Source organism: Nipponia nippon, unplaced genomic scaffold (assembly GCF_047370975.1).
Source record: "Nipponia nippon isolate SJK-2023a ecotype South Korea unplaced genomic scaffold, ASM4737097v1 scaffold_3, whole genome shotgun sequence".
NCBI lineage: Eukaryota > Metazoa > Chordata > Aves > Pelecaniformes > Threskiornithidae > Nipponia > Nipponia nippon.
In genome coordinates, this window is record NW_028262347.1 from 49,620,462 (window position 1) to 49,731,345 (window position 110,884).

At 37.9% G+C, this 110,884-nt stretch overlaps 2 protein-coding genes across 2 annotated transcripts; both read right to left on the reverse strand.

Annotated features, from left to right (window-relative positions):
* Window positions 1–43,269: 43,269 nt before the first annotated feature.
* EPYC (epiphycan) lies at window positions 43,270–68,626 on the reverse strand. The gene is made up of 7 exons (XM_009463919.2): window positions 68,565–68,626; window positions 66,245–66,425; window positions 51,648–51,801; window positions 48,782–48,940; window positions 47,033–47,235; window positions 45,396–45,491; window positions 43,270–43,870 (listed from the first exon to the last, which is right to left on the reverse strand). The coding sequence occupies exons 2-7, from the start codon at window positions 66,410–66,412 to the stop codon at window positions 43,700–43,702; spliced, it is 951 nt and encodes a 316-aa protein (XP_009462194.1). The 5' UTR covers window positions 66,413–66,425; window positions 68,565–68,626; the 3' UTR covers window positions 43,270–43,699.
* Window positions 68,627–89,141: 20,515 nt separating this feature from the next.
* Window positions 89,142–100,013, reverse strand: KERA (keratocan). The gene is made up of 3 exons (XM_087766106.1): window positions 99,959–100,013; window positions 97,534–98,426; window positions 89,142–92,104 (listed from the first exon to the last, which is right to left on the reverse strand). The coding sequence occupies exons 2-3, from the start codon at window positions 98,417–98,419 to the stop codon at window positions 91,932–91,934; spliced, it is 1,059 nt and encodes a 352-aa protein (XP_087622232.1). The 5' UTR covers window positions 98,420–98,426; window positions 99,959–100,013; the 3' UTR covers window positions 89,142–91,931.
* Between the last annotated feature and the right edge of the window lie 10,871 nt (window positions 100,014–110,884).

The window sequence follows — 110,884 nt, forward strand, 5'->3', positions numbered from 1 at the left end:
TTATCTAGTCAAAGAAGATACCCATCCAATTTTATATATGCTGATATTCCCCTTCCATTCACTTCATAATGACTATGCCAGTATCTTAGGCACATCAATTAGATGTGTAAAGTTAGATGGGATGAAAAAGAGTGTATGTAAAGAATTTGAAGCAAAGCAGTCTTACACATTTGCTCTTCCTTTTCCTCTGATTCTCCCTGGTCCACCACATATTTAAAAATGCCAGAAATGTGCTTTAATGATGGATAAGTTAAACCTTAAGCCTGACAATAGAATTATCACACTAACAAAAAACAATGCTGGTGTTCCACAAGTTTTGTGATATTTATTCCACATGGTTAAGTGAACATATTCAAATCTTCTCTGTGTATCAAACCAGAGAGAACAAAATTTTTCTGCTGAAAAAGGAAAAATAATAGGAGAATGTCATGGTTTATTGTCTTAAAAATTCCTTTCTGCAAAAATGCTTTACATTTTCACATCATTACAAAGTGAAAACAAAATAAGAATCACATTATTCTTACCAGACATATCTTAAGATCACAAAATCACCATGTAAACCAGTTGTCAGGAAAGACCTGATAAAGCAGGGGGATCAGAAATACACAGAGGATTTTGCAGCATGCAGCACCACCCACCTCACATGTTAGTGTGAATTCTCTGTGTAATGAGAATTATTGTTTGTCTTGTTAATAAACTCTATGAATTCACCACAAAATAAAATTTTTAAAAAATTGGGGAGAAAACCCCACAGATTTTTGTTTCTTGCTCATAAAAAGGCAGAATGTTTTTCAAAATGTTCTGTTTAAAATGTTGACATTTGTAAGATCCTGTGCATTTGTTATAAATGTGATGATACCTTATTTTTATTTACATACTACTTCTTTAATCAGTTTCTATGTACTAGCTTGTGAATGCAGGCATCAATATCAAATCTGTTTCTTAGTTTTGGTGTGGATCAGCATTCATGTTAATAGGTAGGTTGATATAAGCAAATATATGACAATACATGAGAATTGCATATTCAACCTTTGTATGCTGCATACATGAAATATAGCATATATTTTAATGATACATTATTTTATCCTGCAGGTTAATTTATCTCCACAACAACAGCAAAATAAAATTAATAAGACATACATTTATTATCTAGATCCATCCAGATTCAATCCTGCAAAAAATTGTTTTCATGGCATTTAACTTAACTCTCAGATAATTTAATAAAGAATGAACTCAGAAGTACTCAACAAACAAGTGCAGTTACGAACAGGTGTAGGTAAGTTTGAAGACTGAAACACTGTGTGTTGGCAGGGTCAAGCATGGTACTTTCACTATGTAGATCTGTGAGTATATGCCATTGATTATGTCGCAAAAGCACATAGATTTTCCAGTCTGAGCACTATTAAAAACAACAAAAATATCCATGAGAGTTGATATATGATAGTTAATGAGCTCCATTCTAAAAGCACAAACAAGTATCAAAATAAAAAGCAATCAATCTTATAGACATCCAGCAAATGCAATTACTTTTAAACACATGCCATCATCCAGATTCTTCTTCAAATCTCATTGGTACACATGTGTGAGTTTAAATCAAACTAGAAAGGTAGTTTCCAAAATAATTGACATAAACCATGGTTCATTGTCTGGGGTAAAGATATATATATTCTCTAAGGAATATATTAAGGATCTGTGGGAACACTGAACTTTTGTTTAGTATTTCAGCATCGAAATACAGCTTAAGCACTCATGCAGCTATTTGTACCTAGTCACTTATTTTTACATATGGTTTAAGCTAAGTAGACATATTTTCAATGCATCAGCTCCAGAAAAGAACGAGTTCTACAGCTGATGTATTGATATCTTCTCTGTCAAGCAGATGTCATTCCATAAGCCTATCCTAATCCTCTAGTCAGACAAGGAATAGATTATTTTTTTTTTAAAGCAGCCTCAGACATTGTAGCTTAAGGGTAAAAGTGTCAGAATCATATTATCTTCAATATATGTTTCTCAAGTATTTCAGAATAGGTATGAAATATAAGTTACAATTCCCCAAAGGTAGGATATACATGAAGAATGTTTACTAAATGAGGGCCCAATAATATACTATGAAACATCCTAAAATACACTCAGCTGGTGCAAACTTTTGTAACTCATATTAAAAAAGGACTGATGTCTTCCTTGCTCAGAAAAAAAAGCTATAGTAAGTAACAGAATGGTGCATTCGTTGGTCATTGGTATTGTCCTTGGATGTGTCTTCAATAACTTGTGCACATCTGAGATGTTGCCATAAACACATCACAAAATGGCTCCAAATTCTTAGGCAATGTGTTTTCCTTCATTTTCTTAACATAAATTTCTGATAAGGTTATGGAAAAGAATTAAGTCATTCCCAATAGAAGTAAGGGAGAGAGGAAGAAAGATTGCTGTGGCGATTCAGCTCAGTATCGCATGGAAGGAACATGCCTAACTAACTGTAAGACAGTAAATTGGTCACTGGGAAGGTTTGAAATATGAAGATTAGTCTGAAAAAAACAATCCATTTCAGAAATGCAACTAGAAGCATTAAACATTAAACACTGACAAAATTATGGTCAGGAGTTACCCATACAAGATTTTGCCAAAGGCCTGTATATTCTTTTATCAGTCAATGGAATTGTATATCAGCTATGAAAGAATTCTTTCAGAAATTATTTAGAGCACAGAAGAGTACATCCAGTGACAGCAAACATTAGTGAAAACAGCACATATTAAGTTGTTCTAGGTTGATGCTCAGTAGCCACATTGTTAGTAAACAGGCTATTCAGATGAGGTCATTTTCTTTATTACTTGGCTTAGTCCCTGAAGTGCCACTAACTAGAAAGTAGTATTTAAAGCAGTCTGATCTAAAGCTGTATTTTTCTCCTGCAGATGTTTTTAGAACATTTCAGTGAAGTTGAGGTAATCGACTGTAGCCATGGTTTTTCGCCTGGAAAAAAGGGGAGGGGGAAAAGAAGCAATTTGTTTAATCAGAAAGGGAATGTTTTTCTACTAATACATTTTTCTTGAGTAAAAACTGATCTCACTGGTCTTGTTGCCAGACAAAAAGCTAATTTTTTGTCAGTCAAACTTTTTACTCTGCTGCTGCCTCCCTCTGCTATACAGTATATTCACCTTTTAGCACAGCATTGTATTCATCCCATCTGTACACCTCAGCAAAACCAGTTCCTGCAGAGAGGAATGCCTCCTCCATTTTCTGTCAGCAAGGCGAAGAAATGAGGTATGAAGATAGCCCCTACTTCCACTCAGTTTGTCAAGGTTTAAATGACTACACAAATGAAGATGTCGGAAAACCAGTCCCAATGTACTATCTTCTTTTGGAGAAAATGAAGAAAGTCTCCTGAAAATAATTTATTTAAAGGGCTTTTTTCGCTGAAACTCTGCATTTTCACGGATATTTGCTAAGCGAGATGTTAAAAGCTATGATTTGCAAATGACCTAGAGGTACCAGAAAATTGTATCCTGCATTTTTTTCACTATGACAGGAAATGACATTTTACTTCTGATTTGCAGTTGAGTGAAGTGACTAGATTCTTTATAACTAATATGCATAGAGGAAAAACTGCAAGTGGAATTTGTTCGAATATCTGAGAAAATCAGGCTACGTGTGACTGTGCCAAGGTGATACTGTAATGCATATATGCACAGGTTAAAAAATTGCTTCATCTAGATGACTGATAAATTCAAAGTAAAATGTAAGCTTATGCACAGTGGAGCATCTCCCATAGTTTGCACTAGACACAGACAGAGGAGATGGGCACTTTAGAAGCAAAAAGATGTTCCAGATACCAAGAGGAGAATGAAGGAAGGTGTTTACCATTAATGAATGAAGGCAAAAAGTTGTAAAAAAGAAGTACAAAAATAGACTGTGTTCACTGGAAGCAGAGATTTAGATAAGGATAGAACCATGCACTTAACTGAGAATGAGGTATTTGAACTGCATACGGAATGAAGGAAAAAAGAAAGAAGAAAGAGATTACAGGAGAGTGGGATGGAATTGTGATGGTAAGGATAAAAAGAAAGAGTAGATTCTGAGATAACTGAAGAAGGAAAAGTAAAAATATATGCAGAGAACCTAAACATGAAGAAAATAAGGCAGAGGTGCTAAGGAATTTGTTTTTGTTGTTATAATAAAAGGATGACTGACAGTATCTGATAGGCAGATCTTCCATGAGGAACAATTATTTCAGAAGACAAAACCAGGTTTAAAAAAATAACTTGTAAAGGTTTCTTATTATCTCATTTTTGAGTGCAAAAAATTACAAAATAGCTTTGATAAATAAGAGAGATTGATTTTTCTTTAGAAAAGTCAGAAATAACAACTTGATGCATCGTTATTACTATATCTTGTGCCATGACTAGGACAGTACATTTGCCACAGTACATTTTGTGAAACAACTCCAAAACAATCAACCAACCAAAAATACCACAGATTGTTTAGAATATGCTGTGGAACTGACTGAAAATATGTTTGTGTCAAATTATGAAACCCATCTTTTGTGGGTTAGAACATCTGAGACACTGAGCCAAAGGCCATTGAGCATCTTGTGCCTTCCGCAACAAAATATTTTCTACTAGAAGAAACACTGAATTTTAGTGATTGCAAATGGAGAAGCTAACCACTGCTAAAAAATGAAGGGATGGAGCTGGGAGCTTTCTTCATAAACCTATGAGAAAAGAGTGACAGAAACTGCTTTAAAACATTATTTTTCTTAATATAGAAAACAAAGAGAACAGGAAATGGACCAGATTAAGAAGGCAGGAAATGCTTCCTGGCCTATGAATGCTGACCAAATCCAAAACTTGCAGGAGTTAAGTTGGCTAATGGTTTAACCTGAAACCCACAGGTAGATGAACACTAACAGCATTTGTACAAACTTATGTACAGCTTATGTCAAGTCTGAAGCTCTGATCTCAGGCAGCAAGACAGGAAGCATGGTGTGACAGACCTGATACCAGCATTCCTGAATTCTCCAAACCATAGCTCTTCTCTGTGCACTGTGTGACCTTGTGAACAGATAACCTTTCCACCCAGGTGAGCCTTTCTATCTAGACCATAAGAACCAGTTTCTTTGGCGTGTGTATGCACAGGATCCTCTGCATCCTTTTCTAGCAGATGAGGCATCTGGAGTAACACTTGTGCATAAGACATTGCCTGCTCCTTCACTGGTGAAGGCTGTGAACATGCTGAGCATCCAGGAATGGACACAGTGGAATGGGGGTGTGATTATTCAGAAAGTCTTTTTGTACTGCAATAAATTCAATGGTAAGATTAAAGAGGAATAGATTCCCAGTATCATCCCTGGTATCATCTATTTACCTCACTTCTCCGAAAGGATCTGGGGTGTCTTCATGCCTTCCTGAATCCTCTAATGCTTCCCTGCTTCACCCACTCACCGCCCAGTGACACACAATCCATGGTCCGTTGCTGCTCAAATTACATCTTCCCTGATCCTCTGTATCCTTTTAGGCTTTTGTTATGTGGGCTTGTTTGTTTGCTGCTTTGCTAGGAGATGACAGGAGACAAGGGGAAGGGGAGGAGGCAGGGCAGAAAGTTGCTGTATAAGCAGTTGCCATGGCTCAGGGCAGTGAAACTTGGTAAGGGCAGGGAAGACAGGGAGCAAAGTTGCCTGATCAGACCCTGCAGCAAGGATACCACTGCTGTGAAAACCTCCCTCCCTGCACTGAGCCAAGAGCTGCTGTTCTGGTCCCTTCCCACCTACCCATCAGGGGCCTTCTCCCCCATGCTTAGGCTTTTGGAAGAAATGCTTTATTCAGAAATGACCATGCCTTTTCTGCTTTCTGATGGACTGTCAAGATCCCAAGACCTACAGTCCCTGCCCCACAGGGTCCTCACAGCCAGATCTCTGGTCTCTCCAAGTAACACTGTCTGTGCTCATCCCAAGCACACAGACCCTACTCCTTGTATCCTTACCCTCTGTGCACCCCTTCCCTCCCCACTCTCCCCAGCTCGATGCTATACACTCAGTACCCCCAGATCCACTCTCCTTGTCCCAGTTCTCTGTCATCCCTTGCAAAAGATTTTCATATTAAGAAAGAAAGTAACTGTAAGCAAAAGTCAAAATGTAATGGGAGCACATCTGCTGCTGGACAGAAAAGGGTCATCAAAACTGTTCATACAAAAGCATGGCTGCTCCCTGAAAAAGCTAACATAGGCCATAACTTGTAAGGACATGAACAAGGCGAAGGCTGGGAGTGGGTGTACCATCATGGCTCAGAACTTTTAAAATCATGAGCTGGGAAAGACGTGGAAGGCCAACATGGGGTAAGGATGAGAGAACAGAGTAGTGCAGTGCAATTGTGGTAGATGCCTGTTACAGCCTGTCTGATCAAGAAAGGGAAGCAGATGCCTTCTTCAGGCAGCCTAAATACAGCGGCAGGCACAGTGACTGCTGTTGTGGAAAAAGCACAATAGGCCCAAATACTCATTGTTCAGTCCAGAGCCTGTGTCCCGCTAGCCCAATTTAGGCATCTGCATTAGAGCTCTTTTCCAGGTAAGGCTGACCTTCTTCCCTGCCCACTCACCCGTACTAGCACACCTGGAAGAAAGATCCCTTCCCAAAGTAAGAAGTCTTACTGCCCAATGGAGTGCACTTGATTCCTGCCAGCAAACCTGATCCAGCATGGGCTCCTCTCTCCACAGGGTCACAGGTCCTGCCAGGAGCCTGAGAAACCCCAAGCTAGGAAGAAGTATCTTGTTACTTTTGTCTAGGTGTCTTAGCAGTAAGTAACGTGTGTGAGGGAAAGCACCAAAAAGAGTTTGCTGTCATTTCAGAGAGAAAAGAGCTGTGCTAGCTTGCAAAATACTTATTTCCAAGTTTCTAAAGGCAACTTATTAGCTTGTATGTTCTTTCTGTTCCGGTCAGGGCTTTTACCTGATAGTTCCATTTCTGCAAGGCTCAATAGGATATCGAATCCATTTTTCTTCTCATGTTGTCCAAAAAAGGGGATTTGCACTAACTCATAAAACTAATCTCTCAGGATTATTTATTGATTGGGAGTTGGATCAGAACTGATTTGATTTTATAGTGAACCTGAACCCTGAGAACACACTCAGTGAATTATATTTTGACAGTGCTGGTGAAGTCTTTGTTCCATTTCTAAATCACTGGGATAGAATATCCATGTTAATACTAGTCAGATGTTTCACGAACTATTCACATCTGAAACACTTGTGGTGGATCATCAGCTAGTACTTTCATTTCTCATTTCTTTTGGCTTGTGGAGTTGATGCTGCTGATACTTTTGTCATTATCGTTATTATTATTAATAATAAAGCAAGCTTCTGCTACAGGAATGAAATTCTGTGATCAAAAAGTCTCTGCAAGAATATCTAATGAATTCAGCTGATGACTGAGAGTATGTGAGCCATAGATGTGTCAAAGGATTAAGAGGAAGGCAACTGTGCTTGACTTCCCTGATTCATTCAGTGACAGATGTTAGATTCAGGGAGGAGGGGGATGTTAGAAATAAGCATTTATTTATTCATTCCACAGTCTCCTGCAGCAAAAAACTACAGTAGTGACAGTGTTCACCCACACTGAACAGCTTAGAAATGCCAATTTATGCTTAAAAAAAGCTGATTGTTCTGTTAACATGGAAACCTTTCATAGCACAATAAAGGAAAAAATCATCTACCTCCAGGGGCTTACTGGCTACACGGTATGACACATACGATAGCACATTAATGCAAGTTTTATTTATTCCAACTTGAAGGTCGGGATGGCAGATATTTTTGCAGAACTGCAAGCCTAGGAGTCATGCTGACCCTTTTCAGAGAGCTGATTGTGGCCCAGTATATTAGAATTTTCTATAAATAAAACCAGCGTTTCTTGGCAAAGGGGTGCATTTTATCTTGAATGTAGATGTTACATCTAGATGAATGACCACCTCTCCAGTCTCTTCCTGGAATTAAAGCTGCCACAGGAGGTGTCACTAATAAAATTACATCAGTGCAAGGCCAATTATAATTCCCTCACTCTCTTCAGTCTCTGCAGAGCCAGGGAAGGATGGTCACACAGCTTTAACATTCAGTAGCTCCTTCCCTTTGTATATTTTGGGATATCAAAGTTCCACTGTGCCACTGTAAACTCTTATGATCTTGGGGGGTGAAAGGAGGGGAGAAAGGTGCATTCGAAAGAAAGGCTTTCCACCACGATCATTCATTTTTTTTTCCTAACATTTTTTTAAGAGATGAACAAATGTTTGCAGAGAGAAAGGTTTCAAATCTTACATCTCAGTGCTTGCAGGAACCTTTCCTTTGCTGGCCAGCTTTGCCTTCACCCTCATCTGAAGACTGCCCCAGAACAGTGACACCAGGGAGGCCTTGGGGGCGCCCACTGAGAGGCCTGGGATGAGAGGAGCTCCAGGGGGCAGCTGATGGTAACCACTGGGTACCGCTGGCCCCTGGCTCTAGGAATGGTGCTTGTGGTGGCATGGCTCATGAGCTGTGAGCTCCACATGGCCTCCACTATAGCTCTGAGCCATGAGCAGACAGCAATATCCAATCTGCTGCTTCCAGCGGTTTGGGGAAATTGTAATTATTGAGCTGTTTAGACCATTGCACTAGCTGTAAGCTATGATATAGGTGATAACGACAACTAACTGCAATCTTCTCCTTTGCTCTTCCTTCCCATCTCTTCTCTGTCTTCCTTCACCAGCCATGAATGTGTAGTGGTGCTCCAGTGGGGGTCTGCCTAATCAGGCAGGATTATCCCAAAAGCACAATCTGCTGGGGTGATGTGAATATGTTCCCAAAGCAATAGCTTCCTGTTTATATTTAAAAATTTTAAATCCTTTTTTTCCTGGGATCATCAAAACCAGGCACTTGATGACTCTCCATAGGAAAGTGCCCATCTTTAAATATGTCATTATGAGTGTGATTTCTTACAGAAAATAACTATTTTTAAAGCCAGGCAATATCCCTTTGTATACCTGATGATTTTTTTCCATTATTCTTGGAGGGCACATACAATGGCTGTCTCCTGTTAGCTATGTAGCTTTATTCTTCAACAAAATTCTGTCATTTTCTCTGTATTTTTATGTATTCATTATTCCACCATTTGCTTTGTAGCTTTATATATTCATTAAAGGTCTGTGAAACACACTATCAAAATGTCAAGCACCTTGCGGCTCTGATTCACGTCTGCTCAGCATTCAGGAATTAACTCTAGCAAACCTTCTGTGAACTTTTAATTGCAGCTGGTACAAACTTTGTGCTCTCCCTGCCTGTCTACAAACATCTTTTGATAGTGTTCTGTGATGCATTTGAAAGCTGAATCTTTTCTTTCTATAGCAAATCAACACTGTTCTTTCCATTTCCCTGACTGGCTGAAAGTGCTGCCAGTGCCCTGGAGGATCAATTAGAAACTATTTCATTTGTGTGACCAAAGAAAGATGATCTGAGCATTTTTTCCAATAGAAAAAAAAAATTTTAAAAAAATTTAAAACTAATTTATCTCAGTCCCCCTTTCTGCGTTAAGCAGCTACGAACTAGGAGAGTTTTATTTTCAATTTAATCTTTCAGCAAGCCCACATGCAGTCAGTGCGGTGTGACAGCATGGCCACGAATGGTCCGCCCCTTAGATCACCAGTCTAAACAATGCCCCAGGTTTGGTTTTCAATAGGCCTAACCCTGGACCACGTCTGACCTCAATACACCAGCAACAGAGTGTCACTGAGTGTGTGTAACTACATGACATACCAGCATTAGTGTATGTGTGCAAAATCCCATGTCTTTCATCCCTTAGCATGGCTTTTTCTTTTCAACCTCAGTATATCCCATCAGCTACCTCCATCTTTTCTGAGAAAAAAATATCTGATTTGGACTTGGTTAGCATGATCTTTGCTGACCAGCTCTGAACTCTATCCAGATCTCCTTGCTACAGCACTACTGCACAGCAGAAACTCAAAATGTGTGCTTGTCTCAGGTAGGTAACTATGTCACTGTACCCTCAAACTCCATCTTTGAACATCCCATTGTATACAAAGTATTCATGCTAGTGATGGGCTTCACATATCCCCAAGCATTTAACTCACTCTGGTCATGACTGCAGGAGCCCTGTGACTACAATATACTTGCAGACATGACTCCTCAGAGCTTTGACTCACAATCTCTAATGTTTCATCTGTGGAGACTTAACAGGTTACTGGGTCCATATGTCCTTCCATCCTTCTGCTACTGCTTAGCCACTGCATATCACAGGCTGACATGTTATCTTAAGTTACTAACAAGTTTATTGCATGTTGATACACCAGTCTACAAAGTATGGCAGCTAAAAGAGGACCATCTTCCATTTTCCTTCCAGGAAGAACAGAGCAGAAAGCTAGTGGGACAGGGAAGGCTGACGCTTTAAACTGACACAGCATTAATCTATGAAGGTGGTGACTCCGTCTTCAGTTTGAAACTTTATCTAGCGGGCTTGTTAGCAGGGTTACATCCTGTCAGCTTATACTGCCTCAACTCCTGCTTCTTCCTTCTTCACATTTCTCTGCTTTATAACATATATTTCTGTTCATTACTTTCATCAACAAAAAAATCTTCTGCAATGTGTCTAAAATCCTCCTTAGCATTTTTCCATTTGAGTTTCAGTGCTGTCTGTCACCTGGGTGGGCTTCTGAGCACAGGCTCAGACACGTCTGTGATTTGACAATGAAAGCTAATCTTTGGTGGTTCAGCATTTGCAAATGTGTGCATGCCTGCTTCAGACTGAATTTACTGCAGGGATAACGTGTAAAATTTGTCCTCAATGAAATTAACTAGAGGTTTGGCCATTGATTTCAGTGAACCAGAGTTTCACCCTTAACTTCTACATATAATTTCACTCAGAAATAAAAAGAGAACACTTACTAATGTGGTCTTTCTAGCCCCTTATCTATGGCCACTAAGTCTGTTTTCTAAATCAGTTTCATCCAGCTACCTAACACGTAGATACTTTCTCTAAGGGTTGAATGACTGATCCTTTTTATTGATGATCAAAGTCTTAATGACTCAGCTCTAATACTGCTTTCTGACCAATACTAGTTGTACTACTGCCCTTGAAAGAACTGGCTAAAGAAAGTAAGATACTGTACATCAACTGTTAGCTTTTCTAACTGTATCATGATGATTTTTAAACAACACAACTGATCAACAACAATGTCTTAAGGAATGAACAAGACATCTGTGGGCATGTCTATTTATGGGAAATTAGGAAACCACAGAGACTCATGAGGCACACATGGAACCTGTGATAGAGCATAAACATCCCTGAGTTAAGCAGCCACCCAGAAAGTATAAATGAAGGGTTTAATTATCCTCTGCTGTGAACAAGCAGATTATTAGAAATAGCTGCTCAAGAACCCTATTCTAGGCAAAAGGGAGCAGCTGGTTCCCCGGAGATGTCTGTGGTACACACTGAGGAAAGCTTTAGAAACAGAGACTGCTAGTCATGGAAAATAGAAAACAAACCAAGAAAAGCAAAGCTTCTTCAGACTTAACACAGGGTTTTCATGATGAAATCTGTAGCAGATAGTGCAGGGAGAATATTACAGTCTTTGAGAAAAGAAGTGGCCTCCATGTAGAGAAGAAGCTCAGAGCTATATATACAACTGCTTGCCAGGTATATTGATACTGTAAGTTCCTGAGTTACAACTAATGAGCAGAGATTACAGCAGGTGAGGTGCCTGCTCTGTCTGAAGTGGCTTACATGGATCCTAGCTGCGTCTGGTGGTTAAGACTCTTGTGTCAAACTGACAGGCTAGAACCTGCTCTCCTGTTGTGGAGTTGTTATCTTTCAGCAGAATAGCATTCCCTTTCTCCTCCACCTCTGTGATTTCTAGAATACTGATATCCTGAAGCACTTGCATGCTGGTTGAAAGGAAATGAGGACTGTGAGAAAGGAAGGTATACAAGGAGCTCTTCTCATGGAGGAACAGTAATGGAAGCATGTACAGGTCTCCCAGCTGGAAGATAAATAGAGCACCTTGAGTCCCTGAAATCAGGAGGAGAAGAGAAAACAGGACAAAACTTGTGTTTGTGAAGCTAATATCCAGCTCTGCTTTGAGAGGCTAAGAAGAGTAACCTCTAATAAATAATTTACTGGAAAATAACACATAGAACTGCTCTTGTACTGGAAAATATTCTTCCAAAAGGTAAGTCATTTTCCACTTCACAACAGTACTGAGTCAGCCTCTTGTTTTTGTTTCTCAAATGCAGTGGGAATATAGAGATTGAAGGTCTAATTACATAGTTACTCCTCCTATGAGTCTACCTTTCTTTTTGTTAGTATGCAAGCAGAAATTTAAATGTAAGTCTAAGGATCATCAGACCTAGTTAAAATAAAAATCTCTCTGCAGTCAAGACTGCTATTTTAAAAAGGTCTTCTCACATGTAAAGCATTTGGTGTGAAATTCAAGCCTTGGCAAGTCTCCTATTGGTCTCATTTATTTCAGACACATATAGTAAGCAGAAAAACACTTTTCAGTGAGGAAGTGAACTGGAAATGTAACTTTATGAAAAAAAGCCTTAAATATTCTTCCTGCAAGATTTTGCTTTTGTATTTCAGGTTTTAGACTGAACTGTTTTTTTCCTTCTCCAAAGAGTTTTATTTATTTTGTATGGCACGTTCTTCAAACCTAGCTTCTGATATTGGAAAGAATCTTCCTGCAGACATTTTGAATTCTAACCTGATTAACTTCATCCTTTTGATTTCTTTTTTGATTGCCTACAGGTACATGACCCATTCCAATTAACTACAACAGATGATAAAAATAATCATCTTATTAGTTAGAAGCCACAGCTACCATGGTGCCCTCATTTGGTACACTACAAGAAAGTCATGCAGAAATGAAAAATTTTAGAGACGTTTTAAACATACACAAATTATTGGAAATATGAGATTAACTCCCAGCTCTACAAAATCTCTTTTATAGCTAAATTTTATAATGCCTGAGCACCATGATCTCCTAGAGAGGAGACCAGAACATGGAAAGGAGGTGCTGCTGTATTTCATAGTTATCAGCAAAAAAGCCTAGAACAAAAAACCCCACAGCTAAAAGTAGACACAGTCAGCCAAGTGAGATTACTTTTGAACAACTATGTGCTATCTAAGTGTACTGAAAAGTCCCTGTGTTATTTCTGCTATAATTAGAAAAAATTAAAAGGCCAAGCACTCGTTTGTATGTGATAAATTTCTACAAAACACATTTTTTAATTAATTAATTAAATTTAAAAGTAAATTTGTCAGACATCAAGGTATAGTTCTTTACATATTCCCATTTAGTTTGGAGAATGGTTTGGAAAAGGAGGTATGTATATCCTCTCCATCAGACAGGGGGAAAACTACAAGGTCTATGTCAGGCAGTATGTTGCACTCAGACAGTGAAGATCACTCTATTTCAGGAGCATCTAAATAAAGAATTGGATTATGGAAAATTTTGGAAATGTCGTAGCCTTTTTGTTGTTGTTGTTATCTTTAGAATGAGTCAGTTCTGAAGGTTTTTTATTTACAAATTGAAAATGTGGGAGAAAAGGTGAAAAAAGGTTTAAAAGGTGTCAAGCACTTTGGAAGCTAAGAGAAATCAATTTAGTTTGACCACACAACATTTAAAAAAACCATTGCCACCAACTAGAAATATCAACTACTCTCAAAGCCTTTTGTGCAGCAGAAAAAAAAGATGGGTTAGAAAGCCAGGGTAATGCCCCTGAATTGGGAGACAGTGACTGTCAAAGAGCTCTCTCATTGCTGATGGAGAATTGCTGCCTGTTCACTGGAAGTAGGTGCCTGTCTAAAAATACAGCGGGTCATAAGAGATGTTTTTCAAAGTTCTTAAGATATTAATTTTTTCCCCCTCTAGATCTAAGTTGAAAATGCCTCCTCTGGCTTATGGGAAGTATAAGTTTATGTATTAAGTAAACTACCAGTTCTGCTTTAACTTAATTTCCTTTTTCTAATCACGATACATATCAAGATGACAAGAAGCATTCTCCAAAAAAGCAGGGACCAATTCCATCATTTTCTGAGGAAAACTGCTTGATATTTGTGGCGTTTAAACCCAATTCTTAAATGTAGTCAGACAATGTGGTGAGAAGTGATGGCTCTCAGTCAAAGAAAGTAAGACATCACAGAAACATTGGTTGTAAAGGATGGTGCAGGGATGCTCAATATCTCACACAATGTGTCCTAAATTGCTGACCACCACATATTGCACTGGTGAAAAATGACCTATTTTCCCTTTCCTCTTAATCATTAATAGCACAGAACATGCTCACTTAAGAGTGTTCCTCTTTTGCATAGGCTAATGTCAATGCTGTTTTTCACTTTTCACAGATCTTCTGGAGGAACCTGTAATGAAATAAATCAGAATTTAAATGTATATCTGTAGGTTTGGGACTGCAGTTGCTACAGCCTTACTTCACACCAACAGTGCAATACTTAAAATTATTTCATTTTTTTAGTAGTTTTCTGAAAAGTCTAATCTTAAGCCATATGAATACAACAGGAGTCTGTGGCAGATGTGTTTTGTGACTAAGTAGAGCTTTAGAGCAGCATATTCTGACTTGTGTGCAAAGAGACAGTGAAGGACGCAGTTCTGTGACTGAGGGCTGAAGGTGATTACACTGGTGTAATTTTGAAAATGGTACATGAAAACCTTCAAATCTCTTGCCCAAGAACATTTGCTATGACTGCTGAACCACCTTAGATAAATACCTCTCTTCCTTGACAGGCTTAAAAGATCAACTGATTCCTGCGAACTCTAAGAAGAAATGTCATGTAGATGCTTTACCTATTTAATTATATTGAAGTACTGCTGATGCTTGTCTTCTCTTCAGCTGTCTCCTGTTGATGACCACTTTAAACCCCTTTCCTTGGCATTCCTAAAAAATACACTTGTATTTATCAAGCTCTTCATATCAAATCTAAATGCATTTGTTTCTAAGGAAAAAGAATGGCATTAAAATAGTCCATTGTTCCGATTAGGTTTTATAACAGACATAATATCTATCACATTAAGCATTGTCAATAGCAATTATTTTGTTTTAGTAATAAAAGCAGTCTCCTGCCTTTTTCTGTGTTAACAATCTCTCTTCAGTCTCAGCACTACCAAAACATCAAGTCTGTATGTGGGATATTCCTCTTCTATAGCATTTCTTTTTTTATGGCAGCATTATAGAATTTCTGTCTTTAATAAACCCATATGAACCTTACTGCAGAAAAAGAGCTATTTAGATGGATGCTTTTACAGCCATTTCATTGTTCATTGTGCCTTCTTAGTAGACACATGTTTTATTTGGTATTTTGTCAGAATTTGAAGCCATCTTGCCAAAGAAAAATGGGTATTTTTGTGTCATTATATATGTACAGTTCAAGTCGCAGTCCTTGCTATTGTTTTGGTTGATGTTTCAAGCTGCACTGGGTCAAGTTCCAGTGGCAGTTGATATTTTATTCTTTAATGTAGGCAGGTGCAGTCAGAAAAAGCTATGGCACAATATCACATGAATTATCTGTAAAGATACTTCAGATCTCTCTGAAGACATAGTGGAACTAATGAGCTACTAATATTCACTGTTTTTCTAAGGCATGTGTTTAAAGCCATATCTATCTCATGGATCAATACTTTAGAGTAACAAGAAAAAGGAGGAAGGTATTTTAATGATGAGACCAAAAATCAATTGCTTTTCTGTCAGGCTTGATCTATACCAGGAAGATCGATTGAGATGCTCCAAAATGTTGACAGAATATCTTTGAACAGAAATCAAAGCCAAAATAAAACACTAAAGTAACTAGAGTTTGAAATGGGAAGATGACAAAGTCGTTACTGATTGTGATATTAAAGTAGAGGAAAGACCTTTATTTTTAGCTTTGTTTATGTTTGATCTTTCATTCATAAATGCACTTTTTAGTGGCTGCTCTGCTGGACTCATTTAGCTATGTTCTTCAGTAAATAAAAATGGTTGTATCTCACAGTATCAAAGAAAAAAATCCCTAAATTAGTTCTAGAATTTAGTTTGGATTTGTAGTGATATAGGAGGAAATGAGATTAAGTTTGTACATTATGGTACCTAATGCAGAAATCTTTAAGTAGACTTTCAGACCTACATTGAGCAAGGTGTGTAGGCTGTCATTGCACTAGGGAGATCAACGTTATGCTGAGTGTTCAGATGACAGTGTGCGAGTATAAAATTTAGGTGTCTTAATCTTTAAGCTAAATTCTAGCCATGCTGTTTTACTTAGGTTATTAATATTGAAGCTGAAAAGTGATCATTTGAGGCAGTCATGTAAAAACACTTTGGTTCATTTAAGGAGGGGTAAATAAAAGGTTTCATGAGATTCTTGTATTGATCTGTGTGAGCCTGAATTTAATAATCTTTGGCTGTCATGAGATTTGCCTACTTCATTTTTTTTCTGTGACAAAAAAAAAGAGAAAAATAATTGACAAAGGGCTTGAGTATTGATGGAAAGACTGGCTTTCAGGCTACAGCTGATTGAAAGACTATAGACATTAGTAACCATCTATACTAATGAGCTGCAGGTATTTGAGACCATTCTCCAACTACTAAACTCTCTTACCTTCTAAGCAGCTCATCCTTGTAACTGCCTAATGAGAATAGTATGCAGTCCGTGCTAACCCTGGAATAGCACCCAGGAGGTGTTTGGAGCAGTGCTAGCTGACTTGTGCCAAATCACCACAGGACCTATTCTAACAATTTAGCTTTATAAACTGATTGTTTCAGGGCCTGGGAATACCCCTTTGTACTCTTTAGCTTATTGCTATAAATACAGCTTATATGTTTCTCTAGCTACATATCACGAGTGTTCCAATGCTATGGTTGAAGATACGTATTTGCATACAACAAAATAAGCACACCAATAAATATTTCAGATACTCTTTAAAGAAAAAGAGCAAGATTGAGATCCAATCTAGATGTACAAGATTAAATATTGTAGAAGAATGCTGTAGTTGAGAATCAAAGCTACAGAGAGACTAGTACTGTCAGGAGAGTGGCAGGAAAGGGAGGGATCAGAGTTTTGAAGGAAAGATCTTGGAAAATATCGAATGTTCAGTTACTTCTGCAAAGTCAGGATAGCACTGCTATAATCCAGTTTTCTCCATAGTCCTAAATTGATGAGAAATAAAAGAGAAGATGCGTGAGATGTGGATAACTTTGAACTGAATTTTCCTTTTAAAATACCCGGTAATTTCAGGAATTTAATTTATAACATTTTTCACATTGATTATTTTTCTACCCTTGTATGTCTCCTCATTTGATTGTTTTGGATTATTTACTTTTTAAAGTCTTTAATACTTTATTTCCCAAGTTGTACTTAGCTGGAAGGACAACATCCTTACAGATGTCTCTGTCTGTTCTCCTGAACTGAAGTAATGAAAACTTGCTGCACTTCCAGTTTGTCTGTGTTGAGTAGACATCTGTCAACATTACCTACCTGGATTTTTTTTCCTTTCCTGCATGTTTTAAGTGTATTTTTCCTGTTTGCACCTCTGCAGGAATTTAAGCAAGGTCTGAATGCTAAGGGGAGAGAATGTCTTTCACAGAATCAGGATAACAGAATGGTTGAGGTTGAATGGGACCTCTGGACGTTATCTTGTCCATGCCCCCTGCTCAAGCAAGGCCATCTAGAGCCAGTTGCCAAGGATCACGTCTAGATGGCTTTTAAATATCTCCAAGGTGGGAGACTCCACAATCTCCCTGGGCAACCTGTGCCAGTGCTCTGTCACCCTCACAGTAAAAAAGTGTTTCCTGATGTTCTGAAGGAAACTCCTGTGTTTCAGTTCGTGCCTACTATATCTGGTCCTGTCACTGGGCACCGCTGAAAAGAGTTTGGCTGCATCCTCTTTGCACCTGCCCTTCAGTTTTTTATATACATACATAAGATCCCCCCAAGCCTTCTCCAGGCTGAACAGTCCCAGCTCTCTCAGCCTTTCCTCATATGTGAGGTGCTCTGTGCCCTTAATCATCCTTGTGGACCTTCACTGAACTCTCTCCAGTATGTCCATGTCTGCCTTGTACTGAGGAGCCCAGAACTGGACACAGTACTCCAGAGATGGCCTCACAGCACTGAAAAAAGGGGAAGGATCCCCTCCCTCGACCTGCTGGCAATACTTTGTCTAACGCAGCTGAGGATATCATTTGCTTGCTTTGCCACAAGGACACATTGCTGCCTCAAGTTCAACCTGGTGTCCAGCAGGACCCTCGGGTCCTTTCCTGCCAAGCTGCTTTCCTGCTGGGTGGCCTCCGGCACATATCAGTGCATGAGGTGGTTCTTCCCTAGGTGCAGGACTGCACTTCCCTTTGCTGAACTTCATGAGGTTCCTGGCAGCCCATTTCTCCAGCCTGTCAAGATCTCTCTGGATGGCAGCACAACCCTCTGGCATATCAGCCACTCCTTCCAATTTGGTGTTGTCTGCAAACTTGCTGAGGATTCACTTTGCCCCATCATTCAGATCATTAATGAAGATATTAAACAGGACTGGATCCAGTACTGATCCTTGGGGTACACCACTAGTCACTGGCCTCCAACTAGACTTTGTGCCTCTGTTCACCACTCTCTTGGGCCAGCCATTCAGCCAGTTTTCAATCCACCTCACAGTCTGCTCATCCATCCATGATTTCCCCTTGGTGAAGACACGCTGGCAACTTCTAATGATTTTCTCATTCTTAATGTGCCTGGAAGTAGTTTCCAGAACTACCTTCCCAGGGATCAAGGTGAGGCTGACCAACTTGTAGTTCCCTGGGTCCTACTTCTTGCTCTTCTTGAAGATGGGAGTGGCATTTGCTTTCCTCCAGTCTTCAGGTACTTCTCTCAGTCACCATGATCAATCAAAGGTTGTTGAGAGTGGCCTTGCAATCATCAGCCAGCTGTCTCAGTACTTGTGGGTGCATTCCATCAGGGCCCATGGACTTATGTATGCCCAGTTTGCTTAAGGATTCCCTGACCTGATCCTTTTCCATCAAGGGTACAGCTTTTTTCCTCTAACCTTTCCCCCTGGTCTCTGGAACCTGGGATTTCTGAAGGCCAGTCTTGCTAGTAAAGACTGAGGCAAAGAAGGCATTCAGTACTTCCATCTTTTCCATGTCCTGTGTAAGCAGGCCCCCATCTCATTGAGCAATGAGCCCACGTTTCCCCTAGTCTTCCTTTTGTCTCCTATGTTTTCTAGGTTTCTTAATTCCAAACACTGAAGGCTCCATCTATAGGGTCCTGTGGACTATCATAAATCTCATCTTAAGAAAGGGTTATAATGCAAGAATGTAGCTGGGGATAGTGCTATTGACAGCTGTCTCTGAATACGAAGCCCCAACAGGTAGCAAACTGCCAGCTATAGCACAACCCTGGAGTCTTGTTTCTTGCTTTGTGACTGCAAGTGCCAGGTCCTGCTACATCAGGGTCATGATATCCTGCAGGAGATATTTTCATGTTGCAAATGGTTGCATGTCTTGCTGTCTGAGTGCCAGGGCAACCTAACAGATCTGTGGAAGCTGTGGGAATTCTCTGGCAATGATAAATGGCGTCACCTCAACATACACAGGTCCCACTCTGACCTTCCTGATATTGCCCTACCATGAGACTCAGCACCATCGTGGATAATGGCAGGCTTGCAGGGCAGGTCTGCAGGTGCTGGGTGGCAGTTCCTGGACATGTCTGTCACAGAGATGTCTCCTTGGGCATCCCCTAGTTTAGGGAAGGCTGTTGGCTGAGGCCAGCCAAGACGTGTAGTTGGGAGGGATTACCCAAAACCTATTGCTTGTCTTGGATATCTCCTTTATTATAAACATGGTGGCTGATGAACAGTGCAGGATTCAAAGGAACAGAAGAAGAGATACTCTGTTCAGAAAAGGGAATGTTTCAAAGCATTTTGCTTTGGCAGGCCTGGCCTGCTCTGAGGCTGGTAATGTCAATACACAGGTTCCTATCAACTTGGTTTTGACCAGGATTGATTTTATTTATGTTCATGAAAAAAAAAGTAGACAAAAAAAGACAGCATGATTGTGGTAGTTCCGGTCAGTGCTGGTTTTTTTCAGTGATCTTGGTTTGGTAGTTAGAGAAATAGCAGTCTTAAAACTCTAATAACTAGTCAGTGTATTCAGTGTGACATTGGTTACTACTAACTTGAAAGCAGAAACCTCTGTGGAATCCAGGTCCTCAGGTGAAATAAATAAATCTGGCAACACTGACTTGATTGGATATGACAGTTTGTATTAGCTAAGAATATCCCTGATACGCGCATTGGTAATGTATACAGCACCACTTGCAAAAATCATTTGCTAGAGCAAGGTGTTATTTTTCACATAATGTATAACCCTGTTTTCTTTTTAAAGTAATGAAAAAGTAAATTAAAATCCATGGAGTGGAATGGAATACAGGCTTTACATTAGCAGGAAAATAATTCTTAATAGCTTTGTCAACTCAAACAGTAGTTCCAGTTCACAAAATCTCTATCATGCTAATGCTACCCATTAATTTGGCCAACACTTAAAAGGGAAAAACGTTGCCATATGGCCTATAGGTTCTTTATTTTTGTCTTTATATAAAAAAAATTTTAAAATCTGTGCATATGTTACAACTGATGGTATTTATTAGGTGAAGATTGCTTGACTGTTTTTTAAGCCCCTGAGTATCATTAAGATAGCAATGATGCAAACACTTTCAGTAACTTACTTGTATTTCTTTTAAAATAAGTTATTTAATGATGTGATCTTAAAATTTATAGTGAGATTGTTTTAATTTTCTGACACTTTTTACTGAAGAGCAAGTTACACGTAAATAACGTACATGTAAAAAAATTTTTTTTTTTTAAATACTTCACAAAGAAAGCAGAAAAAGTGTTCAGGGATTTTCTTTAGTAGTTTTCATTTGGTCTTGCCACTTGGTTCCAGAGTTTGATTTCAGAAAAAAAATATTACCTGGTTCAGCTACCACCTCTGAAAAAAATATTAATTTTTCTTGAAATTGTAAGTTTTTAGTGCCGGAACTTGATAAAAAAATGATTTATCTTGGGTTTAGGAGTATTGTGTACTGAGGCATTCATTAGAGAGTGAGGATGTGCTTCAGGAGTTTTGTATCAAGAATGATTTAATATTCTACCTCCAAATCATCCAGTTCTTAGTTCCTTAAAATTGTAGAATTTATATCCTGTTGTCCTTGTAAAGCGGTAGTGAAAAAATATTGTAAAAAAGAGTTGGGAGGATTGCAAAAACCTGTTAAATTATGGGTCTCTGAAGACTGAACTTCAAGTTAATTCTGTTTGTGAGTTTAAAGAGTTTATGAACTTATTTTAAAAAGTAAAATTATTGTTATTTAAATTGACTATTGAATTGCAGGTCATTCTCACTGAATTGTCTGAGAACTATGAAATTTCTTTTCCTTGAAAGAAAAGTATATGTGACAACAAAAATGCCTAAGAACTACCATTGTCTCTAAATTATGTGTAGTTTCTCCTTATTTCCATGGTGCAGTCCTTAGCCTTTCTGCCATAACATCCCAAAATTTACATTCCATGATCATATCCTGCTCTGATGCAATGTCGTCACAGTAGAAAAAGGATGAATAAAACTGATTTTGGAAAAAGTACCTCGTGACACAAGCAGATAGAAATCCCTTCTAATATGAAGTCTGACCATTTAACTCTTCAAATCTTGACTGCACAAAACATCTTGAAACAAAATGGGTTTTATTTCTATTTTTTTTTTTTTTTAGAAATAGTGATTTTTTTAAATATTACACACGAGGTGAAGATTTCATTTAGGTTTCAGAAAAATAAAGCCCAGTTTGGCCATTAGGATCTCAGCATTTTGTGAAATCTCTGGGGTAGTACCTTAGAATTCTTTCCAGAAAATCCTTATTTTCCACATTAATTATAGCTTACCAGTTTTGTGAACAAAGGATGAGTTATGTGCTAAGTTTTATTCACCGTTGCAGAGAAATGTGCCCACCAAGAAAACTTTGCTTGGTTTTTGTTTTTTGTTGTTTGTTGTTTTGTTTTGTTTTTTTTTTTTAAACAAGCAAACAAGTATTCTTGTTAAGACTGAAAGCACATTTTGAGAATACCTGATATTTTGGAACAGTTTCAACATTTGCCTCCAGTGCAGAATGGTTTTGAGGCATACTCTCAGAAGTATATGGAGGTGCGGGTATGAGAATACGTGGCACATCTACACAGAAGTCTCAGCTCTGTACGCATGGCAGCATGTGCCGTACAGATGGGCCCCAGCGTGCATTGGCCAGATCTCTAACCATCTGCCCTCAAAGTTATATCCCCAAAGCTGTGTCCAACAGGAAATTTGCAGAGGTGAAAGTAGGTAGTGTACTTCTTAGGCTCTTTTCATAAAACAGTTAGGATTTTGGAACAGCCTAACTTCAACAGCAGAGAACAATGAGATCAATATGGAGGTGGGGGCCTATGTTTAGGAGTGTACCATGTTTTGGTCTGCCTCTAGCTAGCTCAAGGACATTATAGATATTGCCTTAATTTCTGGTAGTTCAGAACATCTTTGAGTTTTAGCTTGAAGGCAAATGCTGTTTTCAGGACTCTCTTTAGAGGTAGGAATACAGATGACAAACTTGCCATATGTAGATTTGTGTTTACTTCACAAAAAATCTTGGTCTGTAGACAATGCTATACATCTATATAGTAAATACTCTTAGACTTGCAACAAATATTTTGACTTTTATTTTAAATGCACATTCGAATCATGGCCTGCTGCCTTAACATATTAAGAATGAAATTTTTGTGGCATAGCACTCCACTAACCTTTCTCTGAAACATAATGTGCTCATTTTCACGTTTTCCACAAAAATCTGTCAAAATAGAAATTTCAGCAGTGTTCCAGGAAGCCATCTTTCATCCTAGAACAAGCACATATGAACACCTGCTCCTCCATGTTGGAAAAGTCTCAGAGGCAAGTAAAGAGGCTCTCATGTGAATCCAAGGATTACTCAGCAATGCCTGCTGCTGTCTTGAGCAAACACATTAGTCTGTTGCTTAAAACAGATGCAGGTCACGTTCTCTGGGCCAACAAGCACAGACAAGACTGTTGAATTGCCATCTGTGCTTAATCTGTCACTAAAGAGCAAACAAGGGTGTTCCAGCCTTTCAAAGGAAATGCTGACTGGTAGGAACATGTGCCGCATTAGAAGGCCCTCCAGTCACAGGGCTTTCTTCAGTTGTGCCTTCTGTTTGATTGCTTTCTTAATTCCTTCTCCAAGGCACTTAGCTTTATTCTGACATGTTACAAGGCTGCTCATCTTATTTGGTATCTTTCTTTCTCTCTGTATTATTTTTTTTAAAGACTTTTTTTTAGTTATTATTTTTACTCTTGAGGTAAAAAGGAATCCATCACATAATCCTAATTTTAAAAAGAATTCTTCCCGGTAAAATGATCATCCAAACAGAAATGTACCCCAGTAAACCCTCACTCTGAGCACTGAATGAATGAATTTTAGCCATAAAATATTTTCAAATAATGAAGATATTTATGGCCAATTAATCTAAAAATTGGATGCTTATTTGGCCAAGATAGCTATCTTAATCAGTATAGGCATTTATTTAAAAGATTAAATGCTAAAAAAGAAAAAAAAAATTCCCCTTGAAGATTTTTTCAGTATATTACAGCAGTTACATAATTTCTGGACATGTCTGTTTTAATTAGCTATCTCCTTGTTAAAGAAATACTGTTTTTTTAAAACATGATTTAACAAAGTACGTGCTTAGGGATGTGAAAATGCACAAACAGTACTTTCAACTACTTTAATATATTATCTGAGGGTTTTTTTAGAGACAATTCACACCGGAGCATGTTTTCAGGAGAAATGTTCTGCCAAAACCATTAGTTTGCCAGTGGGTTTTTTAGTCCTCTTTTCTACAGTAGAGATACTTCTGTGGATTAAAAGTAGACTTTACCCTGCCAAAATCCATCTCTCCTCTGAATCTCTCCTACGTATACACTAATTCATGCAGCTCCCTCTATCTTATTGCCCACCACCAAAGAAAGGATGTAATTTCACAAGCCATGTATTATGACTCAGCTACTGTAGCAACTAGAAAAACATATTAAATTACTTTCTCTCTAGAGGCAAGACATCTCTTTGATAATTACGCAAGGCGGCAGAGAAAGTTGGTGAAAACAAGTTCAAGATAAATCTCCCTGGATTTTAAATAACGTGTATGAGATGTATATCTTGTATGAAGTGATAGAGTTCCACTGATTTAAATGGCATCCTTATTAATACAGCCTGAGAATTAAGCTTGACGTGTTTTGGGTTATTGTAATCTATCTAACAAACTTCTTAGCTACCTGCTGTCATGGGCTGGGCGGTGGGGGCAGGGAGACAAGATAAAATATAAATAGTCAGTCAGTTTAGTTCCCCAGGCAGCTGGAGGGCCTCCCAGGGGACTCACTGAAATAGGAGGAGGAGAATAATTTTGTTGCACCTTCCATTCTGCTGAACTGAAAATCTACAGCAAACTGGACAATTTCCTAGCCTTTAAAAAGTCTGCATGAGCTTCATTACCTACAGAAGAAGCAAAATTATGAACAAAAAATTATGAACAGAAAGACTTCTGAGGAGAACAGATAGGGTTGGGGGTTTTTCTGTTGGTTTTTTTGTTTGTTTGTTTGTTTTGGTTTTTTTTTTTACTCTGCCAGTGCATGAAGTCCTCGTGAATCTTCTGTAACCCTGCAAGTTTTCAATATCTCTCTGTCTCCTCAGACAGTTGATTATAAGTAGGTTCTCTTCTACATTTAAGAGCAGAGACATCCCTAGCCTGTATTTTGCTGAGCCTAAAAGGGAGAAGATTCAGCCCTAGAATGGTAACACTTTTGTGTGCAGCTTTGCCAAATTCAGTGGCATATTGCATCAGCTATAGGCACCTCTATAAATATAACTCTATGTTCTTTTTTCAGCCTATGGACATACAATCATCACTGTGCTTCATATTCAGGATGGTTTCCTGCTCCCAAGCTCTATTCTATAGAGGCAATGACATTAAAAAACCAGCGTGTGGATTTTTTTTTTTTTAGTCTTTAAAACATTTCTAAAGAATTTTTTATGCACTCTTCGTGATATATCCAGAACACATGGCAGTGGAACATAACGATCGTTTTGAGCAGTCTTTTGGGATGTATGATGTTAACTTGATCCCGGTCTTACCACATATAGATAATTCAGTTTCCCCAAACTCATGCTAACAGAAATGAAAAAATATTTAGAAACAAAACCAAAATATGTTCCCTTTTGCTTTTAGCAGAATTTCCCCTGTCGCCATTGTTATTTTTTAAACAATGACAGTTTGTCAGTGTGACCCTGAACTATGTTTCAATTTTGACAAACTGTGTTTTCAAGCAGGCAAATGCTCTGTCGGACTCTTTGACTAGCTCTGCATACCAGAGCTGAGCAGATGGAAAGCTACTTCTACTACTCCCACCAGCAGCAAAGCTCAGGGGGTTGATGCTTTTTACTTCCCAGGAATTTTTACTGGCTTAAAATTTTTCTCCTCCCACTCCCAACCCTCACTCCTCTTTGGGGATGGAACCAGCTTTTCTCTGTTTTTTCAGTTCTTGCATCTTAGTAACAGTTAAAAATACTCCCCACCCCAAATAAGAGCTGGGATGACCCCAAGATACACAAACATTTGTATTTCTTTTGCAGTATGCATCCAGAGCTTTCTGAACAGTTTATGAATGCATTACACACACTGACATATCTAGTATTATCAAGTAAAAGATCACTATTTTATCTGTAGAAAAATTGAAGTTCAAAGTAGTTTGGCAACTCGCTCATCATCGTTCAGCATGCCAGGACTGGAGTGGAGATGAAACCTCAGGTTTTACATGGCTGTGGGCACATTATTCATGCCTTCCTGAACTATTTGTCTCTTAAGTATCAAATTGTTAAGGCTATTAAACTATTTGGGACTTGTCCTAAGAGGACTGTCCCTTCGATGCCCAAATAATGTAGTGCCTTAGTGCCCCGGTGTCATTTGTTAGGGAAACTGAAAGGATAGTTTGGAGTTGTAATCTGGTCCTTTTTAGACTACTGTCACTTGGTGCAAAAAGCTCTGCTGAACAGAGATGGGTTCCAGTGCAAGGAATGAAAGCTTGGATCTGACAAAAAGCTATAATCAGAAATAAAACCTTTTTCTGCAAAAGGCCTGCCACTTTCTTCGTGAAAAGTACCCGTTAAACTAACAATGCAGAAGTGCCCCAACTCCCCTATTTTGCCGCTCTCCGAATGCGCTGGAATTGTGCCGCTGCTGGCAAAGACCTGCAGTCGAGCCGTAAGCAAGAGTCAGGCAGCGGCGGCGCTGCCGCAGCTGGGGGAAGAAGCAGGAGCAACCCCCTTCCCAGCGCCGCCTCCGCCTCCCCGCCGGCGGCCGCCCCCCGTCCCCGCCCGGCTCCCGCTGCCGCCGCCACCGCCTTCCCGCGCCCGCAGCGCCGCCGGCAGGAGCGGCCGGGAACCGACGCCGGCCCATCGCCGGGCTGGCAGTGGCAAAACGCAGGGGGCTGGAAAGGAGAATGTTTGTTCCTATATCGGAAAAGAATCCGTAATTACTTACGGATTTCCCTCCAGATTGTTCACATTCAAAAAGATTTTAAAAGGTAGGTAGATAATTTAAGCCACAGTTTTGATCCATCTTAGAAGAAATGGTACAGTACTGGGATCTCAAATTTGTCATAGCTAAGTATCACAACCTGACCAGTCATCTGACTGAAAACGTCATAACTCATGGGTCTGTACGGCTTGTAGATGACCAAAATTTTCCATGGGCATCTTAAGTAGTGGATACATAAATACTGTATCCTGCTAATATCTCCATAATGCATGCATCAGTCTGTGACAAGGTTGCACCAATTTGAACTGCATAATGCCTTGGAAATTACCTTTTGCACTCAGGGCTAGAACTAGCCATGCTGTGGGTGAGGTGCGTAGCTGAGCTCGGTGTGACTAGAGGACGTATCTTGCACTTGCAGGGCTGAAGCTCATTTTTCTTTCCTTTTGTGTCTGGACCTTGTTCTTAAAGCCCTGTAGGGGACAACTGACATTGTAGATGTCTAAAGTTAGGTGGGATGATTCCTATCTGAGGTTTAGGTATGAAAATTTTAGTGCAGACCAAAGCTTGTTTATTCCATCTGGTATACTGTTGTGTTCTTCAGAATATGTTTTTATTCAGGTGTAATTTTGTGAGGAAACAATTATTTCACGTGTTCAGTTTTTGTTTCTGGTTCACTAGTTTGTAATTTTAAGCGCTGCCTGTTAATTCTCATTATAATACCCAGTCTTCAGGTATTTGTAACTTTGCCAAATTAAACATGGGACTGAAATCTTCCATGTAGGATATCTTCTTCAGTTTCATTTTTGGGAAACTTTTAACCAAATTTATTTAGCAGTCTCTGAGAACAAGACTATGAAAAGGTGTCATGTCCCTGTTAAAAATACTTATGGTCCTTCTTTTTCAATCTCCTGTACTTCAGAGCAGGAACTTGATGTTGAAGTGAAGAATGGCTTTTTTTTAAGGGCATACGTCTTCTGTTGTACATGAAAAAAAAAAAAAAAATCGCTCATTTTTCTTCCGTTTATGAATCTTTAAAGAAAGTGCAGTTTAGTTACAACTATAGGAGACTTGCAAAGGTTTTGCAGTTTGACCGCGGGAGGATTCCACCTGCTCTGAGCACACGCGTGCTATCCACACAGGCACAGGCGTACCAGCAGGTATTCCACCACAGGGTTGGAAGGGGTTCAGAAGGATTTGGGCAGCTCTGATCTGTTGCAGGCTGAGTTGGGGCTGAGGCCTAAACTCAGAATAGGAAGCTTGCTTCTGTTCTGTTGACCTTGTGCTTCTACCAAGTAATGTAGAAGGAGAAAATATTTAATTTGAACCTAGATGGTAGAAAAGATGGATCAAACAAGGAAAGGAAGGATATACAGATAGGAACAAAGACTGAAGCTCCATCGATATTAGTAGATAAAATGGGCTTCTCTGGCCTTGAAACTAATCGACACAATACAGCTTATTTCTATGTAGCTCAGATCCCTTCCCACCCAAAATACAACAGCCATATCCAGACTGCTGGCTTTGAGTGGTCTCCAGCCCATGCTAAATCCAGGTATTGCCTAGAAGAGCACTAGTTGATTCAGGCCAAAAGGATGCCAGACTCCATGTTAATGGTATGGAGACCTGCACAACAGTCCCTGGAGCATTTTAGTTTTCTAGTGTAGATGAAGGCTTATGGTGGGAGTGGGGTGGAAACAGGGAAAACATTCAGCTGCTTCGTCTGGGAATATTAGAGGAGAAGACGGAGGAAGAGGTCTAAATAAGAAATGGGAGACTGGGAGAGAGATGGCTTTAGAGGAAGTGCTTACCATGAATGAAGAGTTCCTGGATGGGGAAGGCTGGGATCAGAAAGTAATTTAATTGCAGTCTTTGTAAACAACTATATCATTTTCAAATACTGTATACTCATCTCCTAAACATCTGTCAAAGCAAGGTGCCCATATCTCTGTTCTAGGGTAACAATAACAGCAGTCAGCACAGAATGATAATCAGTCTAGTGCTTTGCAGTCCCAGAGTAGATTTCATGGATTTTGAAGGATGTTACATTTTTGTATTTTCGTAATGATATCAGTACATATCTGTTCTTAAATTTACGTGGCTTAATTTGAAAACAATTACAAGTACTGTTTAATGTTTACATTTAAGATGTATATTCTAAGCCACACCTTCCATTTAAACTATAAATCCTGCAGGAATTTTATTGCTTTTCAAAAAGTTCATTCATGATCACTAGGAAGGTAAGTGCAAAGGAACACTATTATGCAATCATTAATGGTGTGAAGCTGTGTTCTCAGTAGCATTGCTGGTTTATTAGAGTAGTGCTTAATGACTGCTTTGTGTTGCCAAAGGAGAAAAACACAGCCAAGGTAACGTACTTACAGAATCACACAGTGGCTCAGGTTGGGAGGTCCCTTTGGAGGTTGCCGAGTCAAACCCTCCTGCTCAGAACAAGGTCTGCTAGAGAAGGTTGCCTAGGACCGTGCCCAGTCAGGTATTGAAGATCCAGAGATGGAGACTCCACAGCCCCTTTGGTCAATCTGTCTCAGTGTTTGACCACCCTCGCTGAGGTGGTCAGTATTTCTTGTATTTAAATGGAATTGCTTATATTTCAATTTGTGCCCATTGCTTCTTGTCTGTTCACTGGGCACCACTGAGAAGAGTCTGACTCTGTCTCCTTTACTGCCCTCATTAGGCATTCACACACATTCATAAGATCCCCCTCAGCCTTCTCTTCTCCAAGCAGAGCAGTCCCAGCTCTCTCAGCAACTGGTCATATGTCAGATGCTCCAATCCCTTAACCATCTTCCTGGCCCTTCATTGGACTCTCTCCGTTACATCCATGTCTCCAGACCTAGCTTTTTTTTATCAGAGTAATGTGAAAGTGGAATAAGGGTGTGTGCATCCCAGAGCTTCTCTTTAAAAGGCTCTCTCAATAGTCCTGTTCCATTTTCTTTAACAGTTTTCTCAAGGGACCTGAAGGGTCCTTCAGGCACCCATCCTCACACCCAACATAGAGTCATTCACTTGTCACAGTGGGGTATTCCAGAGATCAGGCCAACAGCAGCAACGAGACTTCAGGAGTCACTGTGACATCAGAGCTGTAGGATAAACTATCTGTGAAAGAGACATGGTGCATAGCTGAATTATCCCTGGTGATGTAGTAGCCTTACTCAAGGATTAGCTAACTATCGCGCTGAACCTGTCACTAACCTATGTGGTCGTAGCTATTTCATATCAATACATCTGTTACCAACACTGTCCTAAAGACAGTGTGCACTCAATTTTTAATATGGTTACACTACAAAGATTCAAAGAAGAGATTCTCAAAGTTTCTGAAAGTGGGGATGATAATGTTCGCTCACCATGTAATAGCTCAGTGATTTCAAAACTTACTTAGGATTCAGGAGACCTGGGTGTCCATTCTTCAGTGTGACCTTAATCTGTTCTCTTGACTCCACACAACTTTGTACCATAAATTGCACACTGGAGCACAGATAGAAATCCAGATATCTTATTTGTTGAGATACTATGCTAAACTAGTGGCTGCAAGGTTGTTCTCAGCTTATTTTTGGTCACTGTTTGCATGTAATATGAAAATGAAACACCGATCAGTCTGATCTCGTCTCTGACACATGAGACCACGCAAAGGAAGAGAGGCCCCATTGCAATGCTGCTTGTACGATACAGTCCCAGGAAGAAGCAGCAGAAGGCCATAACTAGTTCTGTCAATGTCACATTCAGTAAATGAAGAACAGGACTTTGTTTTCCAGCACCACTGTCAGGAAATAAGAAATAGTAAAAATAGCCTTGCTGCTTCATTAATGTGCAATAAAGAGATATTGGCAGGTCTGTGGAGTGCCATTAATGGCATTCATAGCAATACCCTGTTGGCCTCATTTACTAAACTGAGTATATATTTAATTACCTACAGTAAAAATATTAGTGATTTAGATTTTGATGTAATGAGCTTTTTAATGTAAATGTCAATGCCAAGCTGATCTTTATGTACCTTCAGATGACATTAGAAATACTTATTCAGATGCAGTTCACAATAAATTCATGTTTTAGGAAGTATGTATTTTGGGAGGCATTAAGAAATGTTATTTGGGAGGCTTAAGAAATGTTATTCTTATACATAAATAATTCATATTCTCATTCTGTTGATGTGCCACGTATTGGAAAGTATTTACACATCAGCTTGAAATTATTAGATACTAGTTGTCTGGAGAACTTATCTTAAATATAAAATGTAGTTTGATAAGATAAATTCAAAATGTTGCCATAAATTTAGTGTTGCTTCAGCCTTTTAATTGTGAGAGCACTTTAGAGCAATCTATTTGCTGTATTAGCCCACATTTAGAAAAAAAAAAAAAAAGGGAAAAAAGAAGCAGCTGATTTTTTCTCTCAGCTACTCTTTTTCACTGTGAGTTCCCTATGTCTGGCTCTTGGGATGCTATTATAGATAATCCCTTTAGCAGAATTTGCCCAGACTCTTTACTATTGTAAGAACATCTTCCACTTTCTAACTTTTTTCCTTTCTCCTATCCACACCACTAAATTAAAACCCAAAATTTTCCTTGTGCTCTTGAGATAAAACGGTATTCACGGACAGCACTCATCTAACAACTGTAGTTTCTTTTGCCAGAAGATGAAACTGTTAAAAATGCAATAAGCTTTTTTTCCCTAGAAGCATTTTAGACAGAAATTCAATATTTAAACCATGCTCTGCTATATTATTGAGCAGTACCACAAAGTTGCTTTTCCCAATTATATCACAAAAGCAGATGAAATAGATGAAACAATCAGATATTTAAAACTTAGACTTTAAAAAGTTGTTTTGCCAGATTACAAGCGCTTCTGAAAGATTAATTTTTTAATATAAATAATGGCAGAAATAATTCTGAAGAAAGGCATTTCAACTTTCAAGACCACCCTCTCGGTAAAGAAATGCTTCCTAATATCAAGTCTGAGCCTCCCATGGTGCAGCTTTGAACCATTCCCATGCGTCCCATCACTGGATACCAGGGAAATCAGCACCTCCCCCTCCACTTCCCCTCCTCAGGAAGCTCTACAGAGCAATGAGGTTGCCCCTCAGCCTCCTTTTCTCCAAACTAGACAAACCCACAGTCCTTAGCCGCTCCTCACAGGACTTGCCTACCAGCCCTTTCACCAGCTTTCTTGCCCTTCTCTGGATGCGTGCAAGGACCTTCACATCCTTCTTAAATTGTGGGGCCCAGAACTGCACACAGTACTCCAGGTGAGGCCACACCAGCACTGAGTACAGCGGGATGATCACCTCTTTTGACGGGCTGGTTATGCTGTGTTTGATGCACCCCAGGATGCGGTTTGCCATCTTGGCTGCCAGGGCACACTGCTGACTAAAATTGAGCCTGCTGTTGACCAACACCCCCAGATCCCTTTCTGCAGGGCTGCTCTCCAGCCGTTCCTCTCCCAGTTTCTGCTTGTGCCTGGAATTACTCTGTCCTGGGTACAGAATCTGGCACTTGGACTTGTTAAATTTCATGTCATTAATGATTTCCCAGTGCTCCAATCTGTGTAGATCCCTTTTGATAAGCCTAAATGGTTTATCAAGCTTTTATTGCCTTTCAAAGGCAGAAATATACCGAAAGGGGATACTATAATGAGGCTATAAATCTTATACTTATTCAAATTGTTTTCTTCATGATTAGCAAAGTTTCAAATCATTCTTACAGGCACTAAAAAGATTAAAAATTACACTGATTTAGGAATAAATTTAGTAACGTGGTTTTCAATTAAGTAAGAGTTTGAGAAGTCTAATATTAAGTAGCAGTTTCTGCTAGTTAGTTTATGGCATATCAAACCTTTCGTTCTTGCTTTACTGCTGCTCTCTCTACACCACCCTATCCCATTACAGTCCATGATATCGTCTCATGGGCTATGTCAAGATATGGGAGCTAAAAATGAGGATTTCTGCCAAGTAAGAGATTTGCATACTGCTAAATGTTCAAGTTCTAACATTTTGAGAGGGTTTCTATTAACTAGCAGTGAAGCAGAATGCAAAGGAGGAAGAGCAAAAAATATTAAAGTATTATGAGATTTAAAGGTGAACTTCAGTAAGAGCATTTGGGATTTTTAAACAATTAGTTGGAGAAAAGAACCCAAAGGGAAAAAATAGATCCACAGATCTACATGGCCACTTAATTCTACATAAGGTATTCAAGAAATTTAAATATGTTTATTTATATATAAAACTATATACTTATACATAATTGTTTAACACAGAAAGAATATTAACATCTATAGCAAAATTGTATTTAATACTGATTTTATTTCTCTTTTTGGTTCTTAATGGGTTGTTTCACTAGAAACATGACAATTAGAATACTTCTATAACTAGCTGAGTTTTAGACCTTGTCTCAACTTAGACCAAAGTTAGAAAAGGCTTATGTCACCTTATTCTGTCTTTGTCTACATATATAAAGGTCAGAGACACAGTCTTTCCCACTAACTCCGCTTTTCCTTCTCCCCCTTTTAAATCCCTAGCCCACATCAACATCATTCTCTCTTAAGCAGCCTTTTAAGCCAAGAGTTTTTGACTACTGCTTTGCTCTTATGATGGCTAGTAGACATATATGATTCTTTCACCTTGAGATGGAAATACTAGTATATTTGTGATGGTTCCCATGGCTATAGTTTCAGTCACCCTAAAAAGTGAAGCTAGGGCATATCACCAAGCCTCTTTCTCTTCTTGACCTTTGGTAAAAGGAAAATGATATGAGCATTTGTGAGAGATCAAGGTGCATGGTCTGTGACTGGGCTGCTGTGGCCCAAATGTGATTTTTTGTTCTTTTTCTCCTATTTTGGAGCTGCATTTATTTTGCTTATACTATGCAGTGTATACATGTATATATGCAAATACGCACTTTGGCCATGGATAAGCAGGTTTTAGTGTCTGTTTATATCACAAATTATATTTACCTAACAAATACTCTTTCGTTTTTCTGATGTCCAAAAAAAGCCTCCATTCTAATGTGTGCTTAAATATACGTTGGGTGTTTTGGTTTTAATCATCTAGTAAGGCCTTCTGTTTTCAGTGGAACATAGTAACATACTTAAAAGCTTTCCTGAATGGGACATACGTACCTGAGGGGAACACAGGGTCTCTTTGGGGTAGCGGTTTTGACCACTTTGGCAATATGCAATGCTAACCGTTTTTTTTTTTCTGGTTCTTATTCTGCCAGCCCTATCTCAGTGTATGTCAATCACTAGGCAGTAGGCAGCAGGGTTAGAAGTGCAGCTATTTATTTATTTAGGGAGCTGAATGTCAGGAGCTTGCCTGCTCTTAATAGCTGATGATTTTACAAGTCAGCTGTTTTCCTTGTCACTCCACTTTAGGTTTCACAGTAGATATCATCTTGGCACTTCTAGTCGTCGTGGGCAGGCTGTGTGCTCTCCTCCTCTCCCTCTTCTGTAGATGTGCCTTCATCCTCCTGGGATGCGGAGGGGAGACGAACCATGAGAGGGAAGTCCTCAGCTGCAGTTCTGTAGTTAATGCTTCCTCCAGACATTGCCGCTGCTGCTTCCTCTTCGTTTCTCCACGTGTACTCATGCTGGTCCATGATGTACTGGCTGGTGTTGTGGGGCGCGCACATTCCTGGTAGGCAGTACCCTGCCATGTTCATGGGGCGGAGGCGCATTCTTGCCTCTCGCAGTGTCGCCGCTGGCATGCGCAAGTTCGTGACCCAGCAGCCCTTCTTCACGTTCCAGAATAGCTCTTCCTCTGGGCCACTGCTGCTCTGCCCACCTGCCTGGTCTTGGTGGAGGGGCTCAGTGCATTGTTGTTGTTGTTGGTTTCTCCTCCAGTCGTGACCCCACCAGCGTGCCTCCCCAGGCTGCTCATGCTGTGGTCCATGCACAGGAGGCCTGCAGTGGCCACCCTGCCTCCCACAGCCATTGGAGGAAGATGCATGCGGGTGCTGCTCCATGAGGTCTTTCTCTCTCTCCTGTTGCCCGAGCTCGTCTCCTCTGGTAAAATACTGTTTTCTTCTGTACTGCCGTTGCTGCGGTCGTCTTCTGCTCCTGCCAGCTCTGTTGTGCAAGCGGAGCAAGTGGGGCACGTCATTCACCTGCACCTGCTGCTGCCGCCTTTGCCCATTGCCACTGCCCTCCCCTTGCCATGCCTCCTCGTGATGCCCAGGATTGACTGTGGCCAACAATGTGGCATAGCTGGGTGGGCTGTGCCAGGGGTGGTCTCCTCTCCTGCTGGGGTCTAGCTCTGCAGTGAGGGCAGCATCCCTGTCCCCATGGGGGATGTTTAGCTGGGAGGCCTGGGAGGGAGCCTTGTAACTTGCCCGCCCCATGCTGACACCCTGCTGTCCAGCAGAGGGTCTTCACCTGGGGTGGCTTGGGGGCAAAGTGACAGACTGCCTTGCCACCCCACCTGGTGGAACCAGCGGGGCATGTTTGTGACATGGGGATAATGGCTGTGACAAGGGCACCAGCCTTTGTGACCTCAGCCTCAGTCAGCACAGGGGACAGCCTGCATCTATGCCTCCCTCCTGCATAAACCCAGGCCCCAGACCAATCTAGCTTTAAGTAAGTCCTAATATTTGCTTACTACAAGACATCTTGTAAAAGTGAGTGAATGTTATTCTGGCAATGTGGTGAAGAAAGATGCAGAAGGACTAAGTGACTTTCACAAGCTCGCACAGAAAGTCAGTACTGCCAAAAAGCCTTTCTCGCTCTCCTGACTCAAAATCCTGCATTGAGTCCTTTACATCACCTGTTGAAATCAATTCCTGTCCTTTCATTGTGAATGGTAGCAAGAGTGATAGTAGGCCTATCTCAAGATTCATTTTCTGTACATACTGTATTTACATCACAGCAGGTGCTATTTGTAGATTCTCTTTTGTTGGTCCTGGGGTACAGAATAAATAAATAAATTTGCCTGCTGCAGTGAGACAAAAAGCTTTATAAAACACAGCTAGGTTGAAGACACATGTTATACAATACTCTTATTTATTGAAAAACAGGTGGTGTGTTCTCATTCTCACCACACAAAGATAAGGGTGGGGTTTTTTGTGGCTGTGTTTTGTCTCTGTGGAAGTTCACAAGGCTTGTGCAGCTAGGAAGAAGTGGGGATTTATTGTTTTAGCCCCCCTCTCCACCCACTGATACTGTCAGATCAGGCTTATGGTTTCATAGTAAGTGATGCAAATCCACATTTAGACCAGAATCTGTGTCCATCTTTTGCTGAGAGATGTCATCAAGGACTCTGAATTTTCGTACTTAATGATTAGAGCATCTGTAGAGTATTATGCCCTGAGACATAAATTGTTTTGATGGCATTTCTAGTCTACTTATTTAAGTACAAAATAAGAAAAATGGTAGAATATTTTAAAAAATATAAAATATTTGTTTGCAATATTCTATACCAAAAGGAATTTCTTTCCTTTTTTTTATTTTCTAGGCTGATTAAAAAAAAAAATAAACCAAAAACCACCAATCCACATAATGTTCCTTTGTTTTTCTCTTGAAAGAGTCTCCCATTCCTTCAGCCTTTGTTAACGATGAAAGGAAAAATTGTGCATAGGATTAAGCTTACCAAACATTAAACAAAGTCACATCTACCCTTAATGTTAGGCTTTGGTATGATATCAAGTGTTACTATTTGTCAACACACGATGGCAGTAGTAGTCCATGGAATTATTAACTGCTGATGCAAATTATTAAAACAAAATCTCTATTACATCTTTTTTTCTAGAGATAGCTACAGTTTTTGCTTATGAATCTTGACAGTTACTAAGCTCAGCTCCACAGAGGAATGAAAAAAAGAAAAAAAAAAAAAGAAAAAAGAGGAAGGTTCATAGTCTTTGCCTAATTAAGGTGGCCCTAACTGTTATTTCAGATACAGTTTGTAATCTCAAACTCGATGCATAAAGTGGCAGTCTGGTGATGTCATTAACCATAGTGACTTTTTGGAAAGCTTTCTCTGGCTTATTATGTTAACTATAGAAGGTTCTGTAGTCATTCTTTACCTCCTGGTCCAATTGTAGCACTTCAGGGATCTTCCCAAATAAAGAGAAATATGATTTCTTTAGCAGCCAGTTCAGCTACTAATGCTCCCATATCTGTGGTCAATTGTGATGTGAGGTATCAAAGGTGCTTGCTGGAGAGACATATTGACTAAGCAAATACAGCTTTTTCCAAACTGCATTGTCACTTCATCTTCAATATGTCAAGGAAGTCTTTTAGACATGTAAAAGTAGTTTAATACTCACAATGATCAGTTTGATTGTATTCAGTGTCATTACTTATGTTCCTGTTGAACACTGGCAGCTTCAGCCTTTCTCCAGAATGTGCCTGCATGGATTTCCTTTCAGATGAGCTCTTTGATAAAAACTAGACATTTAACATCAACTCCCTGTAACTTGATTATACAGTGTTGAACAGTTGAGATTCTCATGGGTCTCCCAAGCTGAATCAGATTGGTCCTGTGGCTGAAGGCACGTTTGCAGTGATCAATCGATTGTGCTACTGAGGCAGCCCCGTACCGTGCCAGCTGCAGAAGCTAGCAGCAGAAACAGCTACATCTCTGCAAAAAGCCTAGGTTAACAGGATTTACTGAGAGGAGCACAAGGGTAACATAGCTATACTGTTTCAGACACCTGATGTCCTCCCAGCAGTTTAGTCCCCCAGGCCAAGAAATGATTTACAAGTTATTCGCTCTTCCGGCAACAGAGCCAGCAGATGTTATCAAAAGATGTCAAATACATGACTGCTGCACTCAACTGTCTATAAAATGTAACAGCAATCATTTTCTTTTAAAACCAGCACTGGTTTTATTTTTGTGATTCACTATGCATGCTTTTCTAAGAGCCTGGACTTCCTAGCAGAGAGGGATTTGCAGAAATTACCGCTGAAGAGACAGGGCTCTATCCACTTCCAGGACTTTGCTACATGTCCAGACTGGAGTGGTGGAAAACAGCAGCAGATTGGCCCATACATGACTCAAACATGTACACTTGGCATTATTAGGGCTAACCTCTGAACTATTTTCTGAAGTGGGAAGGGCATCAACTGTATTACCTCTGATAACACTCTCATGCTTTAAGGGCAGTGTAAGGCATGGTCAATTAAGGAATTCAGAGCAGAACATAGGTTTTCAGATTGTGGATTTAGAATAAGTGGAAATACCATCCTTCAACCTGGAAAACAGGACGAGGCAAGTTTGAAGACTTGATAGCACACTAACTTGTGTTGTAGTAACCAGCTGACAGGAGCTACAGCCTTTTTGGTTATGTTCCATGGGACTAAGGTCGTGCAGCATGGAAGGCATCAGACACCTCACTTGGTGTCCCACTCTGGAGCCAGCAAGTGAAAAATTGTACGTGTTTTCTGCAGGCACACAAATTCTGTTATAAGCATAGAATAGTGCACAAAGGATCAAGGGCGAGAGATAAGGAACTGAATCCAGTGAAGCACAGCCAATTTCCTTAAATAGGACTTCACTACAGAAAAGCTGAGCATTACCACCCATTTGGTTTTGGGTTTTAAATTAGTTTTTTTTTCCAGTTCTTTATTCTTAATAGACTTTCCAGGTTCTTGCCCCAATATTGAATATTTGGTGAAGAGAACTATCTGCAAATCTCACACCTTTTGTTTGTCACTCAGGTCCTTAGACTCTGCATACCAAGGATATATATGCTTTTCAGTCTGGGGGGCAGAGAATTTAAAGTGGTACACCTGCCTTCCTGTGTTGAAAATGTACCCCTTTGCATCCCATGAATTAATTTTGAAGCAATTATTTGATGTTAAGGTGGTCTAGATCTGGGTTTGCTCCTAAAAATTCTGCCTGATTCAGTTGCTGAGAAAAGTGTTTGCATTTTCAACTTCAGAGAAATAAGATTCCCTCCCTTTATTGTGTCCTTCTGGCTTCCTTACTTTTTCAAACCTACCCACCTGAGCACACACCCTTTTACGTACTATGAGTTTTCTATTTTGTTGCCTGAAATTCGGGTTAACCTCCCTTCTTTTTAATAAATGAGAACCCCAAATCTCATGTGCATCGCTCTTGAAATAATTATGGAAACTCATGCAAACATCATTTTTAAATGCAACCAAATAAGGGTGAGGATACTGTTCTTGCAGATGTCAATAATATGAATGGTGAAAGGGAGTAGACTCAGTGGCAGAGAACAGAAGAGATTACTATTTTTGCATTAACACCCACCTACAATATAAAGGGGATCACAACTGATACTTTATATGTATAATGAATAAAATTGAGAATATAGTGAGTGTGCTTGGCCTTGTGAACTTGCACCAGAATATTGTCCTTATTAATGGTTTTGTTTGTTTGTTTGTTTTCCCTAGGAAGCAGAGACTTATCGTATGGGCACAGGAGTGGGCACAGTCTCTAATGCTTAGTTTTTTCCATTGCACAGTTTTTTCAAGGCTCTTAGTTGTTCTGGTTTTATCCATCTTTTGCTAAAATCAATCAGATTCATGCACATTCCCTTTGTGAAAGTAGTGTGAAGATAACTCAAGTAGAAAATTTCTAATGGCTTCTCTCTCACAAAAGTCAGTGGAAAATGACAGCTACACTACTGCTTATGGCCTTGATAATATTCCCTAGGAGTCTTCACAATCATTGGAAACAGAAGTCCATAAGAATAGAGTTATCTAGTTTCTACATCTCCAGCACTCTTTTTATTTCTGGTGTATGCCGGGCATGACATTTCTGACCAAAGGACACATTGTAGGAGTTTTTTGTCTGCTTCTCTTTTGGTGCAGTTTTGGTACAACTTCTTATTTTGGTGACATTTCACATTGACTTTTTGCCTGTATCACACATTCACAGTTGCAGAAGTCAGAACATTTCTTTTCCGTAACACAGGCATCGACTTGGCATGTACTTGAATGGGGAAGTTGCAAGACTGCTTGAAAGAAAAGCACAGGCTTAGACTTTGTGTTTGGCAGTGCTGTTGCAGGATACTGAACTGCAGAGGAAAAGAAGCTAAGACTCAGGGAGAGAAAAGTAGCAGAGCAGGTAGCACGTGCACTCTGCATGCTGACAACCTCTCCCAAACCTCTGAAGAATGGAATTTGGTAGCGAGCTTCAGGAAGTCTGTTCACATGAAGCAGGTCTGCACCTGAGCATCACAGCTGAGTTCCATGAGACTCGGTCTGATTTGTAATGTGGAATGACTGAAATTCAGAGAAACCACACAAAAAAGAAAAATATATACACAGAAACTGTGAACTCCCTGGCTATGTTTCCACAACTGGATAAGGTCTGCATTAGATTAGTATAGCTGACCACTATACAAGGGATGGAGCTCTGGTCTGTGGTTGTGGAGGTTTCTTCCAAGGCAGAATTTAGAGAGATTATATTCCATTCTGTATTTCTTGACTTCTGGAGTACAATCATTGGTTTTTATCTACCACAGAAATTTCTGCTTTTTGTTTGCAACATACTCTTTCCTCAATATCCTTGACCTGAGAGTAGCTTGCAAAACAGTCTTCAAATTGCAGGTACACACAACAGAATATGCTTGGGGGCCAGATATCTGAACACCCACATTCCTTTGCATAATTGGGGTGCACCAAACTCATCACGATTAGCAATGGTTGCCCTCTCCGACTGATTTGCATCTTCTGTGAAACAGATGTGGTACGGGCAGCAAATCCATCACCATGGCATGGTGCTTGACCTCTGCAGAAGAGCTCAGGGGCTGATTCAACCTACTGCAGCAACTGTGAAAGGGGCTTTAGTGCTCTCCCTCACTCTCCCTTGCTTCCCCCTCAACCCTTGAATTTTTATCTTTCCGAGAGCGCATGTGCTCCACTGGGAACATGAAGAGCTGGTGATGGCATGAGGGGTGAGGTGTGAATGGAAAGGAAAGGCTAGAATCTCTTGAGCATAAAAATAAATGCAGCTAGAGTCTAAGACTTCTGAGGTTTTGCTGCTCTCCCTCTGCCTTTCAGCAAGACACGAGAGAACAAGAATAATCTCTCTCTGCTCTCAACCCTGCTTTCTTCCTCTCTTGCTTCATCATGTCACTCCATATCCTGTCCCTGCCTCACCTCACCCCCTTCCTCCCAACTCCATCCTCTACCCAGTTCCCAGAAGTTCTTTGGCAGCACAGTTGCTTCTATTGCATTATATTCTGTGACCCTTTGAAAGCTATTTATCCATTTTCTTGCCCTTGGTAGGCAAGTCACTCATTCAAACCTATGAATTCTTTTGCTTACACCTCCATTTGCTGGAGGGGAAAGAGCTTCACAATCAGAGTGTGATGTAACTGGTGGAGGTTTACATTCATACATACATTATATAGATAATGAAACACATCTGGGTATGAAAATGTTCCTGTTCTGTAGGAATCTAATATTCACATTAATTAGATTACCATAAAAAGTTGCAATAGAGTGATTTTTTGGTTTGTGGTTTGGTTTTTTTTAATGTTTTCTTAGGATTGGTTGTTTTCTGATCATTTCCTTAATTTATGTGACACTGTTGGGTTAACCACATGTTTACAGCCAGTTCTGAGAACTTCTGATTACCCTGCTAGGCACTGGGAAAACGCTTGAGTTGAACTGGAGTGTAAGGCAATGTCCGCACCTATGTTAACCATGTGAATTTGACTAGCTAGTTCTCTTTGGAAGCCTTTGGAGATAAATTTACACTGTGATATTAGGACTCTTTTAGGAATAAGCTCGTATGCGTGGCACTGGCCACATTTGTGAGAGCTCCGAAAGATGTGTTAATATTGCAGGCTAAATGGCTGTAGATTAGTCAATGTTCAACCTGACTGTATATTGGGGATGTGAGTGTGTAGACATTTAAACACAACACAGAACCATGGTTGCTTTTCAAAGTCCCCCATAACCTGCCTAAAGCTTGTATCTGAACATAGGCATATGCCCAAGCAATGCAGATGCACAGAAAGTGATGGTGGCTGCAGGCTCTGGCTGGTGTTTAGAAGGCCATGCATACGTACCCTACGAGATCATAACCTTCTAGAGACAGTATCCGCTATCAGTGCAACACGTTGACAGAGACAGAGATTTCACAGAAAACAACAGCCCAATAGATCAAATAATGTTTTTCCTCCTCAATATTCCTTTTCATTTGATTGACAAAACAATATAAAGCTGGTTATTTACATATAGATTGACAAAACAGGGAAACTGAGTCCCAAAGGTAAAGACAAAATGGCTACAGAATAAAGCACTGTAGAGTCTGTGTATTTAAGGATGTATTGCACATCATCCTTTTGACCACTAAACACAGTCCTGTAGATTCAGATTTTAGGCCTGAAACAAAGTCTGTAGCTTGGAAGAGTTTTTTTAAAATCATTGACCTTTCAGTTACTATTAGAGAGAACTGGAGAGTGGAAAAGAAATTGTCTCAGCTCTGAGAGCATGTATGTAAGAGCAAATCATGTCTTCAGCAGGAAACGTTAAAATGAAGATAGCTGTTGTTCTACAGTTTGTTCTATATAAGTGTCTGAAAAGAAACAAAAATTATTTTAAATAGAAGTGAAGGGTCTAGCCATTATGTTTGGTTTGGGGTTTTTTTGCCTATCTAGATTTCAAGTAAGACTGCCAAATTGGTAAAGGTACAGTCATAAAGGCACAGTCATTGTAGCTTGCTGTATTTCTTCAACTCTGATTTTAGCCTGACTGAGGTTGTTGCGTACAAACCTGCTGTTCATGTTCCCCATGTGTTCTCTTCTAGAAAGTGGCAGTGAGGGTGAAGAATGTGGTCTCTGTGAACAGAGTTTCCGTCGCCTGGCCCGACAGAAATTTATCAAGTCAGCTGCACTTATGTTTTAAATGAGCATGTATGTTCAGTTAGATGAAAGGGAACTTTGATATTAAACAAATATCAACTTGTGTAAGTGGAAGGATTTTTTATGTTTTATGGGGATTTTTTTGGCTGAAGTCTTTCATCAAACCTTTATCACTGAAGACGTGTAGGTGTTATTTGCTGCTTGTCACTGTAGAACAGAATGAGCAAGTACCTACGTTGTACATAGTGGATCTTTCCTGGGGGCTTTCTCCCTAGAAAAATGTATTAAATCCCCCACAAAAGCAGGAGAGTTGTTCAAACTATCCAAAGGGAGGGAATTTCCTAATCTTTAGCTGGTAAGGCTCTTAAACAGTGAAGCAGAAAAGCTCAGTGAAATTGTATCAAATAACTGGAAACTGAACGATGGCTCCACAAAGATACTTGTGACTTGGGTCTCTGAATTCTGGTCCTTAGTATATTGAACTGCAATATTTTGTGTGACTGTTTAAATATCTCAAGGGGTGTTTTTTCCACTTCCTATGCAGAATAAAGTTCAGTATTTCTCAAATAGGCTATTTTACATGAGATTTGTATTAGCCAAATAATGTCAGGCAAGTTTATCAAAGATACAAAAGACAGCTTTGGGCCCCATCAGCATTACAAAGACCAATTTTTACTGCAAAGGTATAAATACATAGTTTATGTACTTTTTGGGGGTAATCTGCTACAAGTTTAAACTCTATATTTCATTATTGATTCAAGGAAAGACTGTTTGCTAAAGAAAATATGTTTTTCTGAAATATTGCTAGTACTTTTCCAAAATGAATGGACCTTTAAGGAAAGAAGTAGAAAAATGGATGTGCCTCTGAAATAAAAATATTTAATTAAATGAAAAGGGAATACCTATTCAATTGTGTACACACATTTTATTTTTATGTTTTTATTTACTATGTTATAGTTAGATGTTAACTTATAAAATTATTTAACTTGAGAATTCGTACATTAGATCTGAATAATTCAGCATAAAATTTTGCATTTACATTGATCTTTTATTGCCTTCAGTACAGTTTTTGTAGTAAAATATTTTTCTTGATATTGCTATACAACTTACAGATGGGTAGAAAATGGAGTTTTCTTTTAGCATTTCATAGTATTCTTTGTATCTCAGTAATCAATTTCATTATTAATAGAAATATTTCCCAAATTAACGAGATTTGAAAAAATGCATCTTGCTTAGTGTAACAGTGAGTTAATAATTTGTTTTTAAAGATTCTTATAGCGTATGACAGTATTGGCATCTGTCAAAGCTTAGATGAGGTTACCAACTGGCAAACGGGGTAGACACATGTATGCATAAGGTGTTTTACTCAGGTTGATGGGATTACCATCCAGTCTGATGTCTTCAAGAGCCCTACGCACATAAGTAAAATCTTTCATTTTGCAGAAGGTGTCTTCGTGTATCTCTTGAATATTGTTGTTCTAAAAAAAAAAAAAAGGGTATCAGAATAGTTGCCTGAAAGTAATTTTTTATTCTTTGAAGAACAATTTATGGATGTATTTTCAGTGCATAGAGATATACTTGATTGAACCCAAGGGACCAGATTGTGGCTGCAAGTCATCAACAGAGAAATCTTCCAATCGGGGGAAAATTTCTTGGCCAGTGCAAAGCTTCAAAACTGAGTAACTCAAACCATGTAGCAGAGACAGGCTTTGCAGGAGGGGGCTGGTAGAATTACAGAGAATTTTCATTTCCAGGATCGTATTGAAGAGCCTTATTAATGCAAATTGGAACCATCATAGGCCAGTCCAAAAATCATAGAACCGTAATTATCATCCTGACAGCTTGATAAGCCTCAACCTGCAAATCCACAAATCTGCAATTTGATCTGTGACAAATTTCTTTCCCCCAGGCCCTCTCATATTAGCTTAACCCACATCTGTATACATACAGGGAAAATTGAATTCTTTAGGCTTTATTCCTTTGATTTAAATTCCTCTTATATACCTTATCTTCACTGAGCTTTTGTTCTTGAAGTGAACCATTTTGAACAATGAATTGCTAGAATACAATATTGTCTGGAACATGAGACTAAAAAGGTCATCTCGTAAAATGAGAGCTGTCTGAAAATTCTTCCCTTCTCCATTCCTTTGCTAGTCAGAAATTGGTGTGGAAAAAGTCCAGCTCACTAGCTTTGGTCTGTAGCACATAGCACTGTATATTTAATTTACAGGCATGCGCAGGTGAAAAAAATAGTCAGCTAGCAGGCAGAGTATTTCTATAGATTTATTTATTGAAACATTATGTATGGTACATCAGGTTATTTATTCCAAGTTTTTTTGCTGCATTATGTAATAAATAAAAGCACCTTCTGATAATCAAAACTGGGCATTGGTACAGGAGGAGATAAAGGGAAAGAAGCAGAGATGGAAAAGGTTAAAAGGAAAAATTCAGAAACAAAGATTTAGGTAAAAGCAAATACAAAAAAAAGGATTACAGAAAGATGATGGATAGGATGTTCCAACAGAGTCAAATGGAAAAGTTTGGCTGAAAAAATGTTAGCAACTGGGAATTTGTTTTATTAAGAGAATGAAATGCTCTGAGTATAGATACATCCAATATGTAAAGCAACTCTGTTTGGGTACCTAAAAGTATTCCTGTTCGAAGATTTGTATGAGCAGTGTGAGGGATTTCTGTCTTTGAAGTCTCTCAGACTAACATTGCTCTTGACAGCTGTGAACGTAACTTTAATCTGTACTAACAATAAATCTAGAATTTTATGTTTGAAAAATACTGTATTACAAATTCCAATAATTAATGCTTAGCTGAGCTAAACTTCTTTCAAATATTGCATTCACTAGTTAATTGTATGTTTCCAATAGTTTGTTTAGTCAACTAAGTACACTTCTGCATAAACAGAAGAAACAAACCAAGACAATAGTTACCCTTTCCAGTTTTACTTGCTATTTCAACATGATATATAGAGCCATTACTTTTGTAGCCTACCTGGAGATGAAGAGCTTGGAGGTTTTCAGGAAGCGGCAATGGAATATGATCCAAGTTATTGTCAGTGATGTAAAGATGCTGCAGTTCATGCAGATCCTAGAGGATGAAGGAAAAAGGCAGGGGAAAATGATAGACATTTTTGAAAATCTCTAGCAAGTAAGTTTGAAAACTATCACTGCAATGAGCACCACTGGATACTAACACATTTTGTTTCAGCATGATATGGTTGAAAAGGCAGAAATTCAAAGACAGTCATGAACTTCCATTTGCACAGGCTGAGAATTGTTGCTTTTAAAGATTAGATGTTTGGATTAAAATGAAGGAAAAAACATCTTTGAAATGTCTAGATACTTAATAATTAGAGATTATTTCAATGATGTTGTTCTAAAGCAAAAATACTGCCACTCCCAGTCATTATGCAGAAAGGCTTCCTATTCTGTCTGTTTTCTTGCTTTTGTGACAAGCTTACTCAATTTTGTAGAAGTGTATTAGTGTTGAAGCAAATTATAACTGCATAAGAAATGCCTGAGCTAAAAATAAATTTCTCATTCCATTTGAAAAAGTAAATCATTTTCTCCCTTGACTTAGTGGAAGAAGCAGCTTCATCTGGTAATTATAACAATAATAAGATATAAACTTGGCTAGGTCTATAAGGCTCGGTAGAATACTCTCATTTTGCCCCCTTTTTACACACAAAAGTTATCATGGTACCTAACTACTTTGAGTGCAGTGTCCTAGTTTAATTCCTACTGACAGAACTCTGAGATATCAGGGTGAGGGTTCTTGGCAAATATGGGAGATAAAGGCTGACTCCTTCATGGCTAAAATCAGGAGAGTGCAGAAGAAAAGAGTGCTAGGCCAGAGTCTTGATTTGGGGGACTGATTTTTGCCCATCATTCCTATTGCCAACACCTGCCTTACGTTGGGCTAGGAGAAAATATCTGATTCAGTAACTGCTGTTGGTTGCTTCATTAAGAGCCTGTCTTCCAAAGGAAGAATTCAGAGATGGCTGGTTACAACTACCTTCTTCGATGCAATTGAATAGGTCACATGAACCAGGTCTAACATATGAAGCTAGCCTATATTCTATAATGACTTCAGATTTCACATGTAATTAGGAGCAGCACATGGCTGCTTCTCCCCACCAAAATTCTCGAGGAAGGATGATCACTCAGAGGTTCTGATTTCCCTGCTTTTGGAAAGGAAGAAGTATAGAAAGTATGGAAAGAAAGTATATACATTTAATGAATACTCTAGCATGTTCCCATGTAGATACATGGCAGAGTAAGTTTGAAGCAGTGGCATCCATAGCTTTGCCCTTCCCTCTTGCCTACTTGCAAGGGAACATCAAACAGCTTCCTGGAGTCTTGCTAGTCATGTGGGTAGTTGGTTCATAGATACAAACATAGTGTGGCATCGCATGTCTTGTGTGGATCTTTGTAAAGAATAAAAAGGGTTTTCATGTCCAGCTAATAGTGCTTATACATCTTGCTCCATCTTTATAGATTACCCAGCAGCCAGCCCAGTAGTGGTGCCTATAATCTGCACGGTTTTACTACTGTAGAAGGACATTTAGGCTGCTACCACATCCTTTGGAGAGAGGAAGAAAAGATTTTTCACATCAAACCCAGACTTACTTTAAATGCCTCGTTACGTATACCTCTGTGACCAAGCCTGTTCTTACTAACATCGATGAATGTTAAGGTAGATGGTAACTTGGGGAGTTGCCTTATCCTATTGTCACGCAGCACCAGCTCCTCAAGTTGGGGCAATCTCCGGAAGGCATCTTCATGGATCTCTGATATAAAGTTTGCAGTCAAATCAATCCTCTTTAAATTGTCTGGCAGAGAAATAAGATACAACAAGCATGTAAGAATGTATTTCCTGAAAGTTTTAAAAAAGAAAAAGGCAAATGGGTTATTTTAATTACAGGTGAAGTGTCTTAAATCAGGTCCATTCGAGACCCACTATGTGGCAGCTCTCTCTCTCTCTAATGCAATAATCTCTATTTGAACAGTTCTCCTAAGAAAGGGGACCAACATCTCCTTCTCATCCTGTTTAAAATTGCTTGTGTCATTCTTCATACATCTTTCAGTGAAAGATTTTTAAATTAATAGTTTTAAAATTTCTGTGTGTTCTGGGAATCTTTTAAAAGGTTATCTTTTGGAAAAATAACATTTAAAGGGAAATAAACATATTCTCTACCACCTTGTTCCACGTTTTTTTTATTTTCAACATTTTCCCATATGTAAGAAATTTGATATATTGACTTGTTTCTAAAATACACTCAAACACTTTTTCCAATCAAAAAAAAGAAAATTAAACTTATTTTTCGCAAAAGAGAACAATGTCTAAATATCAGTGCATTAATATGCATTAATTTTAAATGCATTATTCTGTAACTTACTTCTGTTTTCCACCCAGAATGTTTTTCATGGTTATTTTATTTTATTTTATTTTATTTATTATTTTTTTCTTATGTTAGAAGTATATTTTGGCCTCAATACATTTTTACTCTTCTTAGTATTTATTCCCCTTGGTTTTTTTATATACCAGTTGTGTTCCTTCCCAACCTTCATCTTGGTTTGAGCAAACCAAACTCTTATAGTTTTCTTTTGTAAAGGATCGTTGCATTCCCCTGAATTATTGTTGTAGCCTTTTTTGGTACTGAGTCCACACTTCTCATCATGAAATCAATTAGCATTAGTTACACAAAGTTAGGTCTAAACCAAAAAACAAAGAATGTGGCTTGATACTCAGGCTGGTGAGAGTATAGCAGTCCCTAAACAGGGTAGGCTTAATACTTCCTGAAAAATCAGGTATCTTTAAGAATCTCAAGTAGGAAATGTGAAAATATAAGCTCTATAAATCACCAGTTTTGGCCAGTTTTAGGCCACAAATGGTTTTGGATTAGGAGTTTTCATTTATTGAAGATTTTCCTAGATAATTCTGGAGTAAACCAATGAACATATACTTTAAAGGTAAAATTTAAAGGTAAAATTCCTTTCACACAGATACTTTGCAAATACTTGAAAGTATGTCTACCTGAGAACTTGTCTTGTTCAGGAAAACAGTACGTTCTAATATGCTACAAATGTTCCATGAGGTTTGGGTTTTTTTCTGCCTTTCTAAAGCTGATTACAAGTAACAGCAAAAAGATAGATGAACGTTGTTATTTCTAATAATTCAAAAATTTGACAGAGAATCTGCATTTGAAGTACTGACCTTTACATTCAAAAGTAGCAAACCACTTTTCCATAGGTGCATTTATGTGTATAATCCTACTGTCATCAAACATTACATAAAATGCATCACTACGTCTTAGATTAGTATGAGCCAGAAATAATAGAAATTAAAGATAATTGCAACAACAGTACTATCCATACTTAAGTTAGCAAAGTCATTTCTGTTGATCTTCCTGATTCTGTTGTAGCGTGAGTAGAAATATGTGGTTTTCTTAGGCAATGGTGGAACAGCATCAAGCTCATGATCATCACAGTAGACTGTGGTCCCTAGGCATGTACACAAAAGGCAAGTGGGAAGACCTATCAAACAATTTAAAAGAAAACAGTTTGTTACAAAAAAAAAAGTACAAAAATGATTTGTAAATTACTATAATAAAATGCTCACCTAAGCAGATAATAAGATTTTGCTGATGATAAAGTTCATTCCCGTTCTGTTTTGATCACCACATCATATAATTGCAACAAGAAAGTGATTAAATTCTGCTTGAAACTAATTTTTTTTCTGCCTATGCCTATTAGAAGGTCATTTAGCTTGTTCTGATACAATGTTTCTCAGACTATAACAATAGAATATTAGGTGACAGCAGCCAACCAAAGATCAATTTCCCCCTATGCTGGAAAATGTGCCCTTCCATCTAGATGGAGGAATAACAGCTGATGACTGAAACTTGTTGTGATTTCCCACGTTTGGTTCTGTAAACAGTACTTCTGAATAATTTGTAAGGAAATTAATATTTTTCTACAGATCTATGGAGAAGAACCTCAATTTTCTTTGCATGTTGTTTAATTATATTTTCTGATTCAGAAATTCAGCATCATGAAAAATTTCTATGTCAGTCTGAGTTAAGGTAACTTGTAAACTGTGTTAAGAAAACATTTGGTGATCACCAGAAGTTCATGAAAATGAACAATTAAGCTATTTCACCTCAGTCATAAAACTGCATGAATTCAGAAGTTTCTTTTAATGATACTGTTCAAATTTGGTTAGAATTGTGACACTGACCGGTTTGTCTGAATGTCATTTTTAGTAGGAAAAGTTGTTAGTTGCTATGTGTGTTGAATTTTTGATACATCTTTTCTTTGATTATGGGTATAAATCAGCATATCTGTTTCTCATCTTTTAATCCCATAGAAATACTTTTCTGTTTCATGTTTTCCTCCTCCTTGTAGCAGACGACTCATTGTTCTGGTTACTTTATAGAATAGTAGCATAATTAATGAGTATGAAAATGTTTTTCTTGCAAATGAGTTTTTTCTCCAGATCATGGAGAAGACGGAAGATTTGTTGTCTTAATCTGTGTCAGTTACAAACAGGCAGCAGTAACTAACTGAAGAGTGGACTATATATGTGGTGTCTTTTCAGGTAAGATTCAGTGATCAGAGTACTGTCTTATTTGAGAATCTCTACTTGGGCATCCAGGAATAACATTTCTGGAGAGATAAGACTGTTTTTATACTTTCCCTTCCTCCACAGGACAGTTTAAATTAGCTACAGGGAACAAGCCTGACACAGGGAAAAAATAAATTGTCACACCTTGAACCATTCCAGCAAATCTAGTCCTAAATGAATGTAGAGTTGAGATGGCTGATATTTTTTCAAAATATTGCAACATAGTGCAGGAAGAGAGTTTTCCCTTCTGTCCTGTTTTTCATCTTGGAGGAGTGGTATTTGTCACCTATGGCTGGTGTAGACTGAAAAAGGACAGAGGCATGGGAAGGATTCAAAAAGATATCAACAAGAAAAATGAACTTGGCTTGATGTTCCTGAGCCTTACAGTCTTCTATCCAGTACCAAGCCAAGAACAGCAGCAACATCTGACAGGAAAATATGTTGCTGAAATAAATAAAGACAGAAAAAAAGTCTGATTTGATATGTTACAGCTTTGAGCCTCCCATGCATATCTTTAGTTGATGCGCTAGTTGATTTGCATTCAGTGCTCAAAAATGTTGACAGATACAGAATTCATAATATATAATACTTACGTGAAATGTTTTGTAACATCCTGCAGCTTTCAAAATTGAAGAAAATTGTGGGTTTTTTTCAGGACTGTCCTGGGGAATTCTCATTTCCATTTTTGTTTGGTTTGACATCAGTGTATTTTTTTTGCCTGGCCAAAGCTCACTAGGAATATGTATAAAAACATGACTAGGAATGATTAATTTCTCTTCACTGAACACACAATTTTGGAAGCATGAACTCGTTTGGGGTTTTTTTTTTCCCCATTTCATTTGTCTTCTGTGGCACTCAGTTATAGTGTTAGGCATAGTAAAAAGTAGGATTTTCCTGTTGTTGTATGTTGATCACCATAAAACACAAAAACCCATCACAATAGTGGATAACTCTAGTGAGCTTCAACTACAAGAGTTTAGAGTAGCAGCTAACAAATGCCAGTTATTAGCATCACTGTTTGTGTGGGAGAGGGACAGATTGTGTTTTACAATTTTAATTCTCCTGTGAGATGTAGAAAGTTCTTATTTCACCATAGCTAGTCAGAAGAACAGAAAATCAGCTTCACCCAAAATTTCTAAATAGCTCCCTTTCCTTAAGTTTCACAGTTTCTAGTTTTCATGGTCAAGAATTCTTCAACATTTTAATTATATTTTGTATGAACACATTTACAAAAACTATGTAACAAATCATTATAAAATAAAGATAGTTGGTAATGATATTGAAATCTAAGCCAATAAAAAAGTACTGGTAATATTTGCCAGCCATTAGCAAATTTTTAAGTTGTGTTTAAGTGTTAAGTAACATTTTACTTGGAAAAAAAATCTTTGTTGGCACACAGTTATTTTCATAGTGAAATAGTATGGAAACATTTTGACTAGGCACCCGTCTGACTTCAGAGCATTCAAGATAGGCGTGTTATACCTCTCTTCAGTAAGAGAGGTACAGAAATTACATACCTCCTCTTCAGTAAGAGAGGTAAACATTTATAAGCAAGCAAAGTGGGCTCACTCAAAAGCAAAGCTACACATGCAAACCTCATTTCTTGTTCCTACTAACCGTCTTGAGTTTGGGGTCCAAGAACCCCAGACCCCTGTGCTGAAGACCCATCAATTAATTTTGGTGTTGATGCTTCCTCCTCAAGTTCTTCTGTCAATGGTGCAGAAGAATAACTCTCTTGAATTATAGAAGGTAGTGCTGTCCCAATCTCTGTCTAGGGAAAATTAAGAGGGAACAGGAAATGTTACTGTTTACTTCCACTGCCAGCTGTTTCTCTTCCAGTTATTCATATTCTCCCACTAGAGGTCGTATATGTTCTGAGGTTTAGTGCTTGAGCTGCATTTTATCTGGCAGCTATAATGAATTCTGGTGATGTGTAAGCAATTCATGAAACTCCAACTTATTCACTTTTTAGCTCAGTGTTTTAAATGTTTTGTTGTATGCACACATGCATATACTTCATTAGTGAGAACATGTACTAACAAAATGCTTTTTCCACATTTATTTAAAGTTAGATTTGTGACAAAAATTGATATATTCTGTGTTACAAATGAAAATTTGCTGTGAAGCATCAAAAGATGCAAGTCATTTGACCATAAAATTGTAAATTGTACCAGCATAAATCCAAATCCAATGTAGCCATGCAGGCTCTGTTTTAAGAACACTAACATGCTTTCAAAATCTTATTATCTATTATCTGAGAATTCTGAAGTCTAAATTCACATACATTGCTACTACGTTGACAGTATTTTTGTAAATTTTTTTTTTTTAATCTGAACACCAGAAGGGTCTGGTTAGCTTCATTCATCAGTGGCTGTATTATGTAGTATGAAAAATTAAGAATATAAATAAAAACTGTTAGATAAAATCTTGATTTAGGAAAATCCTATAGAATTTGGCAGACCCTTCATGGAACTAAAAACCTTATTTTTTCTTCTCTGCTTAACATGATTAGTCAAACGAGTAAAATTTATTGTATTAACTTTAATTCTAAAGATGCATTCTGTTGCGTTGCTATATGACAACTTCAGGATAAAAATGAAGATGTAGCAATTTTCTTGCATCGTATCACCCCTCATAAAAAGAGCATTGCAGACTTGCCAGGCTTGTTGCAGATGGGTCTATGTTTGCAAAAAGGCAGAGTGGTTTACTGTAATCACACAGACACTGAGAATCTACTCTAATTGTGTGACCTTTGGAAGCTACTTTACCACTGTATCTTGATTTCCCCATGTGTAATAATATTGTCTGACCAGGGCCTCCTTTGAAAATGTACTTTTTATTTTTTAAATCCCAGACAATGAATTAGTGTCCTTATAGGGCTTTGCACATCTGAGGTACTGTTTAAAAGTTAGGTAATACATCCACCCCTGTGGGTGCTGCACCCTTGTGCTGACGTTAACACTCCTTAGCATATATCTAAGCCATGACCAAAACCAGGAATTTTGTCACAGTACCTTTATCCCAAGTGTAAAGACACTGAAGCCTAAAATTGTGCTTTAATAAAGATTTTCCTTGACTGCAGCATTCTAGCACACCACCACCAAAAAAATATTGAATCCTGAGTTTTTCACCTGACCAAACATCTTTTTTGAGATCATCCCCCAGCTACTGGCTGGCTTTGCTGTCTCCATGGAGAACCGGTTGTTGAAATCACTCACACTAGTGCACATAAATTCTAATTGTAAAAGACAGGTAAAAGTAGATTGTGTCCAGACTGGACAAGTGGTTAGGATTTTTTAAATTAGGCTTTCTATGTAAACTATACAAGTTAAAGGAGCTAACACACCCGAGATCTGGGTCCAAGCATGAGCAAAGCTTTTGCTGTATTTGGATCCCAATTTGAATCTCTTAGCTTAACTATATAATATTCAGCAAGTAGAGTTATTTTTGTCTTAATATTCCTGGATAGGATAGATTTTAAATATATTTATGTGAAATATTCATGTACATTCATATGTGTATATATATTTGCCACAATTTTGTAAGAAAACACTTTACACTTCATAACACACTCTCTGGATCTTGCAGTGTAGCTATATAGCATTACTAGCAGTATTAAACACTGTGATCCTGGACTTCCTGAGAACATCTAATTAACCATCTAAAATCTGCTTTTTGCACAGAACTAATTTGGTTTAAATTGTATAGTGGCCATACGTTCAAACATTTTACATCAATTAGTTTCACTGAAGACAAAGAATATGGAAGCAATGAAAAACTGGGAAGCACTCTGAACCTCACAGACTGAGATTTGACTGAGCACACTTCAGGTTTTCTGTATATTCTTTAGCTGTATTCCAATACCCTATTACTAAGTAGGGTTTATGGATAAAAATGCTCAGTTACTAAGATCATAACTTTGCAGAAGGCAGGGTGATCAAGTGACCAAAATGAACTTCAGCTGAACTATGACTGAGTAACCTGTTGGTGTAAGTAGGAGTAAGGATGTACCTTGTTGCTTTGTGCAGACAAATACACAATGTTCCCATCTGCAGCACTGACAGTAAGACAGCTTAACCAGGAATGGACTTGGGGACAAATCAAAAGAAGACTTTGGGAACAAAGGAAATGGGACAGATGTTCTCCGAATGGAGGAAGCCTAGAGGGAGAGACGCATTCCAGACTTTTATTGACCTGCACTAAAGTGCTTGCACATGCTGTATGTTTCTTCACCAGTTTTGTGGAAATCAGATAAGAGTACCTGTCCTGAACTTTGGAACATAATTGGGAGATTTTGAGACCTATTAACGGCTTTGTATGCATCTTTTGTGGCAGTTCTACTGAAAATAATGTTCTGGAGAAGAGCATTTTCAAGATATGGTTTGTAAATAGGCTTCAAACCTAAGATAATGTTCCTTTCACTTGTCATGGGATTTGGGTCATTTACACTGACTGCTGCTTCTCTGAATATTTGAGGGCATACATTATGGAACTTACTAGCTTGAGTTTTGTGATTTGCTTTATGCTTTCTCAACTGTTCTTAGCTGATTAATCACTGTAGCTGTTGGATACCAAAGCAGAGGTATTAACTTCTAGGAATTCTGTTTCTAGACTGTCATCTCTCTTATTACAGGATGTTATCTAGTTTTGGAGATGGACAGCTGAAAGCCTCCACATAGTTCCCTTGCCAATGTGCTAAATCTGGGTTCTAAAGAAACTGTTCCAAGCAGTTAGCATTATCTATCCAGTCTGCTGCACCAGCTGTGACTGTCATAAAAAATACCAATTATTATAGTGAATTTAATGATGTTGCCATTTTTACACTGGTAACAGAGTAGGAGTTCACTGATACATGCGTATTACATACCAGACCCACAGCACGAGCACTATTTGCTTGCTGTACATAGGTTGGACTTGAACCAGTAACCTAAAGGTAAAAGTCTGTTTCCCATTATTGGTCATCTGATCCATGCAGCTTTCTATCTTTTACATGTTTGATAAATCACGCAAGCTTGTAACAAGACAAAGATGTTTCTTGGACTATATACTGTACAGAATGATCCTTCGTCTTCCAGATGTTTGTTTATTTTTGGCAACATGCACTTTACTAAAAAATTGAAACAGAAATGATTCTATATCACTTAATGATATTATTCTCCATAGGTTTTTTTGGGGGGGTGGGTTGTATTTCCTTTGCTACTCTAATTAAAATTCTTTATGAAAAATCACAAAGCAGGAAGAATATTGTAGAGAAATACAATAAAGCATGTTTAACTTTGCCAATAGTTGCAAGTCTTCAAATCATAATCAGCCTTCCAAGCCAGATTTAATACACGGCGTAAGAAAACACTGAAAGGGAATCACATCACCTATCTTTAGCTATCTGGCTATGTGGTTAATAGTTACCCTACCCTGTCTTTGCAATCAATCAAGAGATTCAGAGAATACCAGTGCAGAATATTAGCCACAGAACATGCCAAAGGAGAATGATATCTTTCCTAAGATTGCATGGAGTATCTATTTTTGCCCCTCCTATATTTATTCAGTGTGACTATATTTACAAATGAAACTGCTTAATGTGGATGACCAGTTGAGAGGCACTTTCAGGTACAAAAGTCAAGAGAACAGAAGTCTGAACATATCAATGAGCAACAAAACACAATTGGTAAAAGTCAACTTGCAACTTCAGTCATCCCTAGGCTAGGCATTCAGTCTGTGCTAGCATCCTTTCACAGTCACCAGAGAACAACACGAAACTTATGAAAAGCAGCTCTAGCCACTGACCACAGATGCTTCTTTTAGGATGGGCTCTTTAGGTATCTATCTCTCACCATTGGCTGAAAAGGAGGCGAGACAAATGAAAAGTTTTTTAGGATTAGAAACGGCTCAAGAGGCTGAGCTGTGAAAAAAAAAAAGATTAAAGAGTATCTGTGGGCTAGGAGTCAGTAGGGATGGAACAGAATAGAAACGTAGACAACAGTAACCTATATGAGGATTACGGACCCACATAATATATGCAAAGCAATAAAATACAGAAAATAAACAGATTTAAAGAGGTAAATTGCAAGGCTGAAAGTCATCAGTTGCCACATTTTTCTTCTAAGGTGGTGTAATTCCAGTGACAGATGTTTTGTTTGTTGTTTTATGTCTACGTCTTTTAGGATCAAAGTTGATATATTACATGTAATAAATTTAAATCTACAGGAGAATCTGAAGTGTGTCCTGTTTCAGTGCTTCTTTTACTGCAAAAAATATACTTAAACAAAAGTGCAGAACTTAAAAAGAAACATTATAAACTGTAAGGGACAGTTGTACCACACACTGACCCATCAAAAGGAACTAGTTTCCCCCACAGCTGTTCTGAAACTACCAAAGGCTTACAAGAAAATGTCTAATTATGGTAGAGGTTTTTGGTTTGTTTTTCTTTCCAAATGGGGCTCGTATTTGTTTGTTCTTTAATTTTGCATTTAAGGTCTTCTTTTCTTCTGTTGTTCTATCTCAAAACTAAATAGATCTGTGAGCTATTGCATGTTAATGCAATAACTACTTAGATTGCAAATTACACAGCTCAGATAAATTTTCATTTTCTTGTACAGAGCTACATAAATAAGTTGTGTGGAGAAATTAGTGTAATAAAACTCAATGAGATGATGGGGAAGGGGAAGGTGATATTTGTTTACAAAATTTCTCAGTAAACTGATTTTACCTACTCACACTCATTCTCTCAGATTTTAATCACTTGCCCATTTACACCCACATACTCCCACGTACCTAAAAGTGTATGCCTGAGTGGTCTGGCCAGGATCACCTGTATTCAACACAGAAGACAAGGGACAGAAGCTATTGACTCCTTATAGTGCCTCTGGGGTTCTTCTTGGCAAGCATTGAAAACTAATCTTTGAACAGGTTTTTATCTCCTTTAGGATTCACTGGCTGTTATGGGGCAGTCGTTTTCCCTCAGAGTCTTGGATACTCCAGCATCCATGAATCTTACACCAGGTTGCTCCCCATTGCCTCCTTTGCATCATTGGGAATGTAATTTCACAATGGCCAACACAGAAAGGAATGGTATATATTTTATTCTACAACCTTATTTCCTGTCTGCTGGTGGTAGGATGAAGGGTCTTCACCGAGAAGTCATCTGTGCTGTGATGTTATCAGGGTGCAGGACCTTTGATTTTGGCATAAACAAGACATTCCTCCATTTTGCTACTGGGAACAGTGTTCTGGAAGTGGTGCGGTTGGGTACAGTGTCCTTCATTATCAATACAGGCCATGCTTTTAACCCTTTAAGCCTTCTAGGTTTTTTAAGTTATTTTGTTGTTTCTGCTGTGTCTTACATACACATACACACATAAATTTCCTTTCATACTTCAGTCAGATCAACCTTAATATTTAAGTTACAGAGCTCTAGATTTGTTAATGCAGTTCTCTACAAATTAATATCTGTGGCTTCTGCCTTGGAAAATTTAGGTAGACTTTGAGGTTCTTATAATTAGTCTTAGAAAGAGAAGTAGTCTCTTTAGCATCGTGACCACAGAATATCTAAAAGCTTCTTGTCTCAAAAGCAAGTGTATTTGTGTCATGTCTGATTTTAGCTGAGTAAAAACATTTATGCTGCACAGCATTGCTACAGAGATTTTACTTACTAATTCTGTTGTCTGAGAATGAAGGAAGTCTATATAAATGGAGCTAATCTGGATTTCCATAAGTACAAATGAAGTCAAAGTCTCATTCCAGCACTGTATTTGAAATTACAGATTTTATTTCTAACATTCTGCATTGAGGGCTATGTAATATCTAAGTTAGCCTACAGCAGATGTTTCTTTGGAACAGTGCTGAAGTTTTGCAAGATATAAAATTTCAAAGAGAAACATGCCATTTTTAGAAACCAGAACAGGGCTCTTTGCACTATTATAAAGCACAAAAGGACTGAAAACTAGTCCCAGCTATTTAATGAAGATTTCCACAGGAGCTTCTGCTGATCCAAGCCACAAAGTAGACATACACAGCCAGACAAACCAAGTTGGAGATCACTCAGATGACCAGAGTATCTACCAGAAACTTTGTCAGCCCTCAGACCTGTGGTAAGGACCTGCATCAGCTGGACTTCCAGAGGTCACTGTAAAGGAGGGTTCAGGGTCACAAGCATATTTCCTCATGCAGTCCAGGCAGACCAGGCACTGCTGGAGCTGAACATGCTTTTGCCCAGTTCACCAGCCTGGCTTTTCCTAAATGCACTGTGATTTCTTTGAATCTGAACTACAACCAAAAAGTGTTAGAAACATGAACAAAAGGGACTAGACTCACTCCGCTTAACTTCAGACATGGAGTTTAAGTGTCCTATTTAGTAGCTTAGTCTCCTTACAATCCGGCTGGAGACAGTGGAGGAGGAGTCACTTCCTGAGGGTGTTTCAACACACATAGGTTGTGAATCAACTTCCTGAGGTGCCTGTCCATCTTCCTTTGACTGTAAAGGAGACCATACAGAGGCAACCTTATTTTTTACCAGACTGCAAGGCCAAAGTCTGGTGTCAGATCTGCTCTTCCTCTCATTTCTACAGCTTATAGCACAAAGACATTTCATCTGATTTGATACAATCCAGTACATGCATGTAGCCTGCAGTGAACAGACGTAGTGCTCTCAAGCTGCTATATCTCCAGAACTAGAGAAGTTTCTAATAGTTTAGGTTTGTCTTCTCAGTGTGGACTGTTGTGCTATATAGAAATGCCTTGTCAGTGTAAGATCAGTTAAGATTTAGTGACAGGTCCAGTATATGAATATGGTGCAAGGAAGAAAGTGCTGAGGACAGGGGCATGGGTGTGATGCATTTCCTGCCACTGGGAGGGACATTCTGCATCATAACAATAGGCATTGCTACACAACTCTAAAAATAAGGAACACCAATATCGAAAAAGGAATAATAATGATAGAACGTTTTTTATGCACATTGATTTTTTGTATTTCCTACTTTTTCTTGAGCATATGGTCTAAGCTCTACATCCAGGATCAATAGCTGCAGCTATTTTATCCACAGCTATTTCCCCTTCTATTAAAAAGAGCTAAATCAGGAGTGGAAGTTGAAAAGCAGAAATTGGAAGCTGATTCAAGCTTAAATCTCCTGTAAAGAAAATCAGAGCCAAAACCACTCTTGAGAAGTAACATTCAAAGTAAATTTTCAATCCCCAGAATTCTGTGATGTTACAATAGGGACTGTGCTGCTATGAAATATATATAATTACTGCAGTACCATTTCTATACTATTGTTTTACTTTAAACGAAACAAAAAAAAATGGTACAAGTCATTAAAAACAATAACTATGCTGATACTAGTGGACAGTCCACCAAGTCTTTAAGCATCTAACAAGATACTAGGTTGCATTGAGGAATCTAGGGAAAGAAATTCAGTGAAGTTTTACTTAGCTAACTCAGGTGCCTGATACATATTGTGCAGCTAAGGATTCTGGCAGAAATTGCAATAGGGCTTTACAGTTATGCATGTTCCAAAGAATTTATTGAGCTATCTATCTCACACTTAAAGCTATTTGTGTAGGGAATGAGGCATTCATGCACCTAAGTAATTCAAAGAACTCATCTGCTATATTCGCAAACCTGTTTTACTCTGTTTCAGTTCAGATGAAAACAAAGGTGCTGGTTCTCCATTCATCCAAGAAGCAAGAGATCTGAGATGTAAGTTACTAGCCTGAGGAGGCTGGCACTCCAAAAACCTCTGTTCCAGTAGACATCCTAACCACCAAACGGGGGCCAGAGGCAAGTTTGGATGAGATGTTGAAACAAAGCCAGAATACATCCAAAGAGGCAAAACTCATGGCAGGAGAAGGAGAACAAGCCAAAGGAAACATGATTATGTAGCCTGATATGAAAGGAACTGAGACCTGGGACCTTTTCAAAGGAATATTAATGTCCCATGCATTAGACAATCACTAAACAAGAACAAAGACAGAAATGACTCAGAGCAGACTTGGAGCAGAACCACAACACTCCCCCCTCTGAGCTGTGTACCAAACCGTGCTCTGGATTCTGTTTTGATTGGCTTTAAAATGATTCTTATCTTAAATGATTTTTAAATGGGATAGAAATGCACACGTTATTTAGCTTAACAGTGTTCAGAAAAAATATATAGCCATGGGTACAATTTAGGAATTTGGGGTAATTTTCTAAAATATCTGTATCCTTGTTTCATACCCCACGTCAGTAGGGATGATGCACACTACTTCTTTCTGGAAGAAACCACAAAACTGGAAGTCTGGGAAAAAGAAAGGTTTAAGTGACCAGGGGAATTGAGGTAGCAACCATCTACTGTAAAAAGTCTATGTAATCTCACTGTGGAGTTTCAGCTGCCACCTCTCTCATGGGAATTTCAAACATTGTGATAGTTACTTTTAAGCAATGAGCCCTTGCTGGGCCAATTTAGGTGTTTTCAGACCAGGACAACTACTTCGAGAATCTTACCTAGTCTGAGACAAGAAAAAGGATGTAGTTACTCTGTTCAGCTAAGGTAGTGGTAACTAATGGCACGCCCAGTATCAGAGTTTTAGGTGCCTAAGAATATCTTAGCCAGTACACTTAGTCTTTATAACATTTTATGTAGCTAAGTGGGTGAGACAAGCTCTTCTTGGATTGTTGTACTAGAACTTAGGCACTAACACGCTATTTCAAATCCTTCCTCTTCATCTTGTGGTATTTCTGCTATTTGCTTTTGCTATATGACAAAACAGTTGAAACATCACTCAGGTATTTCATGACTACTTTTACTCACAGAAATGTTCACCTTTTGTGAACACATCTGTATGGAAGCATATGGAATCAGTTATGAACAGTAACAGTTATGAATGTAAGAGCTGTAGTCAAAGCCTTTCTGAAAAAGTAGAAAATTTCCTATTTGGGGATAAAGCTTCAAATGGTAAATTTAATTATCTATCTTATCAACTATGTAGTTATCTGACTTCTATATTACTTGTACTGATTTATAAGTTTTTTAAAAGTGTATACGACATGTTCTGAAAAGTCATTGCATATCTGTCTTGAAATCTTTTTTAATCAGATACCTGCTACAAAGGTAGAAACAGCAGTGTAAGCTTCTCTTAACTGTGCAGAATGGTAAGAGGGAGTTCTTGCACAAGTAAGATCCATCTTCGTGTGTGTTAAGGTAGCAGCAGAGATGCTTTGTGTGTATGCACACGTACATATAAGTGAATGTGTGTGTATGACTCAAGTTCTGAGCTTTGTGTAGGCACCTGAATATTCTATTATCAGTTTGATTCAAATTCAACAAGCTAGTGTGGGATCAAATATTAGGCTTTCACAGTGCTTGTTTCTGATTATTTTGTGGATTGTACTTTCCAGCTCACCTCTTTTGTATACACAGACCCAGACCAACATATATTCAGCTCCCTTGTTTTGCTGTTTATTCAGTGCTAGGATAACTCCCTTGCTTCTCAGCCTCACTGATAGCCTATTTTATTGATGAAAATATTTTTCTGATACCCCTGTATTTTCACTTCTTATTTTTCTAACTTAGCTTTTCCTACTTGAAGGAAAATGGACTGGTTATGTTTAACAGGCATTGTAATCAAAAGTTTGCAATATGGTTTTATTAGAAATCAGTAGCTGATGTATATAGGAATCTTTCTCCACAATTTGTTTTTCTCACACACTATCCAAACAAAGTTTTAGTTTCAAAGGGGGAAAAACTCTGAGCCTTCTGTTTTACCAGGAAGAAGCTTACACAAGAATGCCTCTGACAGTCTGGTTTTATTGTATCCATTTTAAAGAAGGAAATCCGTCTTTGTATATGTTTGCAGAGCAGTTGGGACAATGTAGACCAAATCTTGACTGGGGCCTCTGGACCCTATTGTGATATAATTATTCATTGAAAATAGTAATGGAACTTACAGTGAAGAAAAGGGGTGATACAGCAGCTCATGTTTATAGTGTTGTAACTGTCAGTTTCAGAAGATAAATCCGACACAAATCTTGTACACTACCTTACAGTGACATTCCTTTGCAGTCTCTTTCTCCTTTAGGGCCTTGGAATTTCTTCCTTGATAATAGGTTTTTCTTTTACATTGCCTTTTTATACCATTATCTGTGAAAGAGTTGATATTGTTCTCTCTAAAGTCTCTATACACGTTTTATTTCTGAGTGATATATTGATTGAGTTTTTTCAGTAACAATTTCCCTTTGGATGAAAAGCTTGAGCTAGGTCTTCCATGTCTCACTAACCTGGGAACTTGGAAACCACAGATTTTATAGCACAAATTTGACCCATCTAATACATGACAATGCATAGCGTTGAGGATTCAATACAATTCTCCCAAGTAATTCACAGCTACAAGTATTTTCCGCATGCAAAAGCTTTGCATTAAAAAAAGTGTTCCATGTACACGTATTGAATACAATGAAAAGAGTGCAAGAAATGAAACAGATCTTCTGACGTTAGCAGGCAATGCTAGATAACCTCTGATTTCCATTGTTAAGTAATTTTTCCAAACCTTAAAGTTACTCTACAATCTAGGAGAAAAATAGACAGATTTCAAGTGGAAAAATATCAACAGCTCTTATCCAGATAAAATGTTCTCGGAAAGATTTTTGCAAGCCAGTGAAATGTGTGTGTATATACACGCATACACTTCATTTTTGGCATACATACTTCACAAGGAAAAATACTTCCAGAGTATGAGAACTAGAAAAGAAGTCATGAACTTGGACTCAGTCACTTTTTTTAACTTTATTAAGCTGAAATTTTGGTGCTAACCCTGAGACGGGTGCTTAGGGTCTATCTAAAGTTATTTGAGGAAGATAGGGGTACTGGGTCTGGCTGGGAGCAAGTTAGCTTTCCCCATAGCAGCCCTCATAGTGCTGTACTTTGTAGCTAGAACAGTGTTGATAACACGCCAATGTTTTGGCTACTGCTGAACAGTGCTCGCACAGCATCAAGGCTGTTTCTCCAATCCTCCTCCTCACCTCAAGCTGGTTAGCTGGGGGTGGGGAAGAGGGTGGGAGGGGACATAGCTAGGACAGCCGACCCAACCTGACCAAAGGGATATTTCATACCATATGGCATCATGCTCAGCCATAAAATCTAAGAGAAAGGAGGCTGGGGGAGGGCAGGCTTTGTTATTAAGGCGTTTGTCTTCCAAAGCAACTGCTACGTGTACTGGGGCCCTACTTCCCAGGAAGTGTTTGGACATCACCGGCTGATGGGAAGTAGAGAATAAATCTTTTCGTTTTGCTTTTATTCTGCGCACAATCGTTGCTTTCCTTCATTAAACTGCCTTTATCTCAACTCACGAGTTTTTAATCTTTATTTCCCCCTCTGTCCCTCTGAGTAGGTGGAGTGAGAAGGTGGCTTGATGGACACCTGGCAACCTGCCCAGGTCAGCCCACCACAATAGATATCCCAGGAGAATGATTCTTACTTGTCTTGGAGGATGGTCTTGGGATACAATGCCTAATTTTAGCCAGATAGAATGAGTAGAAGGAATCCCTCCATAATTACCTTTACCTCTAGGTCTTTCCTCATTTTGGTGGTTACACATTGAATGAGTGACTACAGTACACAATGGATAACATTCTGGAAAGGGCATACTGACATAGGCGCTTTAGTGTAATTCCTTAAGATGCACAGGTACCTAATTCCCAAAATCAACAGGAGCAACACACTGAATGCATCTGAAGTCCAAGTCAGTCTCTGGGACCTGCTCAAAACCAGTTGGGCACACAACCTTGGAAGTTTTCATTTCTCCAATGAGTCTACAAATGTGTTAAACAGAATGATTTATATTTGCAAATAACTGAATTCTAAAATCTTGAATTGAAGTCAGCAACAACAGAAAATACTATTTTGTTTTTTCTCCACTATTTCAGAAGGCTAAAGACATGATTCAGAGTTCTCTAAAAGGAAATCCAGGCCTTAAATCAGGCCCTAAAGAGTTACTGTACACATGCTAGATCTAATGAAGGCCTGCTGTTTGTCTGGGTCTCTGTGGTATTGCTCATCATTTAAGCTATGCATAATAAAAACTAACCCGTGACCTTGCAAAAATACTGGGTTTTACATATACAGCCACTTGTGTAGTTCACATCTTTACAATAAAAGGGAGCAAAGAAAGTCATAACCACGATCAAGAAATCAAATGTATTCTGTTTAAAACTTGAGTGACATCAATAATATTCAGTGTCTAAAAGATAATGTGCAAGACTGACATGCGTGTCTATAAAAGCTGCTTGATTTCTACAGCACTAATCACTCTGAGCTCTCCTGGGTTTAGGGGAATTGTGAATGCTTGGGTTTCTTTTGGGTGGTACATGGTAAGAGGAATGTAAGCAAAAAGATTTTGGCTAAACATCTAGAAAAAAAGGCTCTCTCAGGGAGGTTCATCCATATGCAAAGTAACATTCCTTCCAACTGCTATGATGGATGACCTTCGCTTGATGAATTTTAAGAAGGCTGTCTGAAGAGCTCAGTAATGGGAGACAATCCTCCTCTGGAAAAGAAGTTTACAAGACAAAATGAAAAGACTTTTTGGACTCTGCCTATTCCATGCTTCCCTAAAGAAAGCAACTTGTGAGAGGACCTGTTGTATCATTTCTTGTGGGGTGCAATATTGATCATCCTGCGTATCCTTTCAGCTGGAAAAGAACGACAGGAGCCTTGCCTTGTCTCTATCCTTTACTCAGAAACTTGGAAAGGGGCCGCTCCATGCTTCAGCATCATAGGACCTCACAGATTGAGCACAGCACAGGAGAGTCCCACCTACCATTCAATGAATTACTAAAAAATCTGTTGTTTAAATGAGAAAATCTCTGTGGTGAGGCATATACAAAATAGCCTCTTCCATTTCTGGGAAAGAAGCCATTTCTGTAGGACTGATAAAGGCTTAATTTTTAAAAGCAGAGACAGACAGGAACTGTGACTTATTAGTCAGTGTGAAATAGAGAGAGCACAAGTATTCAGTGGCTAAAAGTGGGGATGACTTTATCTGGGAAGAAAGCTCAAGTGCATGGGTATGTAAAGAGCTTTGATTCTGCATGGCACAGGGAAGCAGGCCAAAGGCAAAGTAATTTCATTAGAGCAAAGTTCTTCTCAGTCCTTCTTAGATGAGAAAATTTATTTCCTCCAAACTGTAAGGTTCTGATCTTAGTGCAAACTTTGAGATGATTTTTATTTCTTCAGTTCTCCAGTTTGGGGGTATATTTATTCTTAAATTGCCTCTGTCCTTTGATTTCAAGGCTGCTATCCAATTTTGATCTCACCTTGATGAAAGACTAGTTCCTATCCCTCCTTCTGCAATTGTGAATCACTCAAAGGAACATAATTTCATGAATTATGTACTGTTATACCAAAAAGTACTAAAATATCATTTAAAATATTATATATTTAAATTATTATTTAAATGTTATATTTTTCACTCAACTCCTATTGCACTTAATGCTGAATCCTACAGTGCATGTATCACCTTCAGGAAAGTTGTGGCCATGTCTAAGCAGCAGAGTGAGATTAAAATTAATGTAGAGAAATACAGGAACATAGAGGGGGAAGGAGGCATTTAAGTCAACAAAGAGTCCCTTGCTTGTACAGGCAACACATCTTGCTATTTCATACTATAACAGAATTTCAACGTTTTTATTCAGTAATCTTTCTTACTTTCCTGTTTTTCAATTCAAGTGCTTTCCCTTTTCTTTTTTACTTCCTTCTGCCCACTTTCCTAACAGAAATAGAAACCACTAGCATTTATAGCCTGAAATATTTATATTGAACATATCTATTACTATAAGAAATGACCTCAGGAAACAGCATTTTACAACCTCACTTAATGGGGAATGCTGGATGCCCTATCTCAGCTTCCTCTGTGCCTCATCCAGACAGATAAATCACAAGGACAATCTCCAACAGAATTTGTGGCAATGCAAGGAGAGCTGAGGGAAGCATGGTAGCTTTCACCTGCTCTCAAAGATTACCACAAAAAAAAAAAAAAATCAGGAAATATTTTGGCCGCATTGGTATATTGGGGAAAATGTGAATGAACTATGGTGTGTTATTAGTACAGAAAACTGTTGATCAACCAAAGGCAATAGCAACCACATGAGTAGATTTCTCTGCTAAATGTTTTCATGGCCAAGAAAAACTCATCGGTAGCCACTGCATTTGTGCACTTTGGAAAGATAAAATAAATGAAGTTCTGATTACCTCTAATTGATCAGACTGCTCATTTTCATCATAGACAAAGGGGTGAGGCAGTTCTCCAAGCGGTATGTCATAGAACTCAGAATCATAAATAACGGTATCAGTGATAGGCGCAGCTCCAACAGACTCGAAGATAAAAAATCCCAGAAAAATATTTATAAAGGTCTGCATTCTGCTTTCTTTTCTGAAAGAGAAGAAAATGGTCAAAATGGGGATAATCTGGTATTTGCAAGGAATCTATGAAAATTTAATCTCACAAATACAGTACTTATATGTAGGCAACAATATTTCTTATGGATAACTCATATTTATTCATGATGACTCAATGGTTTATTCAGTTTTGCTTCATGAAGAGTCCCTGGATCTGAGAATTTCTGCAGACTGCTTTGGTCATACTAATATTTAGATAATTTAGGAAAGACCTATTCAGTTTTATTGGTATAAAAATAATCTGACCTCAATGAGAAAGTACCTGAAAAGGTGAAAGGAAGATATATATTCATCTTTTTCCCATTTCATCTAACTTCACCTATTTCCACTGCAACATTAGAAAAGGGGTTTTGTGAAGCTAGCCAAAAGCTAAATTATTACATTATTTTTGTCCATCACAATAAAATAATCTTTTGAAATGTACAACAATGTAATTTTGTCTTTCTCCTCCACCATAAAAAAAAAAAAAATTAGAAAACATTAGGACCTCTTTCTTTGTTGTCTCTGCATGAGCAAATCAAAACACTTTTCACCCAGTAGTTGTTTTGCCAAAATATAATTTTAATTGTCTGAATGGTGTGTCATATTTGGACCATCACTTCTGCAATGATCTGGGGATCAATGTAAAAAATAGTCTGTGTCCTCCATATCCCTGTAAGGGACAGTACTCTGCATTCCTTCGTTATTCAATCAACATCATTTTTAAAGTAGTGAGAAATGGTAGCACAGTACAGTCACCTGTTCTCCTTGGAGAACAGAATTGTAAAATAGAATTATCATTCATTTAAAAGTTTCATATTTTAGTAAAATAAATAGAAAATTCATGCTAGGCTTGAATATTAGTGTTTATGCATTCCCTATTCCTTGTAAAACTGATGTATTCACTCTTATTGTATAAGATGCCTGACACAAGGCTCTATTCAGCATTCTTTACTTACATCTTGATTTAGCTACAGCTCTCACTAATTTCACCAAAAACACAGACAGTGATAATGAGTAGTGCATAAGTCTAATAAATTGTACTCCTGATGTGGTGCCATAATACACACACTTAAAAATTTCATTTTTAAACTGTAGCTACTTGAAATAGATTAAGTATAAGAAATGCATGAGACATCTTTTTGAATGTGTGTGCTGAGCAACAAGCTGAATTTTAGCTTCATGAAAAGAGGACTTTATGAAGCTGGTTTAGGCATGAGGATATGAAATTCCTCTGGGGATGGTCAGCAACACAAGGCGTTCATTTTTCCCTTATTTGCTTTATTCAAAAAGACTTTTCAGCTGCTGCTGGGAGAAGCTTGAGTCACTTGGGATTGTATTTGAGAAGACTTAGTTGAATTGCACCTTTCAGTATTCGCTTCCAATATTACTAAAGGTATTCTGCTTCGTTACAAAAAAATGAAATGAAATTAAAAAAAAATAAAAATGCAACCAACCTCTGAAATAAACTGAAGTATACTGGAGCTTGATTTTTTTTTTTCTTTATATTTTCTACCGCCTGCTTTTGACAGGACTAGTTTCAGTCTTATTTTTCTTTTGCATGTCATTTATCCCAAATGATTCAGCTATAAAGGATGTTATCTATTAACCCAAAATGTAATACTAACATATCTGGTGTAATTTTTCCTCTGAATAAACAATTCCTAAATAAAAAATTAATCATTATTCAAAATTGTTTTTGTTTCACATTGCCTAGAAATAAAAGGTTTTTAAGGAGTATAGGGCTTGATAAGTATTTCATTTTGTATATATATCGACAAAACAAGCAAATATAATGGTAATTTCTGTGAAAAAAAATTATTTACCTATGACTATAGTATCTGCACTAACTTGCAGAGTTTGCATGTCTCTGTACTTCCCTTATGTGTAATATATTGGAACACACTGTAATGATATTGGCATCTGCAGTAGCTGTAACATCAAATATTTTGATGAAGATTATGTACTCCTCTCACAGGAAGGAACTAAGACATATCCAGGGAAAAATAAAGTCTCCTCAATCTGCAGCCTTTGAATCAGTATTATGCATGATAAAATAAAACAAATACTATACAAATATTTCCAGCATTAAAAATCCAATTAACTGTTCTAAGAGAGAAGTACCAAAACTTACCTTTAGCTTCCAATCTCTAAAATGGCATGGAGTTACTCAGAATGCAGAGCCAGTGGTATTAGACCCTGACCAATGGCAGTGGCATTCTGGGGCTGTGGGAGGTGGTACAGCTTCTAGCCTCAACTGGAGACCTCAGCCCAGGGAGTTTCTCGGACTTCAAACACCTTTATGTTTGATTTTGCTGAATCAAATTTTAGCAAGGTCAAACAAAGTTTTATTGTAAGCAAATGGCATTTATTTCATGTCACAGCTTTTTACCCTTTCCCCTCAAATTTCTTATTGCTCCTACCAATATACCAATAACAGTTGCATTCTGGAAACAATCTTTTGGGTGTCCTGATAATCTACAAATTCATATTTTCCAACATCCAAAATCAAGGCTTAAGCAAATTGGATTACACATGAATATTTTTTTCCTGTATGTAACATTTCTATTTTGGGGCTCATTGTATGTGATAATGTTTAATGAATTTCCATCTGCTGTGGGTATTACCTGGTATGTATTTAGAGGTACTTTTTTTTTCCTTTACTTTTCTGCAAGTACTTATGAGGCAATACTCATAGGATCTACTCTTTCCAGTATGTTTTCCCTCTGAAGGGGAAATAGCACTTCCTTAGTAGATATGAACTGCTGTACTATGCTGGAAATGATAGGCATACACTGTAGTGTCATGTGCTTTATTATGCCAGAAATAGGTTTTACAATGTCAACAAAAGTCAAGCTATCTCTTTTCATTATTGATGGTATTTTTTTTATTATCACTTAATTCTGTGCTTGCTTTTACATTTACCAGTTTTTTACACAAGATGCAACCATTCCTCTGAACTTCTTCATCATTCCTCCAACTCTTCAATGAAATACACCTCCTAATATTGTCAATGTCCTATACTAACAGTTAGGAAAAGGCAGAATCCATTCCTTATCTATGGAGGAATATAAGGTTCATGTAGAAGATTCTAATGTGCTAAGCAAACCTCATTCCCTTTGCTTTATACAATTTTCACATCAAAATTTTTCCAATAAGAAGGCCATCCTAGAAGGCCAGATTTGTATGAGGCACTGAAAGCATGCTAAGAATTTTAAGCCAGCTCTCAATAATTTGAATGTCCAACATCAGTCTTCTAGTGCCAGCCTAGGGAATCCAAGACATTTGAAAGGGTTTGGCAGATAGATAGGTCAAAGGGTAGAAGAGCAGCAGCTCTGTTTGTTAGCAGATAAGTAGAGGGTATGATATTGTAGGACATATCAAATGGCATTAGGTATTATGTGTGGTTTTGGCCATTGAGTCAAGTCTGCAGTGCCTTACAGTACTACAGCCACTCCTGGATGACAGACTTCTTTCTAAGGAAGGTTCAGCATAATTTGCTTCTATGAAAATGGGAGCCTTGAATCATTAAATCAGATATTTTTAATTTCCTCATTCACAGACCCTTCCCATTGTAAAAGCAGCTTCTTCCATGAAGAATCAGGGCAATAAGTACAGTGCGAGCACCACACTACTGTGTCCTGTTGCTATTCTTTTTCTTCAGGTCAGTAGCTTTGGCCTTAGTTCACTCCTTAAGTTAGTGATCTACTTTCTTTCAATGTCTATGTATGCTCCTTCCTGGCAACAAAGCAAATAGCTATATTTTCTGCAATAAAATGCATTTCACTTTCTTACTGCTACTGGTAATTCTTATGCTGCTTCATGTGCTGAAGTAATTAACATTATTTCACATTTAAGTATTTTATTTGCTGCTGTCCTTGGTCATTTTAGATTTACTCTTCTAAGTCCTCACTCCCAATTTATCGTCTTCATTTACAAAATGTATTCTTTCTACACAGGCCCAGTGTTCATTGATTTCACTTGTACAAAGGACCCCAATCTTGTATTCTTTATCGAAGGAAAATTCTTATCTACAATAAATTCTTCATAACTATATTAATGTTTTTTCTTCATTCTTACACAGCTAAGTTGATTTAGATGTACTGTGACCTAGAGTCTGAAACTTTTGTGTCTTTTGCTCTGTAGGTTTGCTTTTTTTGTTTTATTAAGACCAATGAAGTTCAAACCAGTTTGGCTCTGTATCTTAACTTAATCTTGATTTTAGTGGCTTACTGTATTCCTGTCAGACTACAATATGCTTTGCTGGTCTTGTTTTCCAGAAAAAATAAGCAAGTAAAATTAATTGAAGGCAAATATTAACTTACAAACATCGATATTGCTTCTATTTTTTGTTAGAGCTATGGAAACTTATCTGAAAAAGGATATATTTTATACAAAACATTTTACAAGCTTATGAGCATGATGTTTCATACAGCACACAAACTTTGCCAATAGCTTTCAGACAAAGAAAACAATTTTGTTTGTCTCAATGCTTTAAGGAACCAGAACTTGGAGATTGAATGGTGTATCTGTAGAGGACACGCCTTAGTTGATGCTGGAATTAATGTTTGGTATTTTGTTCCAGCTTGGATGCTAGAAGTCCTGATGCTAGCAACCCTAAACTAGCTAGAAACCCAAGAGACCCAACATTTATGCAGTTCAAGAATATTATGCCATTAAAAGCAAAGGAGAAGAAAGACTACATATAGCCCTTGTGATGTTGCTGAGCAGAAAGACAAGCATTTAAAAAAGCTCACAGAAAATCTGTGCTTGAGCTAGGAACTGATTCAGATCACTGCCTTGTGCTTTCTGAATCCTGTTATCACAGAAGATAATGAAATTCCTGAGTCTGACTAAAGGACATTTGGAAGTGAGCTTTTCATGTCCTCTAATTAGTCCCTTCACTGACACTTGGTTTTTTTCCAGATCCTTTGGCCTTGTGCAGTTTAAGTAATGTCTTGCAAACTTCCCCAGTTGTCTCTAAATCTTGCTGTCTGACTTACTAACTTGGGCTTGATTAAAAGCTCACTAAAGTTAATGGAGAGTTCCATCACATTCAGTGGTTTTTGGAGCATGATTTCAGCTGGAAGCATATCCAGCTGTGGTCATTGCCTAACACATTCCTAGCTGAAATGCATTCCCATTGTATAATTGCTGGCAGTGCTAAATGAATTAATTTATTCCCTTGTTTTTTGAGAGGGCTTTGTTTCCATTTCAGTTCTCCCAGTTCTTGGAGGTGCAATGACTCCTAACTGTGTTCTTGAACTCAGTGCCAAAGCCTCAGGGTTGTCCTATTCTTGTTTTTCCAAAACCTTGATTATAAAGCACTGAGCCTTTGATTCAGACTGTCAGCATCCATTTGATATAAATATAATTTTTTCTTTATTTTGTTTTCTTTTGGGCCTCACAGATTCATCCCCAGGAACTTGTGATAAGAAAGAATGTGTGGGAAAAATACAAGCTTTGCCATAAAATGAAAAATCCTGTCTGACCTTCAGAAAGAATTTGTGTATGGTACTAAGTTTCCCTCTCGGCACCCTCTCAGTCTGTCAGCCTGAACAGAAGTACAGGTCTTTAGTCTGCGGCATCAGATCTGGAAAGTTCTAGTGCTGATTTTTAACAAGGAGGGCAAGATGATATCCAGTTTTGGAAGGAGTGATGGAAGAGTCCCAAAATGAGTCATTCATTTGGTTGTTTCTACTTGGCACCTGGCTAAAAGATGCTCCTGGTCTGAAACTATAGAGTAAGAGCAATAAATGAAGATGTTGATGTATTTTCATATAAAACAATAATAACAAAATGAAAAATCACCTTCTCCTGGGCCAAGGACCAGTCTACATAAGGGAGAGGAAATACATGAGTGTTCCAGTACTGGTGACAGTTAAGTTCAGCTGCTTAGGCTACACAGTCCCTTAAAAAGATGCACTGGGTTTCCTCCAACTCTTTTTCCACATTCTGTGACCAGAAGTGCATCTGCCATATGAACAAAATGGGATCACTTGCATTATGTGATGGGGACAATTGTGTTTTGGTCATATGTGGGAGATCTGTAAGTATTCATTTCTCAAGATATGCTATGTCTCATGACCAAAATGCAGGTAACATTAGCATGTTAATATTAGCATTAGCTTGTTAACATTAATGTTAGTGTGACAAAGCGAATGTGGGGCACTTACAAAAGAAGGTGGCAAAAAATAGTCAGGTTGTCTTAGTATAAAGCACTGAGTGTAAGCCAAAGGCTATAGGATAGGCTCACCAAGCAGAGGCAAGAGCCATCTATTCCAAATAAAGCTGTTATGACAATGTCACTTCAGTGGGTATAGAAAACATTGGTCTTACAGTTTAAATTTGATATTTTTGGCAGATTCCTTATATATTTAAACCTATGCAAGGGTCATTTCTAGAAAAAGAAGGCTTGTGGTTTTTCCCTAAAAGCCCTGTATAATATGTAGTTTATTTTTCATATACTGGGAGAGGATTCATAGTTGAAGTAATAAAATGTCATACATTGTGTCACTTTGGTTACTGATTTATATATACTATTTAATTTTTGAAATTTTTGCTCCTTTTTAAATGACTATAAACTGTTATCTATTTAAGTCAGGTTTCAGATTATTTGGTGGCACACATGTACCCTTTATTAATAAAATGCCCACAATGAATGCTTGTTTCCTTTGACTTTACTGTAGAGAAAAGACCGCAAAGTAGATGTAACTCCTTCTACAGACATTCTAAACTATTTGGAAAAACACCTATTACTGTGAACTTGTAAAAATTTTATTTTAGAATTTAAAATATGGTTTTTCAACCAATACCCTCTAACCTGCATATATGTACCTCAACCTAATCCAGTTGGATAGTTTTTAGTTTTCTAAATAAAAGTGGTATTTAGCACTCCAAACTATGTCCACTGAATGTTCATGAAGAACTTTACTAAGGCACATAGCAAAGAGCTTTCCCTTTTTGCACCTGGATCCATCTTCTTTGACAACCTATTTCCCTCAGGCCTTTAATGCTAGAATCCCCCAACATTTTCATGAATGTTATACACTGTACCAGAGAGTCTTCGTCATGTCCAAACAAATGTTTTTCTCAGCTTGTTCTGGGTGGGTGACGTTATTATTTACTGAATCGTTATTTATTATTTATTTTCCAATGTTAAATATGTGGTCAGAATTATATTGAACAAAGAGAAACCACTGTGTGAAATCCTGGATTCACTGAAGTTAGCTACAATCAATTTCAGGGCTAAAATTCAAGCAAGTATTTTAGAGTGTTTCCTTCTGAGTTGCTGAACGCCCCTACTTTTCTTTCTGTTTGTTTGTTTGTTCTAAAGGCATAGTGAGAGGATGAAGAGGTAGGAAGCTGCTTTGATACATCCCTTGCCTGCCTCAGTATCACTTGCATTTCATGAATTGCTGGATTGTGGAACCTCGTTCACCCTAGGACCCTGGGAAAAGGAGTGCATCATACGAACCTCGCTGGGACTAGGGAACAAAGGCCAGAGAACAAAAAACCAAATGTCTCAAAGAGGAGAAAGGAAGGAAATCATGTGTCTGCAGAAGGGATTAGCATTTCCATTTTGCTCATCAAAGTTAAACAAAGTACAAAAGAAGGATTTAGAGTGCTCCAACTGTTCCATCCCTTGTGCAAATCACCATAAACAGGAGGAAAAAGAGAGTTAAACAGAAAATGTGAGACAGCTACAATTGTTTTTACTAGTAAAGTCTTGTTTAGGTTTAATTATTTCTGCATAAACAGTGAATGCAAGGAAGGAAAAAAGCTCTTTAATGAGTCACAGAAATAACTAAAACTCCATTACATATGGATCAACTCAAGTGCCTTATTTCTCACCTCAGTTTGCCTGATTTTCAGTTCTTGATGGTGAATTCCCTTTCAATTCACATACCCTTAGAAGCTGTTACTCTTTTCCTTTAAAGTTACTTTTATTTTCACATCTTAATTCCATGGTTGATGTACGCAGATTAAAGTGTCTGGTCTTGTAGTATAAGACTTTTTTCCTGTCATTCAAATACTAATTTTTGCTCTTTTGTACTGCCTGTCCAGCCGCATTTTTTTTAAAAAAAAAAATCTTCTAGAAAAAAAATAACACTATTTAAAATTTGTCAGATGTATGCTGGATTATATATCCAGCATTAATATTATAATATTGGTTGCTAGCTGACATCTCAGAATATTTTCATGCAGTCTGGTCTACCAAACTATGATTCTTTTCTAAAAAAGAACACAGAACATTGTTTTCTTGCATATGTAACGTCCATATCTATTTAGACTCTGATTCATCATTGCATTCAATATACCTGGAATTTCTTAGCTGTCAAGAATAAAACATTAGCTTTAACAGGGGCCATGCACATTTACAAAATCAAACAACAAATCCATAGTTAAACCGACAGGAATGGATGGCTCCCACTTTTCTTTTAGAAAGGACGATTTAGAACCTGCAATATCTGCTTCTGAAATTATTAAACTTTGTTGCAAACTATGAGCGTGATCCAGAAGTTATTACTTTTAATCATCTTTAGCCAGACTTGCTGGCATGACTGTACTGTAAAAATCAAAGATCTTCCTTAAACACATTTCCAATTTTACCTCTCTAACATTTGTTTGTATAATCAGTCCATAAGTTAAATCTATCACAGCGTGCTGTTCACTCTTTCTGTATGTTATAAATTTTCAAGCAGATGAAAAGCTTGTCAGATTATTGCTATATATTACATACGAATAAACCATATGGTTAGCTTAGAAAAGCACTTAGAAAATCAGAGAACTCTGTTAATTCAAATTCTGCTAAACCAGGTCTGAAATAGCCTTTATAAAAAATCATATTCCTTGTACCACTTCTTTTTATTTGATTCAAAAGTCTCAAGAGAATATATTTTTCTCAGGATATTTAGTAATTTCAGTTTGGACACAACTGGTAGGTAATACTGAAATACAATCTAAGTTGAGGTTGGCGCTTAAGAGAACATTTTTCTTTGTTCCATGTAAAAGTGCAGAGGAGAGACAGAGAGATGTATTTTCTGAAGATTTGCTGGAGAAATCATAATGGGTCAGGTTTTTTCTACCTTGTTACTAATCCTTTCATACTTTTGAAATTAATTGGGTGAAAACAAATGTGCATTTTGCACTTCATTGGTCTATCAGTTATGTTATATATCCAGTTTATACTGTAGCTTGTTAATGAAGGCAGTGTCAGGAATTCCCACTGAGGCCAAAGACGGGAGTCAGAGCTTCAGACTCACATACTTGGGTTATATTCCACTCACATTAGACAGACTGCCATTCTTCTGAAACCAAATTTACAGTTTGCTGTTTAAGAGGTATAATTTGCATCAGTTTTGAGAAGGAGTTGGGAAAGGAATCTCTGTTCTTTCTTTAATCATAGTTGAACATAAGATAGCACTGCTGAGTATGCAAGCATGTGGTGTGGCAGAACGGTTTTTATTAACATCCAGAACTATTGTCTGCTGTTCCAGCCCAGCCTGTGGACTGGTTGGTGTTAGACCCTTTCAGGAAAACACAGTTCCTGGCCCCAGAGATGGAAAACTTCAGAGTGTTTTTGCTTAGCTAGACAAGTACAGTTCAGAGCTGGGTTATCACGTTTATCGCTAAAAGATGTATGATGTTTTCCTTGGGATGGAAAAATAAACCAGAAACAAGGTTCAATAAGACAAGGATTTGCAATTCACTGAGCACAGGCTTTGTATTATATATTGTATGTTGACATACCCATTTATTCAAAAGAAATGGTGAAGACTATTATCCTATACTTATTTCGTGGATAGAGACTGTAAAAAATTCTATGTAGCATAATGAGGGTCACAGTGTCCTCAATGTCCTGAGTAAATTTGAAATTGAGGACATGAATCAAAGTTGGTTTTCTCATTAGGGTAAATTTTATTCAGTTTCCTATGATGTTTGAATATGAAATTGTACATAGGTTCTTAGGTTTGCATTTTGTACTGTGTATATTGCAGTGTTTTATACCCTCTACATATGCTTCTAAAATGTTCAAAAGATGCTTGTAAAGAGGATAGCATGATTGTTTGTATTTGAATGCCTTCATGTAATCCTACAGTTGTAACATAAAAATGATCTCTGCTTTCAATGAATTTGTTACAAAATACATGAATATTAATTACTTGTAGTATCTTAAATTTTACAATGTTAATACAACTCACTAGCAAGTAATTCTCACCTACAGTGATCCAAAGAAGTCATAATTACTCTAACCTGCATAACATAATCTGGAAATTATTAATGCAGTGTATATAAACTGGTCATTATCATACTTTGCTCAAGCACCAATGTGTCAGACATGCAGTTGTCATTCACGTTATCATATCAGTTGCATCCTTCAATGGCATTTATGCCTTGTCTCTTTTTGATTGTTTCTTTTAGCAGTAGCTAAGTTAGTGGCTCTGAGAGTATTGATCTCAAGGGAAGCTTTACTGACATTAACCTACATTGCTCTGCTGTGATATTTGGGAAACATATTCATTCTCTTAATCTTTTGTGGAATCAAGGACTGAATATAACAGTGTCTAACCCTGGAAGAAGAAAACTGGAAAAATGCTTATTATAAAGCTGGGGTACAAACAGTAAAACAGCTCTCTTTTTCTTCCCCAACTATCTTTAGAGACATGTTTTCAAACAAAAAAAAAAAAGGATTTTCATCTTAAAAGTTATTTTAACTTTTTTTTAAATTATTGTTATTGCATTCCAAAAGCCAGGAATAAAATATATGTAGTATTGGAATATATTTCATGGGATTTTAAAAAATATTAAAATTGTAACCCTACTTGTAGGGTTTTTAAAATATGCTGGCCTGCAAGGCAGATTTTTTTTTCTAATTAATTTAATTGAAGTATATACATTGTAAAATAGAGCTGCAGGTGATATAGTTGAAAGTGATTGTAGCAAAATAGATCTGTCACTATATCCAGATCTGAGCTGAACTTCAGCAGGATTGCTATCACCAGTCCAACTGACTGTCTACAATTTGTTTTCTTCCCATTACTTTAATAACATGGAAATGATTTTTTGAAATTACATATGTTTTCATAGAGTAAGTTGTTGGGGTTTTTTAGCAAAAGTCATTTTTCTTTTTCATAACAGTCTCCATTCTATTTGAAGTTTTCTTTTCTGTTAACTAGCAGTTTCTGACTTTGAAATATTTGATTAAAAAAAAAAAAAACCAACCATGGTCCAGGCTTGCTCCGCAGTAGCAGGAAGAGCACAAAGAGTTTTAGACAAGTTGTAGAGGAGGGGAGCAGCTTCACCACCATGGCCCATGGGATGACTTATGGTGCCAGGAGTGGGAAGAGGGAGAAGGTACACCAGCTTTAGTAGCCCTCCTTACTGCTCCTCCTAGCAAAAGACAGCATTTGCAGGTTAGTTCATGTGACAGAGGAAAGACTATCCTGCTTCACAGATGCATGCAGGTGGCTTGAGTGATACAATAGCTGTACCCACACCAGCACTAGATCGTCTGATGGGGGACCAACCAGGCTAAAACCAAAGATGTATTTTCCAGTAGAGCTTCTGACAGAGTATGGGTCCTGTTAGATGATCCAATCCCAACTACAACACAGCATTACAGGCTCTCTTCAGCTTTTGGAAGCCTGGTTGCAGTTGACAGCAACCAGCCAGCTTCAACTGGCACAATTGAGAGGTACAGGAGGAACCGTGGCACTCAGTGGAGAGAGTGGGAGGTGGATGCTGCAGTCAGGAACATGGGGCAGAAGTGCCTGAGCTAGTCACACAGAGTGAGACAGACAGCTGGCCTGTGCCATAGCTAACGACAGCCTGACTCCAGGACCTATGGCACTGTAAATAAGAGACGCACCATTCTTCTGCCAATATTTCTGTTGTTTTTTTTTTTTTAATTTCTGCTTTAAACTGTTTCATTTCTGAGTAGACTTGGTAACATGTCCTTTGGGACACTAATGCACAAAGAATGTGCGAATCTAGATTTTTCTCATAGGCTTTAAGGAAAAATATTAATTTTCTTTAGCTGTTAGAATTACCATGGTGATTTATCAATTATCTATAAAATAATGTGGCTGTAAACAAGAATGAAATACAATGTTAGCCAGACTTCTATTTTTATCAATTAAATATTTGGAAAACATTTTTAAAAAACTTTTAGTTTGCAGAAAATATCAGCCCAGATAGCAGTTCAGGAAAAGTGCAGATTGCTATTAACATGACAATAAAGGAAACTATCCTTGGTTGAAGAGCGACATATGAATTTCTTTACCATTTTAAAGGCCAGACATTAGTTATATTTTTAAAGGCAAACATCCAAGAAAAATACTTAAATTAATACTTTATGATTAGTTTTGGTTGAACTGTAGTATTAAAACTTTTCTTTTCAGTTTCTATTTGAAATGTATGAGTTGTTTTCCAAAAGTATTTTTCTAATTTATGCACACACACGCATACACACACAGACTCACACAGACAGATCCTGGTAGCTTCACTAAACCTCAAGACAGTGTAATCAAATGGCCATAAAACTTCTGATTTGCAGGATTGTCTTTTAGAGGGTTTTGTTTGTTTGTTTTGCTTCACTGCCTGCACAACGTGTCATTGACTCTCGCTGCTTAAAGTTAAACTGCAATCAGCATTTGCTCAGCTCACCATCTGCAACAAGTTATCGTGTGGTCTCTATTCCATGAGCTCTGTCATCTCTGTGTTGCCATTAACAGAAACAGGATCAGAGTTGGCTGATGAAAGACCTTTTATCTAGCACAGCCAGTATAGCTAAAATACAGGTAAAATTCTTTGTTGAGTGGAATTTCCCCACTGTATATCATCCGGAAGAGATAAACCAAAACTTAAGCACCAGATCTAAGCAAGTGTTAGGAAAATACACAAGCACTGGATGAGACAGAGAAGGGAAAAGGAAAGTTTTAGGGTTCAAAGTAACTGCAGCTGTAGTGTGTCTCGGTGTGCTAATGTCCTGTTTTCACACAAAACTGTGCTGATGAATATGTGAAGGAATCATTCATGGGGAGGTTTCAACTTGTGCACGTTTCCTGAAGTCAGGAAACCCAGATTAATCCAGATTCATCCAGCTTTAGACTGAGGGAATTACTCCAGCTCTGGTGCAGAGGAAAATGCTCCATCCAAGCACATGGGAAACAGTGTTAAATTTCATTGTATAAATGATGCTTTCTTTCTGTTTCTGTCCTTTGATGAGCAACGTGGTGATTATAGTGCTGTTTGCCCAGATGTCCACAGTTATTTTGCTGATTCCTTTTGGTAGTCAGTTGGATCACTGTAAGTAACTGGGGAAAAAAAATCTGCTGGCACCATGGCAAAAAGGCCTACATCAGCCACATATAAATTCAGGTGGGAACTTAAAAGTTTTCTGACTGTAAGAGCAATAGATTCTGGAGCAACTGTTCAATGACAGTGAAAAGCCTTTGGTAATTTTAGTGTAAAATCACAGAAATATATGAATTGGATTATGTGATAGCAAGTAACTGAGATTTTTCCTCCAAATGAACAAGTCCTACACAAAGATCAGAAGCTTGAATTTCATCAGCTGGGAAAAGGGAATAAGTGGAAATGTTCAGATATAGCCTCATGTGGTCAAAATGATAGGCAAAGAAGATGATTTGAAACTGTACATTTTTAAGTAATGAAGTGTGTCTAAATGATCACGTGTGAGGATAGAGAAGGAAAAAAATAGGAATTGCTATACCAGAGACCAGAAGTAAGAGTTTCTAATAACTGAGTTTTATAACGATATTGACAAAAACCATGCATAGGAATAATTGTTCAGGCATAGGAAACAGTATAGCATATAGTCACAAAATTCAGACCACAGCAGGAAGCAGGAGGGGTCCAAAAGAAGAATGGGGGAGAATTTAATAGCAGTTAGGAAGGCATATAGATAGCATTGTGGAGAATTACAGAAGAAAAAGAGTAAGCTCTATGTTTTCCCATTCCAAATTCTACTTTCTTTAATATAGCCTTCAGCAGGAGACTGGGGAATCCTCACCACAGAGGCTAAAGATCAAGTAGTGTGAATAAATTGTTTTGTCTAAGGAAAATGAGTAATGGGAGATCAGCAGGGCATGGAAGAGAGTGAGGGACGGACTAAGACCTACTGAAGAATGACCTGAGACGTAAGAGGACACCCAAGAACGGATGTTGCTTCTAAAGCCATAAATAACATGCTGAACCACCAGTTGCTCACACGATCATCTTCTGGAAGGAAAACAGAAACTTCAGTTTATCTGTATTATGCAGACCTGTAAATGCGCATCTCATTTGTAATGTCTAGTATTCATAGATTATCTCTTCTCCTTAGTAAAGTCTGAGGGACACAGCCTCAGCTAGTGAAAATCACCAGATTTTCACGTCAGAGTGCGGACTAAATGAAAGTTGAGTCCTGAACATTTTATGGTTGTTTAATGATAGCTAATACGCAAGCATGATATGCCAAAACTAAATATAAATTAAAGAACAGTGCAGCCTGACTTGTAAAACTCCATTACTGAACTAAAGCCATCTCTGAGGTAAATCATTTGGAGCCCATGGTGAGCTTGATCTGCTGGAGAAAGTCCTTGCTTTCATTTACACCTCTGAAACACCATTAACAAAGGCTGATTTTGGCCCACATGCTACTTTAAACAGAACTCGAGGGCAGTAAAAAAGCCAGACATTTCTATCATTAAAAAGAATCCTGCTGAGGGAACCAGACTGTTTTGGTTGCTACTGTATAGTGCCAATGACTGTCACTGTATCAGCTGCTAGAGAGAAAAGTTTGTTCCTGTAGGACTTTCTGCGATAGAGTTTGAAATGTTTTAATTTAAATAACTCTGAGTATTATGTCTGCAACTTTAGATCATTGAATAAAGATAAGAAAAGGGAGCATAGGAGAGCTCCACAATATATTGTCTAAGAAGAAGAATAACCAAAGGCAACAAAAACTTTCCCTTTGGCAGTTATTTTTTTCCCTTTTACTCCATGAAACATGAGAACTTTTATTATATAAAACTGTGCTTTCTTGTGAATTTTTCCTTTAGGCTTGCCAATGAGAGATGATGATTTAATTCTTTCCAGATATTCAGTTGATTTAATATAATTTCTTTCATGTGGAACAGAATGGGATAAATGGGCACAGGTCCTAGAATATCCATTCTTTTTCACAAATCCTTAAGGGTACATTTCGTGGAATCACAACATATTTTTGGCATTCAGTTCTTGCACTAATTACATGGTGTTTGATTATAAGGCTGTTTATTGAAGATCATATGGTGTTTGTCCTGTGTGCTTAGCCCTGGATTTTTTCTTTGTTTTAATGGACAGAGATGTATGCTTGAATTGAAAATGCTATTTAAATCAGACATATTTGAATAACAAACCCCCTTGACCAGGTTCTCTAGACACAGCTGTTACTATTGCAAACCCAGAAGCTTTCATGTACCTCATCTCATTTCATTTCTCTTGGATTATTTCTGGAATAGCTTGAAGCATTGGTTATGGTTAAAAGCTTCATTTTTCTCTAACTAAAACCAGTTTCATGAAAGTCTTCATTTCATAATATCGTTTATTCACTTGTGTGTGTATGTGTATGCAGTATGTTTCTTTTGTGTGCTACACATATACTTAATTGGAAAACAACATACTGAAATAAGCATACGTATCACTCAATCATGTGCTATTGACACAAAGAACAACCCTACCACTGTGGGATTCTGGCAAGAAGATGTGTAGATATGGAGAGGGAATGACCCAGAGCAACTGTTTTTTACCTCAACTAGATTATTATTACCCTCACTGTCTGGGAATGACTCTTTCACTGACTTCACAGTTCAGGGTGAGAGAATAGCTGAATTTTGTTGCTATTGCTGTCATGGCTGTTTCAAAACAATGCTGCTGTTTTCACTGTCGATTTGTTGACCGGAATCCTTTTGGGATCAAAGTAACCCAATCTATCCATGCAATAAGTGATTCACTCTTAGATTCCTGGAACCCCAAAGGATGTAAAAACAGATGTCTATTTGCCATTAAAAAAAAAAAAAAAAAACACAAACAAAAAAAACCAAACAAACAAAAAAAACAAACAAAAAAACACCAACCAACTGAAAAATGTTTATCTGGAAAGGTAACCTGTTCTCCAATGAAAAATTTCCTGCAAGTTGGATTTCTGATATTCTGTGATGTCAATTGACATTTGAATTTAGTCCATATTAATCAAGATTAAGTATCCAGTTATCTACCTGTCATGAATAAGATGAATTTACAAAGCCACCCCATTTACAAGAGTAGAGATGTCAAAGATTTTATGATTAACCAGTGTTGGGACTGTACTTAGAACTTCTTTAAACATTGTTTCTATAACCATCCAATGTTGACTTTTCTCCTTCAGCATGGACACTCCTTTTTCTAGTGTTCCTAGAAAAAATGAAGACTTTTCCATTGCATGATGTTAAGTAGAGGCTAACAAGAAGCAAAAATTTGCTTTTGAGCTTGTAGTACATCTGAGCCATGATTCAGCACCTGAAAGTACTTAAGGGGCCATAGCACTTCTGAAAAACCCAACAAGTTAGAGGGCCACTGAAAATTAGTAGACCATGGATCTTATATCAGCCAGTGTCTGAAACATTAGCTGATAAAACTAAGCACATGGAGAAGCATATGGTTTACAGGATAAAGGTTAAGCCTGAGAACACTGCAGAGTTGATTTGCCAGCTGACATTGCCTCTTCATGTGATTTCCAACAAATCTTTAACGAAATTCATGGTCGTGGCATATTACCATATTCCTTCTGGAATTCATTCTAAAATGCAACTCCACATCAGCATGAAACAGTGCACAAAATATAGTAATGCATGATCTGAAGAAAGCTCATGGGTGTTATTTTCGCATCGCCACAGTTTATTTGTGTTTGGACAGGGCTCAAATGTTGGATTACATATTAATCACAACACTTCAGACAGCATTACAAATATTAAACACTTACTATTAGCTGTTGCTGTCCTGCCAGTTCCCAAAAGAAGTAACGCTAGACTAGGCTGAGGCGTTATATGTCTCAGGTTTTAGGAAAGACCGCAGCACTGCTACAAGAGGCATTGTGGACCAGTAGTTTCCAAGCTTCCAGGCTCTCAGTTTTCCTCCCAAAAAGCATCTGAGTTCTTTGTGTCTCCTTTCCCCTCCTTTTACTCTTATGCAAAGGGATGCCCAAAAAGGCATCTCTCAAGCTTCCTTCTTTTCCAAATTAGTCTTATTTTCCTTCTTCCTCTTTTATACCCCCCATCCCAAATTCCTTCTCTTCTTTTCCCTCCCTAGCCTTCTTTTTCACATCTCTCATCCTCTCTGTTCTAGTATTTGACCTCCTTTGTCTCCTTGATAGATGACAAATACAGTTGCTTTATTACTTGGCCAAATACTGGTCGCAACAAAAGCCTTTTCATATATCTGAGAGTAGTGAGTAAAACTGGTAACAGCTATGGCTGAAGCTCCTACACAGATTTTTGAGATCTCTAAGAGTTCTCCCTAAACAGGCAGTTTTTCCACAATTACAATACTGGGTTGTTTTTTTTTTTTTTTTTTATCCCAAGTGGAGAAGAGCATCAATGTGGCAAAGGCTAATATACCTTTGTAAGTAAAAAATACCATCCACAGCCACTTTGGCCACTTTGTAATCTATTAACTTGTGTCTCATTTGTTAGTAAGATAATATCACATATAAATGGGCTTTATCACATCACTTCCCGTTCCACACTGTTTGTCTCTGTTCACAGTTCAGCAGCAACTGACAACATAACTCCATGATCTTGTGATGTGGAGGGGAAAGAACCACCTGGTCAAGGGCTGTATGAGCTAGCTAATTTGCAATGCTTTCAGCTTTTTTTTCAGCTGTAGAAAGCACAGGGCTTCAGCAAGTCCCACTCATCTTTAGATAAGTTAAGATGTTTTGATCTGAGGGTTTACTCTCTTGAAAGAATAGGAATTTCCATTCCCAGCAAACAAATAGACTGCAGCCACCAGCTCATGATTCCCAGTTCTTCAGGCATTTTGTTGAATTTGAAAACAGTTTTAAAATTAAAATATGTGTCTCTACACACACACAGAGCAGGGACAATTTAGAATTATAAGTGTTTTCATTTTAATGGATGCAAATATTCAATATGAAGTGTGTCTTCTAGCAGATCAATCTGAAAAGATTTATCTAAAACATTTTGAATTGTCTGCTAATGATAAGATATACTTGTTCAAAGTTTATTTTCTTTTGAATTTTTTTTTTAGCCTTTTGTTTAGATATCCCGATCTAAGAGGCCTAGCTCATGTCTCCATTCATCACAGGCTGCCATGAAAATTTCCCCAGCCAAAGCAGGATCCTTCCTTCCCTTGCCCCTCATTCAGCCTCCAGACTCCCATGTGGGAATGGAAGTGCAAGAACTTGGGTGTCTTTTCTCCAGGTAGTTCATTCAGTAGACATTCAGATAGTTCAATCTGTGTGGATGGCTGCTTGAAGGAAACATTAAAAGTAGCAAGGCAATTACTTTAGAAGTATATTTGCCCTCCACAGTGCATGCAGCTCCCACCTAAAGGGGACTGTTTGCTGACATTGATATAGATGAGGCTGTGGACTTGTTTCTTAATTTCTTCTTCTTGACACATTTAAGGTTAAGGTCTGCTATAAAAGAAAATGTATTTCAGGGAGCAGTTCTATATAACTGCTGACAGAAAGCATGACTGATATACCAAAGATTCAGTTTGTTTGTTTGTTTGTTTTTCCTAAATTTGGTAGAAGTGTTATAGGGGTCTAATGTTTCAAGCAGAATTCATCAGGTGGGCTTTTGGACTTCAGTCAGTATTAGGATCCCTCCAGGCTGCTAGAGCTTGAAACAAATTCAAAAGTTATTGTTTAGGGTTTTTTTTCCATCGTTCTTGATCCTCAGCCAGACAAAGCTAATTCTTGCCTCCTTCTCTGTTTCTCATCTATGCAAGTAATTGCACGAACTTGTAAGTCTGAAAGTTTGCCCCAATTGCATCTTCATCTGTCTGTCTTGCGCTGGATGATTTTCTGCTCTGCATGTTTGTGATAAAACAGACTTAATTTAGCTGTTGAACTCTTCTTGCCTTGATTGCTACCACTCAATTCAAACTCTTCATAACCCTGAGCTACTAGTCACCTGCTTCAGCTCCTCAGACACAAGGCACACAGGCTGTCATTCCTCCATCAGCCCAGATGGCCCATGCTAGCAGCAGCCGAACAGCAATAGGACTTATCCTCCTCCATCCTTCACAGTACCAACATTGGGAAAAATCCCAGTATCAAGGTAGTATTAAACCACCAGGAATAAGCCGCATGAGAGCTTCAGGAGGTAGGCAGTGGATGTCTAAATATGTGGAAAGCAGGCACCATACAAAGCCTTGAATCCCTGGGAGCGCTGTATTTCCTGCACAGGCATCTTGCACAAACATTGACAATAACTGCAGTTGAAAGAGCACAAAAAAGAGGGCCTGTATGCAGAGCTCACACAAGTAGGAAAATACAGGCACAAGTCTTATTAATACTTTGAGGAGAATGAGAAGCATGAGTAATATTGCAGCTGAAATAATTCTCAATGTTCTTCAATACCTGATGTCTGTTATGTGATACCAGACAGAATGCAAATGTAAAAAAAGAACAATGGAGGAAAAAAGGAAAGCACAGAAATCTTGGCTCGAGAACAGAAAATCGGCTTTTCTGTTTGTTTCTTTGATGTTCAGACCAATATAAAAATATTTATGTTTATTTGACTAAGAATTAAGTATTTTCATATTCTTTCCTTATTGAAATGGAAAATAAACCTCACACCATGTTTTTATGTTGTATTTTAAATTGAATGTGAAAGAACTTACATCAAACCAAAACAAACACATAAATGACTTGCTTTTTAAATGATCCAAAACACCATGAGCTTCAGAGAAAATCTGCACAAACAGCTTTCAGTTCTTCATTTGGCCAGTAATTCAGAGGCAGGGAATTTGGGGACCCTATGCCTGGCAGCTTTCTCAGAGAAGACGTTTTAGGTGTCACTTCAGCAGAGTAGCTCCTGCCTATTCTGCTGCTAAGCAGTGTTTGGAAGGGTTGCTATCAGTCTTTTTTGTTTGAAGCAGTCCCAATAATTAAGAGAAACAAATCTTAGGATTCACAAAACAGAGTGAACCTCAAGTCTGGTCCTCAAAACAGCCTCCTCAGAGAAAAAAAATCTACACTCCAATTCACTCTGCTTCTGATTCAGACAAGGATTTGAGCCTAGAGCCTATAATATCCTATCCTCACTGCAGGGTAGAGAATCAGTGGATTATTTCAAGTCCTGAAACAAAGCAGAGCATCACAAGGAGATTACCCTCCTTGAAATAGGCTTCCTAGTAGTAGGAGTATGATTTCAGACAATTTCCAGGGTTTCATTGCCTGGAGAAGGGCATATCATGCTACATGGTTGTCTTAGCAACAGGATTATTAAATAAGAAGCATGAGAACTGTTTTATTTTTTTTTCTTTCCTGTGGCTGAAATTATTTGCATACTTTTTCTGAATTTACTAGTAATTCAGAAAAACTGTGGTAGAGCATTTTAATGAATAAATGATTTATTGAAAAAGCCTAGCTTCACTGAGAGCTGCTGATTCCACATGCAACTTTCATTGCCCCAGCCACTAATTAGGAAATCTTTTGTTTGTGGAAGATATGGTTCCAGTTTCTTCACTAATTTTCCTACAAAAAAGGCTGGGGGTGGGGAGGGGAAGCCTTGGAAAAGAGATTTCTAGATACACCCTATCTACATGACAGCATCAGCCTGGGTCCATGCACATGTGTAGGAGGAGGTGTGAATGCTGTGAGCAGCAGGGCACCCTGTTCTGCTGTGGTATGTGTGCGGCAGTCAGGATGGTGCTTCTCCTAGAGAAACCCAGATGCAGCTGAACTGCCGGGAAACAGATGAAATCAGAACAGCCATTAGCTGTTTTATTTATGCAGCATGCATAAACATGCTTAAGCTAAAAAACACTGAAGAAACAAAAGTAAATCAAGCTGATAGGTTGGTCAAATGCATATGCTACAGAAACCAAGACAAAAAACAGTAAGAAGGATACCCAGGATGTTGGCAACAGTGCAGGGGGTGTAAGAAACAACTGTATTGGGAAAGGTTTCAAATTCATTACAGTATAGATTTGTTTGAACTAGCACTGACAGAGCAAGCACAAGACTCAAAAGCAATATTACCTCTACTAATGGGAAAGAAGCTAAATTAGCTAAGGCAGAACATGATGCAAATGATGCATATTGCTTCATACACTTGACCTGAAGTAGGTAGTACTACTGAGTATCATTACACAGTGTGGTGCTTTGTAGAGCTACCCTTTATGTTTAAACGGGTAAGCAATTCTGGGGAAAAAAGTGCAATTATGGAGGAGACTTTCAGTCAAGAGGAGGATGTTTACTTGCTGACTTCAACAATGCCAAAGGTTCTCTGTCACACGTGGCAGAAGTGGGATATTTGCTGTTCAACAACCAATACAGCAGTTTAGGTGTTACAGTAACCTGATTCCAGATAGGTAACGAAACTAGCTGCAATATAGTATCAGGAAATAGTTTTTCTAGGCTGGAAAAATGACAGTAAGTATTTGTGGCAAACTTTAGAAACTATTTGAGTGCAGCAAGGGTGAATGAAAATCCTCTCAGTGACACAGGATATGTGTTGGAGTTAGTAATTACAAACATGCAAATTGGCTTTCTGGTTGTCTTCCAAATTTTTACCTGTTAGTGTTTGTGTTTCTTCCTTCAAGTGTCATACAAGCTGATGTGGTCACTGGCATCTCTGCAGATATTGCTGTGGTGGTGTGTTTCATTAAAAATGTTGAAGAAGGAAGTGGTAGCAAACTGTTTGGAATATTGAGGAAGAAACAGAAAATGCCAGAGAAGAGTATGGAGCAGGGAAATTCATGCATATGGCTGGATTTTTAACTGTGCTGGCAGAATCTATAAAGGACTTTTCGTCCTGCAGAGCCAGCTGCGTTATAAAACCACACGGTCTTTTGACAGATCCAGCATCCAGCCTCCAATCAAGCTGGCAGATGTGTCAGAAACATCTGGGTATTTCTCAGTTCTTGAGCCTCTCACTTTGCTTTAGTGCTTTTCTTTACAGAGCAACTGTCTGTGTCCTGGGCTGAGGTGATCACACATCTGTGTTAATGACCATAATTTCATAATTAACACATATGTAATATGCATTTCTGGCAAAGCATTAGGTGTTTGTGGTTTGATTAGCGATTGACCACAACTGCAGTGTGCTTAAGGTGACCTGCTTTGTTCTCAGCTTCTCATACTTGTAAATGTTTTGTTTCTGTACATGATATTCCATTCAAAACTGTTTGTGATGTGCTCTGACAATTAAGTGAAAAAAATGTCAGCTTTATGAAGGCAGCTGCACGTTCAGACAGGACAGCTGAGAGTTCTGTTCCTCCCTCCTTGCATTGGAAGAGACTGCAATTTTTTCTGAACCAGGAAATATCAGTAGGGAGTCTTAGATCAATCTTGGATTAGAAAGAATTAACATCAGACTGTCAAGTACAGTGATGCTTTCTTTTTACATTGTTTTAGGGACCTTCTTCACAGGGAAACAGACATTGTGTTTTAGATTTTCCTTTATAGTCTTTTGGCATAACGAATGGATTGAATGAGGTGTGGCTGAAAGCCTACATTGTTTAGTTCAACACAATAATGCAATTTAGGGCTGCTATTGTAATCTGAGGGGAAATTTCACCAGCTTTCCCAGAATGTTTAAGAACATTAAGACTGTTGCAAATAGAGACATGCAAGCAATAAAGTAGCTCAAACCCCAGCCAGGGTTGATTTATCTTGTGAAGGTCACTGCAGTAACATAATTATTTTTCATTCTGCTCCATACTGCTGGTTCTGGGAGAGGGAATCACAAATGGATGGGACAAATTAGCCTAGATAAGGATACTTAGGATTTTCTCTTTATTAAAGAGTCCCCAGATGTGGAGTCAACGGGTTGTATCAAAGGTGTAGAACACAGAGCACTTGGCAGCAGAAACTCTTCAGCCCAATAAAAGTTTATCCAAGGATTTATCATGAATTTTTGTCTTTAGTCAGATTAACTGGGATCTGACAGAGACAAGTCTTGAGCATCAATCTGCATGAGTCCAAAGATTGTTCCATAAGATAGTACTGACCTTTGAAGAATTAATTTATAAGGCTTTCCACCCTACAGTGGATTGGAAAAATCCATCAATATCAGGCCAGCTGGTGGAAAATAGGTGCTAAAAGTGATTTCATCAGATTATATGCCCCTGATTTCATCACATAGTGCCCCTATCAGGAAAACTGAGTACCTTGATGCTCCACTGTCCCTATATGATTTTACATATCATCCCTTCCCATATATAAGCTTAACATCTCTTTGGGGAAGAGTTAGTCTTTTCTGTTTTAATACTTATATAGTGCCTAAAAGGGTCATAATTTTTGGCTGGAATTTCAAGACGCTTTGCTGTATGATCAGGTAGAACTGTAAATAATGATAATAATATGCATATATGCCTGTGAATATTTGGTTTGAACTATGTATATTTGTTCTTTGTTTAAAGTAGAAATTAATTTCCACAAGCACATAATTATTGTTATAATTTAATTAGTATTGTCACATAATTTTTTTTTTCAAAAAAATAAATTACTATGCTATTATTGAGTAAAGAACATAGGCAAACATGCATACATATTGTAGAGACTTTTTAAATCTGTATTTTTTCATATAGGGTGAACACAGAGATGATACAGAAAAAATTTCGCTAGAAGGGAAGGAGTTTCTCAGCAATCGCATAAAAAGAACTGCAAAAATAAAAGTTTTTGTGATAGGATTTCTGAATGGGTTATTTCTATGCTGGGTTTCTATACTGGGTTATTTCCACAAGTGCACTGGAGCAGAATAAGGCCTGATTTTCAGATAAAGAGAGATTGAATGTTAGAAATTGCAGTTCTCAACCCTTTTAAAAATCTACTTCTAACAAAATTCTTCATCTTCAAAGAAAAAATTATACCACATGCAAAGTCTTTAAATGCTTGTTACTGAGGCCAGTCCTAAAATGTTAAAAATAGATGAAAACTATCAAAGAGCAACTAATTGCTTCTATCTACAAATACAAGACTAAAATAATATGACTGATGGATAGTCTGTTGTGCTGGCTATCAGAAATAAAAATGTCATACTCTCCCAGTGAATAGTTGACTCTAATATTCAAGTTGTGTATTGAAATCTCAATATTATCTTATACAAATAGAAAAAAAGCAGCCAGATTTCATAAAAAGATGCCCACTGATATCTTCCTTGTGTAGTGAATTGTGAATGTGCTGTATTCTAAACACCTGGACTTCTCTAAAATCCAATGTTATTATGTGCATGTATATGAGTCAGCAGATAGCTAAATACTGCTCCGAGTTAATTATAGTTGCTTAAACTGATACAATTCCTATGAAAATATTTGGCTAGTTCAGTAAATAATTGGGAGGGGATGTATGTCTTAATGTCTTAATTTTCTCTTTATCACCATTATGTTAACTAGCCATTCCAATTTTTGTGAAGTACCTAGTCAGTGAAATATGTAATCATTACTGTTCTTGGTTTTATCTCTACGGAAACTAAAATAAACCAAATATTCAATGACTATCCCAGAGCTACAGACAGAAATGTTGTCAAAACTAGAAAAGGAATACTGAAGAATGAAACAGCAGACAATTGTCACTTCGATAGACCAAGCTTTCATCTCATGCTCCCTTGTCCCTGGATTTGAGTTGGATCAGTGTATTCCAATTCTGAAATCATACTCTGAATGAATCCATACAACAATATATATTCAGTATATTGCTTTGTACTCTGAGCCTCATACTTCATGCCTTAAAACTATCAGCCTTCAAAGGATGACAGCAATTTATGAGTTATTTACATGTTAAGTGGTTGTTCACCATTAGTCACTATCTTAAAAAAGACAGTGACAGTTCTAATAACTACTAGTCATGCAACTCATGATTTTTCTAGCATATATATTTAGCCAAGTACACCCAAATTCATTCTGTTAGTTACTATGTAACAAAATAAGGAAGTATAATTTGTCCATAGCAATGATGTTAACAGGATAGATATTATAGCACTTGACAAGAAAGACGGAGTAGACAAGAATTTGATTTGGAATATTTGGGATCTTACACAGATGATTTTCAATATATTCGTGTTAGGAATTCTTAGATAGTGCTAAGCACGTATTTCATGTCCATCCAAAATCTCTTCTGAAAGAAGAACAATCTTTTCAGCTGTAGAAAAGATGCAAGCAAAGAAAAAACTAAAGTCAAAATGAAGATGTTACTTCTTGATTTATGAGTTAGAACAAGTTTCATTCCAGCAAAACTTGTATCTTAGCACTCTCACAGCACAAGAGTGACACTGTGATATCTTTATATGACAACAGCTTGAAGAAGTCGGAAACATATCATGATGTCCAATGGGATTGGAGGTTGAATTTCATTTCCATCCAGGCGAAGGTATCGGAGGCGAGGGGTGTTGCCATAAAAACCATAGTCTTCGGCTATGGCAATTGAGACTGGGCATATTTGAGTACCATTGACACCTGAGAATGTAGAACAACATGTTAGGTAATTTCCATGGGAAAGGTTCATGAAGGTAAAATTCATTTAGAAAACAAATAAAACAGGCTTCCACTGATATTTGTATGGGAGACACTTGCTCCTACCAGAGCTGGAAAATGCCAATTAACAATTAACTGCTTTTTTGATCAAGCAAAGAAGCATTTTAACATAATGTAATCTAGATCAATGAATCACATCTTTAATGTGCTGCAATTATGAATAAAGGCCACTAGATGCATAATTTTACCCTGGACAGAGAGGAAACTAATTTAGACAACTACTAGGTAACTGTTCATTGAGAAATAGCTCTCTGCCTTCAGAGAGAGCAGAACGAGGTTAATGCTGACAGATTATGAACATCTTACTGCAATGACAGTACATTAATTTTAGTTGATAATATTCCCCAATGAAGATCTTGCATTCAAAATGAAAACAGTATTGAGTCAGAGGAGCTTTTCGTATAGTGTCTGTAACTTTTAACATCTGTACTTTCCTGTTCTCTCAAATTCTTCAGTACAGTTGGTTTTAATTGGAAGAATATAACTTGTGCAACGACATATTTTTCTTCCTAATCTGAAAGCCAACAAGTCCTTAAAATTCTTTATTAATCACACATAGCTTGTTTCAGTTCAGATAAAATTTGAAACTACGGCTTAAATCATTACTCATTTTCATAAGAGTTGAATAGATTGGGTTCTTTACATTGTCTTCCCTAAGTTATCTCTGCACTGTCACTTGGCTAAAATGCTTTTCATATTTTATCTTCAGATGTTGAATAGTGAGGCTGCCACTGCCCTATTTCAGCCTCAAACTGTCCTTATTCTAGAAAACACTGAAGTGGTGTTTGTTTATCAAAGATATCAAACTCCTTTGACCAAATTATGGTATTTAGTGAGTGGTCTGACTGCTTGAGGATCTTGTTGGCCCCAGGTCACCTGCAAAAAGTGGTTGAATAGAGAATGTGTGCGTAACAGATTTTTTTGAGCACCATTTTTTTAGCAGCCCAGAAATAGGAAAAGCTTTCTACCAAAATTTTTCTCCCCTTATATTTAGCAATGATAATATGCACACATCTTTTGATTGCAATCCCCCAAATTGTTGAAACGTTATGATGGAAAAAAAAACAAACATGATTTTTTTTTCCCCAAACAAAAAAAACCCACCCTATTTTGAAAAACTGTGCAGATGTTTGCAACATCTTGGAAACAGACTTTATCTTTGTCACAGAAACTAGATAAATACATCCAGTTGGCCAAGACCTAAAACTTTTCTCATAACTATGATATCAAAATGTCTTTGCCTATGATGTGGAATTTGATTAATGTTTGTAAAGCATTTGATATTCTTGGAAGAAACAAGCTACATCATCTTTTTATGTGTGAAGCTACAAAGCAGGAAGCTTGAGAGTGAGGTTTCATTATGAAAGCAGTTATTGAAAGTTTTACAGGTGAATCAACACTATGTAGCAGAAAATATCTGCCTTTTCAGGTCAGCACTGCTGTCATTAGGAGACAAGACAGCTTCAAGTGTGTTCTAAATCTCTATGTTCTCTGACCTAGAAACTATCCCACTGCACTTGTTTTCACTGGGTTAATTACTCCAACTTTAAAGTGAGGCAGCAGGCCTCATCTAACCACAGGCCATCTATGAAGAAGTTATTTCCTGATGATGTGTGGTATGAAGTGGTTTGGTTTTTATTGTTCTCTTCCCATGAACAGTAAATCCTACACAAACTATCAGAGGAGTAAAAGCCTTTCTCTCTCCTCTTCTCTTGCAGTCCTGTTCAGGGGTATATTTCTGAATTTTGCTTAAGCAGGTGGGACAATGCAATCCATCTACAGAGGTGCAATTCACCCTACCTAAACTGATCTGTGTGGAGGGTAAGTGTCAGTCTAAGTTAACCATTTAGACTATGTTTATAAACTCTCTCCAGAGATGAACACTTCCAAAAGGTGATTCACAGCTCCTTAAGATGGGATGATTTTCCCTCTGCAGTTGTGTTGTCTTTCCATTAATTAAGTGGTCTGTATGACTAACCCAAACTAGACACAAACATCTAGGATGGTTAATTCAAATAAGATGAATTCCACCTGTTGTCAACAGTATGTTAAATGGTATAATATTTAAAAATGAGACTCTGGAGCTGCTGTAGGGGAAAACTGCAGAAGAGCTTCTCATTGATGGCTAATACTGTATGTCTGCTGAAGAACCGCAGAAGATCCTGTTTCTTTTCCAGTAAAACTCGTATTTAGAAACATTCAGAAAGTAAGTTAATCTAGAAGATAGATGTGTTCTGACATATGAGCATGAAGGCATTTCTGTTCTATTCTTGTAACCTCTAGCTGCATTCACTGTAGTCCAACTGGCATATTTGGACCCCCTTTCTCCTTTTCACATAATATTTAACTGCAGCAGCCATGGATCAGCCTGGAAATCTGTGCCTTTCTGGGCTCTTCTAGCAAAGAAGCCAGTACCAGCTATAGTGCAGGGGTCTGACAATAAGTCAGGATCTGTAACTTCAATCATTTCTTTCCTAATATCCTGTAACAGATTCTGATAGACTGGCATTGCTACTTGGCCCAAGGACTTCTTCCTTTCTCTACACATAGAATAATATTAGCTCAGAGGAGATATCCCGGTCTCCTGGTGTTCCTCTAGGGGAATTTGTTCACTCCCTTTTATCGCGCCTTTGATAGCACTGTAATACCACCTGCTTACCCTTGCTCGCTCACTACTTCATCATTTCATGGCTTCTCCTCTTTTTGCTTCCTCTAACACTCCCTTTTCCATCATTTGACATCTCCCCAGAGCCTCGCATGTGTATCTCGTAAATAAATATGTAAACGTGTGTTTTAAAATGCCATGGAACAAGTGTGGTGCATATCTGTTGTAGCTATAATTAGTTTTGGTTTTATGTTGATTTTGCTTCCAACTTTCAAGTACTTCTTTTCCTCTGCTCATTGAGAACCTTGGGGAAGGGACCACAGGCGAAATCCTGGTTCCACTGTTACAAAAGATGAGGCTATCATTGGCTCCACTGGGCTTCAGGATATTGCCTTATATCTTCATAAATGGTCTCTGGAGAAATAAGGCCTTGGACTTATATGAAGAACTGATGTTATACAATAACATGCAATAAAAAGTAGGCAAATAGTATTTACAAAAAAATTTTGATGTCTGAGCTCTTGCAATGCCAGCAGTGTGACTATGAACCGCCAAGAGAAAATAAAGAAGCAATTGGCAGGTGTGCATGGGTATCTGAGAATTAACACTATAAAAAGGGCTTGTACTGCACACATAAAAGTAAATTTTCAGGAGGACTCCTTTGTTGAGAAACCAGATTCAGGCTTTTACAGTTATTTTTCTTTCAAGTCTTTTACATGGGTTATCTTAAAGTAATGACTGATCATCAACTTCCTGGGTTTAAGAAGACAAAAACATTCTGCAGAATTAATGCCACATCTTATTACTCCTGCCTGATGGAATTACATTCCTTGTTTGTGATCCTAAAGGCTCTTTGAGATATCGTCTATTAGAGCAGTGTCTCATGAAGACTATGTCATTATCCCTTACCTCTTGAACAATTATGCTATGTGGTAGAATGTGCCTTACATAACACCTGCATTTCATTTAAGGTGTCAGGTTGCATTTGTTAATATTTTTTTGACTACTTCATATGTAGTTACTAAGAACATTTTTTTTTAAATTAAGAGCAGTGCTGTGCTTAAGTTAGTAATGAATTTTGAGAAGTGGTAAAGGCATTAAGAAATATAAGGCTTGTGGAAAACTATTGTGATTTAGTCTGTGGGTACCCATGTGTCATTGGAAAATGGGACTTGAGTTTGCACCTACTATACAAGCTGATTTTCTCTGTTTTAACCTTTTTTAAACTTATTAGGAGAGGAAGATCATTTGGCGGCTCTTTAAATACTACCTAGACACAGAAAACTTCTTAAACTGGACAGGTTACATTCCATCGATTTCAGTTTAGTGTCCACTTAAAGTGACAGGAGATAAAATCTACACCTGAGGTCCTGCAGTGAAGCAATTAAAATAAATCCCTTTGTAACCAGAAGGCAATGAAATATGTTCAGTAACAGTGTATGTCATAAGCCCTAACTCTAACTGTTAGACTTCTCGCAGGCCACTTAAATATGTGCTGGTTGTACAAAATTGTTTTTTCTTTACAAGGTTTCATACGTTTGTTTTGCAAAATGCAGTGAATTAACCTAAATTATTAATAAGTATCTTCCTTTGATATATCCTTGTTTCATACAGAAACCAAGGCATTATTTTTAGTATATTTGTGAACTACAGTGATATAAAACAGGAGTAAGGAACCATTTATTCAATTAAATCACCATGACAGGAAGACAAATGTAAAGACTTGGTTACCTTCCCTGCAGAGATAAATAGAAAGTCATCACTTTGATTTTGGCTTTTGGCATGAAAAAAAGGATTTAAGGTCTGTAGGACTTACTGAGCAGATACTTTACACAGTGTCCCTAACCACCACATCCCCACTGTACCTGGATGAATCTGGAAGCTGTGCTAGAAGCAGAACTATGACATGACAACAGGCTTCTGTTGCCTTGGGTACAAAACCTTGTCTCATTTATACAAAGTGGAAAATGTTAGAAGACATATGAGGAGATAAACCTTAGTAGCACAAAGCTTCTGTAAAGTCAGTGAAAAGATTTTTCATGAAGACTAAACTCAAGTGTCAGCATTTTGTGCAGAGTAAACAAAAGATAGGGAGGATATTCAAGCCTGAAATATTCAATATCCACATTCTAATTAGTCATATTCGAAAAAGATTGTGTTAACTACAGCCAACATTTTGTTCTGTTTTAAGGGTGGCTGACCTTAAGCTCCTACTACATAATTTAGGTGAGCAGAGAGATACTCAGAACAACTGACCAATTCTGTTAGTTTAGTGAAGTCCCTAAAGTGCTCAGGAACTTTGAAAATCTAACAGTCATACAGATGTGGATCGAATATCCTAACTTGTTGCACCCACTTTTTTATTGGTGTTTCTTGCTTATTTACTCCTAGCCTTTCTGTGGGAAACTTAATTTGTTCCCACAAAATAGTTACTGGCATGTGTATAGCAAAACGTGAATGCACAAATTCTCCTTAATCCACTCATATTTCTGATCTGCTTGCAAAGTGTTTTTTCTCTGTGCATTTGAATATTTTTCACGTGTGGTATTGCTTCCATGCACATATTTGGCTGTCATGCTTTAGACGTGACTTGAAAACTGGCCTGTGGAAGGTCCTCTTGCTCATCTCCCTATAATCTACAGCACATTTTTAATCTCTTTATTTCAAAGAGCATTTTTTGCAGTTAAGTAGACATTTAAAAATAATTATGTCTTGGTAGGATCCCACAATGACAATACACACTTACTTTTGATTCTGTTGTGATCAAGGTGAAGGTGCTCGAGATGAGCATTGATTGGTGGAATTTTAGTGAGCTGGTTGTGAGACAGCTGTAGATCTAAAATAGATGAAACATTAAACCCATTTGGGGGAATACCATCATCAGATAATTTATTGTAGTTCAGCCTAAGGAAAGTCACTTTGGGTATTGCACTGAAGTAGTTTTCTGGTATCACTTCAATGGAGTTGTTGTCCAAAAACAGCTGCAGTGTGTTAGCTGGAATGCTTAAAGGCATTTTCTTGAGTGAATTTTTTGCTATGTTGAGCTGCATAAGATTGTTGAGTCCTTGGAAGGTGTCACTTTGAAGAGCGCTGTCCAACAAACTGTTGTGGTGCAGATCTAACATAGTGAGGTTTTCCAAGTTGCTGAAGACTCCTTCTGGGATTCTGGAGATTTTGTTTCTAGCCAGTCTTAGCTGTTCCAGGCCCACTGGTAACGGAGCAGGCACTTCTTCTAATTCGTTATCTTCAAGGAATAAGTAAAGCAGCCTTTTCAGCTTGCTCAGCACACCACTCTCAATTCCATTGTTGGTGATCTTATTCTTGTTCAGATTTATCCATCTCAGATGAGTGGCATTCACAAAAGGCTTCTCCGAAACTGTTTCAATTAGATTGTTTTGAAGATAGAGGTACCAAATTCTTGCAGGGATTGCAGGTATTTCTTTAAGTCCTTTGTTATCACAGTATAATGCATTGGGGAAACTAGGAGGACAAAAGCACTCTCGTGGACACTCAAAAGTGTAGTGAGACCAATGGTCAGGATCCAGCTCATCATAAACTTGTCTCACAGTTCGAGTCCATGCAGAATTGACCAAGAATAAGAGCAAAAGGCTTGTACAGACTTTTAGAGTCATTGTTTGCCTTGGAAGGGGAGAAAAACAATTAGCTGTCTCTCCACAGAACTCTGTAACAGCATACTAGATTAACAAAGCAGTATTACATAGAAAACAATATTTCCTTTATAAACAACCAAATTCTGTCCTCTGTGGTATTACCTATGGCATGTTAAGGAAAAACTGAACAGTAATATAAGAGGTATAACCAATTCATTGCTATATATTGAAGAACATTTTCCTGATTCAACTTAGACTCCACATTGGCTACCAGTTTAACTGATGTTCATGTTAAGTGTCATTTCAAAGAACATGAAAACGTGGATCATTTTTCTGATATTAAATCAGTGCTTCTTATAAATTTGTTTAAGTTTTCTTGTACAGAGCTATAAACTACTTTATATAATGTACCATCTTCAGTAAAGCTATCAATACCAGGATGATATAAATACTATTGTACTCAGAGTTCCTCCTTTTAAAATTAATCGTACCCTCTTTTCTGTTTTTCCTCTCTCATAAATTATAATGGCATCTGGATCAGATTTTCCAGGGTCTTTTCTCATCACAGAAAAGTGAAAGATCAAAGAGTGTTTTAACAGCTGTTTTGTTGGGCATGTTCTTAAAAAGCTTGGAGGGAATATGTTTGAGTAATCCATTCCCCTCCCTCATTCACTCTTTCATATCCAAAGCTGTGAATTTCCTTCTCTAAAGCAAACAGCCAAAGCAAATGCTTGATCTAAACGACACAAAAAGTAAGTCCTAGCCAAATTATGTCATATACACTCATACATCTTGTATCTATTTTACCTACTTAATTATTTGCTTTGTTTAGCCTCTTCCACCATTAAATGGTGAATGAAATTATCAATGCTAATTTACTCCAAAAGGAAATATTTGTGCAGCACAAAAACAGTGGTTCACAAACTCTGTTATCTTGCTTGCTTTCTGATGAAGATTAGCAAGCATTTTGCAATGCAGAGGCAAGAGACTGATAGCTGAAATTGCTAGTCAAAATTAGAAGGTTAGTTTTGGCAAAAATAGTATTTAAATAAAAAGTATATTTTCTCATAGGGTTAATGGGCCAGTAAGGTTAAGAGCTCAGTTAAGTTGCTGCATATGATATGTAGTCATTTAATAGTTTTCAACATTGTTATTAGCAGTAACAAGTGCAGTATCCTACAGATCTTCCAGCCTCAGAAAATGCTATCTGGAAGCATTCCAAAAAAGGACAAATAAAATACTTCTAATAAATAACATCTCTAATTTACACAGTGAAATGGCACCTTCTCACTGGGTAAATATTCATAATCTCAATAACATTTTTAAAAAGAAATATAAAGTAATTTACCTTGTTAGTCAAGTTCCTGGAGCTATCTGAAGCCAGTTAGAAATCACTGTAAATTCACAGCCTTTGGCTGCTAACCACTGTGTTTGCTTCCTGTCCTAAGAATTAATAGCATATAAAACTTGAAGTACATGCTAGTATTCCCAGATGTATTGCCATACACACCTTATTAGCTATTGTTTCTAGTCTGACATTGCTTCAGAGTTTGGGCTTACCTCAGCTTTGTTGGATCTTCTTCTCTTTCTATTGGTCACTGTTGTTAGACTGTAATAGCTTGAGTCAGGCTACAAGCCGTGTTCTATGAATACAGCCTAATATATACGCACCAGTGGCTACAGCTTTTAACCCCTAAAATAACTAAGGCACCTAAGCACCTAGGCAGGAAAAGACAGGAAATCCTGACTTTAATATCAAGCAGGCACAGAGCTGAACGCATTTGATTTTTACCTTTTAGCAGGTGAGAGGAACTGGTCTAGAAGAAACAGGTAAAACAAAATGCACCTTTTTTCAAAATTTTTGTCAGAAGATTCTTTACACGCAAAGCTTGCTTACATCATAATTCATTCTCATAATACCTGAACTGGCCACAAGAATTAAAACCAGTGCCATCTGTTTCTACGGAAATATTTTATTTGGTTTTTATTAAATGCAGATGCTGCCATGCCATTTAAAGACATAATTCTTGATTAGGAGGAGAAGATAGCAAAAGTATTTGCTAAGAATTTTTTAATAACATATTTTCATTTTTTTAAAGATTGAACCATACCTTTTCCTTTTTGTTCAGAGAGATATTTACATATATTTCTACAAACTTGTCATACTCTTCAGTGCCTACTGCAGTGAGGTCTGGTTTTAATTATCAAGGCATAAATTAATTATCTTGTTTCATCATTGATCTAAAATAAACTCTTTCCAGCCAACTTGCTAGCCAAGGCATAGACACATATTTCTCACATTAAGTACTTTGGAGGATTTTTGTTTTCTTTTTTAGTCCAAACTTAAAGTAACAACTTAATACCAGGAAAACTAGCCACGTTCAAAGCCAGAACAATGGCATAATTGTTTTAAGGAAAAAGCTTATGAAAATACTGAAAACATAAAATATATCCTGGTACCTTTTATGAGTTTATATTAGGTTTAAAACTTATTTGTATAATCATTTTAATTCAGTTTCATCTTATTTATTTTAACAATAAAACCTTTAACAACTTATTTTTTAATGTTTAATACTTCGTTTCCTAAACTAAGAATGTCTCAAAAGAAGTTTGGGAGTAGCCAAAAAGATTGGTAATCAAAAAAAGGAAAGCAACCTTTAAGTACATGGGCAACTTCCACTGACTTCAGCAAGGCTAATGTTAAACACGTCATAAATTTTTTTTCATAAGTATATGTTTGTACTACCTTGGTTTTTGTTTAGCAAAAAATACATCCTTACTACCAGTAATTTTTCATGGCTTTAGTATGTGCTTAAAAATAAAACAAGTGCTTCAGTGTTTCTCTCTGCTAGAACTCCAGACCCTTCAACATCTCTTAGAGATTATTAGGGCTTTCTTATAAGCGAGGAATAAAATTGATTCCTTCATGCATACTAAGATGAATATTTCAAAAGTTTAAATTAGATGAAATTAATTTACATCTATACCTAAAAATAAAGGTTCTAGCTTTAAGCAGACGTACTAATTATAAGCACAAAAATTAGATGTAATGTATTAACCTTTTCATTATGAGTGTCACTTTAAACACCTAGGCCTTAAAATGTTTCCTTTGACCTTCCGCTGCAGATGTGGTACCACACATTAATGACCAGGAGGCTTGTCAGCTGAAGTCCACGGAGGAGAGGTGAGAAGAGGCAGAGGCATCCCTGTATGAAGGTTAAAATAGTTGTGTGTTCAGTTGTGAGAGATTTAAGGAGGCTTCACCATGAAAAGTGCATCTATGATTCTTGTAAAAGCCAGGCAGTGCAACGTAAAACTGGTTTGCATTTGTGCTAAATCTTCACAGAGTGTGTAGTGTGTGTATCCTCATATGGAGGCACTAAGGTCTGTTCAGCATTAAAGAATGAACCGAGACCTTCCCAAATGTTATACTGAAGAGTTTAAAATAGTGTGTCTTGGTGGCAGATACCTGTTGTGACACACTTAGATGCAAGTTGTCAGATGTTGCACATTTAACAAAAAAAGATTGATTTATCTTATGCTTCATGGAGGTCTGAATTTACCCTTTAACCTGTTAATCAAGTACAGATGTTCATTATGTTATCACAGAAATCACTGGCAGAGGGACTTGGTGATTACCTTGTGACAGGCAGTGGGACTATTTGTATGAACTACTGTTCAGCAAGGGAGAGACATGGCACAGTCTGCCCATTGTGGATTTGGAGGCCAAGTATTTGATGCTTATCAAACACATACTCTGTCATTCCATTCAAAGAAGCAGTTCTTCACTAGGAGAAGAAAAGAGCAAAAACATTTGCTAAGACTTTCTCAATAACGTGAATTTTCATTTCTGATGCAAACAAAGAGCAGAAAAACTGACAAGAAAAGTCCTCAAAATCAGGAAGAAAGGGTGTGATGGCTGAAATATGTATTCTCACATGCACTCAAAAATTTTGGAAAGACCTCTGCAGGAACAAGTGATTGCTTGGGTGCCCAAGCAGACATTGCAGAAAGGCCTGCTTTCCATGAAACCTTCAAGATTACACACATATTCTCCATCATACATTTGTTTTGTTCAGTCCCCCATCACCTGGTGTTACTATTTATTATTTAAAGGGTGCAATATATGGTGATAAAGTTTTACAGACTAATAAAAGACCACAGCCAAGATTTTAAAAAATGACTAATGGTTTGGGAGGCTTTTTGTTTTGAGTATCCAACCTGAGACACTTTCCAGGGCCTTATTTTCAGTAAGAAGGGGCTAAGAATTTTGTGTTAATGACATCATTTTTAACTTGTGAAGCTGAGCAATCAAAGGCAAATATCAGTGAAACACAAACAACATCCCAAAAAGTAACAGTATGCAAGTTATTTGCATGACAATAAAAGGAAGTGGAAAAATTATTACAGTAAAAATACTGTGAATGCCCACTCTGTGAATTTTGGAGACTTTTTAAAAGATACTGTTGGGAGTGTTCTAGTTTGAGGAAGATGTCTCAAGCTATTACATGATTTTTGCTCCATATGTCTCCTGGCAATCCACATTGTTAATCAATGTAATAAGAGAATCTGTATTAAAAAAAAATCAAAAAGTAAAGAGCACCAACAACCACAGAGGGTGGTAACATCTCCTTGAGCAGACTGATGTACATGCTTGAGACTAGAACAGTCCACAAGCTTGAGAAAGACTAGAAGAGCTAAAAAGATACACTAGAAAGACCCATTGCGAGGAGATATGGACAACTGGGAGTGCTGTAAGAACTGTTGTTCTGTTTCAGCATCGAAGTTGCTGACGGTGAAAAATTGCATTGCTTTCTTTCAGTAATGGCTGCCATATGTCTCAGATTTAATACAAAGCAAGGTCTGTTAAACATCAAGCACGTGTATAGTTCATCACCAGCAAACACGGGAGTATATTGCAAGCAGAGCTAATTCACCAGCCCTGTGGATTACTCCATTTAGCAAAGGCTGCAATCCGGTGTGCCTAATTTGGGTACTACTTTACTAAAATGCTAGGTGTTATGATCCAAAGGAAAATCAGTTTATCTGAAACATGTCCTTAAATTCCCTTCGTGATGAGTATAGAAAAGGTGATGCTTCAAAACCTGAAGAAACGAGTAAGTCCAGTTTATGTACCCTTCACCATATACTCTACCAGTAGCTCCAGACAGCCATGCAGACCACGTAAGGCAGGTGTTTACATTTACTCAGGGTTCAGTCTGCCTCTTTCACTTCTGAAGATTGTCATGTAGTGGTGATTTCTCTCTCTTTTTTGCATTGCTGCTTGAAATACAGAGTAGGAAGCTCTGAGTTTTACTCAGAGTCAGAAAGACAAAACTTCTATTTCCAAACAGTTCCCTGTTCACCAGACAGTGATATATCCCAATTAATAATATCCACTACTCCTTTTAAAAAGGAGCCACAAAACGTCGCCAAGATCAGAGTCTAAAACAAAGCAGATGAATGAGCCCTTCAGGCTAGCCCAAGGGACAGCGCAGACAGATCAAAGGGACCAGCACAGATGTTCCAGATCATGCTCCTACAGACACATTTTACTCTACATTATTCCTGGTGAAAAAACAAAAACAAAACAGACTTACGAGCAGGAACTCTGTACCTCTCCTAGAAGCCTAGAATTGCCTGCCTAGACCTCTCTAGTGGGAGAAATTGCATCACTTGTTTAAATAGGCATTTCTGTGCATATGCAGGCAGCTAAAGTATAGGGAGTTTACCTGGGGAGCTTTCAGGTTAGATTAGAAGAAATTGTTTAAAGGAACCCTGGAAAATAGTTGGGCTGGCTTAATTTGTGAAATGTAAATGTCACCTGACCCCTTGTTTATATAGGATTTAGGAAGATGAGATCCTATTCTAAAAGTCCAGAAACAAAATTCTAGCAGTTTACTATCCGCACATCTTCACTCACTTGTAAAAAACACAGTGAGAACTGAGTAGCTCAGCTTAAAGAGATCCTTGCAGAGCAACACATTTCAGAACAGAATAACTATGGAAAAGGGCTCAGCTTATATGGGAAACACATTGCTCTCCTGAATATGCTTCATTAAGGATTTTTTTGGCTGTCTGCTCCCTTTCTCTCTCTATTTTGAGCTCCTTACCACAGTGACACCATAAAGGTTCCACAACACAATGCCAAGATCTGGTGTTTATCTTGGCTAGCTAGGTTTAGTTTACCTACTATGTAAATGTGGCTGTCAATCTCTTACGCTAATTTGTTTTCATGCTTTCAACAATATCAGCACTGAAACAAATCTATCCTACGCAGGGACCCAATTTTTAAAATGCTAGATGTACAACCATATATGCTAAATGTATCTTAAATTAAATATCTAACATGCATTTATCAATTACACACATACATTGAGTTCTTAGGCCTGCATGTGGCTATTTAGATGATTAATATTTTATTAACTAATGGCAAATTAAAACATGAATTAGTCATCCAATGCCCATTCTGTAAATCTGCAGTTTTGAAAAATAAACCATCATGGATTAAATATTCTAAGATGGCATAAGGATAGTGAAAACAGGCTATGAGGTGTTAGCATTACTTTTGTTCTCTCATTTTCTTCTGTTGTCAAAAAAGTCCAAAAATATTTGAATTGTCTTCATTTTAGATTCCCACAATAGGATGATGAATTCCAAGAAGCTTAGACTTATAGAAAGATATGTCCTCTAAAATAAATGACAAGGGTTTCATAAAAGAGTACTCCCACAACTTAATGAAAAAAAAATTTATTCCCTGTATAATGAAGTTCTGCTATAGTGATTCTGCCAGATGAGAAATTCAAGGTTCAGGTGCTTTTTTATTATTTAAAAAGAGAAGCCAAATGGCATAAGCTATATGAAAACCCAGCCCTTATTTTATTTTCCATTAATTGTAATATTTTTTGGTCTAATTTTTAATGCAGATACTCTTGGGAAACACTGAAATGAAATATTAGAATATGTGATTTTTTTTTCTTAAACTGTCATATTGGTCATAGTTTTCAAGAGCTGGCATTTTCCAAAGCACTCAAGTTTTCTTCCAGAGTCCTGACTTGAAGCTAGAATCTCACTCACCGTGAATACTCCAGTCACTAATTATCGTTTCAGACAGAACGTGTTGAAACTAAGTCTTTATACTATAGATGAAAGTCCTCAACACCCAGCACTGTTGTGCCAACTGACACCACCTTTTTCTTTGAAGACAGCTCTGGAACCCAGCTCCAGGGAGAATTCATGCATCCATCCCTATCCAAGCACGGTGCAACACTCCAGAGGCCCTGAATAGTCAAGGCAATGCAATGCTCCAGCATTGCCTACTCTTATATTAGGTGATTCGCCGGTCATAATGGTGGCTGCTGTGAATCCCAGAGATAAATGCCTAGCTCCTTTCTGCATTCTGTGTATAAAACACACCTCATCTCAGGGCTGTGGTTTTCATTAGGAACAACATAGAATCATAGAATCATAGAATCATAGAATCGTTAAGGTTGGAAAAGACCCTTAAGATCATCAAGTCCAACCGTTAACCTATCACTGCCAAGTCCATCACTATACCATGTCCTCGAGCACCGCATCTATCCGTTCTTTAAATACCTCCAGGGATGGAGACTCAACCACTTCCCTGGGTAGCCTGTTCCAATGCTTGACCACCCTTTTGGTGAAGAAGTTTTTCCTAATATCTAACCTAAACCTCCCCTGGCGCAGCTTGAGGCCGTAAACATACCTGTCATCTTTTTGAATCTAGGGTGGGAATGAAAACACAGTGGAGGATGATTTTTCTTACCCAAACCTAGGAACCTGAATAAAAGCATCTCATTTTTAGACATGGAATCACAAGTTCTTCTTGAAATCAATGTGACATTGAACATAATTTTGAGAACTTATTAGTCTCACTGTTTATTTTTTTGGCAGAAACATGGTTGTGATGATGAAGTCTAATTGTGAAGTTCAGGAAACATTTGTTCATCTAGTTTGGAAACCAGTCTACAGAGTAAGATGGATGGCAGATGCACATGATGAGATACTGGAAAGCTGATAAAAACAGGAATTTTGAAAGACGGTACTTGACCTTGTTTATCTTGAGGACAGCTTATTATTAAATTGGTTTATAAGGTATGAAATTTCTAAAAATTTCCAGTGCTTCTGTCTGAGGTCTTATGCATGTTTCAATAAAAGCATTATCTTCAATGGAAATATATTTTTACAGATATTATTCAATATATTCCAAAGTGTCTCTGTAGTTTTTGGAATAAGTTCTCTAGTCAGGTTGACCAGATAATGCTGCTATCTTGCATGCTTTACCCCATGCTAGGAGACAAGGGATAAAGACAAAAATGCTCTTTTGCACAGCATAGCTGCCTGTATAGTTAAATCTAACAGCCCATGCTCTTTGCAGGCCAAAGGCTATATGTTAACTCAGTCACCTCTGTCGCCATAAACCCTTGTGCTAACTGAGCAATACAAGAACTGATCAAGCTGCAGCAGGAAAGATAACAGGGACAGCAACCTCCATACTAGCATGGAACTCCTGGCGTGGAAGCTCTCCAGGTCAGTGATACAGTAGTATCTTTCTCTGCTGAGTGCTGGTGCATCAACCCCAGCAAGGAGTCCATCTATCTATTAAGAAAATGCCTATACCTGCCTTGCGGGCAGTGCAGCTAATGCCCAGAGGTGGACCTAGCAAGCAGCTCCTCAAGGGATATGAAATGTGTGAGGCTTTGCATGTCTGATGAAGGATAGAAGCCTAAAGTCAGCAAATTCTGTATTGTTAAGCAGCTAGTTATGTTTCTGGCAAAGAAATGTGCTACAATTCACATTGGTATCCCAGACTTAGTTTGCTTTCTCTCACCAACATTCATGCCTTTCCCTTGGAGAACAACAAAAAAAACACTTGCAGGGTCTCATTCTGAGAAAATATTTGGGTGATTTTTCCTACCTCCGCTGCTGATTACTGTAGTAGAGATCTCTCTGCAACTATAAAAACACAGCCTATATGCTAATCGCAATGATCTTATGGTGGTTTAACTGTTACAACCAGATCTGACAGACAGTATAGTCAGTATTTATAAAATGTTTTAAACAATGTGGGATTTTTTCTGTAAACATTTAAAAATATTTTTAAACATCTCCTAACAATGGATTTAGACACTGTTGTTCAAAATGTCACTGAAGATTCCTTTCTTGGAGGGAATAAAAAACTCCATGATCCTTTATATCTTTCCTTGTGAAATGGGTTTGATTTGCCCTCTTTTACCAGAAGAGTAATACTTTTTCTAAAATAAAGCTTTCCTCTTGTTCAGAAGTCAGGTGCATTTGACTAAATCCCTGTGCTTCCACGTTGTATCTGGACTATAAATAACATTTCTCCCTTCATGTGTTTTCCTAATTTCTTCAATGCCTTCTAATTAAGACTTTTTTTCTGCTTTTCTTTAACAACTTCAGAATAAAAAGGTATGCTGTACCACAGAGGTACTGCATAAGGGAGATTATATTTAAGTAATAATTATTCAGGTAATCAAGACTTGTTATAAATGCTGTGTTTTCTGATCTGCAGATTAAGATTTCAAATTCAGAAAAGAAAGATGACTCCCCCCAAAAAACATGTAGATGGGGTTATACCCGCAAAGAATCATGGTTTATAACACCAAAGAGTAGCAATATGTAATTTTTCAGATATGCTGCTGCCCACTGAAGTCCTCAGCTCCTGATTATATGCCTATACCTTCATATACCTTGATGGAGGGATATAGATGCCAACAAAACAAAACAAAACAAAACAAAACAAAACAAAACAAAACAAAACAAAACAAAACAAAACAAAACAAAACAAAACAAAACAGCTAGAACCTTAAGGGTCCACAAAAGCTATCAGACTTAAGACAACTTAAAGAATCCAAACTGAAATCTTCAGGGCAAAGTGTTTATGTGATTCAGTGAGCACAGCCTTGAGCAATTCAATCTTCAATTTGACTTGGGCACTTCAGACAGGTCACCTCTCAGAGAAGACTGGTAGGATCCTTCTTGTTGTTCCAGCATGTGGAGATGTGGGCACAATTATTTCCTGTCTAGCCCACAACCACAATTTTATCTCAGAAGTTGCAGAGTATAGTGTGATTAAAAGTGCTTCAGCCTCTTTTAAGGCTGTTTGCTTTGCATAATGATCATTTGCCCAGACACTTGGACCTGACATTCCTACATTCAAAGTGAGTGTCCTGAAGTACAGAGTTAGCACTCTTTTTCTTTCTCTGTGCTAACTAATGATGTTGAATTGTTCACAGTAAGTAGAAAAGATTTAAGATATATTTATCCATGAAAGCTATATAGCCTACCGATTAAGTTATTTTCTTACAGCCTGAGAGTCTTTTATCTAATATCTAAACCTGCAAAAAAGTTCAGAACCAAAATGTCTTCCATGAGCACTCCGTCCACTGGAATGGTAGCTTATAGACTGTTTCCCTTATTTTGTCTGGACATCTAAGCATGCTTGCCAGTGCTGTCCCACATGGGAGAGGATCTCTGACTTCACTGTCAGCACTCAGTACCTCACAAGTGTCAAAATGAGAGCAGATTTGCACAAGCCAGCTACAGACATCTGGGCATTGAAGGATAGTTTCCACAGTTTTTACCTATGGAATCTATATCCAAATGTTAGCTGAGTTATGATTCTGTGAGTACCATGAGAGCCTGAATTATGTACTGGAACCTCTGAAACAATAAATTTTCCATGTGAATTTAATGCAAAACTCTTCAGCTGTAGAGCTGGTTATTAAAATTGATATTGTCCCCCATTGGTTACTAGTATTCTTAGAACCACAGATTCACAGAAATTATAAATAAGTTTGAAGAAACATCTGAAGGTAGTTTAGTTCTACCTCCTTCTAAAAATAAGGCTAACTTCACAGCCAGATCAGTTCCTCAGGGCACTACTGCCCATGCAAGTTCTGAAAATCTGCAAGGATGGAGAGCCCACAGCCTCCTTGGGCAACCTGTGTCAGTGCTTTACATGCTCATTGTGAAGAATTTCTTTGTATGTCCAGCCTGAATTTCTCATTTTGGAACTTTTCCTTTGCCTTCTTGTCCTTTCATTGTGCACCCCTGAATCTGGCCCCTTTTTCTATAGCGCTTTTTTAGGCAATGGAAGACCAATAAATCATGGGACTGAGGCATATGGAACATTCAGAGTGGCTAAGGGAAATGACTTGGCTTAGCCTAGAAAGGAGAAGGCTGAGGGAAGTTCTCATTGCAGCCTTCCATCTCAGTGGCCTTCCACTGAACTCCATTTTGCTTTATAACCTCACAGTCTCTACCGTCTTCAGTCTATGCTTGTTGCAGCTGTATGTATAAAGCTGTATGTATAACAACTCAGACTGCCTTTCTTAATGATGCTTTGCCTTCTTGTTCCTAGTTTTCAAAATAATTTGGTTTATGCTAAGCAACGACCTATTTATTCCCTTTCAGTAAAACTGAACGTTTGCAGGTAGGGATGGGACCCTGCCAGGTTCCTTGCACTAGAAGGACAGCTGTAATCAACCACTGCTCACTCCTATCTTCATCCGTTTGACTATGCTGGACTCTATAAAGCAGTAGGATTTATGCTTCCAGTGTATGTCCAGAAATTCATGAGTCACTGCCTGTTCCTTCTAGGGAACTTCTGTAATTTAATCTAATATGAAAAACATCTTTTAAATCAGACAATAGCTGTTTATTTGAAAGGTGACTCTATCTTTGTGAATGGCTGTGCAACATACTTGCAGACCAGTTCCTGAAATTTCATGGGTAAAGTTTTTCTCAGTTGCTTTTGTATATTGTCGTTGTAATACTGCTTTTCATGCCATTAAGAGCAAACTTTCCTTTTTATGTCTGCTTTCAAATTAATATCTTTCCAGAAGATCTTGATTTTTGTAAATTTTTCCATATGAAACTTCATGTGAAAATGTCATGATAAATTTAACCATTTTGACCTGAAAGAAGGAGAGACACATATTACAAGTAAATTGTATAGCTATACTATAGGCTGCATATTATGTAGCCCTAAACAGAGTTTAGTTCAGGCTAATTTACCCACTCTGTTGTCTCTGTGCTACTGCAGCTGTGTTATTATCTGTTCATGTCTGCCTACTTTTATGTAACGAGTTTGGATCTGTACACATAAGTGTTTATATAATATGATCAGGTTAGGTGGGAACAGGGATGTATGCATCATGTTTTTCAGTATCAAGAATGCTGAGGGCTTTATAACCAAGACCTTCCATTCCAGGAAGGGCAGAAACCTCAAGTTATGGTGAAACAGTTTGCAAGGCTCTAGCTCTGTTAAGTATTCCCAAAACACCTACCTTTCTGCCTAGTGCCTAGAAAACAGTTTATGTAACTTTCATAAACTGAGACCTAAGGTACATGTATATTGTTGCCTATACGTTTCTGCAAGATCTGTTGATATTGGGAGCTTAAACAGTCTTTATAGTGACTTAGACCATTCATTAATGC

Bases quoted from the DNA above. Each gene is read 5' to 3' on its own strand.
- KERA (XM_087766106.1), bottom strand. From the start codon at position 98,419: ATGACTCTAAAAGTCTGTACAAGCCTTTTGCTCTTATTCTTGGTCAAT. The intron at 92,105-97,533 runs GTAAGTGTGTAT...CTACATTCTCAG, and splicing joins TGATCACAACAGAATCAAAA to GTGTCAATGGTACTCAAATA.
- EPYC (XM_009463919.2), bottom strand. From the start codon at position 66,412: ATGCAGACCTTTATAAATATTTTTCTGGGATTTTTTATCTTCGAGTCT. The intron at 51,802-66,244 runs GTAATCAGAACT...AATTTTCCCTAG, and splicing joins AGCAGTCTGATCAATTAGAG to ACAGAGATTGGGACAGCACT. The intron at 43,871-45,395 runs GTAGGCTACAAA...TTTTTTTTTTAG, and splicing joins TCCAAGCTCTTCATCTCCAG to AACAACAATATTCAAGAGAT.